This window comes from Bos mutus, chromosome X (genome assembly GCF_027580195.1).
Source record: "Bos mutus isolate GX-2022 chromosome X, NWIPB_WYAK_1.1, whole genome shotgun sequence".
Taxonomy (NCBI): Eukaryota; Metazoa; Chordata; class Mammalia; order Artiodactyla; family Bovidae; genus Bos; species Bos mutus.
Genome location: NC_091646.1, coordinates 116,609,706 through 116,753,884, shown reverse-complemented (window position 1 = coordinate 116,753,884; position 144,179 = coordinate 116,609,706). Strand labels below are relative to the sequence as shown.

The 144,179-nt window shown below is 40.0% G+C and overlaps 3 protein-coding genes and 1 long non-coding RNA gene across 8 annotated transcripts; 2 read left to right on the top strand and 2 right to left on the bottom strand.

The window, feature by feature from the left end:
- The first annotated feature begins 44,636 nt into the window (after positions 1–44,636).
- On the top strand, positions 44,637–72,107 carry CA5B (carbonic anhydrase 5B). The gene is made up of 8 exons (XM_005903110.2): positions 44,637–44,774; positions 53,603–53,797; positions 61,059–61,256; positions 63,901–64,019; positions 65,068–65,163; positions 65,694–65,756; positions 66,824–66,979; positions 69,782–72,107. Exons 2-8 carry the CDS (start codon positions 53,656–53,658, stop codon positions 69,959–69,961), a joined length of 954 nt encoding a protein of 317 aa, XP_005903172.2. The 5' UTR covers positions 44,637–44,774; positions 53,603–53,655; the 3' UTR covers positions 69,962–72,107.
- LOC138986318 (uncharacterized) lies at positions 54,688–76,453 on the bottom strand. Its single transcript, XR_011463147.1, has 3 exons — positions 76,385–76,453; positions 72,968–73,025; positions 54,688–57,442 (listed from the first exon to the last, which is right to left on the bottom strand). It is a non-coding gene; the product is annotated as an uncharacterized lncRNA (long non-coding RNA).
- Positions 76,454–76,487: 34 nt separating this feature from the next.
- ZRSR2 (zinc finger CCCH-type, RNA binding motif and serine/arginine rich 2) lies at positions 76,488–100,047 on the top strand. The gene is made up of 11 exons (XM_070365366.1): positions 76,488–76,569; positions 76,960–77,039; positions 80,507–80,597; positions 85,765–85,873; positions 86,226–86,312; positions 89,099–89,137; positions 89,726–89,844; positions 94,869–95,082; positions 95,978–96,033; positions 96,949–97,058; positions 99,073–100,047. Exons 1-11 carry the CDS (start codon positions 76,529–76,531, stop codon positions 99,531–99,533), a joined length of 1,407 nt encoding a protein of 468 aa, XP_070221467.1. The 5' UTR covers positions 76,488–76,528; the 3' UTR covers positions 99,534–100,047.
- Positions 100,048–101,538: 1,491 nt separating this feature from the next.
- On the bottom strand, positions 101,539–128,763 carry AP1S2 (adaptor related protein complex 1 subunit sigma 2). 5 transcript variants are annotated; one of them, XR_011463331.1, is made up of 6 exons: positions 128,599–128,763; positions 126,290–126,468; positions 120,368–120,476; positions 119,605–119,742; positions 115,415–115,509; positions 113,810–113,933 (listed from the first exon to the last, which is right to left on the bottom strand). XR_011463331.1 is itself a non-coding variant. In XM_070366641.1 (5 exons), the coding sequence occupies exons 2-5, from the start codon at positions 126,466–126,468 to the stop codon at positions 103,053–103,055; spliced, it is 474 nt and encodes a 157-aa protein (XP_070222742.1). In that variant the 5' UTR covers positions 128,599–128,760; the 3' UTR covers positions 101,539–103,052. The 5 variants fall into 5 exon arrangements, 4 of the variants coding, with proteins under 4 accessions (XP_070222742.1, XP_070222744.1, XP_070222745.1 ...); XM_070366641.1 differs by lacking the exons at positions 113,810–113,933; positions 115,415–115,509 and adding an exon at positions 101,539–103,100 and having other exon boundaries at positions 128,599–128,760; XM_070366643.1 differs by lacking the exons at positions 113,810–113,933; positions 115,415–115,509 and adding an exon at positions 103,797–108,050 and having other exon boundaries at positions 128,599–128,762.
- Between the last annotated feature and the right edge of the window lie 15,416 nt (positions 128,764–144,179).

Below are 144,179 nucleotides of genomic sequence, written 5' to 3'. Positions count from 1 at the left end.
CTGAAGTTTTGACACACATAAATTGCACACTAATTGAAATAAAAACTGCATCCTCTGCTTCTGTGCAGAAATATATTTCACTTTTGAAAGTTTATTCTAATCCCAAGGAGAGGAGGAGGGGAACTGTCAGAAAAAAATGGGTAAAATTTCAAATGGGTGAAAAATATGACTGAGTGTCTGGCCAGTCTACCCTTCTGAACAATTTCCACCTTTTACTGTCTTTGCATTATTTTCCAGATTTGTAAGTTTGAGAAAACTAATATAATGTAAATGATTCTTGTCCATAGAAAATCAGGTGAATTGTGCCTGGTGGAGCACTGCCAACGGATAGACTAGCGTATCTTTTAATAAAAAAAACACCACAAATCTTCAATTCCTATATTTGCATGCTGCCTTGAAGTCTCCATTAAAATGGTTTAACATCTTACTAGTTCCCTCATTAACTTATAAGATAAAATCTTTGAAGAAAGTGAAAGTGAAAGTCGCTCAGTGGTGTCTGACTCTTTCCGACCCCATGAGTATATAGTCCATGGAATTCTCCAGGCCAGAATACTGGAATGGGTAGCCATTGCCTTCTTCAAGGGATGTTCCCAACCCAGGGATCAAACCAGGTCTCCCACATTGTAGGTGGATTCTTTACCACCTGAGCCACCAGGAAAGCCCAAATTGTTTGATAGCATTTATTTTTCATTTATTTATATAAGAGTCAAGATTTTACCTTTTTTTACCCCAAAAAGTATGCTTTAAGGTAAGGACTGTACATTAACTCAAGAAGGTAAGTCCTTAAAACCCAAGAAATGTGAATATTTTTCTTGACTTCTAAATAAAAGTCAAAAGTATGACTTGCCCCTCAAAACATTTTGCATTTAATCTACTCAACAACTCCCAGAGCAGAGTACCATAATTATTTCTGTTTTATAGATGATAAGAGGAAAGCAAAAAGAGGGGAAGTAACTTGTCTGTATTCTAATAGCTACCAGAGGCAAAAGGACTATTCAAAACCCGAGCATTCAGGCTCAAGAATGCAGGTGATGAACCGTCACTCAATAGCACCTTACAGGGCGTTCTTGCCAAAAGAAGACAGAATGAAACCTTCTTAGCTAATGTTTAAAGCAGAGCTTCTCAACCACAGCACGGCCGACACTTGGCGTTGAACAGTCCTTTGCTGGCAAGTGCTGTCCTGGGCACTGGAAGATGTTAACTGGCACCTCGAACCTCTGCCCACTCCATGCTGGTGGCCTCTGGCCCACCACAGCAAAATCACTGACAACTTAATAAATAAATCATTGTGAAGCAGAGAGAGAAGTCTCCAAAATCTATGAAAACAGCTGAATTAATCAACACGTTGATTTACCAGGAGAAGGCATACTTAGCAGTGATTACCTGATGGCTGACTGTACCTCAACAGCAGGAAGGGTGTGATTTCTTGAAGGATCAGTAACTACAAACCAGAACGACACCCGCTGGGTTACATTGCAAAGCAGGACGTGGGAAATTCTGCAGATGATAATAAGAAAAAAAATACATTATAAGCAAAAAATACCAAATTGCATTGTAATTCCACTTCGGTGTCATGACCATCTTAAGAGGTATCTTAGCTATGAATTAACTAACTCATTTCTACTATTATGAAGACATGTCTCAATTAACAATAAAATAATATAGGAAATTTCCTTTATTTCAAAATCATAGGCTTGGGGATCATTCTTAAATAAGAAATTTACCAAGAGTAAAACAAACCCCAAAACCAAAAGGAATGACTCAGTGGAAGGCGGCAGGAATTACAGCCTCCATCAGCTGTTAGCTGACAGCATCCATTTCCTCGACACTTGGCCTGGCCTCCCTAATACTGAAGTCTTTTCTGTTTCCTCATCAAGATCTTTCTAGTGTCCTCCTCATTCAGCCTTCCACCTCTCAGAACCAGACAAATCTGTTGATCCACTACTTGCTGCCTCTGTTGGCCACTGTCTCTGCCCTTCTCTTACCCCAGTACTGAGGTCGGCCAAATAACACATTTTTGGACAAAGGGGCTCTAATGTTTGCAAGAGGCTTTGAACACTGTTTTTGTACGTATCAGCTTCCAAGTGTAAACTGGAAATGTGCCTCACTCTACCCTGTATACCTGGATCATTTCTTCTTTCACAAGAAAGAAATGGCATTAGTGTTTGGAGACAATATATGAATGCATGAAATCCATGAAGGTAGAAAATTACAGGAGAGTCCACACTAAACCAACATTGTCAGAAAATTACAGGAGAGTCCACACTAAACCAACAAGTTCTTAAGAACTTTCTCCAGTTCTTAAGAATAAAATTTCCCAAAGTGACATTAGCAACCATTCTAGAAGAAACACACAGCCTCTATGGATACAAGGAAATTCACTCTTTTCCCTTAAAGGAGCATTCAAGTGCATTGTGTTCTTTTTTACATACTGAAAGAGAATGCCCTTCTGTCAATTTTCTATAGTTTTCAAGATCTGGTACAGATTATGTGTTTGTTGCTAAACTTGGTCTCTGTTCAACAGTGCCGAACAGAAACAAGAGAGAGTTTTTTACTGCTTGCCAGGCAAAGGGGGCCACAGTGGGCTAATGCCCTAAAGATTGTGTGACCCACTCTGGACAGAGTAGTGAGGAGTTTTATAGTTGGAGCAGGGCATGATCACCTCGTGAACAGTTCTTGGATTGGTGACATCAAGGTGAAGTTTCAAGCATCATAAATTTTCAAGTTTCAACCAGTCTAGGATCTACGTTCTTGTGATCAGCAGTTTTCTTCAAATGGAGGGAGTTATGCTCTTGACAGCTCAATCATTCAGTCATGTCTGATTCTGGGATCCCATGGAATGCACCCCACCAGGCTCCTCTGTCCATGGGATTTCTCAGGCAAGAATACTGGAGTGGTTTGCCATTCCTTTCTGCAGGGGACCTTCCCAATGTAGGGATAGAACCTGAATTTCCTGCATCTCCTACACTGGCAGGCAGAGGTTTTTTTTTTTTTTTTTTTTACCACTGAGACACCTAGGAAGCCTTGAGGGGTGGGGGTCCCTCCTATAAAAACAACTTACGAATGTGTTTCAGGCCTTTATCTGTATCTTTCAGGAACTGGGAGTCAAGTGATTTTGCTATGTAGCCGAATTACAGTCTAAACTGTTACCAAAAAAGCTATCCTTTGTTTCTATATCTTCATATTGCCCAATCATCATCTTTTCAGTCACTGTTTTACTTCGAAAGACAAGAATACAAAAACTTGTACACTGTTTCATTTTTGTCCCTTCAAATATAAAGCACAAGGATTTCAGGCACTCCTAGGCTGATCTGCCCAGAGCCAAGATCCAGAGCCTGCAGTGGAGCTTTGAGGAACCACTCTGCTCAGAGGGCAGGGGCAGCCGCTGAGGTCCTGCGTCCGGGGGCACAGTCCTAGTGTGCGCAGGACCCTGAGCCCAGAGGACCCAACGCCACACACGCCAGCCTGTAGCCTGACGCCAAGGGTTGCCTGAGTCTCTTGCGCTTCACGTCTGCTGACCTCAGGACTCCTAGAAGCCAAAGCAGCTCAGAGATCCGACCCCGCCGCCCGGCCAGCATGGGCAGCTTCCTGAGCAGGTACCTGGGCAGGTGGCTGGGCACAGACAAGGCCGCGCAGTCCAGGTTCCCACGGCCCTGGGCCGCCGCCTCCCGCCTGGCGGGGCCCAGGCCAAGTCCTGTTGGTCCGCCATGCGCCCGGGGACGTGGCAGGCGGCTCCAGGGCGACTCGCCAGCCTTGTACCGTAGTCCGACCCGCAGGGCCTTGGTATCCCAGGCCTGGAGGACCTTTCCCAGCTGGCTGCTCCTCCACCACTTCATGGGGCTGCGCTTTTCCGCCATCGCAAGACTTCCAGGAAGACCCGCCCATGGAAACGCCGCCACCGCCGCAGCAGACGGAGCCTGTGACCATCCAGATCACCCTCCCTGAGCGCACGGGCAGCGTCTACACGTGTCTGCCCAGCCCGGTGTCTGCCCAGCCCGGAGCAACCGGACCTCTGTGCCAATGAGACCAGACTGAGGCCCCTCACTCACTGCCAGAAAGAAAAAGGAGCTTCGATGAACCCCGCTTGTTTTTGACTGTTCTGAGACCAAGAGGAGGAGGCAGAGCCCGGAGCCCAGGCTGTCGGCCTTCCAGCCCGTGTGTAGGAACGGAGTGGTCCCTGCCTTTGTGCCCAAGCCGGGGCCTCTGAGAACCAGCTCCTGCTACGGGTGCAACAGCGGCTGAGAACCAGACTTCTGGCCCTGCCTGAGCCTTCCCTGTCTGCAGCCTACCTTGCTCCAAGCCCAGCACCCTCCACGCCCCTACTCCCCCCATCCGCCACCCCCAACCCCCAGGGCAGAGTCACAGAGCTTCCCTGCAGAGATGGGAGCAGACCAGCACTCTGTCCTGGGCCTCCTGCAGCCTGATGTGCCCCCTCGTGTCCAGAGAGCCAGGGCCTGGACACCACCTCCCCATGAAACTCCCACCCACAGTTCTTTTTCCCCAGCTGAGCCCTGCCCGACCCCTGCCTGAGTCACATATACAGCCAAGCCACCTCCCTCCACCCCAGCCAGCGCATCAGCCCAGCCCTGGAGCCACCCCTCCACCCTGCAGAGCCCACACTGAGGGGGCACCGCTAATTCCCAAGCCTTCACTCCTTGCTGCCTTTTCCCCCAAGAAGACCCTTCTCAGGAAGGTGAGCTTTCCCCTCTATCGCCTTTATAGAGGTTAAAGGTTGTTCTTCTTTTACATAAAATAAAAATAGTTTCATTATTACTATGATGATTGTCATTGTCTTCCTTTCAAAGATTCAAATATTAGGATTTTATCCACAGTATTTTTTCTCCACCTTGGCTTAGTTGGGCCAGACAATTCTCTGTGGGGTGCAGAGCTCAGCATCATAGGGTTTTAACAGAAACCCTGGTGTCTCCCCTCTGGGTAATACTGGTGGCTCAGTTGGTAAAGAATCTGCCTGCAATGAGGGAGACCTGGGTTCGATTCTTGGGTTTGAAAGATTCGCTGGAGAAAGGAACAGCTACCCACTCCAGTATTCTGGCCTGGAGACTTTCATGGACAGAGGAGCCTGGCAGGCTACAGTCCATGCGGTCGCAAGGAGTCAGACACGACTGAATGACTTTCACTCACTCTCTGGTACCTCTCCTCTAGGTGACAGCACATAACCTACTTTGAAAATCAAACCTGTCTCCAGTCACTGCCAGATATTGCCATGGGGAGGAGGGGTGGGGGATGGTGCAGAATGACACTGGTGGAGAATCACTGACGGACAGTGACCTCTGCTGGCAGGAACTGTCAAGCCTGGTCTCCCAACACATGCCATTTTTAAAAACAGAGCTGTCAGTCCAGGTTCAATGAATGATACTGGATGCTTGGGGCTGGTACACTGGGACGACCCAGAGGGATGGTATGGGGAGGGAGGAGGGAGGAGGGGTCAGGATGGGGAACACATGTATACCTGTGGCAGAATCATTTTGATATATGGCAAAACCAATACAATATTGTAAAGTTAAATAAAATAAAATTAAAAAAAAAAAAAAAAAGAAAATGAAATGGTGTGTGCTGGACAAACTTGTAAGTACCTGGGGTGCGAATGACTCATGTATTGGGCCTTATTAACAGGAGACCCCGGTTCGATTCCTGGGTTGGGAAGATTCCTAGGAGAAGGGATGGGCTACCCACTCCAGTATTCCTGGGCTTCTCTGGTTGCTTAGACGGTAAAGCATCCACCTGCAATGCAGGGGACCTGGGTTCAATCCCTGAATTGGCAAGATCCCTTGGAGGAAGGCATGGCAACCCATTCCAGATTTCTTGCCTGGAGAATCCCATGGACAGAGGAGGCTGGCAGGCTACAATCCACGGGGTCCCAGAGAATTGGACATGACTGAGAGACTTTCACTCACTCTCTGGTACCTCTCCTCTAGGTGACAGCACATAACCTTCTTTGAAAATCAAACCTGTTTCCAGTCACTGCCAGATATTGCCAGTGGGGTGGGGGAATGGTGCAGAATGACACTGGTGGAGAATCACTGAGGGACAGTGACCTCTGCTGGCAGAAAGAGTCAAGCCTGGTCTCCCAACACATGCCATTTTCAAAGACACAGATGAACAAAATGAAATGGTGTCTGCTGGCCAATAAAATATCCCCAGTTTGTAGAATGCTTGGGATGCGAATGACTCGTGTTTTGGGCCTTATTAACAGGAGACCCAGTTCGATTCCTAGGTTGGCAGGATGCTCTGGAGAAGGGATAGGCTATCCACTCCAGTACTCTTTGGCTTCTCTGGTGGCTCAGACAGTAAAGCATCCACCTGCAATGCAGGGGACCTGGGTTCAATCCCTGAATTGGTAAGATCCCCTGGAGGAAGGCATGGCAACCCACTCCAGATTTCTTGCCTGGAGATTCCCATGGACAGAGGAGCCTGGCGGGTGACAGTCCATGGAGTGGCAAAGAGTCAGACACGACTAAACACACAGCACGTAACAATCAGACAATGCAATTTTAAAAAGGAGCCCTTCATTTAACATCTGCAGGTTGGCAAAACTTAAAAAGGTGAATAATATCAAATGCTGGGAAGGATGCAAAGAATTGGAATCCCAGGCAGTGCTGTGGGCATCAATGGGTCCAGCCCTTCTTAACCTGCATTTGGAAGTTTTTCCTTGAACACAGTGAGGCCACCAGAAACACTCTTCCACTCACCTTCCCCCCCAACACACATAAATGGTGAGGTGGTTCTTGCCAGCCCCCTTAGTCAGCTGAGAGAACTGAAAGAACCTAAATGTTCCCTGGTGGCTCAGAGGTTAAAGCGTCTGCCTGGAATGCAGGAGACCCGGCTTTGATCCCTGGGTCGGGAAGATCCCTGAGAAGCCCCCACTCCAGTACTGCCTGAGAATCCCATGGAAAGGAGCCTTGTAGGCTATAGTCCACTAAAAGAGTCGGAAGGGATGAAGACTCAATTTCACTTTCAAATGTCCACTAAAAGAGGAAGGACAAACTCAATTCTACAGATTTAGATTTAAGGAAGGAAAGAGCCCAGGGTTTCCTCCATGGCTGGGTTTGGGCCAGATAATTTTGTGCTGTGCACGCCCTGTGGGTTTCAGGACGTTCAGCAGCAAACCAGGCCTCTATAGTCTAGGTATCAGCAGGACATCCTCCAGTAATAACAATCAAACATGTCTCCAGACATTGCCAAACATTCCCTGAAGGACAGAAATGACCCCTAGTTGAAAACTACTGAGCTAGAGTTACATTTTTTTTAAACAAAAAAACTCAGAAATATTCTGTCCAGTGAAAAAGATGGGAGTGGCACATTATGGATGGCACAGCCATTCGTATCAATTAAGTAAATACAAAGTAACAAGCTGGCATAATAGAGAGGCCAGAACCAAGTAAGGGGTCATTTGGACACTTTGCCTGGATTGTTGCATCTGAAGCATCTTTAAATCTGTGCAAACATGAATTTCAAAATACTCCCCTTCAGAGAGTTGGAAGATAAGCTATAAAGAGCAAAGTCCCTTTCCCTCCCATGGAGTGCATTTTCTAAGAGGGCAGAGACAGAAGGTAAACACATAAATAAATGTGCACACTGGCAGGTGAGGAGGCATGCTATGAAGAGAAACAAGGCAGGAGAAGGGATGCACACAACTCCATCCACACACTGGGGCCACAAACGCTTCCTCTGTCCCCATCACCAGGAAACTCCACTGTCCCTTCCCATGAATTCCAATTCTTCATTCAGAGTTCTCACCAGACGCAACTCAGGCTGTTACACAGCACCTCAGCAAACAAAAGGAAAAGCTGTTATCTACTTAGAAATAAAGATTTCTGACTCATTAACATTGTTCCTACACTTGTTAAAGCCAACATTTTCAATGGTGACAGTTACTGTTACACAGCAAATGTCCTGGGCTGCAATTCAATAAACCAAGCTTTTATTCTGAAGTTTACTACTTGCCCTTTGCTAGACTTGAGACAAGGCATTTCACTCTGCATCACCTACTAGTAAGGGACTGGGACCTTTGTGTGTCAGTGAGGGTGCCGTTGACATTTTGAGGGGGAAATTCCTCCTGATGTGCGGCTCTCCTGAGCTCAGCACCGCGTTGATTATCTCTCCTCTCCACCGGCTCAATACCAGGGCATCTCTAGATCGGCATGCCCCAGGACATACTGCATTTCCATAGGCCACCGGGAGGTGCTATCTGGATGTAGTGTGTACCATATGCAGGTGAGAGACACTAAGAAATCACTTCTAAAGTGCCCAGGTCATGAAAAACAAAGCAAGTTGCAGATGGTGTTCTAGAATGGATCAGACTAAAAAGGGGTGCTCTGGGAACAGAAAAAAAAGGACACAGGTTTTTAAAAAGGGAAATTTAAAAATTCCATAGTTTAATAATATTGAATTCACATTGATTTCTTAATTTTCATATATCTGTCATGGTGATTTAACCCATTAGGAAACGGGTCTAGAGCAGAGTTTCTCAACCACAGTACTATTAACATTTTAAGCCAAATAACTCTTGCCAGTAGCATATCGAACTGTGAAAACCAAAATGCTCCAGACATTTTCACATATCCTTGGGAGCAATGGAAGGATGAAGTCCCCCCAGGTGGAGGGCCCCTGGTACACAGGAGTTCGGTATTATTTTGCAACTCTTTTGTAAGTATATATATACAGAGATAGAGATATCTTTGTCAAATTTATACAAACACATACACATATTCAGAGAAATAGAGGAAAAATTTATACATATTCATAGAAACAGGAGCAAAGCAGTGATTTTTAAAGTTACCTGGGCATACTAAAATGATCTCTAAGCATAAAAGAAGGCAATAGAAAAGTAACAGTTCTTACAGGCTTCATTGATAACCACATAACAGATACAAATGTACTTTGAAAATAAGCTGAATTCAACCAAAAGATATTGAGTTCATCCGTATGAGAGTGGCCGTAATAATTACACAAAAAAATTTTAAGTAGTTCCTTTATATACTCAAATGGACCAAGTATTTATTAGGATATCTCTCATTCTACTATGTCTTAAGAAGCATCATTTCTTGAAAGTTGATATGAGCAAAAAGGTGATTAGTTTTAGCTACTTTGGGTCTTCCTCAGTAGAAGAATAGTAAGTATCCCTCCCACATGATGGTTTGGCCAAAAAAAGTAAGCCTAAGGTTTTAAGCAAACACACCAGTAAGCTTGTGCTCTACACATAACAACTATAGAAATAGAATTACAGAGATGTGTTTCCATTTCCCTCTGACTGAAGCAGTTGACCTAGGATGGAGTAAGCCTACTTGCTAGAGTAGCAGGTTGTGGACAAAGGGTCAGGGGAAAGCACCCCTGCTTCTGGAGGCAGCTGCAAAGCAGAGGCTGCATGTGAAGATGGAGACGCCCCAGTGGGCTGGGGTTGCCTCCTGGTTTGGAAGATCCTTTGAGAAATTAACCACTGTCTTGGTTCCCACAGGGGTAAGACACTGAAGTCCAACACGAGCTAAACCACAGGCAGGGAGAGCTCCTTCTACTGTGACCATCCCCACTACGTTCCCTGGGGTAGTATCCGCCCAGGGCAGTCGGGTGCAACGAGAGGGAGAAACGGGGGGTCGGACACCGTCTTCTTATGTCCACTGTAGCCCAGGAGATGGGCCCCTGGGTTAAGAGCCAGGATGTTAAGCACACTTCATTCACTCACAGATGCTCACTAAGAGTTAACAATGATTGGCCACTATGGTTAGTGGGGGTTGGGAGAAGACTTCAACTGCAAGGGCATTTAGTGCTATTAAGACTCTTGGAGAGGGTGAGATGTATGCAGAGAATAACATGGAAACTTACATTACCATATGTAAAATAGGTCAATGCAGTTCACTTCAGTTGCTCAGTCCTGTCTGACTCTATGACACCCCATGGACTGCAGCCTGTCAGGCATCCCTGTCCATCACCAACTCCTGGAGCTTCCTCAAACTCAGTCCATTGAGTCAGTGATACCATCCAACTATCTCATCCTCTGTTGTCCCCTTCTCCTCCTGCCTTCAATCTTTCCCAGCATCAGGGTCTTTTCCAATGAGTCAGCTCTTTGCATCAGGTGGCCAAAGTACTGGAGCTTCAGCTCCAGCATCAGTTCTTCCAATGAATATTCAGGACTGATTGGTTTGGTTTCCTTGCAGTCCAAGGGACTCTCAAGAGTCTTCTCCAATACCACAGTTCAAAAGCATCAATTCTTCAGTGCACAGCTTTCTTTATAGTCCAAGTCTCACATCTATACATAACTACTGGAAAAAGCATAGCTTTGATTAGACAGACCTTTGTGCAAAGTAATTTCTCTGCTTTTTAAAATGCTGTCTAGTTTGGTCATAGCTTTTCTTCCAAGGAGCAAGTGTCTTTTAATTTCATGGCTGCAGTCACCATCTCCAGTGATTCTGGAGCCCAAGAAAATAAAGTCTGTCACTGTTTCCATTGTTTCTCCATCTATTTGCCATTGAAGGATGGGACTGGATGCCATGATCTTAGTTTTTTGAATGTTCAACTTTAAGCCAGCTTTAAGCCAGTAAAATAGGTAGCCAATGGGAATTTGCTGTATGACTCGGGGGAATTATGAACCCAGACAGGAGCTGGGTATCAACCTAGAGGGTTGGGATGGGGAGGAAGATGGAGGGAGGTTCCAGTGGGAGGTGGCATGTGTATACTTATGCCTGATTCAAGTTGAGGTTTGACAGAAAACAACTAAATTCTGTAAAACAATTATCCTTCAATTAAAAAATACATAAATTTTTTTAAAAAAGACTCTTGAAGTTCAAGTTCACAGTGTGAGCCTAACAAAATATTAAATCCAACATGGAAGCCAAAACTCCCAAGTTGCCTGAACCTACCCACAAGCTCCATGCTCCATCTGACAATTGACCCAGGATTGTGGGGAGAACGGGACTTCTGAATTCCATGTTGCTTGTCCACAGTCTTTGTCAGGAGGGGTTCTAATTTTTACCCACAGGAGAAACTTCATAGACTAAGCTTTGAACACCATTTTCAATTTTATCAGCTGACATCCCCTGGGAGCCTATCAAGCACCCTGTCCATCAGCAACACAAGACTTCTCCAGGCCTGGGGCCTGAGGCCAAGGCTGAATTCCCAAAGAGCCGTCCATGTGGACACTCAGGGACTGTGAAATGAATGGATGGAGGGATGAACTAACAGAATGGAGAAATGAGCTCCATTGTTTGTATTCACTGTTTCTACAATATCCCAAAAAGAGAGTAACAGAGAAACTAAGTTGGGGGTAGCATAGCAATAACAGAAAAGCAATAAAGGAAAGGAGGGAGATTTCTTTCCCAAACCTTTGTTCCCCAGTCACAAATATTCAGACAATGCAACACAGAGGACTCTCTAGTATACAAAGACTCCTGAATCTGATACAGACAGAAATAGCCAAGAGGAAGTGTACATGTAAAGAAAGTTGGTGCTAAAGTAAGTAACATGAAGACTGATTTACAGATTTCAATAGATAATATACTTAGCAACAAAAAGATGCAAATTCCTTCCATTTATACATCAAGTCCAACCCGCATGACTTCTTCCACAGCCTTTCTTCCCAAAGTGACCACAGTGAATGTCCTCTAGGGTTTGCATGAAATGAAAAATCAGCCAACAGCACTTACTGAACTAAACTTGTCTTTCAAAGCATGTTTTGATGTAATAAATAAACTGAAATGCCTAAATCTTTAAAAGTTCTCATCACGACAAATAAAATCTTATTATAATGCATGGTGACAGATGTTAATCATACTTATTGTGGTGATCATTTCACAATACACACAAATATCAAGTCATTATGTTTTACACTTGCAGCTCACATACTGGGATCTATTACACTTCAATAAAAATAAATACTGAGTGAAATTGCACTAGCACAGCTAAATGGAAAACATACATTTTCAAGATTTGTAAATACACGTGGGTCTGATGGAATTCTTTGCATTCACTTGAATAATAATTTTGTCAAACTGTGTCAGAAACAGTAATACTTAGACATCAACAATTGCTTCTGTCAGCAAACCACTAAGATAGAAATGTCCACTCCCTTTTCTCAAGTGTGGGGAGCCCTGGACTGAAGGTAACTGTCTAAGAAGTGGCTCCGCTGCCACTTCTTGTCAATGGCACCAGACAGGGCCAACTGGGCTGAGAAGAATCAGGCTCTTGTTTCTTGAAATCAAAGGACTAAATAGGAGCTGGGCTGCTACTTTACAAGCACAAGAACGTTAATCCCCTTACCATGGATACAAGAGCATGTTGTTCCTTCTCAGATCACAAGGCTTATCCCTGAATAATTAGACAGAGGAAGAAATTCATTCTGTGCCCTACATCATTTTACTCAGAAAGAGAACACTGTGCTTGAGTTACACTTCTACTTCTCCACTAAAAATGATAAATTATCTGATAGAAACATTATTTGAGTAAAGGAGGCAGATAAATTTCTCAGTTGACCTGGAAAATGGACTAAAATTTCATCATAATTTCCTGAGATAATACTTTCAACATTTAAAACTTCCTGTGAAAATCTTTTCAAAAATCTGGACTAAACTTTACAACAAAACCTTGAAAACACCTGTTTACTATCTTCAAAGTCCCAAGAAAACTTAATGTAACCTGATCTAATAAAAGCAGAACTTTCTACCACTTAGTCTTTTACTTGCATCATCCATCCTACTTTTAAGAAAACTCATGGAAGAGCAAGAAAACCACCTGATATCAAGATCTGTCAGCAATGATTTCAAAAGAATTGGTTCTGTCCCATTTCATTCATCTTCCATGTCTGCCTGGGCCAGCTCCTTGCGAATGTCCTTTGTGGGACCTGGATTTATCCACCACTGAAGTCTCAGGGCCTATACAGCAGCCTACACAGCAGGCTTCCGATAGCAGCTACCAATTTCTCTGGCTCCCACCCAGCAGTGCAGCACATGCAGCCTCAGGAGAGCCCAGTGAAGAAGTCTTCTGCTTCTCACACCATTGCCTTGGGTGCTCTGTCAGCTCTTTCTCTCCTTCACTCCCTGCAGCATCTGGAGGGACTGATACAGCTGGTGTGTCATTTCTGGGTGTTTAAGAGCTCAGGCCAGTCTGATCAAAACCTAGACCAACTGTCTTCCCGCCTCTAACACCCAGCTTCCCTCCCCACTGGGCTGGCCTGTGCAGCATGCATTCTGCCCTTCAGGCTCCACTCCTCCTGCCCATAGCCCCTGACCTCCCCCACTCCTGCTCACTGAGGGATGGAAAAGGGATAGGGGAGGGGGCAGGGATCTGCAGGACGAGGCCAGCTTTGGTTCCCCAGGTGGGCTCCCCGTGCGCCCCTGCCTGCTGGTGGCCTCACTATGGCGGGCCCTCCTGTCCCTCCAGAGTGCACTTGGGGCCTTCGGAGAAGGCGTGGCGATCTCTGCACTGGCCCTTCCCCTGGCACAGACGATGGCTTCCACCTCGCCCTGCCTGACCACTCTCCGCCTTCCCTGGGCCCTGCACTTGGATCTTGGGTCCCACAGGCCCATCCAGCTCCCTTCAGTGGCCTCCACTTGGCCCCAGCAGCCATCTGAGGGCAGACTGCTGGCAAAACCGCTCTCTCTCGCTCATACAGGCTCGAGCTGCCTTTGCCTTCAGCTTTCTCCAGCTGAGAGGCAGGTGCCAGTCTCTCTTCCACCCACAGGATGGTCTCAGTGCCTGGACACACTCTCATGGTGTCCAGAGCTCTAGGCGCTGCTACTCTGGTGCTACGCCTCGGCACGTGCGCAAGTTGGGGAACGACATGCCCATCTCTCCTCTCACAGACGACTCCTCTCTCTACTGGGGGCTCTGTGTGACCTGAGGTGAGCAGGGGAGCAGGCAAGTTTGGCTCCAGTGTGGCCTGGGCACCAGCTCCTCATATGGACCCAGTTGTCAGCTCCCTGTGGGCTGCAAGTGCAGACTGCTGCCACCCATCCCACCCGTCCTCCGGGGAGGGCTGTGGAGGCGCCTCGCCCCCTCTCTGCAGGCCCACACCTCTGCCTTTGGGACCCCTGACCTTCTCTTCCACTGCCTGTGTGGGGTCATGGTAACTGGACGTAGTCCTACATGGAGGCATCCAGGACCTCACTCTAGAAGGACACACCCTCCTGCAGAGTCCAACCAGGTTCTACTGGGTCAAGGGTAGGCCGCTCATAGGTTCCCAAATATCCAGAGGAGACACTAACCCTGTGTCATGGAGGTGATCATGCTTGATAGAAGAGATACTGTAGTTAGGACTGGGTAAAAGCTGGGATTAAATTGAGAGCCTTCATTACTCTGTTTATTACTTTACTATCTTTAGTGAATTACTCATTGCATTTCCATCCAGCGCACCTTAGCATCTCTCAATTTTCTGTGGTATCCCTAGAATAGGCATTGAGGCAAAAAACCACATCAGTCAACAGCAAATGTCCAAGATCTGGATCCCTGAAGCTATCCTGGAAAGGGATATTGCCTACTTTTTTCTTGTTAGGGTTGCTGTAACAAATATTGGCAACTGGGTGGCTTCAATGGAATTGTATTTTCTCTCACTTCTGGAGGCTAGAAGTCCAAGATTAGCCTGTGGACAGGATTGATTTCTTTAAAGCCTCCTTCTTTGACTGTGGATGGCTATCTTCTTCCGTTTTCACCTGGTCTTTCCTCTGTGCAAGCCTTTGTTCTAATCTCTTTTTATAAGGACACCATTCATATTGGTGTCCTATAGTACCTTACATTGATTACCTCTTTAAAGACAATGTCTCTAAATACAGTTACATGCTGAGGTGCTGGGCATTAGGAAGTTCACCATATGAATTTTGATGAGACACAATTCATCCCGTAACAGCTACCTTCCAGAATTTATTCTGTCCCACATTGATACCAAAAGACCTCTGGAAGGCAGAAGACTTAAAACCTAAACCACTTGCCAAAATACTGGTGTCTTCCATTCACCTACTGCATCATGTGGTCCCCTTTCCTATAGGGGACACCTGCTCATGTAAAGATGCAGCCACTTTTAGGCCAGCACATGTAGAATTGGGCCCAGCACCTGTACTGCATCTTAAACACAACCCAATTCATTAGGCAGCCCTCATCACTCAGCCTTCTGACAGCCGTATTTAGGGGACTCAAGCTGCCTGGCGGCGAGTGCAGCCCATCTCTCCATCCAAGGTGCCCTGCCAAGGGCTATTTCCTCCTGCCTAGAACATTTTTCTGCTTGCATGTTCCTGTTTGTTAATCCAGTCTTAGCTTAAATGTCATCTCTTCAGGGAGTCCTTCCCCTGATTACTCAACATAAGGAAGTCTCCACCCTGCCTGATTGTTATCAAGGTAGTCAGTTCTTTTACTTCAGAATACATGTTTAACCACCAGTCTCTCTGTTGATCTACAGAGAGCATGAAGAGCATTTCCTAAGGATACTCAGTAGATAACCATGTTACCCAATTTGGTTTGGGCAATTTGGGATATCTTAGGCCTAGCAACAGCTTTCAGATATGTCACTTGTGAAATGCAATTTATTGCTACTTTTTCATGCAATTTTACACAAGTACTGATACTGAAGCTGAAACTCCAATACTTCGGCCACCTGATGCAAAGACCTGACTCATTTGAAAAGACCCTGATGCTGGGAAAGATTGAGGGCAGGATGAGAAGGGGACGACAGAGGAGCAGATGGTTGGATGGCATCACCGACTCGATGGACATGAGTTTGAGTAAACTCTGGGAGTTGGTGATGGACAGGGAAGCCTGGCATGCTCAGTCATGACTGAGCGACTAAACTGAACTGAACTGAAAGGTATAAGTATGTAAACAGTAGTGGCCCCAGGGAATGATCTGCTGCTGCTAAGTTGCTTCAGTCGTGTCTGACTCTGTGCGACCCCATAGACGGTAGCCCACCAGGCTCCCCATCCCTGGGATCCTCCAGGCAAGAACACTGGAGTGGGTTGCCATTTCTTTAAAGTGAAAGTGAAGTCGCTCAGTTGTGTCTGACTCTTTGCAATCCCATGGACTGTAGCCTATCAGGCTCCTCCGTCCATGGGATTTTCCAGGCAAGAGTGCTGGAGTGGATTGCCATTTCCTTTTCCAGGGGATCTTCCTGACCCAGGAATCGAACCCGGGTCTCCTGCATTGCAGGCAGACGCTTTACCATCTGAGCCACCAGGGAAGCCCAAAATTGTTCACAGATTGATTGAAAGTGAAAAGTGAAGTCGCTCAGTCCTGTCTGACCCTTTGAGACCCCATGGACTGTAGCCCACCAGGTTCCTCTGTCCATGGGATTTCCCAGGCAAGAATACTGGAGTGAGTTGCCATTTCCTTCTCCAGGGGATTTTCCTGACCCAGGGACCAAACCCGGGTCTCCGGCATTGTGGGCAGATGCTTTACCATCTGAGACTTTAGCCTATGATAATTTCCATCAGTACCTCTCTCACAGCCACTCTATATAAACGTAAGGTCTCAGTGAAAGGGGAACTCACTGTCAAAATGCAATTTCAACACAAGTCCCTTATAGCCTCCCTACCCATCAGCAGACAAACTGTTAAGCCATCACTGGGTCTGAGGTATTCTTATTGACTGAAAATCAGAGGGAACACTGTAGATGTCAGTAATGGCTCTTTTGCTCAAAGGCTGGGTTTTTTAAACTAATGTACATTGCAGTTAGACAACTCTCTGAGCATGATGAAGGAAGAACTGGCTTTGGATAGGCTCCCTTGTATATCCATGATAACTTCATACAACAAAAGAATGAGGTGTTGAAATAAAATCTAAATCTTCATGACAGAAAATTCAAGTCAAACACAGAATGAAGTCAGCAGGAAGAGACAGCATGCGGGACCAGGAAGCTTCTTCACCTGGTTTACTGATCATTCTGATGCAAATGAGATGAGTTAGGAGAGGTCATCAAAGATGATATTTGACCATATCCACTACTTGATTCCTGTCATGGATGATGGGGAAGAGGAAGAAGAAGAAGATGATGATGATCAAGAGGAAAAGGATTGGAAGATATTGATGAAGAAGAGGATGAGGATGAAGTGACGAAGATGATAATGAGGGGGAGGAAGGAGAAGAAGATGAAGGAAAAGATGACTAATGGAACACTGATGAATACCAACCTTCCTTTTTAAATTTTCTCCAGTCCCTGAGGTCAAGTTGCAGTCTTTTTTTTTCCTCTCCCCTTGTGCTCAGTTTCCTTGTTTTAGAGATCTATTTTGTCCTTTATGGCCTTCCCTGGTGGCTCAGACAGTAAAGAATCTGCCTCCAATGCAGGAGACCTGGGTTCGATCCCTGGGTCAGGAAGATCCCCTGGAGAAGGGAATGGCAACCCACTCCAGTATGCTTGCCTGGAGAATCCCATGGACAGAAGAGCCTGGTGGGCTACAGTCCAGGGGGTCACAAAGAGTTGGACACGACTGAGTGACTAATACTTTCATTTCACTTTCTCCTTTATACCATTCAGTTCAGTTCAGTCGCTCAGTCATGTCTGACTCTTTTCGACCCGAAGAATCGCAGCATGCCATCCCTGTCCATCACCAACTCCTGGCATTCACTCAAACTCATGTCCATCGAGTTGGTGATGCCATCCAGCCATCTCATCCTCTGTCGTCCCCTTTTCCTCCTGCCCCTAATCCCTCCCAGCATCAGAGTCTTTTCCAATGAGTCAACTCTTCCCATGAGGTAGCCAAAGTATTGGAGTTTCAGCTTTAGCATCAGTCCTTTCAGTGAACACCCAGGACTGATCTCCTTAGGATGGACTGGTTGGATCTCTTTGCAGTCCAAGGGACTCTCAAGAGTCTTCTCCAACACCACAGTTCAAAAGCATCAATTCTTCAGCGCTCAGCTTTCTTCACAGTCCAATTCTCACATCCATACATGACTACTGGAAAACCCATAGCCTTGACTAGACGGACCTTTGTTGGCAAAGTAATGTCTCTGCTTTTGAATATGCCATCTAGGTTGGTCATAACTTTCCTTCCAAGGAGTAAGCGTCTTTTAATTTCTTGGCTGCAATCACCATTTGCAGTGATTTTGGAGCCCCCCAAAATAAACTCTGACACTGCTTCCACTGTTTCCCCATCCACTTCCCATGAAGTGATGGGACCAGATGCCATGGTCTTAGTTTTCTGAATGTTGAGCTTTAAGCCAACCTTTTCACTCTCGTCTTTCACTTTCATCAAGAGGCTCTTAAGCTCTTCACTTTCTGCCATAAGGGTGGTGTCATCTGCATATCTGAGGTTATTGATATTTCTCCCAGCAATCTTGATTCCAGCTTTTGCTTCTTCCAGCGTTTCTCATGATGTACTCTGCATATAAGTTAAATAAGCAGAGTGACAATATTTAGCCTTGACATACTCCTTTTCCTATTTGGAACCAGTCTGTTGTTCCATGTCCAGTTCTAACTGTTGCTTCCTGACCTGCATACAAATTTCTCAAGAGGCAGATCAGGTGGTCTGGTATTCCCATCTCTTTCAGAATTTTCCACAGTTTATTGTGATCCACACAGTCAAAGGCTTTGGCATAGTCAATAAAGCAGAAATAGATGTTTTTCTGGAACTCTCTTGATTTTTCAATGATCCAACAGCTGTTGGCAATTTGATCTTTGGTTCCTGATTTTCTAAATCCAGCTTGAACGTCTGGAAGTTCATGGTTCACATATTGCTGAAGCCTGGCTTGGAGAATTTTGAGCATTACTTTACTAGCATGTGAGATGAGTGCAATTGTGCGGGAGTTTGAGCATTCTTTGGCATTGCCTTTCTTTGGGACTAGAATGAAAACTGACCTTTTCCTGTCCTGTGGCCACTGCTGCGTTTTCCAAATTTGCTGGCATATTGAGTGCAGCACTTTCACAGCATCATCTTTCAGGATTTGAAAGAGCTCAAATGGAATTCCATCACCTCCACTAGCTTTGTTTGTAGTGATGCTTTCTAAGGCCCACTTGACTTCACATTCCAGGATGTCTGGCTCTAGGTGAGTGATCACACCATCATGATTATCTGGGTCATGAAGATCTTTTTTGTACAGTTCTGTGTATTCTTGCCACCTCTTCTTAATATCTTCTGCTTCTGTTAGGTCCGTACCATTTCTGTCCTTTATCGAGCCCATCTTTGCATGAAATGTTCCCTTGGTATCTCTAATTTTATTGAAGAGATCTCTAGTCTTTCCCATTCTGTTGTTTTCCTCTATTTCTTTGCATTGATCGCTGAGGAAGGCTTTCTTCTCTCTCCTTGCTATTCTTTGGAACTCTGCATTCAGATGCTTATATCTTTCCTTTTCTCCTTTGTTTTTCGCTTCTCTTCTTTTCACAGCTATTTGTAAGGCCTCCTCACACAGCCATTTTACTTTTTTGCATTTCTTTTCCATGGGGATGGTATTGATCCCTGTCTCCTGTACAATGTCACGAACCTCCATCCATAGTTCATCAGGCACTCTATCTATCAGATCTAGTCCCTTAAATCTATTTCTCACTTCCACTGTATAATCATAAGGGATTTGATTTAGGTCATATCTGAATGGTCTAGTGGTTTTCCCTACTTTCTTCAATTTAAGTCTGAATTTTGCAATAAGGAGTTCATGATCTGAGCCACAGTCAGCTCCTGGTCTTGCTTTTGCTGACTGTATAGAGCTTCTCCATCTTTGGCTGCAAAGAATATAATCAATCTGATTTCAGTGTTGACCATCTGGTGATGTCCATGTGTAGAGTCTTCTCTTGTGTTGTTGGAAGAGGGTGTTTGCTATGACCAGTGCGTTCTCTTGGCAAAACTCTATTAGCCTTTGCCCTGCTTCATTCCATACTCTAAGGCCAAATTTGCCTGTTACTCCATGAATGGCTGCGATGGACTGTGCAGAAGTGCATGGGCTGGGTCGGACCGCACAGAAGCATGGCCGAGAGGAGCTCCCCCTCACCCAAGTTCACGGGCGGCAGTGGAGAGGAGCTACCCCATGGCCGAGGTCAGGGGCGGCGGCTGAGAGTGCCAGGCTGCGTTGGCGCAGGAGCAGCCAAGAGGAGCTACCCCACATCCGAGGTCAGGGACTGCGGCCGAGAGGAGCTACCCCACGTTCAAGGTCAGGAGGGGCGGCTGTGAGGAGATACCCCTCGTCCAAGGTAAGAGAAACCCAAATAAGATGGGAGGTGTTGCTAGAGGGCATCAGAGGGCAGACACACTGAAACCATAATCACAGAAAACTAGTGAATCTGATCACACGGACCACAGCCTTGTCTAACTCAATGAAACTAAACCATGCCGTGTGGGGCCACCCAAGACAGACAGGTCATAGTGGAGAGTTCTGACAGAATGTGGTCCACTGGAGAAGGGAATGGCAAACCACTTCAGTATTCTTGCCTGAGAGCCCCATGAACAGTATGAAAAGGCAAAATGATAGGATACTGAAAGAGGAACTTCCCAGGCCGGTAGGTGTCCAATATGCTACTGGAGATCAGTGGAGAAATAACTCCAGAAAGAATCAAGGGATGGAACCAAAGCAAAAACAATACCCAGCTGTCGATGTGACTGGTGATAAAAGCAAGGTCCGATGCTGTAAAGAGCAATATTGCATAGGAACCTGGAATGTCAGGTCCATGAATCAAGGCAAATTGGAAGTGGTCAAACAGGAGATGGCAAGAGTGAACATCGACATTCTAGGAATCAGCGAACTAAAATGGACTGGAATGGGTGAATTTAACTCAGATGACCATTATATCTACTACTGCGGGCAGGAATCCCTTAGAAGAAATAGGAGTAGCCGTCATGGTCAACAAAAGAGTCTGAAATGCAGTACTTGGATGCAATCTTAAAAACGACAGAATGATCTCTGTTCGTTTCCAAGGCAAACCATTCAATATCACAGTAATTTAAGCCTATGCCCCAACCAGTAACGCTGAAGAAGCTGAAGTTGAACGGTTCTATGAAGACCTACAAGACCTTTTAGAACTAACACCCAAAAAGATGTCCTTTTCATTATAGGGGACTGGAATGCAAAAGTAGGAAGTCAAGAAACACCTTTATACCATGGTTCATAACTTATTTTGGGGGAAGACTTTGAGCAGAATTCAGTTGGAAAGAATCTCTACTCCTTTCTGTTCCAATTAATTTTTATCCCTTCCTGTCCCAACAAAAACTTTACGGAATCAACACTACCATTCTCTTTGGGAAAAAAGCAAACTTTCTGCTCCCTTAGCTCTGATGGAAGCTGGAGGGTGCTAGGTTCCAGTGTAGTACTATACAGTATCCTAGCTTTTTCCCTCCTTTCTCTGTATTTTGGGTTCAGAGATTTCACTGTGTCTCTATGTGAATATGAACAGTTACCATTTACCAACATGTATCTGTCTACTTTCTCTTGTTTAAAAAAAAGAAAAAGAAACTTTTAAAAAGAATGGGTATAGCAGATCAGCAAAGGGTGGATTTGAGATGTCTGGGTGGATTAAATGGGCATTTTGACAACTTAGCTTCACCTTTTGGATGTTTAATTGTGATGTTTAATACACATCCTTGCAGTTTAAGATAAACCTTTTAAAATAAAATTCCCTCCTAATGAATTAAATAAATCAATATCTTCATTTCAGTGAATAATTTTAAGAACCTCTTTCCTCAAAATGACTTTCATAAATATTAGGGAAAATGAGCTAGAGTTTCATTCTCCCTGCTTAAAGAGGTAAAGTGTAGAAAGATTTCATGCCTACAAGTTTCAAAATCAAGAAAGACCATTATTGATCAGTGATCAACACAAACACTGTTCAGATAAGGAAGACCTGTTGACAGAATGAGATGGTGATTAGTCTGCCCAAGTTCGAATGTGGATGGTAAGCTCGGTGTAGCAGATGAAACTGAAGATGCTAGCCAGCTCTCCTCAGAGCACGAATCTAAGTTGTTTTTCAGGTGTTGGGTATAATTTGACCTGATCTCCTGTCCTTTTGTTGCTTCCTCTTAACTCAAGAGCATGAGCTGGCTGGTGATGAGTTGAGTTTTGGTCAGAAAACAAAGCCTCAAGCTATTTAGATCTGAACAGGATTGATGTAGTTCTAGATTAAGTATCTTGCCAATGGAACTGTTGCAAGAAACAGGACCCATTCCAGGGCCCCAAACGGGGCTCTTGTCTAACACTTGGAAATGAATTGTCCCAGGAGACACACAAGCTGACACAGCAAGAGACTTTACTAGGAAAGGGTGCCCAGGCGGAGAGCAGTAGGTTAAGGAAACCCAGGAGGACTGCTCTGCCACATAGCTTGAAGTCTCTGCTTTTATGGTGATAGAATCAGTTTCAGATTTTCTTTGGCCAGTCATTCTGATTCAGAGTCCTTTCTAGTGGCACACGCATTGCTCATCCAACATGGATGCCAGTGAGAAGGATTCTGGGAGGTGGTAGGACACGTGGTGCATCCTTTTGACCTTTCCCAAACTCTTCCAGTTGGTGGTTCCTTATTAGTTTCGTGTTCCTTACCAGGACTTCCTATTGCAAAATAATTCATGCAAATGGTTACTATGGTGCCTGGCCAGGGTGGGCAGTTTCAGTCAGTGTGCTTCCATCAACTGAACCACTTGTCTCGGGTAAGTGTTAAAGGACTGAAAGCTTGTGTGTTGGATGTAACACATTTCTACTAGGGCATTCAAAACATTTCAAAGTGATAGGCTTCATGAATAAAAAGAATCAAAATGTACAACTTAAGAGAGGACAGTAAGGAAAAGGTTGCTAAAGCTAATCATAGGTATATGCTATGACCTGCAATTTCTCTCTGGGGTACTCGGGAAAAAGAAAACATATGGAAAATACATGAACAAGAATGTTCCTGGCAGTTTAGCTGCCTGCTGTGCATGTACCTGAATCAGTCCTGAATACTCATTGGAAGGACTGAAATCAGTCCTGAATATTCATTGGAAGGACTGATGCTGAAGCTGAAACTCCAATACTTTGGCCACCTGATGTGAAGAATTGACTCATTAGAAAAGACTCTGATGCTGGGAAAGATTGAAGGCATGAGGAGAAGGGGACAACAGAGGATGAGATGGTTGGATGGCATCGCTGACTTGATAGACATGAGTTTGAGCAAGCTCCAGGAGTTGGCGATGGACAGGGAAACCTAGCATGCTGCAGTCCAAGGGGTCGAAAAGAGTAGGACATGACTGAGTGACTGAACTGAACTGTCCATGTACCTGACATAATAGGTGTTCAATAAATGGGTGAAAGTGAATTGAACCCATCTTCATCTCTCATACGTGACTTAACAGATCAAGCGACACATACTTGTTGCATATATTTATCCATTGGTTTGGATTTTTAGCCTATATGATAAATACTACATGCAAAATGGTTTTATTAACAATTTCCATTTGAATCCATTATTACTTTAACAAAACAAGAGACTGAGGTCTTTGGGATAATGTACTCAAGCTTAAGGTAACTCTGCAGAAGGGCCCATTACTAAAGAAGGCACAGAGTCAGTAGAGAATAAAGTTTGAGAATGAACATGCAGATGCTCCACTGATGGCTATATCTCCCAAGCTGACCTAATACTAAAACTAATTTCATTTTAAAATTCTTGCAAAGAGAATGGCTTTGGCCAGCCCTGAGGTCTGGTAGTTGTGTAACATTAAAGTTAATGCTATAGAACAGTGTCGTTGAGCACCATTCACTTTCTGCAGTGATGCAAATGTTCTGTACCTGTGCTGTCCTATAAGCAGTCACTAGACACAAGTGGCTGCTGAGCACTTGAAAGAGCAGCATATGATGACAGAAAGGGCCAAAGAGGGCCTGATAAGTCCTAATACTTAATGCCACGGGCATGACCAGAAAACAGACATGCAAATATTCCCAAAAGTTTAGCCTCAGTCATCATATGGCTTAATAGTTTTTTCCCAAACTCATTCAGGGATTCACCTTTCAAGCCTTGATACATCTGTAAAACCAGAAAAATACTGAGTTCTTTACATCAAAGACTTGTCAATTGGACAACAGTAAATTTTATCTATGTTTAATTTCCAAGGTGACATACCTGATTCAGAGTTCAACATGAATAGTTGTCACCAGGGAAAGGAGGCCGCAACATAGTTTCAGAATGGAAAATTACAAACAAACAGAAAAAGCAGGGGAGGGAAAGAAGAAAAACCACCTTCCACTTAAAGCTGCCTTAGCCATTCTGTGACCCGGATTAGAATATGAGACAAAGAAGCAAGCCACCACCTAAAAGTTTTAATGATTAACCCCCATCATTTGGGTTAATACTTTGGTAGAAGCAGCCCATCTCCTGTCAGTTATTTATGAAAATCTGTTTGGAAAACAGATTAGCTGTCCTTCCCAAACTCTACCTCCAAATAATGTTTTCTCTGCTGACTCAGAAGTTGGACTCCTCCCCAGCCCTTTCTTCTGTTGTCTGGTTAAATGCACAGTGGAAAGAATTAGTCCTTTCTGGAAGTTTACGATGTGAACTCTCTGCCTTTTCAGGACTGAAATATCTGGCTTATAGATAGACTATCTTAATTTAGGAAACAAACATCACTCCTTTCTATCTCTGGTGAACAAAGGACACCCTTCTAAGACTGGCTTTATCTGACTCTCACCTCCACAAGTAAACATTCAGGAGAACTTCCCAATCAAAGAGAACGCTTTTGGTCAGCCCTAAGGCCTGGTAGTTGTGTAAAATTAAAGTTAATGACATAGAGCAGTGCTATCCAATGGAACATTCTGTGATGATGGAAATGTTCTATATCTGCAATATATAACATGTATACAGCACATACAATGTACTAGCCACTAGGCATAGGTGGCTGTTGAGCACCTAAAATGGGGCTACTGCTGCTGAGACACTGAATTTGTATTAATTTAATGTAAACATATTTGGCTAGTGACAATGGTCAGTGCAGTTATACAACAGTAATTAGGAACTACCTACCATGAACTGGGGCTTCCCTGATAGCTCAGTTGCTAAAGAATCCGCCTGCAATGTGGGAGACCTGGGTTCAATCCCTGGGTTGGGAAGATCCCCTGGAGAAGGGAAAGGCTACCCACTCCAGTATTCTGGCCTGGAGAATTCCATGGACTGTATAGTCCATGGGGTCTCAAAGAGTCGGACACGACTGAGCAACTTCCACTTTCACCATGAACTAGCTTCGCTGGACTATTCCTCTAATCCTCAAAACAGCACCCCACATTGCTGTGCTATAGTCAACTTACATACGAGAAAACTGAGGATTCAGTGTTTAAGGCATTGGTGGCCACAGGAGGAGTGGAATGGGTGTCGCTTTACCAGCCTGGATGACTTACACCTGAACCCTATCTCCACCATGCTGAACTGGACTGTGTTTTGGGTCATCACTGGTCAAAAGGGACATTGTAACAAAACCTCAGAGATGCTCTGAGGACTATGGCAGTGAGTAGAGAAGAACCGTCCCCTCACAGGCATTCTACAGATGCCAATCAAGCCCCCAGCAGGCTTTCCTCTCTACCACGCCACCTCTGCATGAGTTCAGTCCCCAAATTCTACCTTGTTGCTTAAAAACCATGAATGGAAAAATCAGATTGGATGACCCCACTGTTAAATAGAAAATTTGGATTTTTAAAGAAACAACAAGAAAAATATCAACAACTACACTTCTCATTTCCCCTTCCTGGTTAGGGTGATAGTTTATTATAGATGACCCACTGCTGTCAGCTAACTCCACTTCAGGAGCTTTTCTTCATCTCCTTCACCTCGGTTGCCAGGGCACAGAGTCAGGAAAAGTTGTACCAGAGAGAGATATGGCCAAAAGTTAACCCAGTCATTCCAGAAATTTCACTATTAGGGGAAATGGAAATTTCCTAGAAGGAAGGGCCTGCATAACTAACCCATGAAAACAAAGTCAGACTAGATGCGCTTATCTTAGTTATGCCTTATAAAAGCATCATGGCAGGTGGGGGTGGGGGAGACAATAAATAGAGATTATAACAAGGTTAATTATTTGCATCAAGGAACAAAGCTGAGTTAAAAGATAAAGATCTGATTCAGCTTTCTTTTAGCCTTAAAACTTTATAAAAGTATCAAATGTCTCTTTTTTGCTCTTACTTAGTCACTTATGTGATAAAGATTAAAGACAGTAAAATGCTGAGGTTTTGTCAGTGTTAAGTCACTCATTTGAAAAGAGAAGAAAATCTCTTCTCTTTTGAATTATGATTTCCCAATCTTCATTGTATCATTTTTTTAAAGATAGAAAAAAGAGCAATACAAGTTCTCTATAGAAAATAATAGAGAAGTCAAAAGAGAAAAGTAGAAGTCACCTGTAATTCCACCAGCATCAATGACCACTGGTAATGTTTTCTAAATATTTGGAACATATCTTTCTTAGTTTTGGGTCTTACTGTGTATGGGTGTGTGTGTGTAAATATAGATTCATTTCTTCCTAGAAACAAAACTGGGAGTAGAACGGCGGAAAGCTGCAACTAGGAGATAAATAAGTTCTGGAGATCTAATGTACAGCATAGTGATTATAGTCAACAATACCGCCTTATAAAATTCAAAGCTGCTAAGATATTAGATCTTAATTATTCTCAGCACATAATGAGAGAGAGGTATTAGCTAATGCTATAGTGGAAATCACACTGTAGCATAAAATTGTATCATTTCAACCTTAAATTTAACGATTTATGAGCTACATCTCAAAAAAACCTGGGATTATACTATTATTAGGCTTGTCACCTTGTTTCTTGATTTAACAGTTTATTTTGAATGTATGTCCACATCATTAAGTCTTCTTTATTAACACAGTTTTTAATGATGGTTTAATACTGCATTCATTTTATAGATATGTCATATGCTTTACAATGTAATTTCTTCTTTTCTTTTTTACTATAATATAAAATGTTGTAATAAATATTCTGTAAGGTAACAATTTTTGCTCATTTGTAATAATATCTTTGGTATAAACCATTAAAATTTAAATTTTGAAGTTAAACATTATGTAAAAACTAATACTGTAAATCAACTATACTTCAATTAAAAAATTTACAAACTAATATGTGTAAAATAGATAAGCAACAAAGATATACAGTACAGGTAATTATAGCCATTATCTTATAATAACTTTAATGGAGTATAATAATGAAATACTGAATACAGTCACTATGCTGTATATCTAAACTAATAAAATATTGTAAATCAACTATACTTCAATTTTTTAAAAGTTATGCAAAAATGTAAGGTTTTTATACATGCTAATTTCCTTTCAAAAGTATATGTCAGTGTACATATTTTTTTGCAGTATTTACATGTTCATTTTCTAGTATCCTGAACCAGATATTACAGTGCTCAAAACTCTTGGCAAAACAAACGCTACAGCAGTACATAAATACTCCTTTGATTTGCAATTCTTTGTTTCATAGTAAAGTTTAAGTTTTATATGTTGAATGGCCATTTGTAGTTCTTTTTTTTATAAATTGCTTAGTTGATCCTTTGCTGCTTTTACTGCCAAAGTGCTCACTTTTCCCCAATTTTTTTGGCATGAATTTCTGTGTGCACAGACACTGTCAGTTGTTAGTTCCCCCCTTTCATTTAGTCCATTCCTATTCTCTTGCATTTTCCAGGAAGAAATCCTATATTTCATGTCATCTAAACATGATTTAAAATTCTTCTCTTACTTTTCAACAGTAATACTTAGCTGTTGATCCTGTTTTGCCATAGAGATAAAAGTATCTTTTTTATTCCTAGTTTACTGAAAATTCCTTTTAATGATAATTGTTGAATTTTATCAACTGTCTTTTCAGCATCTATTATTGGGGTTTTACCACTTGGTGCATTATACTAGTAAATTTCTTTACATTAATCCAATCCTTAGATAAACTCAGTTGATTATATTTAACATGGTACTGAACTTACTTTAGTAAGTAAGAAGCATCAGTAATTAAGGGCCTTAGGAAGCATCACTACAAACAAAGCTAGTGGAGGTGATGGAATTCCATTTGAGCTCTTTCAAATCCTGAAAGATGATGCTGTAAAAGTGCTGCACTCAATATGCCAGCAAATTTGGAAAACTCAGCAGTGGCCACAGGACTGGAAAAGGTCAGTTTTCATTCCAATCCCTAAGAAGGGCAATGCCAAAGAATGTTCAAACTACCACACAATTGCACTCATCTCACACGCTAGCAAAGTAATGGTCAAAATTCTCCAAGCCAGGCTTCAACAGTAGGTGAACCGTCAACTTCCAGATGTTCAATCTGGATTTAGAAAAGGCAGAGGAACCAGAGATCAAATTGACAACATCCGTTGGATCACAGTAAAAGCAAGAGAATTCCAGAAAAACATCTACTTCTGCTTTATTGATTATGCCAAAGCCTTCGTGTAGATCAGAAAAACCTGTGAAAAATTTTTCAAGAGATTGGAATACCAGACCACCTGACCTGCCTCCTGAGGAATCTGTATGCAGGTCAAGAAGCAACAGTTAGAACTGGACATGGAACAACAGACTGGTTCCAAATTGGGAAAGGAGTACATCAAGGCTGTATATTGTCACCCTGCTTATTTAACTTATATGCAGAGTACATCATGTGAAATGCTGGGCTGGAGGAAGCACAAGCTGGAATCAAGATTTCTGGGAGAAATATCAATAACCTCAGATACACAGATGACACAACCCTTACGGCAGAAAGCAAAGAGGAACTAAAGAGCCTCTTGATGAAAGTGAAAGAGGAGAGGGAAAAAGCTGGCTTAGAACTCAACATTCAGAAAACTAAGGTCATGGCATCTGGTCCCATCACTTCATGGCAAATAGATGGGGAAACAATGGAAACAGTGACAAACTTTATTTTCTTGGGCTCCAAAATCACTGCAGATGGTGACTGCAGCCATGAAATTAAAACACACTTGCAAGAAAAGCTACAACCAACCTAGACAACATATTAAAAAGCAGAGACATTACTTTGCCGACAAAGGTCCATCTAGTCAAGGCTATGGTTTTTCCAGTAGTCATGTATGGATGTGAGAGTTGGACTATAAAGAAAGCTGAGTGCCAAAGAATTGATGCTTTTGAACTGTGGTGTTGGAGAAGACTCTTGAGAGTCTCTTGGACTGCAAGGAGATCCAACCAGTCCATCCTAAAGAAAATCAGTCCTGAATATTCATTGGAAGGACTGATGCTGAAGCTGAAACTCCAATACTTTGGCCTCCTGATGTGAAGAACTGACTCATTGGAAAAGACCCTGATTCTGGGAAGGATTGAAGGCGGGAGGAGAAGGGGCCAACAGAGGATGAAATGGTTGGATGGCATCACCAACAGAATGGACATGAGTTTGAACAAGCTCCAGGAGTTTGTGATGGACAGGGAAGCCTGGTGTCCTGCAGTCCATGGGGTCACAAAGAGTCAGACATGACTGAGTGACTGAACTGAGCTGAAATGACTTTGCTTCTTTTCCCCTTAGATTTTTAGACTTACTTTTATAAGAAGAAAAGCATGTGAGTTCCTTTTCTGGTGATCATTCTCGAAGAGTCTTTTTTGGTCATTATATTGCCACCTTGAAAAACACAAATATTTCCAACATTTTCTATGTATAGAAATACTTTAAAAGCATAAGAAATTAAAATGTTACAGGTAAATAATCTGGACCATACATACATATTTGGCACAAGGAGTTCTCTGAAAACTTTCCAGTACTTCCATTGTTATTTAAGATTTCATACTTTTTTCTGAATCAATTTAGATTCCTTACAATTTCTAAGAAAAGAAATTCATTCTTTCAGATTTTCTAGTAACTCTCTTGAGCTTTATAGAAAATTTCCCATAAAATATCTATACTTGTTACTATGTTTCCTACATATTTAATACAGAATACATTAATTTTATTCTCATTTTTCCATTAGACTTGCCAGAAATTTTGTTATCTTTTTCAAAGATCATGTTCTTAATTTTTGTTTCTCTTCTTCCTATTTTCTGACTGATCCATCTTATTTACATTTATTAAGTCCTTCTTCTATTTGTTATACTTGTTTTGCTGTTCTTTTTATAACTCTTGAATTGACCAATAAGCTCATTTATTTTTATTCTTAGTTGACAATGAAAACATCTATGGCTATGAATTTTACTCTGAGTACTGCTCTGGCCACATGACATAAGAAGTGTAGATGTACAGAGGCCTCATTATGATTAATTCTCAAAATAGTTATAATCATGGAAAAGGAAAGGATGAAAGTGAAAGTCGCTCACTCATGTCCAACTTTTTGCAACCCCATGTACTATACAGTCCATGGAATTCTCCAGGCCAGAATACTGGAGTGGATAGCTGCTCCCTTCTCCAAGGGATCTTCCCAACCCAGGGATCAAACCCAAGTCTCCTGCATTGCAGGCGGATTCTTTACCAGCTGAGCCACCAGGGAAGCCCAAGAATACTGCAGTGGCTAGCCTATCCCTTCTCCGGGGGATCTTCTCAACCCAGGAATTAAAGCAGGGTCTCCTGCATTGCAGGCAGATTCTTTACCAGCTGAGCTACCAGGGAAGTTATAATCATAGTTTCATTTATTCTATAACTCAGTAATTATTTTGAAAAGTGTTTTCTAAATTTCTAAGTCTTTCTCAGATTTAACTATAAGTATCTATGTATATGCTGTATTTTAAATAGTATTCTTGTTAATCTCAAGTACATTAACTCTTTTAATTTTAGGATTTATAAAAGAAAGTCTTAAAATTGATCCATTAGTAGCCAAGGATATTTCGGATTAATAACTTCAAATGAGCATCTAACAATATTCTTTTTAAAGGAATTGTGAGAACACTGTGCTGAGTAAATTTCCCTTTTTACAATAAAGGTATCATAGGTAACTGTTTCATATTGTTTTAAAGCAAACGTATCAAAATATTAAAATGCTATGAAAAGGGAAATTTCTTAAGGTAGTAAGATTTTTATATCAGGATCAAGCAAATTCTTGACTACGAGCTGATGTGCTCATATGTTTGGATTTGTTTGATATTAGCAAAAGGAATCCGTAGATGTGTGGCCCCAAATGACAGGATTGAAAATAAATTGGCTTTTATAGATCCTGTCAGGTGAATAGAAAGACAAAAGCTCAAGTAACTATTATGAGATACTGTCAATAACTCCACTCCAAATCCAAAGACACCACAAGTTACACATCACATCAGTTCAGTTCAGTTCAGTTGCTCAGTCGTGTCCGACTCTTTGCGACCCCATGAATAGAAAGTACTAAAAATAAATTATTAAATAGTTTGATGAAGATTTCAATGAAACAGACGGAAAACAGAATTAAATACTAGAATTCTTGCCTCTCAGCATACTGTCTTTACTTTCTTACACTTCTCAAAATCTTACACAAAGTTTGGGTTTGTTTTGATGCGCAAATTTTAAGTAATGAACTTCCAGAAGGCTCATTTTTATGTAACTTGCTTCATACAGTGCTCATTTCAGCAATTCCACATATAGCAGCCTAATAACTTAATAGAAACAGTGGTAATGATGACAAAGCACTTTCAAACATTCAGAATATGGTCCTATTACTGCCAGTGTTTAGAGTTTCAAGAATGCAGATTAAAAAGTTGAGACTACTATTGCCATGAGCGATACAAAAGGCACTGAGTCTCCTGAGAGAGGAAAGAGAAATTGATTTCTCTGTGCTTTTTCCTACTCCACAACACTACTGGAAAGCAGTTTCTCGGCACGTAACCACCGATCTGGAGAATGAATTAAATATGAGATCACACAAAAAGGAAACACATGAGTTGGTCTTTTGACTCACATAAGATGCCTTTTAAAGTTCATCAGAGCTGTAAATACATGAGGCGGATATATGCTCCATTTACCTGTGATAAAACAAGATGTAGTAGGGGGGCCAATGTCCCTTTTGAATTTTGACCCTGATTATTCTGCTTCATTGTCACAAATTTACTAAACCTAGAGTACCTAAATCTACTACAGCAAACTGTAAAACCATTTAAAATACATTACTTTATACATTTTTAGTGGTTTTTGCATAATTTATCTGGCTATGCCACATTTAAAAGAAACCAGATGAAACCTTTAATCATGGATTATGGAAATCTTTTGTAAGAAAAAACTCTACACTTCAAAAATTAGCATCTCAATTACATTTAGAGTCACTCACTTTCTAGAATAGAAGTTGTGTATTTTTAATCAAATGTGATCCTTCATAGTTAAATTAGAGTGAAATTGATACATCTACATAATAAACAATTTCAAGAAGTTTCTAATAATTACAAAATATTTTCAGAATAATGAGAAAGGTGACAAAAACAGCTATCATTGGGTTAAGATACATATGGAGGTAAGAGATGTTTCCCTCTGTGCAAATCTATTATCTTTTAACCCAGTGGTTCTCAGTCAGGGGTGATTTTTCCCCCAGAGAACATTCGGAAATATCTGGAGGCAATTTCAGTTGTTACAAATGTGGGGGGCAGGGATAGAGAGCTCTCTGGCATTGAATGGGTAGGTAGAGACCAGGGATGCTGCTAAACATCCTGCAATGCACAGGACAGCCTTCTCCCTGCTCCACCCCACTCCATAACAAAGAGTTATCTGGCCCCACATGTCAATAATGCAAGGCTGAGGAACCCTGTTTTAACCTAAAGATGCCACTTCCATGTGCAGATGCTTTTGGGTAATGGACCATGCATTCCTTCCTAACTATCAGATCAGAAACAGCAACTTGGGCTCTAGTATATTGGAGACAATATTCGGCACTGACACCTTGGTAACTGGCATCATTGCTTTTATTGTTTACTGTACAAATAAATAAGTTGTGTGTCATATTCGAGGAAAACCTCCTAGCTGTATATGTAGTTTGTTTTCTCATTATCTGCTTATATATGAGATCAGGTTCAATGATCCGGGTTCAGCCTTGACTGCTCTGTAGAAGCTGCTTCTTAGGAGTGCACAGTCTACTTTAAAGAGCTCTCAACTTGGACACGTCAGTCTTATGTGGAAAAGAATGCAGAATTTGCATTTAACTTTTACCATTGCTTGTGCAGATGAGCTTTTACTTAGACTTGAATCTTTCCTCTTTTAAAACTCTGTTTTCCTCTGTGGTAACCACAGCATTTCGGTATATTCTAATGAAGCCTCCCCCCGACTTCATATTATCATTAGCCTGACTTATCAATTTTACTAACTCCCATACTTTATATTTGGAGTTATTCCATTAACATAACTAATAAGTAGGAAAAAAGAACCAGTTAAAGACCTAAATAATATTTCTCTAAAGATTATCATTTCATAAACTTATGGGATACTGGTATCTCATTTTATATAATATATAATATGTATTATAATATATCATTATATACCTCTCATTTTATATAATATATATTATATAATTTTTTTCATCATATGTACTATAAGCTTATAATTTATCACTTGCTCTATATTCTGAATTTACTATTTCAATAAGCTCATTTATTTTGTTAAGATGGCTAATGAGAATGTAGAACAGTACAACCTATGATCTTTATTTCTAATTAAACCTCAGTTAATATCATTGTTACTATAACTGATTAATTTTACCTTATCTCACCTACTTTATCTGACTTGCCTAATTAAAATTTCATTTTATTTTTCTGTTTAAGGCTTATGGGGAAAAATCGTGCTTCAATTTTTAGTATGTATTTTGTGGCTAGATTTTGTTCCTTTTAAATATCCCCTCCTTGAATAAACATTTAACTGTTAATATTAAGTAACAAGATTGAAAATGCTTTATAAGAAGAGACCACATGCTGGCAGCATCTTCCTCTAGAGACCAATGAGTTGATTCCAACAAATGGTGTCTGAGGAGGAAGCCACCTCTCCCCTCCTTGTGTCCCCATTGGGGTCCTGCAGGCCCTCACTTTCTACAACATCCTCCAGTTTATTACCTTGAAACTTGGCCAAAAACATCTTTAACTAAAACTCATGATCACTGCCAGTATCACTGTGCATTTCATGCATCATCTTGCACTCATACTTAATGCTTGGCCCATGCATTTAATAATTACTCAAAGGTTGGTTTTAATAATAATGTTCAACTACAGATTTTTGATGGAAAGTTGGAGTCTGTATAGCTTTGGATGTACTGAATGGTTCTATAAGATCTAGCTAGGAAATAAGAATAATGAATAATGGAATTTTAAAACTTAGTAGTAATAAATGAGTTGAGGTCTTTCTAATCACTTTTTATTTTAAGCAAGATACAAGCAATGACAACACTTGTTAAATGTATTAAAGGCTGGGTGACATATAATTTAAATTTAAGGAATGGACTTGCCATGCAAGAGCCATCAGGATAACCTCATGAGTTAGTGGCATCTGGGCATAGGGCTCCTAGTTTTGGCCTCATCCAAGTAAGCTTATATGCAGAGTACATCATGAGAAATGCTGGGCTGGATGAACCACAAGCTGGAATCAAGACTGCCAGGAGAAATATCAATAACCTCACATATGCAGATAACACCACCCTTATGGCAGAAAGTGAAGAACTAAAGAGCCTCTTGATGAAAGTGAAAGAGGAGAGTGAAAAATTTGGCTTAAAGCTCAACATTCAGAAAACTAAGACCATGGCATCCGGTCCCATTACTTCATGGCAAATAGATGGGGAAACAGTGGAAACAGTGGCTGACTTTATTTTGGGGGGCTCCAAAATCACTGCAGATGGTGACTGCAGCCATGAAATTAAAAGAAACTTACTTCTTAGAAGAAAAGTTATGACCAACTTAGATAGCATATTAAAAAGCAGAGACATTACTTTGCCAACAAAGGTCCATCTAGTCAAGGTTATGGTTTTTCCAGTGGTCATGTATGGATGTGAGAGTTGGACTGTGAAGAAAGCTGAGTGCCAAACAATTGATGCTTTTGAACTGTGGTGTTGGAGAAGACTCTTGAGAGTCCCTTAGACTGCAAGGAGCTCAAACCAGTCCATCCTAAAGGAAATCAATCCTGAATATTCATTGGAAAGACTGATGTTGAAGCTGAAACTCCAATACTTTGGCCACCTGATGAGAAGAGCTTCTCATTTGAAAAGACCCTGATGCTGGGAAAGATTGAAGGCAGGAGGAGAAGGGGATGACAGAGGATGAGATGGTTGGATGGCATCACCGACTCAATGGGCATGAGTTTGAGTAAACTCTGGGAGTTGGTGATGGACAGGGAGGCCTGGCATGCTGTAGTCCATGGGGTCACAAAGAGTCAGACACAACTGACCAATTGAACTGAACTGAACTGAAGTAAGCTAAGGACTAGCCCTCTTTGCAAATTTCACTTAATTACTTAACAGTATTTATCTTATAAGCTTTTGTGAGTGTCAAATAAGATCTATATGCTTTATGCTTAAACAATTCCTGGCATATAGTAGTCATTCAATCAATGCTAACTATACTACTATTAATAATAAATTATATAACATGTTCATATTTTGAGGAAAAAATGGAGCAAATGTTGGTGAAGGGTAGATATAAAAGACAAACTCAACAAGTGAAAATTTCCAACTGGCATTTACAATATGAAGGTACAGGAATCTGGGCTAATGATGTGGATACACATAAGGAAACTAGTCCAGGGACAGTGACAGGTCAAGGAAACTATGACCCCTGGACAGCAGACTCCTGTTATACCAGCACAGATATTACACTGCTGCTAGAACCCAAACAGGCAGCCCTCTTTTCTGAAATAGTAATCTTGGGACCAAGATATAGGTTAGTCTTTTCCCTTCTTTCCAGCTGCTTCAATTTTGGCCTCTTCACTAAAGGCAGGGAGATATTCATAATGTAAGAACTACTTTTCGACATGTGGGGAAAAATGTCCAGAGTTACAAACTAAGTACAGTAAACAGAGTTAGGCTTCTCCTTTTGTAAACCTGACTGATTCATCATATCCTTAAGCATTTACTGCTTTATGATTCACTGAGCTCTTGCTGAACTTCCATTATTAACTCTGACATGGTATCTGGCACTTGCTAGGAATTTTACACAAGTGAACTGGATTTGGTCTTAACCAAATATTCATTGAACATCAGCTATATGGTCAGCAGTACTGCAGTCAGAGATGGCGAATGTCCTTGAGAAGCATAAAGTATCGAACTGACAAGTAAGGAAGGACAATACTAGTTTTTCACTTTTAAAAAATTTGTAAACTGACAAAGGAACACACAAAAATGCAGTGCTACAATGATTTTTGGAGCTTTGGTGAAAGTTTCTGGAGGAGGCGATGTTCAGGCTTAGCCTTGTACAATAGATCAGCATCAGAGAGGAGAAAGAACCCAGAGAGAGAAGGTCCTGCGTGGAGACGCAGGGCAGAATGTCTGTATGTGTGGATGGGTTGTGGGAAGCTGGAGGGAAGGGTTGGGACCAGGTAATAAGTGCTTTTACAGACTCTTCCAAGGAGTGTGGACTTCAACTGGTGGCCACCGAAAAGCAAGTTAATGTGCTTAGGTTAGTAGAGACATGCTAAGATCTGCCTATATGACCAGTATGGTGCATAGTATGGGAGAGACCAGTGCCAAGATGCCAGCCATAAGCCAGCTGTAACAAGTCAGGGAGGAAGTGGTGGTGCATTAGTGAGGACAGTGCCAATTGGTGTGGAGAAGTGGGGACAGATGCAAGAGACCTTTAGGAGGCAGAAACTACAGGGCCTCAGAGTCACTGATTATGACTGATTGTGGAGAGTGTGGATGTGAAGGCAGTCAAGAACCACAGGGATGTCTAGCCTGGGAAAACTGAGTAGAAGGAAACAGTGCTACTCTGCTCACAGATCAGAAGGGGCAGGAAGGAAGGAGAGAGTGAGGTCAGCAGGATGCGCATCAAGGTTGAGAGACTTACAACGAGGAGCAAGGAGACAGCTGATGTGCTCAGCTCTTCTGTTCCTTGTGTTCTTGGAATCCACTCATCTGTTCTAAGTCAAAACTTGTTCCCAAAGTCCCTTGGATCTGATCCTCCACCAGGGCAACCACCTCCTCCTCACTCCCATCCTGAGAAAGCTTTCTTTTTCTGGGCTTTTCTGGTCACGTCACTTAGCTCAGGAACTGGTTTTTCAGATTACATAGCACCTACCTCAACCCCACTGGCTTTCTTCCTCATATCTGCTCATAATTTAAAATACCACAGAACACTGCAGAATTAGTAAACCTGAATGAAAACTGATATATCCTTCAGTCCAGGGTGTGGAAACAATAACTTAGGTCCAGAGAGGGTGGCATAGTCAATGTCACCTATTATGCTCAAACTCCCCTTCTCCTGCTTCCACTTTTCATTCATTTGTTCTACTAATTCTTGTCCTTTTTTTCCTCCCTACAGAGCCTCACTGGCGCCCCCTGGTTGTTAGAGGCACTATGAGCTGCCACACTAAAAAAAACTGCACACTAAAAACTCAGTCATGAGTCCTGTTCTGCCTTCCTTGTTCTCCTTCTTGTTGTTTATATTGAGGTCATCGGGCTTCCCTGGTGGCTCAATGGTAAAGAATCCGCCTGCCAATGCAGGAGACACGGGTTTGATCCGTGGGTAGGGAAGATCCCCTGGAAAGGGAAACGGCAACCCACTCCAGTATTCTCGCCTGGGGAATCCCATGAACAGAGGAGCCTGGTGGGTTATAGTTCATGGGGTCGTAAAGAGTCCGACATGACTGAGCGAGTAAACAACAACATTTCCACATCGAAATCTTCATTCGCACCCCAGGGCCTGTGACAGAGAATCTGAAATCTCTGGCCTCTAAGATCTGAACCCAGTAGTCGGATGCACCTACACTATTGCCTCCACTCTGAGCCATTCTACCAGCCAGTACCAGCTACCTTTGTTCTTTGTATATTTATACTATATTTTTAACTTGAATACTATGAAATGTTTCTTTTTTTTTAACCTTTAAATGTCTTAGCCGTAATTCCAGGTCTACCTCTACTATCATTTTCTTTGAGAAACCTTTCTTATCCTTTTTTGGGTAAAGTTTTAAAATAGTCCAATCTAACTTTTTATCCTTTCCTCCTGTATTCTCATAGTATCTTTTTTCACATTCATACATGCAGCTATAGCCAACATGATTTACTTTTGTATCCTACAAAATTGAAACTTCCTAGAGGGCAAAACTATATTTGGTTCTTTTTTTTTTTTTTTTTGCATTTCTCATGGTCCATGAATATTTGACTGCTAAATTGACTAATTCTTATCATAAACTGGATTTCTAAGCTCCAAACTGTTGGAAATGAAGTGTCTTGGGTGCATTATAATTTTTTTTCTCATTCCTAGATAGAAGAAAAAAACTTCCTAGATGGGTAAAAAGAAAACCAACTTTATGATAGCATTTATCATAAACAAGACTTTAAAATTATTTTTGTGTTTATCTTTATATTCTATGCTCTACTTTAAGATGAGAAAATCTCATGATATTCAATCCTAGGATATTCAAAAGATTCATCAAATTTTACAGGTTAACAGTCACAACCATTATGAACTTTGACTTATTTTTCAGACTAACATTATTTTATTTCAGTGAAAGTTAATCACTACTGCTGGGAAATGAAAACTAAACAAACTGAGTAACTGTAATTTTGCCCAAGTTGTATTCCTAGAGTGGGGATCTAAAGAACATTTTCTTGAAAGGGGTGCATGTGTATCTGTGTGTCTGTGAATTAAGACAAATAAATTATATTAAGTCCCATGCAGTAAAAGCAAGGATGGACTAAGTCTTCTGATATTTTCTCTTAGATGTTCAATTATCTACATTGCTTCTTGGATGTTATATTGAAATTTTTTCATGCTCTTGGCCTATAATGCTTGTTTTTCCAGGCCAAAATTCTTTTTTTTTTTTTGGCCATGCCTAGTGGCATGTGGGGTTTCCTTGGTAGCTCAGCTGGTAAAGAATCCACCTGCAATGCAGGAGACCCCAGTTCAGTTCCTGGGTCAGCAAGATCCCCTGGAAAAGAGATAGGCTACCTACTCCAGTGTTCTTGGGCTTCCCTGGTGACTCAGATGGTAAAGAATCCACCTGTAATGCAGGAGACCTGGGTTCGATCCCTGGGTTGGGAAGATCCCCTGGAGGAGGGCATGGCAACCCACTCCAGTATTCTTGTCTGGAGAACCCCCATGGATAGAGGAGCCTGGTGGGCTACAGTCCATGGGGTCACAAAGAGTCGGACATGACTGGGTGACTGAACTGACTGATACTTTACTCAGAGTCCACTGATGTTAATGTTAATATCATCCCTCCCCAACCCACCTTCACAGAAGCATCCAGAATAATGTTTGAGTGACACTGAGCACTGTAGCCCAACAAAGTGACACATAAACTTAACTATTACACCTTGTTGCCCCAAATTTCTTGTCTCTCCCACAGTTCTCTGTTCTTGTCCACAATCTTTCACTCCCTCCCAGAGTTCCTTCTCTCATCATTCTTTTCTATCAAATAATTATTTTTCTCCCACAATTTTTCCTTTACTTACAAAATTCCCCATTGTCTCCCACACTTCTCCATTCTCTTCTATAATTATCCCTTTCTCTCACAATTTTCTGTTCTGTTCCACAATTTCCCATTTTCTCCTAAATTGGGCAATTCTTTCTCCTAAAAAAGTGTTCATTCTCTCTCACAAGTCTCTGCTCTCTCACACAATTGTTTATTATAGCAAGTAACTAAAAATCTTCTAATTCTATCTTTAAATGTGTATTTCTACCTGCCTATGAATTCTCTGAAGATGGAAAAATCATATGTTTCATATAACATACTATATATTTCTCTCCTCTATATCAGTACTACTCAAAATGTGTCCTACCACCTGGTGCCAATTCTGACAGTTACTAGGATGAGAAGAGGAACTTGCCCCAGAAGGGAAAACAACTCAGTGTTTGCTTCATCAGTGAAGTCTTGCTATGAAGAAAAGAAAATGTTATCCTAACTAAACATTGTCCTTAGTGACAGATCAGATTTACATTCTAGTTCAAGTTTCTTATCTCAGTTTGGACCAGTAACTAACAGTTACTGGTACCTGAGAAGCACTGCCTTTTTTTCCATTTATAATCTAGTTCCTGGTGTGTAAATAAACAGTCACTGAAGTAGTTGATACATGGGCACTGAAGAGATAAAGAAATCGGTGAATCTTGAATAACATCATTCATCCAGCAACATTGAAAGAGCATCCACAGATGTGCCAGGTACTGTGTTAAGTGCTGGGAATACAAAGTTGAACCAACTGGTCAAAGTCCCTGCTCTCATGGTATTTACATTTAGTAAACAATCAACAAACAATCAGTATACAAACATATATATGTTTGTATACTGGATTGTTTGTTGATTATATATATAATTATATATATAATTATATATATATATATAATTTCAATAGTGAGATATAACATGAAGAAAATTAAACAAATAATGTGACAGAGAGGGAGAAGTTAGGCTGCTATTCAAAGTGTCTTTTGTAAACATCAGGTTTATATCTCCTGGGAGATTCCTTGAAAGGCAGAACTTCAGTGCAGATTCCGGAACCACTGAGAGGCTCCACTGTAACAAGATCTCCAGGTGATCCATACACCCAGTACAGACTGAGAGGCTCTAGATATAACATCAGATATGGATGTTAAGAGAGACATCTCTAAAGAGATGGCATTTTAGCTGAACCCTGAAAGATGAGAAAAAGCAGCCATGTAAATCTAGGCAAAGAATAGTCCAAACAATGGGAAAGGTGAAGGAAAATGTTCTGAGATAGGAGTGGACAAGGGAAGACCAGTGTGGATGGGACAGAGTTTGAGAGAGGGACCTTGAACTCTCTACTGTCAGGTATTTATCAAAAGCCCTGGAGAACTGTGGGTTTTCCTGGTGGCTCAGGCGGAAAAGAATCTGCCTGTGATGAGGGAGACCTGGGTTCAATCCCTGGTTCAGGAAGATCTCTTGAAGAAGGGAGTGGCTACCCACTTCAGTATTCTTGCCTGGAGAATCCTATGGACAGAGGAGCCTGGCAGGCTACAGTCCATGGGGTTGCAAAGAGTGAGACATGACTGAGTGACTAACACTACGTCTAGAGAACTGTAGATTTGGAGTGACTATACAAAAGCCCTGTTTCCACTGTTTCCCCATCTATTTGCCATGAAGTGATAGGACTTTATTTTTTGGGGCTCCAAAATCACTGCAGATGGTGACTGCAGCCATGAAATTAAAAGACGCTTACTCCTTGGAAGGAAAGTTATGACCAACCTAGACAGCATATTAAAAAGCAGAGACATTACCAACAAAGGTCCATATAGTCAAGGCTATGGTTTTTCCAGTGGTCATGTAGGGATGTGAGAGTTGGACTGTGAAGAAAGCTGAGCACCGAAGAATTGATGCTTTTGAACTGTGGTGTTGGAGAAGACTTTTGAGAGTCCCTTGGACTGCAAGGAGATCCAACTGTGGTGTTGGAGAAGACTTTTGAGAGTCCCTTGGACTGCAAGGAGATCCAACCAGTCCATCCTAAAGGAAATCAGTCTTGGGTATTCATTGGAAGGACTGATGCTGAAGCTGAAACTCCAATACTTTGGCCACCTGATGCGAAGAGCTGACTCATTTGAAAAGACCCTGATGCTGGGAAAGATTGAGGGCAGGAGGAGAAGGGGCTGACAGAGGATGAGATGGTTGGATGGCACCACCAACTCAATGGACATGAGTTTGGGTAAACTCCAGGAGTTGGTGATGGACAGGGAGGCCTGGTGTGCTGCGGTTCATGGGGTCGCAAGGAGTCAGACACGACTGAGTGACTGAACTGAATTGAACTGATACAAAAGCCCTGGATCAAGACCTCTTTTCTACAAATCAGGGACACCAGATAGGGTTTTGCATGCAGCCACTCACCCATTCTGCACCCATGATAGACATTGTTAATCAATCACAGAACTTCTTCCTTCTGAGTCTAGACAAAGCCACAAAAGTCAACAGTTATTCAAGCAGCCACTACAAATGACTCCAAGTTGACATATGAGTTGAAACATATTTGCCATCCTGGGGAGAAATTATCAAATTGCTACCCTGAATTAAGTCAGACCATTAAGGGTCTGTGTATTTGGATGAACAGAAAAGTTTTGATAGTTCATAGGACTGATTAATGCGCTGTGCTTAGTGATTGTGCCAACAGTTTACATTGAGGGGACCTGTGTTTAATTCCGTATTTCCCACTTAGGTTACAACATCATCTACACAGAGAAATGGGATTTCTTCCAGGACTAAAATTCAAGAAACACTTCATTTCTAAAAGAACAAAAGGTTGATTTTTATCTTATGAACATTGAAAGACCTTTGCTGCTGCTGCTGCTAAGTCGCTTCAGTCATGTCAGACTCTGTGCGAACCCATAGACGGCAGCCCACCAGGTTCCCCCGTCCCTGGGATTCTCCAGGCAAGAACACTGGAGTAGGTTGCCATTTCCTTTTCCAATGCATGAAAGTGAAAAGTGAAAGTGAAGTCGCTCAGTCGTGCCTGACTCTTAGTGACCCCATGGACTGCAGCCTACCAGGCTCCTCTGCCCATGGGATTTTCCAGGCAAGAGTACTGGAGTGGGTTGCCATTGCCTTCTCCGTGGAAGACCTTTAAATGATAGCTGTTTCCGTGTTTCTATTGCCATTCATAAGCTTGGGGGGCAAATCTCTGGTTGATTTAAAACAACTATTTTGGATCTGATGGCCTATTCACTTAAAAGCTAATCTTATCATCAGCTGCATTATTCTCCTTCCATTAAGTTCTGCTTTCCCTGGTTCCTTTAACTATTTCATTTATCCAGTAATACCTATATTTTAGTAAACTACTTCAAATCATTTGTGGAAGGAGGTGAAGTATGACTAACTGCACAAAAATCGACTCATTAATTTGTACAGCCTGTATTTGGACCAGTTTCTGTGAGTTCATTTTTAGGGCAAAAAATGACTGACAGTTGAAATATTTTATAAATGAGACAGAGTTTTCAGGGTCAGGGTGAGCTTAATGAAAGCGTTCAGTTGAAAAATGTTCTTTTCTCTGTGTTCCTTCTAGCACAATACTGTGAATATTCCCACTATCTTCAAGCCAGAAATGCAGTGGAGGGTGGGAAGAGAACAAAAAGTAACCAAATATGCTATCATAAAATCTTTATTTGTTGGCTTTTGAAGATATAGTGAAAGTCGCTCAGTCCAGTCTGACTCTTTGTGACCCCATGGACTATACAGTCCATGGAATTCTCCAGGCCAGAATACTGGAGTGGGCAGCCTTTCCCTTCTCCAGGGGATCTTCCCAGCCCAGGGATCGAACCTCAGATTCTTTACCAGTTGAGCCACAAGGAAATCCCTTATATATTTGAAGATATACAAGTAGCAAATTTTATTGCTTAGAAGGGGAAATGTTATCTTTCTACACAAAAGGGTTTCAGTGAAGATTTACTGAGAATTTATTGTGTAAAGAAGCATACTAAGTCCTATAAAAGTTTGCTCCTATGTTTGCTCCCCCAAAATATTCCTATTAATCAAATCAGGAAGACCTGTGATTACCAAATCCTTTTCTACCTATCAATTTATCGCCACATCTTTTTCTCATCATTTCTTGTCATGTCCCAATCCAAGTTGGAACTACTTCATTTTGCAACTCCTTGAGGCTCGTCAGGGGAGCATGTACTCAATAAATATGATTTGAGTGAATGAATCAAACATTTCTGTACAGGGGTGGGAAAGCTTGTTATAACCTCTATACACTTTCCTTGTGGACCCAGAGTTGTAAATGGAGAGAATGCGGCTAGCAGAACAATGTGGCAACCTGAGTTTCAGTCTAAATGTGATAATGTCTTGACAGGCCTTAGACAGCAAGAGCTCACTGGAGCCAGAGGCATCAGGAAATACATGAGTTCTGCTTACTCCATTGATCTCCTAGCCTTTAAGGTCCCATGAGGGACTAGAAGGGGCTTCCCAGGTGGCGCTAGTGGTAAAGAACCTGCCTGCCAACGCAGGAGACATAAGAGATGCGGGTTCCACCCCTGGGTTAGGAAAATCCCCTGAAGAGGCCACGGCAACCCACTCCAGTATTCTTGCTTGGAGAATCCCATGGACAGTGGCTTACGGTCCATAGGGTCACAAAGAGTCGGATACTACTGAAGCGACTTAGCAAGCATGCACAAGGGACTAGAAAGAACGCGGGTGACAGTTCTGGTTTAAAGAACTTGAAAACTCACTGGGATGGCACGGTTCCTTAATTCCAGTCTGGAGGACATGAAAACTGGGTCAAAGAAACTGGGGTAAAGTGTAAATGCAAACTAGAGGAAAGAATCACGGTTGCAAGATCTGTCCAGTGTTTGCGTTTCCCTGAATCACCTGTTCTCAGTATATCTAGTCTTGATGTTTGGAAATGGGAAACTTGAGAAAAGCGATTTTTTAGACGAGGCACTTAAGCCCGCCATCTGACTTCAGGCGACAAAACTTTGCCAGAACTCAGTTCCCAGGACCCAAGAGGGCTTCTTTAGACTCAAGGTGGGCGCCGCCCACACGACCTCGAATTCCTGCAACAAAGTCCTGCTCCAAGGCGGGAGCTTGAGCCGCTAAGCATGGCTTGAGGGGCGGGACCAGAGAGGAATGCAGGGGCGTTACCAAGGTGGAGGGGGCGGGCCCAGGCGGAACTCAGGGTGGGGTCCTAAAGAAAAGGGAGTGGCTTTGGAGCGAGAGACATAGCCAGGCCAACGGGCAGGGACAGGATCGGCCTGGAGGGGCGTGGCTATCCCATATGGGGCGTGACCTAGAGGGGTACGCGCTTGGTCGGGGCTGTGGGCGAGATGGAGGCGTGGCTACGATGGCCAAGCGCTCCTGCTGCGAGTCCTTGACTGGAGCAAGCCGCAAGGTTCGTTCTCTGGGGAAAGGCTCAGGTAAGGATGGGTAGCCACGTAGATTGGGGACTATACCGGAGGCAGGCCGGGTCTCGGGGCCGGACAGCTGTTGGTCCTGCGAATTTACTGCGGAGGTCCGTAGGGCATCGCCCCCACCTGTTCTCCTCGCCCCGGAGACCTCTTCTACTGTGGGAGTCACCAACCAAATGGCTGCACCTCCTTTAGGATTATTTGCAGTCGACGGGTAAACAGCTGTCTCAGGGAACTTGTCGGGGCATAAGGGTAGTTACTTGGGAGGGAGTTTTGCTAGGGGTGGTTGGACGTGAATAACTCAATAAAGTCCAACCTGCTGTGAAATAGCTTGAAATTGGAATAAGGACTACAAATCTGAGATTGCAGATCCAAAAACTGAGGCGCAGCAAACTGGGAATGACTTGGGTCTTCCCTGCATTCCCCCCCCCGCCCCCCCCCATATGTCTGGGTCTGAGAACGGAGTCATAACCACCCCCAGGGCAGGGTATCTGCAGCACAGCTGTGTCACGTGGACAAATCTGAGCGTTCTCCATTCCACAATTCCCTCTTGCCTTTTTGTTTTGTGCCCCGCCCCAGAACTGGAGGAGAACCTCTGTAGAACAAACATTGTTGATGTCTGTTTTGAGTCTTTGTGGCATTCAGTGTTAAAATTCAGTGTTAAATGCTACTGCCCTGAGGCTGGTGCCAACTTGTTAATATAAGTACCCTCCTCTGGCGTCTTTTCACTGGGAAACTGAGAAATTTGAGAAGTTAATGTGTACACCTTGATTTGGACAGAACTTGTTCTCACCCAGCCACTGAAAACCACATTGCTTTCTGCTTCCCCTTCTTCCTTTACTACTAATCTGGCCATCTTCACTCTGCTATTAAAAACCTTGCTGGAATATGCAAGGGAGTAGCTAGATTTCTCTGAGGGAAGCTGTCCTAGACCCTACCCCTCTCCTCCCTTGCACATCCTACAGAAGGATCACTGTTTTTGCACATTTCGGGGAATGGAAAGCCTTTCAGCTATCTGGAGCTTTCTTCCTTTACTCAGACAATTTTTACATAATAGCAGGACTAAAATTCACCAAAAGGTCAAGAGCAGCAGGACACCATTCTCTCTGTACACTCCTGCCTTGTTGTCCTAGGGGCCAGGCAAAAGGCTGTGACTGCTAACAGTCAGAACTCAATAAAGACTGAGTGACTTATGAGGAAATATGTGTATTTTGGAAATCTGATGGAAGGAGGGAAATGCATTTCATCTCACTGGCCGCACTGGGGAAGTTAATTACAGCACGCAAAACAGCTACTAGAAATGTATTCTGAAACCTTCGACAATCCCAGATTGGGATCCTGCTATCAGAGAAGTGGGTGAGAAGAAACTCAGCTTTTTCAGTCAAGACATGGCAACATAACCCCTAATTTCCATGTCAGGGAACTGCAAAAGGCTTGCTTCCTTTGGAAATGAAGAGGTGAGAAACGGAAAAGTGAATCTGATGAAAATCAGGCATTTTTTTTCAATGTAATTGTAACCTTTAGTTACAGTACCTTTTTTTTTTTTTTTTGCTGTTTTGCATGTATTATAAATTGCTTAATCAGGCAGAGTTCAAATTACTGTCGTTTAATGCATGATTTATGAATGATTTTTTAAAGGCTTTCAGAATCTTTTTTTTTCTCACACATTTCCAAGTCTGCAAAACAGATAAGGGATGTATTAGTAAGATCCAGGGACATACATAAATAATTAGCAATAACAAAGGCTCTTCTGGGGCCCCTTCATCCCATGGTCCCATCTTTAAGGACACACATAAGTAAGGACAGATTTTCTGTGACACCCATTAATGTCTGCTAGTAGTTCACTGTTACGTATTATGGTTGATAATTAAACATTTGTGGTTTCACTAGCTTGGGCTTTATAAGACCCATGGGTAAATTTAAATAACCACCTCACCTCTCAATAAATTCTACCTTTTAATGTAACAGAGGGGATTGGCCTTTGGCTTTAGCATAAATAATCTCATGTATTGTTACAGGTATTGTAACTGAGCATTAGCTAACTTTTCTTTCTATTTGGATTTCCCTGGAACCTTCTTGCCCCTGACCTTTCATGCTCCCTTCCTTCCTTGATTGCATTTGACTTCCCTTTCTCTGCTGCTGCTGCTGCTAAGTCGCTTCAGTTGTGTCCGACTCTGTGCGACCCCATAGATGGCAGCCCACCAGGCTCCCCCGTCCCTGGGATTCTCCAGGCAAGAACACTGGAGTAGGTTGCCATTTCCTTCTCCAATGCATGAAAGTGAAAAGTCAAAGTGAAGTCGCTCAGTCGTGTCTGACTCTTAGAGACCTCATGGACTACAGCCTACCAGGCTCCTCCGTCCATGGGATTTTCCAGGCAAGAGTACTGGAGTGGGGTGCCATTGCCTTCTCCGTCCCTTTCTCTAGGCCTCCCTAATCACTCCATTTTGTTAGTCTCCCTCTAGATACCTGTTACCCCTGGGGGAGGGGATTTTGCTTCTTTTTCTAGCCTCACGTCTCCTGAGCAGCAGCGCTGCATTGCCAACTCTCCCTAGACCTCTGCTCTTGCCTGCCGCCGCCCCAGTACCTCAAATCCAGTAGGGTTAGCAATAAGAGCACCATCTTTCCCTCCTCGCCCGCTGTGCCCAGTTCTGTTTCTCTGTTCAGGGATTCATCCTCGTTCTACCATGAGGTAGACTATTCTACCATATTCTCTCACTTGAATTATTGGAATTTCATTTCAAACTCCACATACCCAAATCCAATCTACGGATTTCCCACCCAAAACCTTTTCCACACACAGCCTTCCCGTCTCAGTTCATGGCAACTCCATCCTTGCAGTTGTTTAGGCCAAGAATCTGCCAGTGTTCCTTGACTGCTTTCTTTCACATCTTACAGGCTGTGTCCCCAAGATACAGCCAGTGCCCAACCACTTCCCACCACGTCCACTGCAGCATCTTTAGTTGTAGCCCCTGGATTATCCTGAATGGGGTCCCTGCTTCTTTCTTACATTCTGGTCATTTTCCAATAGGGTACCCTGAATGACATTTTTAAAATGTATTTCAGATTAAATTCCTCCTCTACTCCAAAAACTCTACTGTGTCCCCACAGTGGGGAACCTTTACAATGGCCTAGAAATCTGCTTAGCATTCATTACCTCTGGACCCCATCTCGTACTGCCTTACTTCTGCTTTGCTGCACTCCTGCCATATTGGCCTCCTCACTGTCCCCTGAATGTGCCAGACAAGCTCCCACCTCAGGGTTTTTGCACAGGCATTTCCCTCTGCCTGGAATAACCCTCCTCCTGAAAGCCGTATAACTAATTCTTTCACCTCCTTCTCAATAAGGTCTCTCCTGAGCAATTTCACCTTCTCAATAAGGTCTTTGCTCAAATTTCACCTTCTCAATAAGGTCTCTCCTGAGCAATTTATTTAAAACCCAACACCCCCTCCCCTGTAGCACTACAAATTCACCTTACCCTGCTCTACTTTTCACTGAACGTATTTTAGTTTAATTGTCCACAACGTTGCTATTTATCATATTTGATTGATGTCCTCATGAATGACAGAATAAGAGTGATGGATTGAATGGCTTTCCTGGCTCCCCTGTTTGCCTAGTCCCATCCATCCTGTGCCAAGCTGACAGAGTCATCAGAAACCATCAGTGCTTCATCCTGTACACATGGAATAACATCTGAAAGTCACCTTGTCTCTTGGAAATCAATATTCCCTTAATTAATCTCAAATCTCTATCCAGCTCTACCTTCCACTGTGTTCCCTGAGTATCTGCTTAGCCAACACCTTGAAAAATACTCATAGAAGACTTGGGATGATGGGAAGTTCTGATACACTTGGCTTTGTTACAAAAAAAAGGATTTGGGTTTTGTTTTTGTCTAAAAACACAAAAAGTAATCTTCAGAGTCAGTGTTCTCCTTCAGTGAGGTCAGCGGCATTCTTCGGGGACACAGGTTCAGCTCTCCAGACTACTACGTGCACCCCACCCCTGGGTGGGCCCTGGGGAGACTACTGTGAGTGAGGGTCATGTTAGATCGTCTGGAGCTCTCATTTCCCCCTAACCCTAGACAGCCAGTGTCGAAGTGGACAGGAGACACTTCCTCTGGGCCATGTGTCATTAGCCTCAGTGCTGTTCACAGACAGCACGACTGTAGCTTGCAGGGCAGTCCCCCACTGGCCATGGCCCCAGCAGTCAGCCCCAGCCTATGATGTCAGCTCACCCTGGCCTCAGTGCTTTCCTGATTGCTCTCTGTGGAGCTAGACCAAGGATCAGTTACCCAGACTTCTCCAGGTGCCATGCCAACAGGCCTCAGATTCCCCACCCAGCTCCATAGGCAGGGCCAAGTGTGTGCCCATTTTTCTGTACAATTCCCTCAGTCATCAGGCATGTCTGTGGCCTTGTCTTATCACGACCTTCCCTTTGAAGGACAAACCAGTATCTTACACTTGGCACTGTCTTCCTGGGCATTAGTAAGTGTCTTCTACCATCCAGATTTTAAGCAAGAAAGGAGTCCTTTTTCACATGTTTGCCCACCTTTTCTGACACTGAGATTGATTACTGAACAAACCCAAGGCTCTTCCCATTTCAACTCAACCCCAGTTGTCCTCTCTGGCCTTGGCTCTTAAGCAGTCCATCCATCCCCTAAATTTCCTTATCATTCCTCCCCGGCCATCTCTCTGCCTTTGCCCCACCTGTTAAAACTGTCTCCTGTGACCCATGGTTCCAGATGATACCTGTTCCTGAAAGTTAAAGCCTCTACCCTCTATGTTCTCATTGAATTAAGTCAGGGCTGTCATCAGATCTGACTTTGATTAAGAAGTATTTAATTATGCTAAGTGAAATAAGCCAGACTCAGGGAAAAAAATATTCTATGAGTCCACTGTGGAGTAGGCAAGTACATGGAGACAGAAAGAATAGAGGTTCCTGGGGGCTATGAAGTAGGAAGGAATGGGGAGTTATTGTTTAATGGGTACAGAGCTTGTTTTGAGGATGATGAAAAAGTTTTGGGTATAGATAGTGGTGATGGTTACACAACATTGTGAATGTATTTAATGCCACTGAAATGTATACTTTAAAAAGGTGAAAACAATATGTATATTTTACTCAATGAAAAAGTAACTTAAAGAGAGAAGTTATTTGTTTAAATAGTTTTTCTTTGTAGATGGCAAGCTTGTGAGAATAAGGAGAAAACATAACTTTATTATCTTAACCCAGCACAATGCTTTACATGAGATAATCACTCATTATTGCTTCAATACAGGAATGGAAGTCAATGGAAAGAAGAGCAGAATTAAGGCAAGGTTTCCCCATATCTCTTAGCAATTTTGAAATTTTACAAATTGATTTTATCAGAGAGAATCCTATTTAGTTGGAATTACTTGATAATACTGTCTTAAAAAGAAAATAATGACATTAAAAATCATCTAAAGCTGCTTTGTAGTTTCTTAATTTTTGTACTTATATCATGGGTAGCATTTTAGCTAATTCAATTTGAGTAATAATAATTTTCATTTATGTAATACTTAACAGGATTTTCTGGGCTTTTCTCAGATCTTACACTATTTGAAGTCACAGAAAGTCAACTTCTTGTGCAGTGTTACTGAATGTTTTTCCTGCTCCTCTGGTTCTGGATTCTTTCTTGCATAAATTGAAGGACGTACATTAAATCTTAATCTTTTTTGTTTTCTTTGCGGCTGTGCTGTGTGGCATGCAAGATCTTAGTTACCTGATCAGGGATTGAACCCATGCCCCCTGCATTGGGAGCCTTAACCACTGGACTGCCAGGGAACTCCCTTCAGTCTTAATCTTACACATTTCCATTCATATACTCCTTTGACCCTGCTGACCCGTGATTATAGATTATACTGTTTCATGCTAGACATAGTCTTATAAATTAGAAGCATAAAGTTCTGAACCTGAGCGCTAATCCAAGATTAGAGTGGAGATATCAAGAGAGAAATGAAGTATTTACTTTAAGGGATAGGTAGGCATTGAGAAAGTATCTGGTTACTGGGCTGTTGTGCTGTTTTTAAGTTTAAAAAACTGATAGTTTTCATATTCTGCCAATAAACTATTGCCAAGGGCTATTTCATACAGATAATTTTCATGGAGAACAAACTATGAATTTGGAGGATATTTTCCCTGGCTTCCCTGATAGCTCAGTTGGTAAAGAATCTGCCTGCAATGCAGGAGACCTGGGTTCGATCCCTGGGTTGGGAAGATCCCCTGGAGAAGGGAAAGGCTACCCACTCCAGTATTCTGGCCCAGAGAATTCCACGGACAGTCTATGGGGTCACAAGAGTTGGACACGACTGAGTGACTTTCACTTTCATTTTCATATGGAAAATAAAATAATGGATAAGTTTCTAAGATTTCTTGGATTTGTTTCAAATAATTCAGAGAGGGAAAGTGGTGGGTTGGACACAAATAAAACTTGCTTAGCCACCAAGAAATAATTGATGAAATGCAGTACCAAGTACATAGGTGGTTTTATTACAGTATTTTGACTATTTCTATAAGTTTGAAGTTTTCCAAAATAAAAAAATTTTAAAAAGCAGAAATAGATTCTGAATTGATGTGGCAAATTGTCCACTCTTTAACCTTGCTCAGTTAATTGTTAATGATATTTCAAATATTAAGATTTTTGAAAATAAGGTACTCATTTGACTCAAGGCACTATCAAGATAATGTCTTGAAATTTCATTATCAGTCTCTATTTGAAATCGTGTCAGACTTTGCATATCTTAAATAAGGTATATTTTTACATACCCATGCCCTTAAAAATGTATATATGCAAACATACACATAAAACTATGAACAAAAGTGATTTTAACTTGGTTTGAGAATATCAAATACCCTCTGGCAATGCAGACACACTTTAGGTGTCACTGGCCTAAAGACCCTAGGTAGGGAGCTAGGCTTGCAGGAGAGGAGCCTCCCTGGGAGTCACGAGCTCCCTATCAGTCTCCTTTCCTTTAGACCATGCACCTCCACTCCCTTAGTTTGGTGTGTTCATTGGCAAAGTGATGTGTACAACAGAGGGCATGGCCCCGGGCTGAAAGGCTGGCTTGTCACCACGCTGTGCTTCATGTTACAATACGGGTGTGGGCACATGGTTTGTGGGGAGCCAGTTATAGAGATCTGTCTGGAGCCCTCACTTGTGCTTTGCAGGGCAGTGGCAGGAAGTAACTCTGTTCTCTGTGTCCTGCGTTCACTGGACACACCTTAGGTGTGATTTTCTTTCCTTTCCCTTGGGTGCAGCCTTGTCTCCTCCAGCTCGGAGCTAGCAGTGACAAGGGCAGCAGTACAGGCAGAAGGGCTAGTTCATGGCTAATTAATTGCAGTGAAGTATATGAACAGAGGGAGGATGAAAGGAGAATGTGTCTCTCCTTGCTCAGCATCGCTTGGGGTCATGTGCTTTTTCTGTATCTAACACTCTTCTTGGGGAAACATGGTATGAATGAATAAAGTTCAGGTCAGTAAGTGATGTGTCTTCTTGTCCCCTCAGTTTCCCTTTTGGTGCCTTTGCACCCCAGTCAAGGCCAAATTGCTGAGAGGCCTCCTTTGCCAGGAGAAAGCAGACTCAGGAGGTACCAATACCTGCTGAGAACTGGTTTGGTGTGTGTTTTCTTTCCCATATGATGTGCATAATTTTATTGAGGCAAAATTCACACAACATAAGATTAGCTATTTTATCTTTAATATTTTGGCCACAGTGCGTGGCCTGTGGGATCCCAGTTCCTGACCAGGGAGAATCCAGGTCCCCTGCAGTGGAGTGAGGAGTCTTAATCACTGGATCACCAGGGAATTCCCCAAATTAGCCATTTTAAAATGTACAATTCAGAGGCATTTAGTACAGTCCCAATGTTATGTAACAACTACTTCTATCTAGTTCCAAAACAATTATATCACCCAAAAGAAAACCCCATGCCCATTCAGCAGTTAGTCCCCATTTCCCCATCTGCTCAACCTGTTTTCTGTCTCTGTAGATTTCCCTATTCTGAGTATTTCATACGAATGAAATCATACCATACATGACCTTCTGTGTCTGGCTTCTTTCACTTAGCACACTGTTTTTGAGGTTCAGCACATTATAGCATGTACGAGGACTTCATTCTTTTTTATGCTCTACTTCATCTTTACTACCTCCCAGCACCCAACAGAGTGTTTAAGAGCAAAGAAATGTTGAAATGAAAATGTTTACTGGCAGAATTCCCAAGCTGTGAGGTTAGGTTAGGTTCACATATTCAGGAAGGTTTCTCTTTCAGATCAGGCAGAACTATGGGAGTCCTTTGGGTCTTACATGTAGGGATATGAGACCTACCTCTTTAAAGGACACACTAGCATTTAAAAGTGTTTCAAAAACTACCCATGAGTATTTTCAGGGGATATATCTTGTTTTTTTTTTTTTTTTTTTAAAGCAGTCCAGATGCAAATTGATTTTTTTTTTTTAATTCAGGCTGCCTGGAGGAAACTTTAATCTTTGGTTTCTCCTAAATATCAGAACCATGCTGGACTATTAATCTGGATTTCAAGGAGTAAATTTTTGTTTTTAAGAAACTGTATTGTTATGAGTCTTTCATTTTGTGGATTAAGAGAGTCCTTTCTCTGAGCCGCTAATATTTAGTAACCCTAAGGGAAAGGCAAGGCGCCTGAGTCAGTCATCTGGACCTGCCAATGAGGTGAACAATGCGTTTGAGGAATAAAAGTGGATAAATGACTGACTCTCATTTGGCCTCCCCTCCTATGTACTAATAATCTGAATGTTTTCCACACGATCGGGACCTCTATTATTTATGGCTTTGCCTCTTCTGTCCTGCCTCTAGGTTATTAGGTTTCTGCAAGCTACTGGAGAGCTGATCAAGATTTTAAGCTAAAGATGGTGATGATGAGTCACCTGAGGGCCATTCTTCAAGCCTCTCCATACAAGACACTGTGGAGAAGGTTCCAGATTCCGAGGTCCATGCCTGCAAGGCCTTGCAGCCTCTACACCTGCACTTACAAATCCCGGAACCGAGTCTGTGAGTACATGGCTGCCTGGACAGAGCGGAAGCCTGGTTGTTTCCTAAGAGTCACGTGTGTTGAGTGTGTGCAGCTCTGATGTCAGTGGCATTCCAGACTGGGATTAGATGCCTTGAGGAGAATACCCCATTATTTCTCTGTTAAAATATGGGAAGTTTTTCCCCTAACTTTATTGAGCTACAGCTGACCTAAGTCTGAGGCACACATCATGATGATGTACTCTGGAACATTCCATCCCTCATTAGAAATTGCAGAAGAGTTACTTGTAGCTGACCAACTGGCCCGTGTGTGGGAGGTGGCAGATGGTCTTCCCTGACTCCATGGCACTGCTGCCATTGGGTGCTCATTCCATGCTGTTGGGGCTGGACTGTGCACACAGATGTTGCATGGCATCCCTAACTGTCCCAAGACCTCCCTAAAGGTCCCCTGGAGGCAAAGTCACACTGGCACAGAACCCCTGGGATGATAGGAGAGGATAATGTGTGTGATGGTGGAGACATGAGTTTAATGAGCTGGTTAAGTGTATCTGCCAAATAGTTATTTTCTATATTTTCCACCATTCACAGTGAATTCACACAGTTTTCCAATGTTGGCTTGCTTCCAGATTGTAGGTTTCTCGACTTTTCCTCCTTGGGCTTACTCTCTCTGACCTTATTTGCACATTAAAAAAGGAATTTATGAGCAATGCCAATCTAGCTAAATCCATTGCCTTGAAACTGCTTCATATATATATATTTTATTGTAAGTTTATTTTGTTTCTTCCATCATTGACTGTGTTCTCATTAACTGAACTGGCCTGACTCATAATAAATTTCTGGTTGCTGGGTGTGGCTTCCTACCAGCAAGCCCACATCCTCCCCAGAATGGCTTCTTCTCAACACTGGCACTTTGTGGTCTAAGGCTAAAAATGGGAAAAAATTAGTCATGTTTATCTAGTTACTAACAGAAAGGTTTTTTTTAACAGAAACTTGAAAGTTAAGGGTCTAATATTCAATATGCTCATGTCTTTAGAATACTTTGCTCCTAGGGAATTCCCTGGTGGTCAAGCAATTAGGACTCCACACTTTCACTGACAAGGGCCCTGGTTTGATCCCTGGTTGGGGAAGCAAGATACCACAAGCCTAGTGGTGGGGCCAAAAAAAAAAAAAAAACAAACAAACCCATAAAACAATTTGCTCCTTTTGGTAACGACAAAAACAAAAAGTGGTAGTGATGTAGGGATGAGGGGCTACCCTTGATTAATTCCCCACATCACATGTTCTTGTTTGTAGCTTACTAAGATAGACTGATGACAGTCATGATTTGGTTTTGCTTTAGACGTTTATACTGTCCCTCTTTGTTTCACCCAGGATAATATTTGGTCTTTGCTGCCCTGAGCCATTGAGCATGTCCTGGTCCCTCATCTGTTTAGCTGTAAGGACAATACTCATTGTTCCTAGAAACTCAGTACCTCAGCATAAGGCCCAGTGACCAAGAATGATCCAAAACTGTTGAGGGTTAGAAAAGATAATGTTCAAAGTCCTTAGCGAGTGCCTCCCACACAGCGAGAACTCAGTGCTAGCAGCTACCTCCAGTACCACAGTTGTTACGTCATCACCACCATCATCATGTCATATGCTCAGCAGCTCCCTCAGATGTCTGACCATTTTCAGGATCTGGGGAGCACAGCGAGGACTGACAGGAGGAGGAGGGTATGGCAGGTTGAGAAGCAGCGTTTCACTGGGGCCTGTGCCCTGTGCTCTACCTTCACTCCCCATCAGCCCCAGGCAATCACTGGTGTCAACTCAAACTGCCATATGCTGTGATCTCAAGTTACAGACAGTAAATGTTGACAGTCCTAACCCTGCGGACTGGTAATATGATAAAATAAAGACAAAAGCCTGCACCAGTTACCCAAAATGAAAAGAAAATCAATTACATTTCATGCATCACCTACTGAAATTGAGCCTAAATGTCTAGTCGCGAGGAACAGTCGTCACCATGAAGGATATTAGTGCTTTTCTACATGAGGAGATACAAGAACTGGGCTCATAAAATCAGCTCCTGAAAATATCTATCTGAAGATCTGTACTGCAGGTTTTCCCTGAGCACAGAGGGCCACATTTCTGCTCTCAATCCTGATCTCCTTTCAGGTGGTGTTGAAAATCAGCAGCTGTAGCAATACATAATTTAATTCTTGCAGAGATGGATGGCAAGTGCCCATGGCAAATGCCAATCTGTAGCTGACAATAGCCACAAGTGCCTAGCACTTACCTTATCAGCCATTTTCATCATCAGAGAAAGTTCTAGTTTACAGTACTTATCTATTAATAACTGAACAGTGTTAGAAAACGGTTCTATTAGTGCTCCAATTAATTTTAAAGAACACCAATAAAGCCTGGAGAACAACAGTACTCAAAAATTTGTTTTGCAATGTCTTCACAAAAAATTCTGTATTCCCCAGATAACAGAGGCTGGGATATCCAGAATGTGTTGTCTTCCATTAACTTTCAAATAATCTTGAGAAACCACGAACCTATTAAGAGCCCTTTGGAATTACAGTAACAGCCTCAGGGGTCTCTGCAGCCATTGATATTCAGTCGCTAAGTCATGTCCCACTCTTTCCAACCCCATGGACTGCAGCCCGCCAGCCTCCTCTGTCCTCCACTATCTCCCAGAGTTTGTTTAAAGTCATGTCCACTAACTTGGTGATGCCATCCAACAATCTTATCCTCTGTCATCCCCTTCTCCTCCCACCTTCAATCTTTTCCCAGCATCAGGGTCTTTTCCAATGAGTCAGCTCCCCACATCAGGTGGCCAAAATATTGGAGCTTCAGTTTCAGCATCAGTCCTTCCAATGAATATTCAGGGTTGATTTCCTTTGGGATGGACTGGTTGGATCTCCTTGCAGTCCAAGGGACTTTCAAGAGTCTTCTCCAGCAATTGTTTGGTGCTCAGCTTTCTTTATAGTCCAACTTTCACATCCATACATGACTACTGGAAAAACCATAGCTTTGACTAGACGGACCTTTGTCAGCAAAGTGATGTCTCTTCTTTTGAATGTGCTGTCTAGGTTTTTTCATAGCTTTTCTTCCAAGGAGCAAGTGTCTTTTAATTTCTTGGTAACAGTCACCGTCTGCAGTGATTATGGAGTCCAGGAAAATAAAATCTGTCACTGTTTCCACTGTTTCCCCATCTATATGCCATGAAGTGGTGGGACCGGGTGCCATGATTTTAGTTTTTTGAATATTGAGTTTTAAGCCAGCTTTTTCACTCTCCTTTTTCACCCTCATCAAGAGACTCTTTAGTTTCTCTGCACTTTCTGCCATTAGAGTGGTATTAGCTGCATATCTGGGAGAAGGCAATGGCACCCCACTCCAGTACTCTTGCCTGGAAAATCTCATGGATGGAGGAGCCTGGTAGGCTGCAGTCCAGGGAGTCGCTGAGGGTCGGACACGACTGAGCTTTCATGCATTGGAGAAGGAAATGGCAACCCATTCCAGCGTTCTTGCCTGGAGAATCCCAGGGATGGGGGAGCCTGGTGGGCTGCAGTCTATGGGGTCGCACAGAGTTGGACATGACTGAAGTGACTTAGCAGCAGCAGCAGCAGCAGCAGGAGGAGAACTCATTTTCCCTCTAGCCTTCTAGGGTCCTGGCTGAGGCCTCTGTAATAAGGCAGATTAACAGGAAAACAAACAAAAAGGGTTTAATAACATGCATACCTCCTCAATAACATGGCAGTGACCCAGGAAAACAGTAATTCCTCCAGGTGGCCCTAGACACCACCTTCAATACCCGCTCTAGCTACAGACAAAAGCTGCTGCTGAGACAGGGGTGTTATTGGAGATGACCAGGAAAAGCACATTCAACAAGGGTAAGGCTGTTCTACAGATCTAAGTCCTGCATTCTCGACTGATGAGTTTTTGGTGACTTAGTCATCCTCCTCTTCCTGATACTGAGAGGGAGACAACCTTTCAAATGGAGCTTTCTGCTGGAAATGTAAATTTCCTTTACAAATTGGTAACTTCCACTCTGTTTCCAGAGCTTCTCCTATGTCTGCTGTTTCTCAAAATAATCCTTATACCAAAGAGATATATTTGGGGGTTGCATATTCGGTTCCCTTCCACTACCCCAAAATATGCCTCTTTGACATACGGATTATTTTGAGCTGATTATTTTGAGACACTGCAGACAAAGAAGCTCTGGAAACAGAGTATAAATTACCAGGTTTTTTGCAAGATACATTTACATTAGAAAGGGGGCCTGTACTTGGAAGACAACTATTACTGGAGATCACTTTTTCACCTTTCTATAAACTTTGTTTAGGATGTATTTCCTCTTCTCACCTTCCTGTGAAATTCATTCCTCCCCTTTGAAGTCCCAGACTGGTCCCAGCCCTTAGCTCAATAGTATTTAAGCCACAATTTTCCAGATGCCTTTTCAGTTTTATATCCTTGTGGGGATTCCAGTAAGTAGGTAATTAATTTTTTTTTCTCCCTATAATCTGTCTTTTTATTATGGTGGGGGTGTGGGGGTCTCAGCTAAGGATCTAAAAGGCTGAGGGAAAATTATTTTTACTCCCCTACAGTAGCATATTGTGCTACCCTTCACATGTATATAATTATGACTATGCCTATGTAATAAATGTGAGGGAAAAAGATCACAGTGTTGTGATTAAAAAATAAGAAGAGGGGATCATATTATATAAGAGGGTAGTGAGAGAAGATTTTACTGAGGAAGTGACAAGCCCAATATCTAAACGTAATAGGAGCCAGCCATAAACTCAATGAGGGGAAATTGACTTCTGAGGAGAAGGAAGAGCAGGAACTGAGGGGCTAAGGCAAGAATAAGCTTCTCAAGGGCTAAAAGCGATGCCCCTCCCCCATCCCAGCCCAGGCTGGAGCCACAGGTGGTACAAGCACAAAGAAAAATCAAAGCCAGGACCAGTCACATAAACAAGAACTAAAGCCCAGCCAAGCACATGAGATCTAAGGGCTTTCATTAATGACACCTAATAGTGTGGTGTAGCCCCTTAAACCATGGTTGATAGAATCACTCTTGCTGTTCATTTCATTTTCCCCACACAAGAAGAAACTGGAAACACCGGCTCCGTTGTCAGAGCACGTAATCATCTTCCTGCTTTGAGGCAAAGTCTGAGCAACCATCAAGAAATCATTTTAATCTGTACTTTGTTAGAATGGAGGAAGAGGAAGAGAGAAGAGAACAAAAATGTGACTTTATCAATGGCAAAACAAGCCCTGGGCAAAAGCTGGCTTCTCTCAGGAGACAGTGACCAAGGGCTCCCTGATCGGGGGCGGGGGGTTGGGTTCCAAAAGGAGGAGGTGAGTGGGGGAAAGCCTGGAAGCTAAACTTGTGAATTGAAGGGCGTGAATTGATAGGAATATTATGACCATGCCTGCCTGCTTTGCGACCCCATGACTGCAGCCCTCCGGGTTCCTCCATCCATGGAATTCTCCAGGCAAGATAACTGGAGTGGGTTGCCATTTCCAACGTCAGGGGATCCTCCCAACCCAGGGATCAAACTGAGTCTCTTGTGTCTCCTGCACTGGCAGGCGGATTCTTTACTACTGTGCCACCTGGGAGGCCCATTATGACCATAAAAGAGCCACTGAAGGAACAGGCCTGGTTTCCTCAGGCTGCTGTTTGTGTGGGTGAGGGAGAAGATTCTAGGCATTTCTTGAACAAAGTAGGGGCCAATTAAAGGTGAAACAGGGCATCGTTTTAGGCATCTACTCATCATTCCTGCTCCATGGGAGACAGACCCTCACCAGCTGGTTTTGAAGGGTGTGAATGCTCAAAGCCTCAGCCTGCCTCTGGGTATCTCAGGGGAAATGTTGTCAGGTCTCTGCTGGCGGTCAGCTTTAAGACTGACTCAGGGCTGTTCCGGGGGTTTCCAGAAGGTTTAAAATACCAAAGTAAACACTAACCAAATACAGCTTTTTAACCCAACAATACCATTTGGATAATCCATGCTCAGATGAAAGGGCATTTATCAAATTAGGAGCTACAGGGCACAATAAAGGGGAAGGAAGACACGGCTCCTGCCTGCAAGGAATCTGCATTCCAATCCAATAATAATATGATTATATGGTGCCAGTTCCCCTCATTTTTCACTTTAGATTTCTGAAACAGAAAGTTCTCCTGCTCTCAAGTAAGTTCTTGTTCTTCAGGAGTTACTTTATAGCGAGGGAGAAAACCCACAACGTTGGGTTCAGACCTCTCTAGAGAAGAGATGATCTGCAGTATGTGAAAAGCTGAGCAGAAAAAGGGAATACCCTGAGTTTGCCTATTGCTTTTGGCTCTAGACCAAGATTTCTCAACTTTGGCATTACTGATATTTGGGACCATATAATTCTTGTGAAAGCCCGTCCTGCTACTATGTAGGATGTTTAGCTGCATCTCTGGCCTCTAGCCACTAGATGTCAGTAGCACCCTCCTCCAGTTGGACAACTCAAAGTGTCTCCAGACATTGCCACATGTCCCCTAGGGTCCCCATAGCTCCCTCTTGTGAGAAGCACTGGTCTAGAAACTGCCTTGGCATGCTCTGTGTCTCTACTGCGGGCCACTTGTAGGATTCCGCTTGGGGCAGCTATCTCAGGAAGAGAACCATGTCCCATGTAAGAGGAAACCAGAGGCAAGCCTGTTTTTTTCTGACAAGTGGAGTACCAGTGACCCTGCCATGCACAGAGGGGTTTGACTGGGCTGCAGCTGCCTTGTCACTTTCTCAAATCCTCAGGCTCGTTCTCAGCGGTGGGATGAGGTACAGAGGGGCACTGGTCATGATTTATCTCAATTCATATTTTGTCTGGTTTTCCTGCTGGTCTTGGTTCTGCCCATCCATGCTGCTTCTAAAGGGCAGAGACCTGGACGACCCGAATTACGCACGTGGAGTCTGTCCATCACATGTGCATAGCTCTCTTTATTATAAGGAATTTGTTGAGATTTCTCAGAGACTTGCCACAAAGACCTGGCGCTTGACTCTGGTAGAAAAATCAGCACCGGTGATGCCGTGTGAGACAGAGTGTGCGTGTACCCCTGAACTTACAGTGTCATAGCTACGCAAGTGACAGACAGAACTCCACGGACCTTAGCAATGCTAGCGTCTGGCCAGGCTTTGCAGGATGTCTGCCTAATCCTCACAGCTGGCTCCTATAAGACGTGAACTCAGAGGACACACCTCCGTGGGGCCCATATGATCCCCGCGGTGAGGATTCCAGCTCATGGGCCTCTCCATGACAGCCCCGATGTGCTTTCTCCTAGTGCACCCGCTCTGGGAGAAAGTGGACCTGGCCCCGGCGGGTGAGCGCCAGTCGCCCATCAACATCCGGTGGAAGGACAGTGTCTACGATCCTGGCTTACAACCGCTCACCATCTCTTATGACCCGACCACCTGCCTCCACGTCTGGAATAACGGGTACTCTTTCCTCGTGGAATTTGAAGATTCTGCAGATAAATCAGGTGAGAGCCAGACCCGTGGTCTCATCCGGAGTTAAAAGGACAGCTTCATGTCAGCACAGGCCACATCGCACAGCCCCGGGAAGTCTCTTGGTAGCTGTGGTATGGGACTCATTGGACTTACTTTCATAATGTATGGAAGAAGCCCCTTCTCTTTTTTATGAACGTTTTCCTCTCGTATCGGTAGTATTTTTCACTAGTGAACAAATATCTCTATAGAGAGAATTTGTAAGTGATAAAAAGATAGGCTTTGAAATTAAACCCTTGCTAGAAATTTCTTTTGCATATGTGTATTGCATATGTACAAATTTTCTCCGCTTGCTGACTTTACAAGACACTTTTATTTAGATTGTAATATTATTTAAATAGATCTAACTGATGAGACTACAATACCACTGAAATGGGGCAAAAAGCATATTCATGTGTACATGAGGTTACAGTCTAAACTAGTTAAGAGACCAATGGTGTATAAGAAAAATGGAAAGTCATGTTCTGTTAATTTTATTAAACAATATTACCTAGTGTAAATGAAGCACAATTTAAAATAGATTTTAAAATTCAAATATTATATTGCTTTTAAATCTACTTTTTTTCAGCCTACCCAGATATAAACTAATCTAATGACTTCAAAGTTTACCTGAAACTTTTAGTGTCTATTGAAAACCATGTGATTAATTCTATGCAGGATTCTTTTTTCAAACTGAATTTGATAGCATCAAATAATCTTAATTTGTCTGAAATAATTGTTACTTGAAATAATGTATCTTAAGCAATGATTGATCCATGGCTCAGCAGGCAAAGAATCTGCCTGCAATGCAGGAGACACAGGTTTGATCCCTGGGTCGGGAAGATCCCCTGGAGGAGGAAATGGCAACCCACTCCAGTCTTCCTGGCTGGAGGATCCCATGGAGAGAGGACCCTGGCAGGCTACAGTCTGTGGGGTCGCAAAGAGTCAGACATGACTGAGCAACTAAGCACATGATCCATCTTAAGGAATGGTTCTCAGCCACTGGCAGTTTTGCTACCCTTCCCTCCCCAGGGACTAGGGACACGGCAACATCTATAGGCATTTTGGTTGTCACATTGGGAGGAGTGTGCTATCGGCATCTCGTGGGTCGAGGCCACAATCACCAGCATTTATGAACAGTTATCCAGCTTCAAATATCAATAGATGCACTCGCTGGAGTGCATTTGTTTCTTTCTATTACCAATACTGATACAGTAATTAAATTTGATTTTTATTAGGTCTAAATCATTTTTCATTGCAAAAAAAAATCAATAGAGCTAAGATTGAGAAACTTTGATTTTCTCTCATGAAGGTGAAATGCATCCATGAAAGTGTTAATGAATAAAGTTAAAAGTATATCTTAGAACTTCCCTGGTGGTCCAGGCATTAAGAATCTGCCTATTAGTGCAGGGTACATGGGTTCAATCCCCGGTCTGAGAAGATTCCACGTGTGGCCGAGCAGGATTTCAATTTCACCCAACAGATTAGACTGAACATTTGCCAAATTCATGCTCACAATATGGAGCTGGCATAGAAAAATAAGAATTTTTTAGAAGACAATTTTATGTCTATTTCACTACACTTTAGTATCATCCTCTTACTAATTTAGTGAATCATGTGGTATTATTCTCTGTACTTCCCCTAGCCCTCAAAGAAAAGTAGTCATTGGTGTCATTGCTCACCCTTACAAAACTCCTTTTTTTTTTAAATTCTTTCTTTTTTCAAAAAAGGAAATTATGTAAGACATTTATGAAAGCCAGTAAGATAAACAGTAGACCACTACATGACATAGCCAGCGTATTTGGACCTCTGGATGACTGTACTCAGTCATTTGCATACATAAAATTCAACTAATGAGGCAGTAAACTCTAAAATAATTAATACGGATGAGATGGAAGATTTGGTTTTCCCGTTGTAGAGTTTAATTGAACAGACATCGCCAGGGTCTGCTCAGATGCCAGAAATGAGGAACTAACAGCTTCAGCAAATTCAAGCAAAAAAACAAAAACAAAAAACTGCACAATCCAAAGCCTGAGGAAGGATGACTTTTAAAACTCGTATCTGAACATTTCCCCTATAATGTACTGATTTCAGTAGTTCCAGAAAGTAAAGTATGTGGATGACTCACATTGTTCACTCTGTTGAAACGGAGATAGGTGATAGTTTTTGATTTGCAAATTTCCTTTTCCATTTCAATGTAAGGAAAAGAAATACTGTTATCTTCAAAAATTGAAAAGCAAAGTGCTGGCACATAAAAAAGAAAGTATCTTTTGTACCCGTATTTCAGTTTTATAAGACTGTGTTAGATAAATATGCTGAGAGAAATTTGCATTTTATTGTGCATAAAAAACACTGGGCATAGTAAATATAGACCATAAAACTAAGGCAAGAATTAGCCTTTAACAATTGTGTGCAGCTTGGAGTATAGTTAAATCCTGCTGTCATTCCGAGTGCAGGTCTTGTCCTTACACATGTATTAACTGCATGGAAATCAAGTTTATAAACACTGGTATATAATACAGTGTGCTCCATCTAAGACAGTTCATGAGAAGGTCCACCCACAGAGTCTACTTTTCCCCTGCATTTCTCCACGACATCAAAAACATCAAATCCCCTGAATTGTTGGATGTGCCATTTCAGTGATCGAGGGAGGACCCCTGGAACACAACTACCGATTAAAGCAGTTCCATTTTCACTGGGGGGCCATTGATGCCTGGGGCTCTGAGCATACCGTGGACAGCAAATGTTACCCGGCAGAGGTAAGTTGAGAAGTTTGGGAACAGTGACAACAGTGGAGAAGAAGGAATAGTTCTGAGTTTCCAGTTCTAAGAAATTATCAGGAAGAATCAGGTAATTCCTATAAATGCTAACTCTCTCAGGGGCATATTTGATGATTCCCAGTTTAAACATGTAAAAATGATAACTGCCCTCATTTCAAATAATATGACAGAAATCAACCTTAAGGTCCTGAAACAGAATTCTTCTAGAATTCTAAGCTAGGCTCACATGATAGCCTCAATTAATAACGCAGGCAACAGTGCAGGGCCACCAGGTCAAATTAACCCAAGTGAGAGATGGTGGGAGCCTAAATGAAAGTGGTGGCAATAGAAATAGAGAAAAAGAGTACGGCTCAACAAGCACTTTTGAAATTAAAGCAAAATGACTTGGAGGCAGGGTCCTCTTCAGGAAAGGAGAGGAAAAAGTTAAACATGACCTTGAGAGTGTCACTTGGGAGGGAGGGTGAGGATTCATGAATGATGGACAAGGAATGATTTGTAGGGAAATAAAAGGGGCCAAAATACATAGAATTTCTTCTTAACAACTTTCCACCTAATTTAGTTTTAAATGGTACCTTAAAAAGAAACACATTTTAAGTGGTTATGCCTCGAACAAATTTGTCCTAAACTCCTAGTCCACATAGGGAGAATCTATTTCTCTCAACATAAACATCTCTCCTTTAGATGCAAATGGATTTTGTATATGAGTGTTTCATGCAAATCAGGATGGGAATAGACAAATGTTGCTCCCTCACTGAAATGTTGTTCACTTGGAGATAGATATATACACATATACGTGTATACAAAATTTTCACCCCAAATAAAGCCTATTCCAAAGTAGTATTAATTACTGCCCCTGTATATATTTCTTCCTGTTCTTTAATTCTGTCTTATTTTGCACCAGATTGTCATATGCTTTTCTCAGTGGCTTTATTTTGGGTGAGGAAGCACAGTAAATATATGTGAACAAGGCTGTTTTTGAGCAATCCTACATGATCATGTGTCAAACCGTTTTTTAATGGTGTTTCAGCTGCATTTGGTGCATTGGAATGCAGTCAAGTTTGAACACTTTGAGGATGCAGCACTGGAAGAAAATGGTTTGGCTGTGATAGGAGTATTTTTAAAGGTAAAAAAAAAATCTTACTAGCTTTAAATGACATATTGAATCCTAGGATGAAGAGATACAACATTGCAATTTTAAGTTCTAAAAATATTGAGATAAAACTGTTTAAAATACAAGGTTGTCATGAATATATTTCAAATGGTATAGAAATGCACAGTCCAGTACAGTAGTCAGAAGCCACCTGTGGCAACTGAGCACTGGAAATGTGACCACTTTTAAAAAAAAAAGAAATGTGACTACTTTGTGGAACAATTTTTAATTTTAATTAAAGAAATGATGCTTAAATGGAGCAGGGCACCTTCACCTATAGGCACGTTGACCCTGTCAGCAAACAGCCTGCTCAGTTTTCTGTGTCTAATTGAATTCAGTGATGTTTAAAACATTCTAAATTACCAGTTTAAATGTAGCTTAAGTAGTATGGTTGGTTTGTTTTTATATAATCACTAGGTGGTTAATTTTAATTTACATTCTGTTGCAGTTTCAAAAGTGAGATGTCTATTGTTTTTTTTAGTATTTTCTCATTGTTTCTTTAGCTAGGCAAGCATCACAAAGAGCTACAGAAACTGGTGAATATTTTGCCATCAATTAAGCACAAGGTAATTTTTCCCCTCTAAATCACTTGAGATATATTTTATGTTTCAGTCTCTGAGTGGAGACAATAACAGGGCACTTTGAATTGGGAAATGTAATTCACCTCAGTGTAACTGAGGTTCTCTTTGAAAGTTGCCCCTTAAGACAACTTGCCATTTATGATGCTTCTGTTGAGAGAGCCCCTGGCCCTGGGACACTCTGCAGGGGACAGAAGTGATCCTGTCAGTGGGCACGGATGGCTCTGCTTTGACTGCCATGCCACTGAGCACTCAGGGACTCAGGAACATGAGTCCCCTTCTCGGCCCCAACCCCTGCTCCTTCTCAGTCCTTGTGCAAACCCTCAGGGCAGCCTTCTGGAGTCTAGCTACCCTCCCACAGGTGGGGAACAAAGTATGATAGAAACTTGGTTTGTCCAGTCTTACAGAACAATTACCACAATCCTTCAGGGTGGATATTTCTGTGTGCCCCAAAGATTAATTGTTCAATATTCAGAATCCCAGATGGAGCTACTCTCTGAAAGTCTATTTTCTCTCTCTTTCCTCCCCCTCCCTGCCTCTGTCTCTCTCCCCCACCTCCTTCCCACTCCTTCCCTCCCCATCTCCCTCTTTTTCCTCTCCCTCTCTCTTTCTCTCCCACTCTTCTGCCCTCCTTCCTCTGTCCCCATCCCTCCCTCTCCCATTCTCAATCCAGGATCCTGTCTCCTCCTAATGCACTGCATTTTAGAAAGGTGAATTCTTTTAGTCTCTCTTGAAAATGAAAAACCTCCATGTTTATGCACCAGCTACTACCTAATGCCTCTCAAAGAGTTCAGGGGAGCCAGCCTGCGCTAACCTCACTAGAACTGAGGGAGAAAATGGCTTTTGCTCTGTTCCCACTGAGGACTATCAGAAATACATGGTTAATTGTAAGAACAAAGCAAGAGTGTGATTTTGTCCTAAGGTGACCAGAGGTACCTGGAGCTCATCTGGACCACTGCAGGTCCTCAGACTCCCCTAGAATCATCACCACATCATATGATTCCTGAGTGGTTTTCACCATGAAATGATGACTCAATGACTCCTTCTCTTGCTAGGACACACTTGCAGAATTTGGGTCATTCGACCCTTCCTGTCTGATGCCTACTTGCCCAGATTACTGGACCTACTCGGGGTCCCTGACTACACCGCCACTCTCTGAGTCTGTCACTTGGATCATTAAGAAGCAGCCTGTAGAGGTTGATCATGATCAGGTATGTTCTTTCCACATTTCTATGTAAAGAAATTCTAGTCTGTGCCTTTAAAACAAGGCTGAGCTCAAACTTTGGCATCAGTTTTTACTATCTTGTAATGCTTATATATTTTTATTAAAATGTGCTAACATCTTGTGTTACTTTGGATATGAATTAGGGAATGCTTCAAATTAACTAGAGAGAAGAGTTAAAACTTAAGAAACATAAGCTTTTTACTTCCATATTTGACAATTACATGTGTTTTATGTATTATATATTTTATATGTAAATATGAATCTTTATGTAAACAAGACCCTTTTAAAGGGAAGAATGAAGGCTGAAAGTGGATGTGCTCAAAACTCTTCAAAATCTTTAAGGGAATTTTGCTATGGAACCTCAGGATAAAAACAGAAGCCAGCAGCATGTGTCCAGGAATTTTAAGTCAGTTGTTTTGACCCTGGAGTTTATTTTTCCCAAGAAACTAAATAGGTTTTAATTACTATATTAACACACAAATCCTATTTAATTCATAATATAAGTGAACTGCAGTAGTATTTGCTTATGCTTGTTTTATGGGATTTTAATTCATCACAAAGCATTTTCACAAGAACAAAAGTTCCAAAACCTTTTTTATGAAGCCAGGATAACTGACACCAACACCCCCCAAAGATAGGACCAAAAAAAAAAATTTACAGACTGATATCTATGAAGAATATATTTTTAAAAAATCTAAAATAGGGACTTCCTTGGTGGTTCAGTGGTTAAGACTCCACACCCCCAATGCAAGGGACTTGGGTTTGATCCCTGGTCAGGGAACTATGATCCTGCACATCACACAGAGGTTGTGGTTAAAAAAAAAACACAAAAACTAAAATAGTATTTCAGAAACAGAATCCAGCAGTGTGCTAAAAGAAATATATATTATACTCTGTTCAAGTAGTATTTATTCCAGTAATGCAAAGATGGCTCAATACTAGGAATATTATTTATCATATCAATGAATCTAAATATAAAAATTATAATCATTTCCATAGATTCTTTTTTTTTTCTTTTTTTTTTCCATAGATTCTTAAAATGCACTAGCAAAATTCAACATTCATGTTTTTCTTTTTAATTTTCAATAAAATAGGAATGTATAGAGACTTCCCTAATTTGATAAAATAGATTGATCTCAGTTCTAAAGTAAGTAGGATGCTTAATATGGAAAAGAATATTACTATATTAAATTTTAAATTAAGTTTTATTCTGGAAGTAGTATAATTAGACAAGAAAAGAAAAATAAATTAAAGAAACAATAAAAGGAACTACTACAAAAATATGATAATTCAGTAATTAGAGGAGTACAATATTAATTTCTAGAAATCAGTACCTTTGACTTGCAAAAATCACAGTCAGTTAAAAGATATAATGGAAGAAAGAATGCTATTTATAATGGAAAGAAAAAATACAAAATATCTTGGAATCAGCTTAACAAGAAAACTTAAAATACTCCTGAAAGACACAATAGACTTGAACTGATAAAAAATTATTTCCATGTGATTGAATAGGAAGACATCATAAAGATACCTGTAATGTCAATTCTCCTTAAGTTGTATTGTCCATGAATTCCATAAATTTGATGTAATCCCAATAAATATACCAATAGGATTTTAAAAATAGGCTACTTCTGGCCTCATGTGGGGAAAAAAAAGTATAAATAAATAGCCAGGAAAATTGTGAAAGAGAAAATGAAAGATGATGAAATCAACCAAGTTACAAAGCCTCAATAGTTAAATAGTGTTGTGTGCTCAGTCACTCAGTCCTGTCTGATTCTTTGTGACTCCACGGACTATAGGCCACCAAGCTCCTCTGTCCATGGAATTTCCCAGGCAAGAATACTGGAGTGGGTTGCCATTTCCTCCTCCAGGGGATCTTCCCAACCGAGGGATTTGAATCGGCGGCTCCTGCATCAGCAGGCAGATTCTTTACCACTGAGGAAGCCCAAATAGTGTTGTGCTGGTACACAAATAAAGAGATCAATCATAGGATGAAAAATGTAGATTCAGAAATATGTCCAAGTAGATATGAGAATTTAGTTTATGATAAAGGTTGCATCTCAGCTCAGTAGGGGGAAAAGATGAGATTATTCAGTAAGATCAATAGGGACAATTGAGCAGACACTTGGGGACAAACAGTTGGATCAACCATTCAAACCTTAGACAAGAATATATTCCAGACATATTAAGTGTTAAAAATACTGTCATAAAAGTACTAGGATAAACCTAGGAAAACCTTTTCATACGTCCAAATGGAGGAAGCTTTTCTAACCATGTATCGAAACCAGAAGTCACAGAGATAGCAACTAGTAGACAATATAATTTAAAGAAAAAAAAAATTTGTGTAGTGATAACCACCATAAATAAATGACAATACAGAGTTTGCTCATAAGACTGGTCTTGGGGACCTATGCATTTAGTCTATTACTATCCTTCATATTTAAAAACTGATATAACATTGAAAAATAAATAAAATAAATCAGAGGGTCAGTGGCCCATGTGAGAACTTTTCAAATGAAATTTCAACACAGAAAATTCAGTACGAAAAAAATGTTAGCTGTCATCAATAATCCTAGTTGCCTATAATCTTACCACTAAGTGTTAATCATTGTTTGGATAAATCCTTCTGGTCTTTTATTTATACAGATGTACATAATTCCTTCTGTTCTTTTAGCTATATAAATATATACAAGTTTAAAATGAAAGTAGTAAAAATGAAAGTAATTTATTCATGAAGTAAAGCTATCTTTCTATTGAAAATATTTATGCTTCCTGTTTCCGTTTCTAGCTTGAGCAATTTCGAACCCTGCTCTTCACTTCCGAGGGGGAGAAAGAGAAAAGAATGGTGGACAACTTCCGCCCCCTTCAGCCCCTAATGAACCGCACTGTCCGCTCATCCTTCCATCATGACTATGTGCTGAACATACAAGCAAAACCCAAGCCTTCCACCAGCCAAGTGACTCCCTAAGATGCCATTATCTAGGTAGTTATCTTGCTTAAATATATACTGCTTCTTTAAATATTGTCAACTAGACTCTTCTAAATGCCTGCATTTAATAATTATAAATGAGCCTTTCTTCGTATGGCAGTGTTCCTTAGTCTTTGAGGGAAGCTCTTTAGTAAACAAATTTTTACTTTTATTGCTACTGATGTTTATCACTGAAGTACCAGTAAGAGATACAAGTTTCTCTTATAGCAACCTGTTGGTAGCTGTAATATCTTTTTACATGCAACATTTTTGAGCTGTCTTTTTATGTTTATCAATTGGTGATTCTATAGAGTTATAAGTAGGGATGAAAATCAAAAGATTTAACAACTGGTAAGGCACAGACACTGACCATCCAGAATGCAGGGTTTTCAGAAACAGCCACAGGACCCAGACTGGCACTTCTTGGTTGAACATTGGCTATGTTTTAGGTATATCTGATTTTAAAACATGACTGTGTATTCTTTTATAAGGCCTTCTCAGTGGGTATATGTGCCTCAACTCTTAGTTGTCATCACTAACACATGATATGATTACTTACTATCAATTAATAATATAGAAAAAATATTTTGTAATCCTAAAAACACAAGTGTATACTTATATCTGGAAATTCTTTTGTATTTCTGAAAGCCAGATGTTCTACTTAAAGGCTTGATCATATAGAAAGCATATGCATTCTGAGGAAAATATAACCACAAATATGTTCATCTCAAAAAAAAAAAAAAAAAAGCATATGCAGAATATTTTAAAGAAAATGCTTTGAGTGCCTAGAACTTAAAATGCTTTCATGATCTATTTTACAGAAATATTTTTGAAAAGACTAGTAATATAATAGTCTATGGTTTACAGTATTATTTTGCATTGTATGTACACTGATTCATAGAATGAATATAATAATATTTTCCACAATGAAAAAACTATCTTGACTTCCTTTTAAAACTCTCTGAACTGTATTTTATTTCATTAGTTGAGGTTCTGTGCAAGGTAGGAGATAACATAAATGTCCTAATTTATACAGTGGTTTAGAAGACTTTTGCTATAATAAGAAGGAAAGAAACTCATCAGATAGGTAAAACCTAGATAATTCTATATACTGTGAGGAATCCAATCCAGAGTCACCCTTGCTTATAAATATGTGGAATGTTTCTAATTGCCTATAAGCCTGTATTCAAACTCAATACTGCATTTACTAGTATATTTGTTTCATTAGTATGCTAGTCATCTGATCTGTAAGATAAGGTTGGATGAATATACTTAACACTACTGAACTATACAATGAAAAAGGTTAAGATGGTGAATTTCATTTTAATGTGTATTTTACCACAAGTAAAAGTAACTAATAAATTCAGTAGGGAAAAAAATAGGGTTGGAGTTGTATGTTTAAGTTTAGGGGCATATCTCTGCTCTTAAAAAGGAAGAGGGTGAAGGCATTGCTTCTACAGTGCATGCTTTCTCTGGAAAATGGAAGCATACACGCTCTAGGAAATGAATAAAATTCTTTACAAGATTAATATGGGGAAAAAGCTATGTTAACTTTATTTTTATCTGTTTTAAACCATGCCTGCGTGCATGCTCAGTCACTTCAGTTGTGTCCAACTCTTTGCGACCCTATGGACTGTAGCCCGCCAGGCTCCTCTGTCCATGGAATTCTCCAGGTAAGAATACTGGAGTGGGTTGCCATGCCCTCCTCCAGGGGATCTTCCCGACCCAGGGATCGAACCCACGTCTTCTGTGTCTCCTGCATTGCAGGTGGATTCTTTACCCACTGAATCACCTGGGAAGCCACTGCAAACCATAGTTATCTTTAACAGGTACACACATGAGATATGCACAGGCTTCCCTCCTAGCTTTCTTGCAACTTCTTAGTGTAAAATTCTATTGCAGTGAGTCTTCTAAATTGGAGTGAGAACCAATGCACAGAATGCCTGACCTGCCCTTCCATCTTAGAGATACAGAAGATATTCATAGAGTGTGTCCAGGTTGGCCACCCCTGATTAACTTACATCTAGTGTTCTGGTGTAGTTTTTAACAGTACCCTCTTTCACTCTCAACCATGTCCTGCTTTGTATTACAATTGCTGCTCATTTTCATTACATAATATAATAAAACCCTTTCTTTACAATGTTAATATTTGTTAAATGACTTTTTGTTCCTATTAGTTTCTTTGAGTGTCTAAGATGTTTGTAAAATTAGTGAGACAACATGCAGATCAAACAATGACTGGAAAACTCATGAGGGAATTACTCGAGAAGCAGGAATGGAAAGATCCATCCAGTGCTCCTCAGCTTACCAATTTCTATGGAACCAGTGCACAATCTGCTGACATCACCAGTAGGGCAAGCTGCCAGCCCCATTCTCCTTTCCCAGGGCTACATGGGTTACGGTGAGGCTGGTTATTCTAAAACCAGGCTTCCACCTCAAAAAAGTTTAGGAAGATGCCCTTCTCTTGATCACAGGGGAGTGGGGGGTGGCAGGGTAGGGGATGGGGCAGGGGGAACACATTCTTTTGGCACAATATTAGCAAAAACACAGTACTGTAATCACTTTAGGTGTTTTTCTATTCACTAGAAAACTCAAATTTTGATAACTATTCTACTTAATGTTGTATTGTCTTTTCAATTCAAGTTCTTTCGTATCAAATTTTACTGATCAAAATGGATACAGTTCAATTAAGTGAATAAGCTCAATTTTGCCATCTAATTAGTACATATTAACAATACTGGCTACTTCACCTATAAATAGTACTACATTCTTGTTAGGAACTGAATGTTTGTGTCCCCTCAAAATTCTTATGTTGGAAACCTAACCCTCAATGTGATGCCATTAGAAGGTGGAGCCTTTGAGAAATGACTAGGTCATGAGGTTGGAGCCCTCATGATGGAGTTAGTGATCTTATAAAAGAGACCCCACAGAGCTCTCTCAGCCCTTCCACCATGTGAAAGCACAGAAAGAAGATGGCCATCTATGAATCAGTAAGAAAGTACTCACCGGACACCAAATATGCCATCTGCCACCACCTGGATTTTGGACTTCCCGGCCTCTAGAACTGTAAGAAATAAATCTTGTTATTTATAAGCCATCCAGTCTGGTATATTATTATGGCAGCCTGAACAGACTAAGACACTTGTCCCTATATACATTTGGATTCCTGCTTTTCAAATTCAACCTACTCTTCAAAAGTGGTACTTTGGTTTGGGTTCTAGGTGGGGATACCATCTGTCACCATTCTAACAGTTGTGTTGCTCTGAGCTTATCACTAGACAAAAGAATCAGTAAGAATGAATAAAGAATAACTTTATTCACTAATAACTGAATGAGAACTGATTGAATAAAGAACTGAATAAAGAATAACTACCACTGGATAGCTCCTTCCTCCAAAGAAAACTTTTAATCAGTTGTACATATATAGATTTATAAGCATTTTCATAATAATATGCATTTATAAGTATCTTATCTTGCTACTTTTAGTGATAACTGTAATCTGGAAAATATATAAAGCCTTTGGCATAGCAATGAGTGTTGAAGAGGACTTGAGACTCCACTGTATGTCCTTGAGTAAATCTGGTGATTTAATAATGAAATTAATGGTCGGCAAGAAATGTTCTTTCATGAGAATTCCTGCATTGACCATTCAGTGAGTCCCAGTATTACTGTCCTACGAGAGCAATAAAAAAGCCAAATTAATTGAAAGACTCCCAATCTGGTAAAGAGTAAACATTTTTTTCTTGTTCTCCCTTTATGCTTGCTATAAATGAAAAAAATACAATTATGGATCATTCTTTTGTCATAATAATTAAGATTAATTTAATAATAGCATGTTTGTAATACCATTATCTATTACATCATTTATATATTTATAAATGTGAAATATTTTAAATATAAAGTAAAAATATTTTAACTTTTAAGAATAATCAGCTATTTCCTACTGACAATTTAAGACAAAAATTTAGGCTTTTTCCCATAAAGAAGGGATAAACCAAAACATGTATACTTGAGAATAAGTAGAAGTTATATTTCAGGCACCAAGAAAAATGGAAAATACATGTTACATTGCAGAATAAATTTGTTCTATTTTTCAGAATATCATAGTAGACTATATCTTTGCATTACATTTTTGTATATCTTATTTTTATCTTATGATTTATCAAATGATGGGAACTATAGTTTGGAAATGAAACTGGCTTTTAGAGTAACTTCTGTAATGAAATTAAGTTGAGCAATTTAAACTTATTCATGAAAATGAATTCAGCAGTTAATTGTTGAAGATAAATATCTAACTCCTATAAATGAAGATTTACACTCACTTCTAAATCATAATAGAATAAAATGTAAATCTGTATCTTTTTAAATTAGGAGTATCTTCCTAGAAGACATCTTTAATTATTCTGACATGAGAGTCTGGTCTGATTCATAAGAAATGTTACAGCAGCCCAAACACTAATGCTTTCAGAATGGCAGCAATTCTCAGCATAATTCCTGGTCACAGAAACCAGCAAAATTGGAGATCTGCACAGTTATATTTTGTGCCAGCCAAGGAATTCTCTAGTTAGAGGCTATACCTGCCAAATCTCCACCTTCAAGAAGTTTAAGATATAGTGCAAGATGAAGTCTTATGGAGGCAACAAAGTACAATATAGTGTGATAGGTGATAGGTGAAAGGTGAAATATTTGTGCAAGGAGCACCCATAGGACAAGTATTTAATCCACTCTTGAGGGCGTTGGGAAGTTTTCAAGCTACTGCTGCTGTTAATAACAACTAATGTTTCTGGGACACTAATTATCGTCAGGCACTATGACAACATATAGCATTTCCCTGATTTTTACAGATGGAAAAACTGAGGACTAAACATTAGGAACTGGGAGTTCCCTGGCAGTCTACTGGTTAGGACTCAGCTTTTAAAAAAAAAATAAGATCAGATAGTTAAGGCTTGAGTTTCCCAGTCCATTCGACTCCGAAGTCTATGTTCCTAATTACTGATGCACTGAGCTGAACAAGGCCACCTTGGAGCCTTGTTTATGCAAGTGTCTTTGTAAGAAAGAGTAAGGCAGAGTTTATGAAGAGTTTGGGCTTCTGCTGAATGATTTCAGGGAGGGAGTAGGGAAACAGGCAGCTTAGTAATTGGGTATCTCAGTAATTTTGATTTGGATGAGAGAGGAACAAAGACAAGCCAGGAAGGAAGTTATCCAATTATTAAAAGAAGGGGGTTGTTAATCCTTTTGCAGTTGCAACGTGTCCTTGGGAGAAACGTTTTTTCTTGGTCTTATGTGTGTAAACCACAGTCTAATTATTAGCAGGATTGATTTTGCTTTCTTAATCTCTTACTCTTGTTGCCCCAGTTTAATTCCTTGTTACCTCTCACCTAGATTGCTTTATTCCGGCTGTATCCTTTATACTGCAAACCAGTCACTTACCTAAAACACAAATACGATCACAAAAGCCTCAACTCAACTTGCAATGGTTCCCTATTCCCTACAGAGCATAATTAAAGCTTTTGGGAATGGCCCTTCGCCATAACCTAGCACCAGCCACCTCTATCGCTGTATTCCTTGATACTCTCATATTGCCCTTTATACTTGATGGCCAAAATTCTCGCGGTTCTGGCAGATTCCACGTTGTTTCATCGCTCAGTGACTTTCCTTGTGCTGATTTACCTGCAATTCCATTCCCAGCCTTCTCCACCTGAGTAAATAGCCCTTCGTGCCAGTGTGCTAAGTCGCTTCAGTAGTGTTAGACTCTTTGTTACCCTATGGACTGTAGCCCGCCAGAGTCCTCTGTCCATGGGATTCTCCAGGCCAGGAATACTGGAGCGGTTTGCCATTTCCTATGCCAGGGGATCTTCCCCACCCACGTATCGAACCCACGTCTCTTTTCTGCAGTGGCAGGCGGGTTAGCCCAACCGCCTTCAGAACAACTCAGGCATTGTTAGAAAGCTCTCCTTGAATTCCCAGGTGGCCTTTGTAATGTAAACTGAGTTGCCTATAACATATAATCTTATCTGTGAATTGGTCCTTCTCTGTCTCTAGGTTGGAAATTCCTTGGGAGCAGAGGTTGCACCTCTGTAGCCTCTAGAGCCGGCAGGTGTCAGTGAAAGGGGGAGGAGTGTTAGGGCTCTGTCTAAGGCGACAATAAGTGGAACCATGAATGGAGGCACAGCCTCGGACTGGAAAGGAAGGCTAGCCGCGTTGTGTAGGATGAGACTTCGTGAATGGATGACGAGAAAAGGAGAGGTATAACTAACTTCTTGACCACAAAACACCTCACAATGAGTTGGGGAGAGGTAATGATAACGCACTGGGGAAGCGCTAGGAGAGAAGAATTACTTACAGGGCGGGGTAGGTGCCCCTTCTCCTTTTTCGGGAAGGAGACATTTAGTTGTGCAGACTTTTGGAAGATGAGCTACCTACCCCGGCCTTTAGTCTTAGGTCAGTCGGAGCAGAGAAACGCTCCCCTCCACTCTCGCCCGAGAAGCCGCGCAGCAACTGCGTCTGCGCACGTCCTCAAGCCCGCCTTTTCCGGCCGGCTCCTGTGGGCGTGGCGGCGCTGGCAAGATGGCGGCGCCCGAGAATATGCTGTTTTCGGAGAAGCTGAGGTGAGCTGGGTTAGGAGAGATGAGCTGAGAGAAAAGGGGACGAAGCAGACCGAGGCTGGGCATGGAAGATGTGCAAGCATGAAGTAAAGGGGAGCTGGGCCAAGCAGACGAGCCACCGCAGCAGCTCTATCCTTTCCCTGGGCGCGCCTGAATTACCAATTGGGCATCTGTGGGCTCAGGGAGGCGAAAAGGGGAGCAGAAGGGCATGGAGAAGACCTGCCGTGTGCGCATGGGATGGCGAGGAGGTGGTAAAGGCATGTTCTGTAATTAAAACACGGGAAGCAAGATTTCACTGTTGGAGTTCCTGTCACTGGGCGCGGAGGAGAAGGGAGCTCAGGCAGCGCTGCAGTTGCGGCCGCTGACGCTGGAGTGTGTGTCTTGTTTTTCCAGCCACAAAAAGTACAGGGCCGCCCTGAAGAAGGAGAAACGAAAGAAACGGCGACAGGAACTCGCTCGACTGAGAGACTCTGGTAATGGACTTACTTATCTTGTTTTCTGTGTATCAAATTGCCCCCGCGACTCCCGTCCAAGTACTGTTATCTAATACATAGTTGCTTGTGGCCACGACCCCTCAAAAAGTTGTTAGACCCATATCAGAAACAATGGTAAAAGTACTTACTCAAGAGGGGGAAGAAGTCATGGTGAATCATCACCCACTGATTACGTGGAAGTATTTATAAAGTATCTAATATTACAGGTGCAGGCATCATGAATTACAGCAGCTAGCACAGCCTTTGCACATAGTAAGTATTCGGCGAATATTTTTCTTTGTAAAACCAGCAGGATTTGAGGGGTTTACACGTTTTGCAAGTTTTTCTCAAACTACACTAACGTGAGAGACCCCTTGTTGATCTTATTTAAATACATACAGATGAAATTAATTATGAAACTTACTTGGTTTTTGGTTTGGCCGCACTGTGTGGCATGCGGGGTGTTAGTTTCCGCACCAGGGATGGACCCCATGTCCCCTGCAGTGGAAATGCGGAGTCTTAACCACTCGACCGCCATCCCTATATCTACATTTATGTAATGTTAGGGATGATGGGAAACATATGCACAGGACATTAATATGGTACTGAGTGGAGTTTGGAATGCTACTACTACTATTGCCATGTGGTTATTTATCACTTTTTCTTCCTATTAAAATACTGTGTGAACCTTCATCTGTACTGGCGGTGGTGTCGTTTGGCCCTCACATGGCAGAATCTAATGTTTATTTATTAAACCTACCTGTTTAATGACCTTAGTTGTAAAGTTATATCGTAGTAATAAATGCACATGGAAGCACTGAAATCACACAAGAGTGCTGAGTTACAACGGTTTGTCATGTACATTAACCAGAATATGCCTAGTAAATTATCCTGGACAATTCTTGAAGTCCACAGACCATGGCCTCAAGAAACCAGGATTTTGGGGCCTTAAGAAAAATAGCCATAGAGGTTTTGTTTATCATTAGAGTTGCCAAGAAACTGTTTGAGTAGCAATACTTGGGATATTTAGAATGAAAGGAACAGTGCATTGCCCTGCAGCCTGTATTACTATCTCTTTTTTAATTCAAAACTGGTCCCACTTGAGACAGGATAAAACATCAGGGATAAAAGGAGAAACAGGGTAGATTGGTATTATTGATGCCCTTAGTAATTCTCTACCCCCTTTAAAGTTCTTGGTTTCCTTACTATGCTAACCTGTTTTCTTGTAACATGCCCCAACTTTTTAAAAGTCTTTCTCTTTTTCTTTACATACTTCAATTCCAATGTATTGCATTGATATTTTTTATTCCCTTTTAACTTTTTAAAGTGCATTTGGAGTGAGCCTCTATGAGTAGGCAAGTGGATGTGTCCTTTGGCAGTTTAGTCAGTTGAAGGATGCAGCTCACTGGTCTGCTCATGATTATATATGGTTAATGGCTGAGCCACAATGAAGCACTTGCCTCTGGATGACTGCTGCTGCTTTGGCCTACTCCAGCTCACAATTTTTTACTTGGTGGTGCTTCATGAATACTGTGGTCAACTAAACACTACTGTGGGTTGTAGCACACTTGGATGGCCAAACATTACCCAGAAGACTACAATACAGAAATATTCTGTAAGAATTGCTCTAGAGTGAATTGGCAAGTGATTGGTAGAAATTTCTGGATTATCAACCTCTCTATTACAGGTAGCTTCTTTAGCACCCAATTCTACTTGAAATAACCTGAAATAAGCTGCATTATCAGAAATTAAGGTGACATGAAGGAAAAAAGGAAGCTGGAAAACTGTAGAATGACTCCATATATACTTACATGTATAAAACAGTTAGATACACACTTGCCCCTTGAACAGCGTGGGTTTTGAATTGCGCACATTCACTTATATGTGGATTTTCTTCAGTAGTAAGTACTATTGTACTACGTGGTCTGCAGTTGGGTGAATCCAAGGATGCAGAACTGCTGATATGGAAGAACTGCGAATGTGGAGGGCTGACTTTAAAGTTATACATGGATTTTCAACTGCATGGAGGGCCAGTGCCTGTAACCACTGCATCGTTCAGTGATTGAGTACTGTAGTTATCTAGGACTAGGTGAGCCTTTGGTTAGACCTATACTTAATATGGGCTTCCCAGGTGGCTCAGACAGTAAAGAATCTGCCTGCAGTGTGGGAGACCCAGGTTTGATCCCTGAGTCGGGAAGATCCCTTGGAGAAGAGAATGGCTACTCACTCCAGTATTCTTGGTTCGAAAATTCCAGGGACAGAGGAGCCTGTCGGGCTATAGTCCATGGGATCAAAAAGAGTTGGACACAACTGAGTGACTAACACTTCACTTTTTAAATACTTAATGTATGTGACAGACAGTATCTTTTTCCTTTTAGCCTGAGATCTTCTGTTATAGTTCCTTAAGATCACTTCAGTTTTCCTCCTTTTTTCTCCCCACAAATTTAAATTTTGAGAAGAGCATATACATTTTTATTATATTAGGACTTATTTTCCCATGTTTTTATTTTGAAAATGTTCCAATGTGCAGAAAGTCGAAATTTACAGTAGACATCCATGATGTACAGTAGACATCATGAACCCTTTGCCTAGGTTTGTCAAGTGTTAACATTTTGCCTTACTTTCTCTGTATATAGATAGACACATAAGTACAAATTTTTTCTGAACCCTTTGCATGTCAGTTGCATATACGTAGCCCTCACCCCTAAATACTTAAGCCTGCATCTCTTAAGAATAAGGCCACAATACTAAACAAATAAAGGAATAGTAATTCAGCAATATGATATACAGACCATATGAAAACTTTCCCAGTTCAAGTTTGATTATTTTGAAAAGCTCAAGCCAGTTGTCTTGTGGAATGCTCTGCATTCTAGATTAGTACGTCTTCTCCTGAGTAGCTTCAGGTACACTCTATGGAAAAATACTACATAGCTGATGCTGTATAGCTCTCATTGCATACATCTGGGGGCCTCTCATGTCAAGTTGTTCCACTCCTAGTGATACGAAGTGTGGTCAAAGTGTTGCCAATCAGATGGCTCCACTGTAATAGATATTTCCCCCTTTGTAATTAGTATTCATCTGTAGGCTGGTATTTTGAGATAGTGTAAATAAATATCCTCTTCCCAACAGTTAGTTCCTACAGTGGGGTACAGCAGTGAGGACTATTCTACTTAAGTCTTGCTACATTTTTCAGTTGCCATTCTTCTATAAAGATGGATATTCCCTCCCATATCTCACCATTTTAGGGGGTGTCAGTTTAATGTGTTAATCTGCTACCATTATTGTTCTTTTCAGTGTTCACATTGTTCCAATTTGGGCAGCTGGGGCCCTTTATTGTTAGAAAGTTTTAAAAAGAGATTTGTACCATAATTGTAAAGATAAAAAATTGTATATAATTTTTTTCCTGAATTATTGACCAAGGCTTTGTAATACATGGATAGAGTCCTAAAACATTTACATTCCTTCAGGACTCTCACAGAAGGAAGAGGAAGAGGAGGCAGTGACAGATGCTTTGACTGAAGAACAAGAAGAAGAAGAGAGGCTGTTGGAGAGAGAGAGGTCAGCACTGATTGAAGCTCTTTCTGCAAGCCCAGTTCTTTTACTTGAATATTCTAAGTCTTCACTAACTAGGACAGGTCTTCTTTACACAATCTTATACAAAATAGATCTTGTAAAATACCCTGGATAAGCTGTTTAAATCTCTAGTTGATGGGCTGAAACAAGATGTTGTCTTTAAAAAAAGTTTTTTCACTCTTTTTGCTAATTTATAAATGTTTTTTGAAAAAAAAAAAATTTAGATAATTAGTAAGTGTAAACAGTGAAAAGACTTCAGTAAACTCCACATACCTAAAGATAGCCACTGTTAAGGTAAGAAAGAAACTGTAGATGAATATATATATATATTTCTTTCGTGGGATGATATTTATACATATTTTTCTATAGATTGCTTTTTTCCACTAAGTGTATAGGACATTTACTTCAGTGTTGATACAAAGATCTAATTCAACCATTTCAGTAGCAACACAGTCTCCATCATATGACTAGCATAATTTATTCCCTATTCATAATTTATAGTTCTCTACTGATGAATGTTTAGTTCTCGAAAAAAATATTGTTTACTGTTAAATCACATTCACTTACCATGGTACTATTAATTTACTGTCATTTACTATTTGTTATTTATTTACACTCAGGCTTTTTACTATTATTAAAAAAAAGTTGCAGCGAGTATCCATGATTATATATCCTTGGTATTGTCCTATTATTTCCTTAGAAAAATGCTGAGAGGAAAAGTGCACATAAAATGCACTTTTATGCAGGTAGAAAGAGTATCCCGGGTTGCAGTTTGCCACCTTGCCAAGAGTGAATCAAGGTGCCCATCTCTCTATACTGTCACTCACAATAGGCATTATCAATTCTTAAAACTCCTATAGTAAAAAGTTATTTCTCATCATTTCAAATGTACATTTTAAAAAAACTTTCATTGCAGTACAGTTGATTTACAATGTTGCATTACTTTCTTCTGTATAGCAAAGTGAATCAGTTGTATGTATACTTATATCCACTCCTTTTTTAGATTCTTTTCTCATATATGTCATTACAGAGTATTGAGTAGAGTTCAGATATATACTACTTAATTCGTAGGTTGAGTATCTTTTTATATAATATCCATTTGTAGATGGCTTAAACCTTTCTCTTTGGGGATACATTTTTTTTGTTATGTAGGCAGTGTTATTATTAGTCCTATATCTATCATGTGTGTGATGTATATGTTCTTCATTTGTCATCAGTCCTAACTTAGATTCTAGTAGTTACTTAATTTGATTTCCATGTTGTCAATTTCATCATGATATCTGGCCTTGCTGTCTGACTTTAAAAGGCCTTCCCCAGCACAAGATGACAAAAATATTCTGCTCTTTTTTTATTTTGGTATTTTTCAGGGAGTGTTTTGTTTTCTGGGCTTTTTTAAAAAGTGGTACACAGTAATAGGAATTTGCTTAATGCTACTCAACTGTACACTTAAATGGTAAGTCTTATATATACTTTGCCACAACAAAAAATAAATAATATTTTAAAGGAAAAAAAACTTGATAGACCCTCTCCAGCTAGTTAGTGTGTTCACTGGTAATGTTGCTTCTTTTCTTGTAATTAATTCCTATTACCTACCTAAGCACATAAGTAGGTGGAAGCATCAAACTGCTGGGGGAAAAAAAAGGTAGTAGTGACGGGAAACATGGAGTTGGATTCAGCCAGATCTGCATTCCATTCTTGGCCCTGCTACTTACTAGCTCTATTCAGGTTGCTTAATCTCTCTAAGCTTCGATTTCCTCACCCTAAATAGGAACATAAACAGGGACTTTCCTGGTGGTTCAGTAGTTAGGACTTCCTGGTTGGGGAACTAAGATCCTGCATGCTGCATGGCGTAGCCAAAAAATATAATAATAATCATAGTGCCTACTACATAGAATTGAGCAGATTGAATGAGATTAATGAGGTGGTAAGTGTATAGTGCTTAACATAGTGTGAGCAAATAGGAGATGCTATAATAACTCTGGTTGTTCTTATTAGAGATTTCTGTTAAGATGAAGATAACATGTATATCATGAAATAGGGAAGTCTTTTTTTTTGCTTCCCCATTGACTTAGGTGCTTCTTTTAAACCACATACATGTGTCTTCATACTCCATTATTATTTGTTTATTCCTGTAAGAGTTGCATAATACTTTACTGTTGAAAAGCAGGATAATTATTTGAAAATACTGCACTTCATGAATCAGAGTTCTGCACACTGAAACATCTACATATACCCCATGACATATACAGAAACGCTGGCATATGCAGCATGCCAGTCTCTACCATGGCTAAAAGATGGGTTCCTGGAATCTGTAGTAGGAAATGGAATACTTTCTCCCATCGAGTATTTGAAATTGTGATTGGGTCCCCAGACTAGACATAAAACCTTATTTAACTCCTGATGTCTCTGAAGTAATATAGCACAGTTTCTCATATTTCATTTTCCTTTTACAAATTCAGTGGGACAGTATACAGTCTAGGTTTGAAACACCAAATTGGCTAATAAAGTTTTGAAATATAACCTGTCTTTAAGTTGGAAACTTGTAGTATTGGATATCTGAGATACCATTGTAATACAAGATCACTCTTTATAACTGGTCATTTCTAAGCATAAACTAGACACCGACTCATTTTTTTTTTTTTAAACTCCTTGTCATCTTTTCTTAAAACCTGTAGCTTTATTTTAAAGACCTGATCACAATATAGTTCTCTTTTGCTTGAGGCAAACCAAGTCTCTGAACTGTAAAGAGTAGCAGTCCAAGGGTTTAGAGCAGGAGATACCAGGTTTTTGTCATGCTACAATCCTGCGTTTGGCACTTTCAAAATGCATGGAATAGGAAGGGTAATACTTTCTGAATGAAAAGCTGGATGTTACTCACTTATTGGCACCTAAAGGTTCGTGACATTTGTACAGGACACGGGTCAAGACCATCCCCAAGAAAAAGAAATGCAAAAAAGCAAAATGGCTATCTGAGGAGGCCTTACAAATAGCTGTGAAAAGAAGAGAAGCGAAAAGCAAAGTAGAAAAGGAAAGATATACCCATTTGAATGCAGAGTTCCACAGAATAGCAAAGAGAGATAAGAAAGCCTTCCTCAGTGATCAATGCAAAGAAATAGAGGAAAACAACAGAACGGAAAAGACTAGAGATCTCTTCAAGAAAATTACAGCTACCAAGGAAACATTTCATGCAAAGATGGGCTCAATAAAGGACAGAAATGGTATAGACCTAACAGAAGCAGAAGATATTAAGAAAAGGTGGCAAGAATACACAAAAGAACAATACAAAAAAGATCTTCACAGCACAGATAATCACGATGATGTGATCACTCACCTAGAGCCAGACATCTGGGAATGTGAAGTCAAGTGGCCTTAGGAAGTATCCCTATGAACAAAGCTAGTGGAGGTGATGGAATTCCAGTTGAGCTATTTCAAATCCTAAAAGATGATGCTCTAAAAGTGCTGTACTCAATATGCCAGCAAATTTGGAAAACTCAGCAGTGGCCACAGGACTGGAAAAGGTTAGTTTTCATTCCAGTCCCAAAGAAAGGCAATGCCAAAGAATGCTCAAACTACTGCACAGTTGCACTCATCTCACATGTTAGTAAAGTAATGCTCAAAATTCTCCAAGCCAGGCTTCAGCAATATGTGGATCGTGAACTTCCAGATGTTCAAGCTGGTTTTAGAAAGTCAGAGGAACCAGAGATCAAATTGCCAACATCTGTTGGATCATCGAAAAAGCAAGAGAATTCCAGAAAAACATCTATTTCTGCTTTATTGACTATGCCAAAGCCTTTGACTGTGTGGATCACAATAAACTGTGGAAAATTCTTCAAGAGATGGGAATACCAGACCACCTGACCTGCCTCTTGAGAAACCTGCATGCAGATCAGGAAGCAACAGTTAGAACTGGACATGGAACAACAGACTGGTTCCAAATAGGAAAAGGAGTACGTCAAGGCTGTATATTGTCACCCTGCTTATTTAACTTCTATGCAGAGTACATCATGAGAAACACTGGGCTGGAGGAAGCACAAGCTGGAATCAAGATTTCCAGGAGAAATATCAATAACCTCAGATGTGCAGATGACAACACCCTTATGGCAGAAGGTGAAGAACTAAAGAGCCTCTTGATGAAAGTGGAAAGTGAAAAAGTTGGCTTAAAGCTCAACATTCAGAAAACTAAGATCATGGCATCTGGTCCCATCACTTCATGGCAAATAGATTGGGAAACAGTGGCTGACTTTATTTTTTGGGGCTCCAAAATCACTGCAGATGGTGATTGCAACCATGAAATTAAAAGATGCTTACTCCTTGGAAGGAAAGTTATGACCAACCTAGACAGCATATTAAAAAGCAGAGACATTACTGTGTCAACAAAGGTCCATCTAGTCAAGGCTATGGTTTTTCCAGTAGTCATGTATGGATGTGAGAGTTGGACTATAAAGAAAGCTGAGCACCGAAGAATTGATGCTTTTGAACTGTGGTGTTGGAGAAGACTCTTGAGAGTCCCTTGGACTGCAAGGAGATCCAACCAGTCCATCCTAAAGGAAATCAGTCCTGGTTGTTCATTGGAAGGACTGATGTTGAAGGTGAAACTCCAAATATTTTGGCCACCTGATGCAAAGAACTGATTCATTTGAAAAGACCCTGATGTTGGGAAAGATTGAAGGTAGGAGGAGAAGGGGATGACAGAGGATAAGATGGTTGGATAGTATCACCAACTCAATGGACATGAGTTTGGATAAACTACGGGAGTTGGTGATGGACAGGGAGGCCTGGTGTGCTGCGGTCATGGGGTTGTAAAGAGTCGGACATGACTGAGTGACTGAACTGAACTGAAACATCACTGTGGCCAACCTAAAGAGAAAGCTAAAGTGTCAGTGTTTTGTCTAAAGATGTTACAGTTAGGAAATATAGAAGTAATGATTTTACACTGTTTCCCTCTAGGAGGATAGTTGCTAAAATGCAGTGCTTTTCCAAGATCACTACTCATGTATCCTGGTCCTCTTACCTCCACTTAACTGCTTTCTAGAAAATAGCTTTCATGGTACTTTCATCATTCACAAAATGTCATTTTACTTTCATATATGTGTGGATGTATTTGTGGATTAGCGCCCATTCCTTTTATTTGATCACATCATTACATCAATAGGCAAAAATTACATGAGGAATGGTTGCTGCGGGAGCAGAAGGCACAAGAAGAATTCAGAATAAAGAAGGAAAAGGAAGAAGCAGCTAGAAAACGGCAGGAGGAACAAGAGGTATGGTATTAATCAGATAACCAGTTAACTAACTAGTTAACCAAAACAACTCTCAGTAAGAGTTACATACCTTGAACTTTAGAAACCAGATGTTGGGGCTTCTCTGGTGGTCCAGTGGCTAAGACTCTGTGCTCCCAATTCAGAGGGCCTGGGTTTGGTCCTTGGTCAGGGAACTAGATCCTGCGTGCTGCAACTGAGACCTGGTGCAGCCAAATAAAAAAGGGGGAGGGATGTTACTCATTTTACCAGTGTTAACATTTTTCATTTATTTGCCCCATTTGGCAAATGTTTTAAAAACATGAGTCTGAAAAAAAATTACCTTTCTTCTTTTTATTTTTTTCCCTCTGTAAAGAGAAAATTAAAGGAAGAATGGGAAGAACAGCAGAGAAAAGAGAGAGAAGAGGAGCAGCAGAAGCTACAGGAGAAGAAAGAAAGAGAGGTGATTCCTGTCACAGGAGGATAAACGCACTGCGTATCCTCTTAGTGGGTGGATGGGGCGTATGATGGGGTGGAAGAATAAGCTATAGGCATATCAGGGTTTGAGCTTGGTTTTTTCTTTAGGAAGAGTCATGTTTTTAGTTTAGATATACACTAACATTTTCTTATGATGCTTTTCTCTGGGTGTTTGCTGTGGCAGATGCCTTAAATTAAGGTTTTTTCCCCCAACTCTACCTATCTTATCCTATATACTAGGGATTGGCCAGCTTTTTCTGTAAAGGGTCAGAGTAAATATTTCAGGCTTTGTGGTCTCTGTTGAAAACATCCAACAGTCCCAGTGTCCCATGAAAGCAGCCATAGGTAACATGCAAATAAAGGGTTGTGGCCAAATTCCAATAAAACCTTATTGTTTTATTGATAAAAACAGGAAGCTGACCCCTGCTTTACACTTTGTACCACTCCACAGCAGACGGTGTTTTTCTGAGGTTTTGTTGTATATGGGTTGATTTACTATTGGGTGAATACTATTTTTTATAGTTTCCACCTTTGTTTGATTCATAAGAGACTTCACCACTTTGGACATGTCACCAAGAACTAATAGATTGAAAGAAATCATGAGCTCAAGTATCGAGAGATTAGGAAATATTTTTTGTTATTAAGTTTTGACTTTTTTTCTAACTTGTGCTCTAAAGGCAGTTGTAAGTAACATCGTTGCTCACACGAAAAAAGAATCTTAAGGTATTTGTATATATCTGTATCTTCTAGGATTGTTTTTAAAGATTGCTTTGGTCTATTTTGCTGCTATTCCTTAACAGTGCATTTATTTCAAAGATATCACAGCTCATCTTTCCTTCACTGATTCATCAGGATGTATCTTTTCTGTGATATTGCTACATTTGAATAGCATAAAATTGGGTAATCACCTGCTGGTGGGAAAAATGCATTTGTTTACATCCTAGTCATAATGGGGTAGAAGCAACCTTTGTTTCTTGTGTCTCAGGCCATCAGTTAATTCCAGTGTAAATTTTAAAAACCCTTACTTGAGTACTGCTTTCCAGATGAGGCAAGATCATGCTAGGTTTTTAGGGGGCAGGAAAATTGTTTGGAGTGTGTCATTTTTTTTTTTTTTTTAGGGAGAGAGTAATAAATTTCTATTTTAACAGGGGACTGTTTTTCAATTGAGGTCTTTTCTGGCACCAGATAAATGCTAAAGTTTTTGTTTCAAAGAAAGTCTGGTGAGACATAAGGAGAAGTGGGTAAAATGAAGTCAATTCTAAGCATATATAAAGGGATCTGCATTCTGAGTTTTCTGCTGTGAGCTAGATAGATGCTTCTCTGGGATTGGAGATAGGGCAGCTATAAAGATCTGTATTCATTGCGTTCGGTTTCTTGATGGGGAAACTGAATGATAAGTAACCAAAAAGATCATTTTAGGTGCTTTAAGGTAATGGTATGTGGTATAAAGAAAGAAAGCAGGTCACATGACAGACTGATTGCGGTAGGAAACTACATCTTTCAGTTGATTGCCTGTCAAGGAAGACTGCTCTGAGGAGGTGCCGATGTGTGAACTGACAGCTGAGTGTAGAGATCTTGGGGAGAAGGGTTCCAGGCAGAGGCAGGAAAGTCTGAGCCTGGAGCTGAAAGGAGGTCAGGGTGCCTAAATCCTAGAGACCAAAAAGAGGACAGTGGCAGAGGTGGGCCCAAGTTCAGGAGGGTAGGCAGGGTCATTCATGTAAGGCCTCCTGGGTGGGAAGGAGGAGTTTGGATTTTACCTGAAGTGTCATGGGAAGCCATTAAAGGGTTTTGAAGCAGGGACTGACTTCATTTAATTTATATCTTTACCTTTAACAGATCATTCTAACTTTTGTATAAAGAATAGCGGGTGGCGGTTGGGAGTGATGACCAAGGAGGCAAGAGTAGAACTGTGGCTCCAAACAGGACATGATGGTGGTTTGGATGACAGTTGATGCTTAATACAGAGAAGTACACAGATTTGTAATGAGTCGTGGCAGTTAGCGGAACTCTAGCTGGTAGGCTGAATGGGCAGGAAGGGGAAAGGAGGAGAAGAGAATTCAAGCCATATGTTTTTAATTTGAGCATGTAGGCACATGGCAACTCTGTTTGAGATGAGGCATTTAGATGGGTGAGGGGTAGGGAAGAGTAGAGTTCCATTTTGAGCACATTGAGTTACTAAGGACCCTTACATGGCCAGGTAGTTAATCAAGTAAGCAGCTAGACATATGAGTCTTCTATGTATTACTTTAAGGAGCTAGGGAAAAGTCTGTCAAACATAATTTAAAGCTTATTTAAATGCCAAGGAGGTAAAATTTTACTGGCATAGTGCAGAACTGTGATACTGCCTTATCAGAAAGTTTGAGATTTTTCATCAATCCCAGTTCCTACTGTTCATATCATAATGTAGCATCTGCTAAGTGTTTGTGATGTTTCAGCTACCATTGTCTTTTATGATATTCACTAGTACCTCACCTTAAAAACTAGAATGTGGAATGTATGTTCAAATCTGCTAAATATTACTCTTACTGAAACTATTAGAAGACTATGTTTTGAAATGTTAGCTGTTTAATGTCCTAGTTGAATGAAGATTCTCAGCTGTATGTCTTTGAAAGCTTTTCAGAAGATCATGCTATAGAAAGCAAATTACAACCTGAAGCCTTTTGTGTGATGGGTTTTTTAAAATTGTTATACATGAGATTCTTAACCAGATAAACCAGATATGACTTACCGACTTCGAGGTTTTCATTAGTCCTATGTTTGCACCATTTGTAGGAAGCTGTGCAGAAGATGCTGGAGCAGGCTGAAAATGAGGTATTTTCAAAACCTTTCATTAACAATTTGAGGCCAATGAACATTTCTTTAAAAACACTACTTCCAGTAATGTTAATTTTGTGGTAAGTTACGTAGATCCCGTCTGAATGTGGGATTCACATCTGAGGCTCTGTGATTTGTACAACAGCAACAACAAAAGTGAATTGATGAACAAAAGCAAAAATCACCCCTGTGGACTGGACTTGTTTATAGTCCTTAAAGAATGTATAATCAGCCTCACACATTTTTACACCCAGATGGATGTTTTAACTTGATTCAGAGTAAATCAAGGGATAGTTCCCTAACAAGTCCTTTGACTCTTTTCGGAATCAGTGGACAGAAGGGAAACCTTGGTGAGTGCTCCTGGTGGCCGAGGCAGTGCCTGATGCTGGACAGTGCCCAGGAGCCAGGAGAGACATAGCCCCTATCTCATGACAGTTGTTTGTAGAGTCTCGATTGTGTGGCACAACTTAAATGTGTATATTTTTACAGGAATCTGTTTTTATTTTTGACTGAAATATTTGAATACCTTTTAAACATTTAATTCTTTGTGGATTTTTACATCAAAGTTACGGTTATTTTCAACAGTTGGAAAATGGTGCCACATGGCAAAACCCAGAACCACCCACGGAATTAAGAGTAATGGAGAAAGATCGAGCTAATTGTCCATTCTACAGTAAAACGGGAGCGTGCAGATTTGGAGATCGGTAACCAATTTTGTTTTATTGTGTCAGAGTTAAGTGACTCAAAACATCAAGGTTTCCAAGTTCCCATTTGGGGAGCGGCACGGGCTGGAGTTTGAAATGTTCACGTTCAGTCAGGCCTCTGCTATGTTCTTGCTGCTGCTCTAGTTCCCCAAGGTGGGTGTCCCCTGCTCCCTGACACCCGCCTCCCCGCCCGCCCTGGGTGGGTTGGTCCAGTTCTCTGGCAGGGCTTCCTTTCATTCCTCCCACAGCTGTCTGAGGACCTTTCACTTTTGTTTTCTTCCTGCGCTTGAATTGGTCCACATGGGTGAACTGGGATGAGGAAATCTATTTCAAAAGACTGGAGCAGCCTGGCTTTATTTTTTGAATGGCAAACACTGTGCATGAAGGAGGCTTTAAAAACTGGCATGCCCAAAGGGATGTCTATGAAAGACAGGATCTGAGTGAGCAGAGAAAAATTCTAGTGCACATTCTCAGTCTGCTCTGATTGAGGAACAGACGCAGGGTTCGGCATCTGGCTTTAGTGGCTATAGCAGTGAGAAAGTTACTTAAGCCCTTAGTGCCTTAGATTCCTCATCTGTAAAATGGATATTAAAAGTAGTACCCCCCAACCCCAAGGCAGTTGTGAGGCTGAAATGAGTGAATTCAGGGAAGGCAGGTCTACAGGTCAAATGTGGCAGGCCCATGGCAAGCGCTGAGTGTTTGTTGATAATTTCTTTTTGTTACTGTTGCCATTATTCTCTGACACCCTCTGGTTCCCTGCCTCTTTTGGATCAATGATTTTAAAACAGGACATTCACCTAGAAAACTAAGTGTTGATGTTTTGATTCATTTAGCAAATATTTAAATATCAACTGTATGGCAGGCAATGGTGATTTTTATAATTTGGCTTGTTTATGAATGAACAACTTAAAGTGGATAAATAATTCATAATGGTGAATAAATCCATCTGAGGCAAAATCTAATTATTTTCATTCTGCACAAGAAAAGATCTAATTATATCTTAGTGTCCTAATCATCATAAAAAGGGATATGAATTGGCAAATTCGTATGTATTTAATGAGAAACTGTATGTTGTCTCTTGTGCTTATTTTATTCATAAAACTATACATGCTGTAAGTTTTATTTCCTTCTTTGAAAATATGAACCTTCTCTAGCTTTCTCTTTTAAAATTTAAGCCATCACATCATTTTACATTTTTTAAGAACAGTGGTTCTCAACCCTGGATTCCGACTAGAATCATCTAAAAAGCTTGAAAAAAATTACGTCTTATCTCAAATTAAGTAAACAGAGTTTTTGAGACTTGGGCACCCTAATTTTTGAAATGTGTTCAGGTATTTTTAATGTGCCCCAGGATTGAGAGTCACTGATATAGGATTTGTGACTCCTTTTATGTTTTATAGTTGGGATGCTATATGCCCAGAATATCTGTGAAAGTATTCACAGAATCCGGTCAGTAGTGAAAGCCTCCTCTTGAGGAACTGGGCTTCTTAGGAAAAGGAAGAGAGAAAGACTTTATCCCCCTTCGTACCCTTAGAAATGTTTCCCAAATGTATGTTTAATTTCATCAAAGCAGTAATGATTGATGTAAAACATCCCCACCAAAGAAAAAAATGTACAGCGAATTACCTTTGAAAGACAACTGAGACTCAATATGAGTTCACATTTGCATTGGCAGCAGGAGTGGGGTGGGGGTGGTTGTTGAACCAAATTGTATGTAAAGTTTCCAAGTTGCAGAATTTCTCATTTATGATATATCTCAAACATTTCCTTACATGTGAAGGCTTGCAGTCATTGGATTCTGGATTCTTCTTCTGTTGGGCATAGGTGAGAGAAGGGAAGATGTCCTAAATGGTTTCAGGAAATTGGTTGACAGGACTTAATTGTGAAAAGGGGAATGGACTGTCAGGCGCTCAAAACTCAGCCCTGAGAGCCATTTCAAGGAAATATTGACAGTAGTCAGATTAGTTTGTGAAGATTTCTTAATATTTTCATAGGCATGTGACATTTCACCATCACAACTATCAAAAAAAGTATGAGATTGATTTGGATATTTTCATCACTCAGGTGATGAGTTGTGAAATAAGATTCTGTGAAACTAGCAGTTACTAAATCCAGTACCGACCCTTCAAACAAAGATGCTGCTCCCCTTTCACAGAGAGCTCCAGTGTCTTGCTCAAGATCATACAACTGTCCTTCTCTGTTGAGTTCTGTCACACATTCACATAACCTAAGCATCTCTTTGGTCGCTTTGTTTTTGTAATTAGTATAGAATTAAATTCTAGAACCTTTCTGGAGTTGATTTTTCTTAGAGTCACAGCTTGGAGGGGAGCTCAGGGTTTTTTTTTTTTTGGTCCTTAAAGAACATAATCACTGATGAAAAGTAAAATTCGTTGACCAGTGAGTATACCTCACTTGTTTTCAGAAGTGATTTAAAGAAGGCTCATAGTCTACTACACAGTTTATTAAAATAAATAGAAAGCAAGGAAAGGAGAGGTGCATTACTGTGAATGTACAGTACATTTGACTTTGGAGTTGTATTCATCCCACGCAACAATGAGCTTTGTAGTTTTTACCAAAAAGGAAATGAGTGGGATCTCTGGAAAGACAGATTTTCTAGGCATCAGAGTCTAAATGTTTTCCCATAGAATACTGTATAAAGATACTGAGTAGGAAAGTGGACAGTAACTTTCATGGATATTTTATTAACAGTTGCATATGTAATTTTCATGAGAATATTTCTCACAAAGACCTTCAGTAAATAATCAGAGCCTAACTTTAGTGTGTAACTTTATTCTATAAAGAACAAAGGTAGTGAGTGCCTGGATTCTCCCCTGAGAAGAGAAAAAGAGGCATAGTCAGTTCTACCTGAGGGGGCATTTGGAGACCCATGCCATTTATTGGCTGACCTTCTAGTTAAGGTAATGTCCAACTACCTGATTTGTGGTAGTCTTACTTGATTCAAGGATCTGAGTAATGGGTAAATAATAATAATAATTATTATTAATGGGTAAATAGCATGGCCTAAACCAGGAGTCCCTAGACATGACTGACCTTAAGGACCACGTGTAGAGTTACTTTGAAAACATGGGTTCCCCACTCTTTGAGGTCTGAACAGATTGGTCTAGGGCAGGACCTAAGAAATCTGAGCTCTTCCCAGGTGATTCTAAGAATCACATGGGTTTGGGTACCACAGCTTTAGACTGCCTTCCCAAGTGTCCCTTGTCTTAGCTGAATTTTCAGCATAAGCTGTAGGGTGGCCTTAAATACACTCAGACTATGTGGACTGTCTCCAGGCCAAGTGGGATTTTCCCCTAGATGGGGACTTTGGCACTGTTCCAAAACTCACAAACGTTCATTTGACATCCTGGGTACTAGAGCCCAGTTCATTCAGATATAAGAATCCCATGAGGATTTTAACCTTGTTAAATTGGTTTCTCATTTAATTCTGTATGTGCTTCATACTTGTAAAATTCTGGTTCTGCTAACACTGCCAACCAGGTTGATTCCTTGTTCTTTTTTCTGTGGGCACTTGTCCTTGGGAAGATGGATCTCATAACTAGGTCTTTGGCTGAATAATCTAGGAGAGTCCTTTGAAAACTAGAAAATTTCACATTAATGAGCACTGATGGCACATTTCTGAGTTGGGCATGTTATGTGCAAGGCATTCTATGTGCATTGTCTCAACCAGGTATACAGATTATGTTACAGACAGTGGAAAGTAAACATGAGTTAAACATTCATTTCAGGGCCATTGTTTTTTTTTTTTTTCCTAACACTTGCTTTGTTCTTCAACTTTTTTTTCTTCAAGAGTTCTTAGGATTTTTTTCCTAAAAATTTTGTTGTAATTTTTAAGCTAGAAATTTAATCAGGAAAATTTGATGATTTTGAATCTTAAACTGTATTTTTTCCCCTCTTCATTTTATTTGAGGAGAAAGAAGTAAATAAGAAAGTAAACTCACATGAAAGATTTTTTTGTAAAAAATTACTCAGTTACAACCCAGTCTAATTTAAACTGTGAAAAGAAAATTGTTCTTCACAATGGTCAACCTCCTTCATAAAAGAGAAATTCTTTAACATTTAGCACATCATATAACACATAAGGGAGAAGGCAATGGCATCCCACTCCAGTATTGTTGCCTGGAAAATCCCATGGATGGAGGAGCCTGGCAGGCTGCAGTCCATGGGGTTGCTGAGGGTCGGACACGACTGAGCGACTTCACTTTCACTTTCCACTTTCATGCATTGGAGAAGGAAATGGCAACCCACTCCAGTGTTCTTGCCTGGAGAATCCCATGGATGGAGAAGCCTGGTGGGCTGCAGTCCATGGGGTCGCATAGAGTCGGACACGACTGAAGCAACTTAGCAGCAGCAGCAGCAGCATAACACATAAGCAGTGGACTGTCAATTAGCTCAGATCTCTGGGATCTTCTCTCCCCAGCCATGTAACTTGTGTGCTTTTCTAGGCCTCACTTTCCTTCTTTCAAAGTGGAGAAAATACTAGCCCTGGCTGTCATAACAGGTTGTAAGGATCAGAGGAAAGAATATAAAAATGCCATGAAAACTATGAAGTGCATTCCATTTAGCTAAAACTCTCAGAATACTCTGTTCTCTAAGTGTTGGGTTTGTTGGTGACTGTATGAAATCAGGATTGCACTGTTCTCACGTCCTGAGTCCCACGCATGGTGTCTCTGTGCCTGTCATCACTGTCTGTCATGCCCACACAGCTCCTCTTTCCATGTGCTTCCATGTCTGTAAGGCTTTCTAAATTTCAGTAAAAGGCAGCTAAAATGACTCCTGAACTTGGAAATAATTCCCAACTGTACATTTTAATGAGATCCAATATACAGGTCAGCTGTAGAACAGCTTTTGTTAAGTGTTGATATTTAAAGTCTGAATGAGATTTGTCATCTTACAGTTCAGTCAAAACAGCTAAGTTGCTCAAGTCTTTATCTCACAGTTGAATGCAGGTATCTTATCTATAATTTCTCACCATTGGACTGCTGAAGTTTTTCCTTCATATGCAGGTGTTCACGTAAACACAATTTCCCGACATCGAGTCCCACCCTTCTTATTAAAAGCATGTTTACAACGTTTGGGATGGAGCAGTGCAGAAGGGACGACTACGACCCTGATGCAAGCCTGGAGTACAGCGAAGAGGAAACCTACCAGCAGTTCTTGGACTTTTATGACGACGTGCTCCCTGAGTTCAAGAACGTGGGAAAAGTGATCCAGTTTAAGGTGGGCACGAGCAGTACACGTGAAGGAGGGACTGGGAAAGCGAGGGTGCAGGCTCTGCCTGTATGTCATGTCCACGCATAAATATGTATATATATATTTTATGGCACACATATATGTGTATGTGCCTGTCTGTCTATATGTATGGGTTTCCCAAGTGGTGCTAATGGTAAAGAACCTGCCTCTCAGTGCAGGAGACATAAGAGATGTGGGTTCAATCCCTGGGTCAAGAAGATCCCTTGGAGGAGGACATGGCAACCCACACCAGTATTCTTGCCTGGAATCCCATGGACAGGGGAGCCTGGCGGCCTACAGTCCATAGGGTTGCACAGGGTCGGACAGACTGAAGTGACTTAGCATGCATGCACATGTATATGTGTGCTGTGGGTATTGGGTCTATGTAGATAGGGGTGCCCGTGTCTGTGTGTATTTGGAATGCAAAGGATTTGCCCAGCCTCAGGAGAGTGCTGATCTATATGATGAAGGAGGGACAACAGGATGGAAGGGCCTCAACTGGGTCTTTCATGTTTTATGTATTTAAACATGCTCAGTCAAAAGTGGAAAATGTTAGTATTAAATCTGGGTGATGTATATAGGGGCTGATTACTAGTCTCTGTATTTTTTTTCTTTTTTTTAATAGTCTATTTTTATGCATGTGTGAAACATTTCATATCTTTGAACAAAAAAAGGATCAGGTAATTGCCTGCAACACTGCCATGTGCTGAAGTATGCCTTAAATAGATGTGAGCATGGGGTTTTAATTTTGAAATTTTTGATTGATAACACCTTATGGTAATGTTGGCCTGGACAGAAGTACGTATGATGACTGAGGGCTTCTTTTCCTTAGGTTTTTGTCTTTTTTTTTTTTTTTGTAAATCAGTTCTTCATTGCTCCTTAGGTCAGCTGCAACTTAGAACCTCATCTGAGGGGCAATGTGTATGTTCAATATCAATCGTAAGTATTCTGAACATAAACATCTTCACATTTTGTCACAGTACAGTGTTGTGACTTACATTGACATGTGGAATTTTTTTTTTTTATAGATTTTATATGCATGGGTTTTTTTTTTTTTTTTTGGCCACACTGGGGGGCATGCAAGATCTTAGTTCCCTAACCAGGGATCGAGCTCATGCCGCATGCATTGGAAGCTCAGAGTCTTTAAACCACTTGAACAGAGAAGTCCCTGCATGGTATTTTTAAAAGTGTAAAATATTAGGAGCTGATCCAGAAATACAGAAAAGATTAGACAATTATATATTTGTATTTCACTCTGTGTATACTTAGAGTTCTTAATCTTTTACAATATAGTGAATTTTTTACTTATATAATTTTAATAATTAAAACACAAACTGAAAAGGGATAACCAGAATAGAGAACAGAAAAGTATAAATCGAAAGAGCGAGAAATTAAAGCCCCAAATAATTTCAGTGTGCATTTTGCCTGCTAAGAGAGCAGTTAGTGTGTCATTTCTGCTCGTCATGCTGTATGCCTGCGCAGCGCCATGGCTAATGGGGTAAATTAACCATTGTAATAGGAAGGACAGTGATCTGAGCTGAGAAAGAATAGGCGCTGACAGTGGAAAACACTTCTGCATTTTTTATGGTCCAGTCTTTTGGTTTAAGAAGCTTTGACTCAAGCTGGTTTCCATGCATCAGAATCTCTGAGAGGTTAGTTTAAAAAAAAAAAAAAGTTTCTGAATAAATTGTGAGCTTCAGGAGCTTGAATGCTGTAATGAGGACTCCCTAGGTAGCACAGAAGCAGTGAGCTTGGTGGCCCTCTGGTAAACAAATACAAGAGTTAGTTAACAATAGGATTAATCTACATATTAGAAAGTTACTCTAATAAAGTTACATCCTTTGTGGTTTAAAGGGAAGAAGAATGCCAAGCAGCCCTTTCTCTGTTTAATGGACGGTGGTACGCAGGACGACAGCTTCAGTGTGAATTCTGCCCAGTGACCCGATGGAAAATGGCAATTTGTGGTAAATACAACATGATTTTTTTTCCCCCAACTGTTTCACTGTCATATAAAGTGATATTCTTGGGGGCAGAGGGGAAAGCAACCTTTTAAAGGAGTGGAGATTAGCTTTTGCCTCACCTGGTAGATGAACAGAGATCACTATATAAAGTACATCACATTTTAGACCTGTAACCGACCTTGTGGGTCACTTTATGGATGCAGTGACTAGGGGCATGGTGTATAGGTGACAAAGTCAGTGCTCAAAGTCCTAGGCTCTGCAGGAAGCCTGAGAAGTTGTGTCTGTTCATTGGCTCCTCACTTGAGCTGTTTTTTCTCCCCATCTTTATCCCTAATGAACCTTGTCATCTTTGCCACCTAAAACATTACCTGTAACACTTCCTGCCTTATTGAAATACAAGCTTTTGTGCCTTAGAGATTGATTATAGATTTGGAACCTGGTCAGGGCACATTCAGTCAGACTGACTCATCAGATAGTGGCTGCCGAATCAGGAAATGAGTCAGTCTTTGAGTAGCTGGCAATTTTGAAGGGGTCATTCTGTTGTGATTTCTATCAAATAGGCTTAGCCAAACCATTTATTGTTGAAGTGCCCCGGAAGCTATGAGAGGAGCTGCCAGTGCCTTCGGGGGCCACTTCCCTTACCCTTTGCTTCACTTCGCTTTATACTCGCTTGCTTAAAACCTCCTATTTCAAAATCTGTAATTTATAAAGTCTGAATCTTTGGCAAACCTGGTCTTAATGGATGCTGTCACTTAAAAGTCATGTGAAGCGGGGGCGGGGGGGGGGGGCTGGGGGAGGCATTTACAATTCCTTGCTTTGGCAGGCCAGAAGAACCATTATGCCTTGAAGACTTTGGGACTGAAAGAGATGGCTCTGTTTTCTCCATGAAGGCAGTTACTTGTGTCAGTTCCCAGGAATCCAGTGTGATTTCAGTGAGGTGCTTCTGAGTGTGACTAGTAACTACTGAGCATTTTTTGTGTCTTTATTATTGGATTATTGGCCACACAAATCAAATATGATTATATATCATCTTTGGAGAGATGTCTGTTCAGATACTTTGCCCATTTTTCTTTTGTCTTTTTATTATTGAGTTGTAAGAGTTCTTTGATATATTCTACAGACAGGTCCCTTATTGGAGATATGATTTGCAAATAGTTTCTCCCATTATATAGATTGTCTTTTCACTTTGATGGTGTCCTTTGAAGCACAAAAGTTTTTAATTTTGATGACTCCCAATTCATCTATTTTTTTTTTTTTTTTGCTTGTGCTTTGGTATCATATCTAAGAATCCATGTCAGCCCATGCCATGAAGATTTACTTGTATGTTTTCTTCCAATAGCTTACGTTTAGGACTCTGACCCATTTTGACTTTCTGTATATAGTGTGTGGTGTACAGGTATTTCATGTTTAACTCTTTTACATATTTAGATAATTTACTGCTTTTTCAAAAAAGTTTTAAAATCTTCAAGGGATCTCTAAACTGTGCAAGTAGATTGACAAAAATCTTCTGTATTAAAAGCACCTTAAAGCATTAGGCCAGTGTTTATCATCTTCTTGAGATGTAAGAGAATACAGGATCCTCTACTTACAACATGCTCTTTATTTTAGCCAGTGGTTCTGTCCTCCCACCACCATGCCCTCAAAGCATGCTGCCACCAGGACTGCCGACCAGGGCTGGTTCTTCAGTGTTAGTTAGGGATCTACATTGTCTGTCAGCAGGATGGTAAAACAATAGAAAAAATAATAAATAATATGGTTGCCATTGGTTGGGTTGCACTCTACACCATAACCCAGTAGGGGAATGGGACATTCTGGTTAAGTAAAAGTTCTGATCTATTACTTTTCACAGTGCCTTTTGTTAGAGCATTTAATATTTCTGAAATTCAGGGAACCCAAACTGTGAGATCAAAGTATGTAAGGAGAAACTAGTCCTATTACAAGCGAACATCAGAAATGTACCTTGTGAAAAGGATGTAGTGCCAGCAGTAAACGCTGTTTCCTCACTGTGCCATTGCAGGTTTATTTGAAATACAGCAGTGTCCCAGAGGGAAGCACTGCAACTTCCTTCACGTGTTCAGAAATCCCAACAATGAGTTTTGGGAAGCGAATCGAGACATCTACCTATCTCCAGATCGGACTGGCTCCTCCTTTGGGAAGAGCTCAGAGAGGAGGGCGAGGCTGGGCCCCCACGACGACTACTACAGCAGGAGGAGGAGGAGGAGGAGGAGGAGCCCTGGGCTGGCCCACTCCTACAAGAGGAACGGGGAGGCCGACCGGAAGAGTAGTCGTCGTCACGGGGCCAAGAAACCTCACAAACACAGGTCCAGAAGCCGGGGAAGGCACAGTTCCCGAAGCAGAGGAAGAAAAAGGGACCACATCCGTGGTCGGGGCAGCCGGAGCCACAGCCGCAGGAGCCGCAGCCAGAGCTCCTCCAGGTCCAGGAGCCATGGCGGGAGGAGGTCAGGGAGCAGAGACTGAACTCTTCAGAGCCCCAAATCCAAATAAACTTACTGTGTTTTTCAGTGATTGTACACCTTATTTATTATGGCGGCTACATACTTGGATGGAGGGCTCTCAGCTCATGTGGCTTACCAAGTCTGGCAAAACTGTATGTAGACTGGAACCCTGTTTTAAAATATTTTTATTCTCTGATAATCACAGTGTGTTTAGTATAGAGAACCTAGAAAACATAAAATGTATACAGCGCCAAAATTACTTATAATCCTGACCCTGAAGATAACCAATTAACACTGCAGCATTACTTTAAGTCTTTTTTTCTGAGTATATGAGTGTGTACACATTTTTTTTACACAAAGATCATGGCTGTAGTTGAAATGTTTTCTTCACACCAAACATTGTCCTGTTTCATCAAGCCCTAGTCTGTTTTACTCACTGCATAGTGTGGATCTATGTTTATTAAGTCATGTCCCTATTGTTGGATTTTTAAGTTATTTTAAGTTTTGCACTATTAAAGAATCCCATGCTATAAACAGTCCTGTGGTGGATTTTCTTAAATACTTTCACCCATTTCTGATCATTGCCTTAGTATAAATTATATCAAGAGAAAGTATTTCCAAATTGCCGTCCATAAAGACTACAAAAAATTTTACGCTGTCAACAATAAATTTTGCTGTTCCTATGCCAAATTACTTTTCCAGTTTACTTTGCCAGTTTGGAAAATTTTTTGGTTTACTTATCTCTGTACATGTAAGCTAAGACAAACACTTTCTGTATTTAATGGGCATTCAGTTTGGTTGTTTGCCCCTTATTGTTGGATTTTTTACATGTTAATAGCTGAACAGTTCTTTACTTTAAAATTCACTTTCTTAAAGTACTAAAGAGTTAGTTGTTTCCCCACCCTCCTCCCCCATAGTTTCCCATTAGGGCATTCATCTATTTTGTATTGTGTTACAGAGTTCATTGCTGAATATGCCAGATGCTAAAGCAATTGATTAAAAAAAAAAAGTGCTCAGAGAAACTTGTTGAAAAAAACATTAGGGAATTCCCTGGTGGTCCAGTGGTTAGGACCCCTAGCTCTCACAGCCAAGGGTTCGATTCCCTGGTTGAGAAACTAAAATCACACAAATTGTGCAGCACAGCCAAGAAAAAAAGAAAAATTGATTTGTTCCAAAATATAAATGCCTAAAAAATTATTGAAAAATTTCTGTAAGTATCTACAGGATTCACTAATACTGAACAGTTCTCACTAAATTCAAAAATTTTCAATCCTTTCCTAAATACAGATGAGATAATAATAAAATGTGGCATTCAAAGCTGAACATTCATTTTAATAGATCAAGAAGGAAAGAACAAGATGAACATCAGCTTGTTTTCAAGGTAATTGACTTTTCCCTCAAGTGTTAAATGGGTAGCGTGAGAGGGATGGAAGGAAGTAGTTTTTAAACCTCTGACTGGGTCATTACTCTGTTAAATATCCATCAGTCTTTTGTGTATTCCTTTGAACTTGTATTTTTATAAACTTATAATTTGATTACTATTTATGATTCAAAAATTGCAACTCTACATTGCCAGCTCTACATTGCCATAGGCCTGTTTTCAGTGAAGAGATTACCTGCATTGTTAGAGGCTCTTTAAGTCTACACATACATTTTTTTAATTGCACACATCTTTTATTTTTAGCAGACTAGCAACTTTGATATGGTAGTTGTTTCCTCCTCCTTAAATATCCTTTTGATTATTTTCCTATAAAGATATTTTATTCCAGAAATCAGAGTATACTTTAAAAAAAACTCCACATTATTTTTATGTAACATTTCCTATCTGTAGTTAATAGGCAGCCCCTTAAGTATCAAGATAACCAAAGCTTTGCTTTGGTACTTATATGCAGTAATTTGCTTATACCCATCCATCTCAGCAAGTGTGCTAGTACCTCCAGTTCGTAGGGGGACTCCAGTTGAGTTAGGACACCTTTGATTACCTGGAGTGATTTGAACTCATTCAGAAGAGAAAAATCAACTGCATCAAGGTTTTAAAAGCGGCATTTATTGATTGAAAATAAGTGTGTAGATAAGCTCTCAGTAGCACGGACTCCACATTATTTTTTAATGGGTTTGAAGTACATGAAGACTCCTTAAATCTTCCACCATTTATCTTGTGTGTGCTTTTAACCACCACCACATTCAAATGGAGGTGAATTTTCAACATCTTACTTGAAAATTTTTTGAAAAAATTCTTCCTTTAGCAGCTCTTCATAGTTTGACAGACTTTTGGAAAAAGATAAAAACACACTACAGTTGTGTACGTTGAACATTTATTACAACTAATTGGCAATGTGGTAAGATAGTGCTCACGTGGCCTCAATATTGGTCACAATCACAACAAAGCTTAATCCAGCCCAGCGATACAAATGAAAAGTGTAAACTGTGAAGACGTTTACATACATAGACGTATGTATAAAAGTGACATTGAAATGACTATATCCTTAAAAAATATAGCGCCCACTAATGCCATTTTACTTTATTCAACTCACACTTTCATGAGAGGTGGTGTCTGTTTTTATATTTAGGACTTCGAATAACTAGGCAGTGCCATGGAAGGGAAGGAAGCTGCCCTAAAGTTTACTGCGCTTCTAAGTGGAAGGAAGCAATAGGGGAGTAAAATAAACTTGGCTGTAACAAGCACCCCAGAAGGAATATTCGTGCTTTAAACAATGACTTATGCAACACTTTGTGAAAAGAGCAACACATTTTCCATAAGATACAGTTATTAAGAATCCCTGGTAAGTCAACATTTTCATTTTATTTGGGAGACATCAAAAACAATCCAACTAAGTGACTAAATGATTATGACCACAAAAAAATTATGTCAGGAGTCAAATGTTGCTTGGCCTTAAAAATAGTATGTATACTATTATGAAACAGCTGATCTCTGTTCCTCGTCCCAGGTTTGGAATGCCTATGAAATAATTTTTAGTGTAAAACAGCATCATTCTATTAGTTTTTTTGTGTATTCCCTTTGTTTTAAGGTGTTTATTTTCTAATAAGGGTCTTTGGTATAATTTAAGTTTCAACATAGAGTGAAATTTTCATTCATTTGATATGTGACATGTCAATTCCCTTTATTCGCATATATACTGAAATGCAGTAGTCTTTGGTTTCATAAAACCAGGTTTCTTTCACATGATTTTTTTGCCAAAGAGAATAATAAATGTATACTGCCTGATTGTGTCATACCCATAGATACACATAATCAAAAGTAATGATAATAACCTATTCAAGATAAACAGACCTATAAAATAGCCAGAAAAAGTACCTTTTTTTTTCTGTATTCATTCTAATTCATATTTAAGTCCCTTGTTATCACTTGATTAACCAAAGTTCCCTTAAAAAAAAATTGTGTAGGCCTGAATGAAGCAGCTTAGCAGAACAGTAATACTGACAAGACATCATCTTACACCATTAGCTAACATGGACATGAAGGCAGTGACCATCTACAGTGTGTGAAATGCCACAGGAAGTCATCAACAGGGGAGGAGAGTTATGTCAGTCCAATTTCTTCAAGAACACTACGTGGGGTTTCAGCTTCCTGTGGAGGGAAAATGTGAGACTCTGGTAAGCAGATCTGGGGAGGTTTGAGAATGTGAAATTGACACGGAAGCACATGCAAGTTTCAGAGAAGCTGAACACAAGCAGTTCAGCAGTCTGGGCACTTCCATGGAGAGCCAGTGCTTATTTAGCAATTTGTGTCCCAACATCAGAGACCACAGGAAGTTTTTTTTCAGCATGCATTAAACACCTACTAATTACCTACCAATTGTGCTGTGCTCCATTGCTGTAATACAGAAAGCTATCAAACCCACTGGCATTTAAGGAAATTATTGACAGCTACCTTTCTACAGAAAGGCTTCTCTGATAGCTCAGTTGGTAAAGAATCTGCCTGCAATGCAGGAGACCCCGGTTCGATTCCTGGGTCAGAAGATCTGCTGGAAAAGGGATAGGCTACCCACTCCAGTATTCTTGGGCTTCCCTGGTGGCTCAGCTGGTAAAGAATCCACCTGTAATGTGGGAAACCTAGGTTTGATCACTGGGTTGGGAAGATCCCCTGGAGAAGGGAAAGGCTGCTGCTGCCACCGCTAAGTCGCTTCAGTCGTGTCTGACTCTGTGCGACCCCATAGATGGCAGCCCGCCAGGCTTCACCATCCCTGGGATTCTCCAGGCAAGAACACTGGAGTGGGTTGCCATTTCCTTCTCCAATGCATGAAAGTGAAAAGTGAAAGTGAAGTCGCTCAGTCATGTCTGACTCTTAGCGACCCCATGGACTGCAGCCTTCCAGGCTCCTCCGTCCATGGGATTTTCCAGGCAAGAGTACTGGAGTGGGGTGCCATTGCCTTCTCTGAGGGAAAGGCTACCCACTCCAGTATTCTGGCCTGGAGAATTCCATGGACTGTGTATCCATGGGGTCACAAAGAGTCAGACACAACTAAGCCACTCGCACTTTCTACAGAAAACGTAAGTTGTCTTAGTGTAAAAATTCAAGTGGAAGTGAAGTAGCTCAGTCGTGTCCGACTCTTTGCGACACCATGGACTATAGCCTACCAGGCTCCTCTGTCCATGGGATTTTCCAGGCAATAGTACTGGAGTGGATTGCCATTTCTTTCTCCAGGGGATCTTTCTGACCCAGGGATCGAACCCAGGTCTCCTGCATTGTAGATAGACACTTAACCGTCTGAACCACCAAAGACCAGGGAAACCCCATGAGTTCTCCCCATTCTTCATATATTTTTATTTTCCTTGCTCTTTTTTTGAGTCACATGTATTTATTCCTTTCTTCAGAAACTTACCTTCCAGACCTCCCCAGAGCAACCAATGGCTTCAGTGGAAGCAACATACAGAAAGAATGCTCTGACACCTGAGACAGAAGTGCCTTTTGTTCTATGTAACAACCAATACTCATCTGTAAATGTCAAAGGAAGACTAACCAAAGCAAGCATACTATAAAAAAAATTTAAAAAATTTCCAGTGTCCAGTTTTGTACAGCACAAAATAAAAGGGCCAACTAGGTCAAATTTCAGGTATTAGTAGCAACAAGTTTGTAATTAAAAGGCATACTAGATTTTAACAGAGAAAAACAATTTTTTGTACCCAAATGACTTACTTTTGCATCCTAATTGTGGTACAGCACAAAACAAGGAGAAGAAAAATTAATCAAACCATAAGTCCATACATTAGATTTAATTTTATGTAAAGCACTATATGGAATAATCTCAGATTAATTATTTAAACTCTTTGGTCTGTTTCCTTATTTGGAAAACAAGGATCATAGCACTTACCTTCATTTGTAGAGATTAAGAGAGATAAGGCTTAGTGCCTGATTCACAGAAAGTACTCAAAATATGTTAGCGGATACATGACACAACTGAAATCTAAATAAAGGTATTTAACCTTACTATAAACCAACTCTATATACAAAGTTCATATAATGACCTTTCAGTATGTTTGTGCATTAAGGAAAAATGGGTAAAAGTCAGCTTTGGTGAAAAAAGGATATTTTTTATGAAGTACTCTTGCCCTCCTCCCCACCTCTGAATTGAACATCAACCTAACCAGGCTACAGATCTAAATATATATGGAGGATAAGAGAACAAGTTAAACATCACCATTATAATCTGCCAAATACAGAATGGAGGAAATTCTACCGTATAGGAGACTCAGTTTAACCAAAAAAAAAAAAAGGCAAGGGAGGGTAAAAATTATTAAAGATTTACAGAATTATTAAAGATTAATTATTAAAGTACTTAAGTGGCTCAGAGGGTAAAGCGTCTGCCTGCAATGCGGGAGACCTGGGTTCAATCCGTGTCGGTAAGATCCCCTGGAGAAGGAAAAGGCAACCCACTCCAGTACTCTTGCCTGGAAAATCCCATGGACGGAGAAGCCTAGTAGGCTACAGTCCATAGGGTGGCAAAGAGTCGGATACGACTGAGCGACTTCACTTTCACTTTCATTAAAGATTAACAGAGACTTAAAGAGATCAGATACAGTGTGAGACTTGTTTGGAATCTGGCTCTAAGAAACTGATTATAAAAATGCAATTTCCAGACAATTAGGAAAAAAACGAATCAAGAATAAGATATTAGGAATTACTGTTAATTTGGGGGGCTGTGCTTATCTCTTAGGGATACATACTGAAGTATATAAGATTAAATGATAGGATGTCTAGGGCTTGCTGTAAAATACTCGGGCAAAAAAGGCATGGTAGGGTGGTGATTTATGAAATAACATTGAGTTGTTGATGGTTGTTGGAGATGAGTGATATGTACATAAGGGTTTCTTATACTGTTCTATTTGTATGGTCTCAGAGTTTTCATGAATCACATTAAATAAGGGGGGAAATTTAAAAATAACCATTTTCACTTAGATGATTTTTAAAATGTCATACAACCTTTAATGTATTACAGTGTGCCTACACTGAATTCTATAGAGTTAAGATTCTTAGCTTATCCATGTAAATGCGCCCCCTCATCCTACTCGTTGAAGCTGGTTAGATTTCCCCTTATGTGCTCACTGGCTGCAATCTTATATAGATAGCATTTCTTGAAGAGAACCACATTGCTTCTCAAATATGCATTTGAAATATCTGTCCTTTCTAAAAGGCCTAATTTCAAAGAATCATTTATACATTTTCTTCCACTGAGACTTATACAAATAGTAAGTTAGTTTTTTAATCAGTTGTAATATAAAATTAATTTTCACATGTTCACACTGAAATTGTAGCTCAAAACCATCTAGAAAAAACTATTATGTAAATTAGTCAAATTCATAGAAACAGAGTATAAAGGTGGTTACCAATGGCTGAGGGGAGGAGAAATGGGGAATAGTTGTTTCTAATGGATACAGTTTCAGTTTTGTAAGATGAAAAACTAGAGATCTGTTGTGCAACAATGTGAATATACTGAACCTACTAAACTGTACACTTAAAAATGGTTAAACTATTAAATTGTTACATTTAAACCATAATTTTTTAAAATTACCTGAAAAATTAAAATATGAAATATATTACTTGTCAAAAGGATGGAGAAGAAAAAAGTCATTCACATGAGACAAAGTACATGCAATATTTTTATTTTAGACATGCAAGGAAAGCTATTTCAGCATCTACTAGTTTAAAGCAAGCGGCTGTATACAAATAACAAAAGAAGCAACATCTTGTTACAGCTGGGCATACAGCATCCAAAGCAAACAGGCATGAGACAATGCATATTTATGCAGCATTAAAACCAGATGAATACCATGTTGCAGGGCTGGGGGAGGGAAAGAGGAAAAAAGTGGAAATGAAAGACCAATGTTTCCCAATGCTATCAATGTATAATGCTAATTTCTCATTTGATAGCCCATCCAGGTGCTTCAAATGTCATGTAGTACAGCAAGAATGGAAGAATGGAAATAACTGATCTGCACCCCTGCCTAATACACATTTTCACAGGTCTTCTTTCAGTGGTAAACCACTGAGCATCTTTTGAACTTGTTTAATGATAGCTTACTTAACTTGGGCTTTAAACTCTCTAAACATTAACAATGAATTATTCAGTAATTTTCTCTTTATAATAATATATGTTGCATGTTTTATTAAAACACAATGATCAATATTAAAGGTTTTAATATCAAATATAAAACCATATTTAACGAATCATTAAGTAAATGCAGACTTAACTATATAACTAGTAAAATATTATAGTATTTAAACAATATTAGAATCTTAACTATATAAAATAAATCCTATATTAATACTTTGAAAGGATTACTTACTTTTAAACAATAGATATTGCAGAAGAGACTTTTCTGACATAGCTTTCTGATAGTTCTTAGAGGGACTCTTTGATATTGTATAGCACAAATATCAGTCGATAAATGTGGCATTATAAATTTTTTAGAAATCGTGAATGTTTTAGCTTAAATATTATATAATAGTACAGATTTTACTTTCTTGTATTATTGCCAAATACACTTTTATGTGATACATTAAAAATGTTTCCTCATGTATACTATAATTACCCTAAATATAGTCTCATCCTGCCAACATTTGAAGATCAAATCATGCTATACTGTGGCACTGCTAATTTTGACCAAGCATTTCAGCTCTATTTTCTTTGGTAAACATTTAATGATTGCTAGGTATTCTCTTACAAGATTAATCACAGATGGTTCACAAATGATGACATGTAGGTGTCTGAAATGAAACATTACTCAAAATGATCATAGATCATATTTTTCAAGAAGAAATTAAACCAGTTGCAAGCAGGAAAAGCTGTATCAAGATCACACACAAAATGAAAATAAAACAGAAAAGAGGATGAGAACAGGAAAATTATTACAAAGGTAACAGTTCTAAAATGTTCTATTATTACACAAGGTAATCAGTCACCAAGCTGAGGATATTTTCTTTCATAAGCATATCAGCTCTCTATTTCCTCTGTGAAATTCTGCATACACGATGAGTGGTCATTTAGTACACAGGGACATTAAAATATTCATGACGTGGCTACAAAAGAAATGCATATATTCTTACACACAGTATACAAACTGACACAGACACAATCAGATTTCTAGAATGTTCAGTGCACAGCAAAGAAAACTTAATTGAAACTTAGAATTTGTTTTTAGAATTTTGGTTTATGGCTGAATATTTAACTTCTAAACAATACCCAGGAATTCATATTCATCTTTTATAACTTTACTGTATATAACAATAACCAAAATGATGACCTATGTCCTACAAAATCCAAAAGCACTGTATTTACTAAAAATATACTGAAAAGATTTTTCAGTATAAGTCATCTAGTCAACAGAGTTAACTCAAAATCCAGTTAGAATACTCCCTCCTGCCAGTGTTCAGGTTCATCAGGATTTTACTACATGAAGCAAAAGGAATTTAATCCCTTAATGAAAATCATTACATCCTAGAATGACCATGAACTTTTACAGATTCTAAAGGAAAATCTTTCCTAAGAAAAGAATGGAAAAGTAGTTACCCATTTAGTAGCAATAGAGGTTTTTAATCATTCGCTTAACTTACCAAAAAAAAAAGAAAATTCCAAAGACTATGCCTTTGTGGCTAAGGGTATTTATTACTTTTAAAATAATCCTGAAGACAGATTTTAAAGAATTCACCAAACAGATCTGTTAAATGTCTATGCCTCTAAATGTATCTAAAAGGATGTTTCTCACAGATCAACAAGGTAACCTGAAGTGGTTTTAAACTGACCCTAGAGTGCACAGAAGAGATGAATATCTAGGGATTCCAAAACTCCCTGAAACTAGGGGCAAAATTAGATACAGATTTTCCTGAAAAGGCGGCCCATGGACCATCAGACTCTCAAAGCAATTATACCCTGAGCCAAAAGGCTTGTGACTCAAAAAAGTTTAAAATTGCTTGACTGCTTTTAAGATATCCTCAATTTACTATTTATTCAACTTGGCACTTTGAACTGTTAGGCTACAAAGTCAATATAAACTGTTCCAATAAAATATGTAACAGATACCTTATATAATAACCATTAAATACAAAAGTATTTGAAGAAAAAAGCCAGTAAAAGTTTAATCCCCAGATAATCCCTAAACAGTTTAAAGATATAATTGCTTTTTTTCTCCTACTCAGAACATTGTGAAATAAAGCAGAAAGCTAAAATAATATCCATAATAAATTGAACCCCCAAATGCTTCATTTTCATGAGGGGAATTCTATTTCTGTATCAATGATATTAATAATATTTTTTTGGTCAATGAACTCTGAACCTATTTCAATATTCTCTGTGTAAAATAATAAATTATAAGCCCCAATGATGATTCATTATCAGAGCAAAATTTGCTATGAAAATATCATCAGTTAAGTAAGTGGGACTATCTCTTAGGATTTAATGTAATTAAACTTTTCACGTAATGCTAAAGTGTAAGTAACAAACTTGACAAGATTGTTATTACAAACTGAATTTATATATCCTACTACATTTTGATGCATGTCAGTACTCCAGCACGTATTCTACTATGCTTTTTCTTACACCCAAACTCTTGCTGTAAAACATATTCTCTGTTTTCTGGTGAGAGAACAAGAAAAATTTAAGTCTATCAAATAAACTTTCACCTAAATAATACCAATATTTGAGCCTTTATAGCTTTGCATCTTTTTTGTTTTGTCTCTCAATTTTATATCACACCATGTAAAAACCAACAATTAAAAGAAAAACTCAGTAAGGGAGAAAAAAAAGAAAACAAAAAGGTAGTTTCCCAAACAGGGTCAAGCCACAGCAGTTCCTCCCCAGAGGAGACAACCGTGAAAGAAAAGGAACAATTCTATAGGAGCAATTCTCAACTGTGACCGCCTGGGGCATTCCTAACAGACCTTTTACTACCCTTTAGGAAAGAACTGTTGTCCATGGGGTTGCAAAGAGTTGGGCACAACTGAGCAACTAAACTAAACCACTACCAGGAAAGAAGAGTTGATAAAGCCAAACTATTCTTTATAGCAATGATTCATATTACTGTACTTAAACAAGAAATTAGCATCCAATTAATTGTGAAGAATACTCTTCAAAGGCAGAAATCCTTACCTGAAAAACATTCTTCAAGAAGAAAAACTCTAAAATCCACAAAAACAAATGTATTCTTTCAACACTTTTACGTTGCTAAAACATGTTTCAAATACTTTCCCATTTTAAACTGACAGAAGCAGAAAAGGTTATGCTATAAATAAATGCCTTAAAGACCATTTAACATTTAAGGTTGATTTTTAAATGATAGATATGCCCATAATTAAGAGTTATTTTTTCTCTTATATACAAGGAAAACATTATAGTGGATTAAATATAACTCCAGTATTCTGGGCCTTCACACCAAGAGAACATTTTATGAGTCATGGAATAATTATATTAATTAAGAATTGGGGAGGGTGAAAGTCCTCTGCAGAACTAGACCTACTGTCTTCTATGACCTAGCAAACTGAGTTAAATACACTGAAATGTCAGTGATACAGACTGTGTGGGAATAAAGACCAAAAGGAAAATAGAAAAAAATTTGTAATCCAGTGTATTACACAAATAAATATAAACCACAAGTTGCCCTTAGTACACATTGGAGACCTATTTTTGGACTAAAGATTAGATATTTACTATTTAAATCTGAAATGGGCCTTTAATCTGGGCAAATCACTGACTTCTTCCCCATTATGTCTATGCCAAACCTTCAACATTTCAAGTTATCTGCCTCTCTTTCTCCTCAGTCCCAGCAGCTCTCCTCTAGACAGTTTATCAACTCATCCATCTCATGAGGAAAAAAAAGAAATCTGTGGCCCATTAAGCTCATTAAACCCATTAAACTCAAAACAGAGGGGGAAGAAGCCTCATCTTAAACCAATGCTTGTGATTCTATTCCTATTCACCCTCCCTCACCCTCCCAATATACTTTTTCCATTATTCTATTCGTTTTTCATTGCTCTCTGCATTTGCTCTTTTCTTAGTATACATGCACATTCAACTTTCCTCCATCCTAAGAATAATCTTTTTCTCAATCCAAGGGATTGCGGGGAGGAGGAGAAGGGGATGACAGAGGATGAGATGGCTGGATGGCATCACCGACTCGATGGACGTGAGTTTGAGTGAACTCCGGGAGTTGGTGATGGACAGGGAGGCCTGGCGTGCTGTGATTCATGGGGTCGCAAAGAGTCGGACACGACTGAGCGACTGAACTGTAGTGGGAAGTGTAGGACAACAAACACAGCAGCAAGGAATTAAGTTACACCTGTTCTCAAAACCACCTATGTTCCTAAAACAAACCCCACTATCTTAAAAATTCCCAGATATTCACTATACTAGGCTGATGACTCACAAGTAAAATAATCTAAAGGCTTAAGTCTTGTTGGGATGAGAAGTACTTAAATAAACTAGTGGTATGGATCCAAAATGGAAAACCTAGTACCCTGATTTTTCTTTCTGGTATGCAAGGCAATCAAAGAGAAAATTACGTACATTTAATTATATATATATATATATTTATATATATATATATATATATATATATATATATATGCACGCAGGTTCATGTCGACCCTTTGAGACCCTATGGACTGTGGCCCACCAGGCTCCTCTGCCCATGGACTTCTCCAGGCAAGAATACTGGAGTAGGGTACCATTTCCTTTTCCAGGGTATTTTTCCAACCCAGGGATTGAACCTGTGTCTCCTGCATTAGCAGGTAGATTCTTTACCACTGAGTCGCCAGGAAGCCTAAAAATATATATATATATATATATAAGTATAATTTGAAGTTACTGCTACACTCCAGTTTTTCTTAAAGGGGCTTCACTTATTTCATGCACTATAAAGTAGTATCCTTAGTTCTTCATGTTCTAGAATGCAGTGGTACTTTTTATTGAATACTGTGGCAAAGTCCTTACTCTTAACTCTGGAACCCTATTCCTTGAGCTAAAGACCAAAGGGCCGCCGAGTATCCAAACTCATGAAGATCTCTTTTTAGCAATGAATAAAAAGAGAAAAAAATGAAAGCACTTTATGTGGTATCTTTTAGGTGACAGGACTCATGGTGTCTTATTTCACAAGCACTTTTGAAGCACTAGGAAAGCTGAGTGATTTTTTTTTTTTTTTACATGTTTTAAAACAGGAGGGGGGGGGACCTCAAATATCGTCAGAGGTAATACTTTTAATGTCCTATTCCTAGATCTTTTCTTACTTGATAAACCTTCAGTATCTTTCCATATCATTACATACAAATTGATCTCATTTCTTTTATAGCCAGGTAACAGTTTCATATATGGTGTACTGTAATTTTCTTAACCTATTTCCCACTGATGGACATTTGATTAGGTTACAATGGTTTAGTATTATACCCAGCGTGTCTTAGTGCATTTGTACATTTCTGTTGGATAAAATTCCTTCAAGTATTACTAATGGGCAAAAAGTATACACATTGTTAATAGATATCACTAAACTAATCCTCCAAAATAGAATACAAATTTAAGTGTTCATAAGGAGGAAACAATTCTTTGCCAATCCAAGAAACAAACCAAAAAAAATAAAAATAAAGAAGCAGAATAATTAAGTTAGTAAATACAACTTTAGACTGTAAAGAAATAGTTTTAAGTACATCTTAGGGTAATTGTATTAAGTACATCTTAGGGTAATTGTATTGTATTTGTCTTGGTCTTCCATTTGGATCATAACTTGAAATGCCCTAAATTTAACCAAGGTTTTCAAAATATAAATGATTTCTTGGAATCACTGAATTTCAAATACTCTTTACTAAGTAAATTCTATAAGGCTAATAGGGCATAAAAGAAAGACAACAAAAAAGTATGTATGTACAATATAAGTCTGTATTATATATGTAAATTCTGGTCATTTAAACTATTCCTCTCATAAGGAATTATCAAATCCCTAAGGTGGATAGGGAAATCGGCAGCAACTTCAAGTGTTCTAACTGCCTGCAGGGTATGCTCAATTTTGTTTCCAGACAAAAACTAAATAACATGAATAAATGTTAACAGATTTAGTTGTTGAGGAAATTATACAGTGACATCCTGTAAATTTTGCTGTGGGTTATCTCTGGTTATCAAAAGTTATTTTTGATCAAGTAAAAGTAATTTTGGTGAATCACAGAGGTGATTTTTATAGCCATTTACATGTTCTTGAGCAGATTTATCCCTCTCTTCACAATTTTTAGGGTTTTTTTCCCTTATACTTTTGATTCATTTTTGGCTAGTCATTTGTAATCTGCACTATATATTATATTGAAAAGATGTAGCAATCCATAAATATAAATGGAATCTGTAAATGAAATGTTTATATATTACATGGTGTTAAATTAAACCAGGGTTTCTGGACCTCAGCACCATTGACACTTGAGGCTGGATAATTTCTTACTCTGAGAGGGCTGTTCTGGGCATTGTTAGATATTTAATAGCATCTTTGATCTTCACCTACTAGATGCCAGTGGCACCTCGTGGCTAGTAGTAACAATCAAAAACGTGTCCAGACATCGCCAAGTGTGCCCTGAGGAGGCACAACTGCCCTACTCCCAACTCCAGTTGAGAACCAGAATTAATCTAATTCTCTGGTTGGTGAGTAAGATTATATTCTAGTGTCTTTGCTTGTATTTGTTAATTTTCCTATAGTGGGAATTTTTATTTAAAAAAAGACCACAGAAAAAGCAATAAAAGAAAAAAAAATGTCTCAGGAGCGTAAAAAAAGAACTCAAACACTGAAATTTTTCAGAAAGTACTTTTTTTTTTAAAATCATGTCAACTTACTTTAATTTTAAAAAATAAATACATAAATAAACAAAACCATCACCAACACCTAGGAATATGTTCTTTGCAGGTCCCTGTGCAGGTCTCAATCCTAGGGCTCATGCAATCAACTTAGTAGATCAGGATCAGCATTGAAAAAAAAAGAATAGAACAGACAACATGAGACTATAAAACAAGAAATACGAGTAAGCATATATAATTTAAGTTTATGTATATGTAGCTATTGTGATATAAAAAAGTATGGTATTACTGTGGCTTCTTGTCAAATACTTCGGAAAATCAGATTTACAGTTACTGAATATTTTTATTCCAACTTTTATTACAAATAGATCAGAGTAGCAAGAGTTGGCTCAAAAAATGAAAGAGTAAGGAGGAAATTCTCAAAATTCTGAAAAGCAAAGGAAAAAGAGCTCAAAAGACATAGAGCGAATGATTACAACTTGAAAATCAGTGACCAATGGCATTGGCCAAATTGCTTCTTATTAAATGCAAAGTGAAAGGCAAGATTTGTTCCACCTTCTGTTTTCTCTGTATCTACCCTTCTGTATTTTCCATTTGAAGCATTAATGTAACTAAACCTCACTTATCCATGAATCTGTTCTAGTAGAACCCAATCAAGTTAACATATAAAAAATTAAAATATGCTGGTATAAAGGACTATAGCCTTGTTAATTTTTAACCCAACTGAAAAGAAGAAGGTTTAGGCTTAAAGGTTTTAATATAAACAGTGGTAATTACAAAGGAATTATAGGAGTTTGTCTTATTAAAACCAATCTAAGAGGATTTTTATCAAAATGCTTTTTGCTGTTATATTACTGTATATTACTGTATATATTTGAAAGCATCTGTTTTTTAAAACAATATAAGATATTCTTGAGTTTACCCAATGCCTTAATATTCTTAATTAGCAAGATTTTAATTAAAAAAACTTATTAAGAGGCATGTTATTAAATACTTCAATAAGTACTTACTTAAAATACTTTTAATTTACAGAAGATCCATGTTTAAAGAAATCCCTTTGTCGCCTAAGGTTCTTACCTTTCCATTTTTATGCAGTCCAAAAGATTTATTAATTACTACTTCCACAAAGATGTTGTATAGTACTAAGATATATCATGCAGCCCCAGCACTAGAACACATCAATTTTAGCAGCACTAGTTTTCCATAGAGCACCACTTTCTAGATGAGGCAAATTAACAACTGTAAATCCAATAAACCTGTTCATATAGTGGACCACCTTGAAGTAGAAGCAAATTCATGAGTGTAATGCTTGCTTTTGGTAGCTCACTTGTTTTTCATTTCTCAGATTACTTTAGTGAGAAACAATACCAACAGCAAACAAAGCTCAAAAGGAAAGCCTCCACAAATTTGAAAATGATGCTGTTAGTATAAAAAAAAAAAGGTTGACACATCTCAAAGCGCTGATCAACACCATCATGCATCTACCGCTGAGGGTTAAAGCCCAATGCCCAGTATTTAACTATTTGATCTTCACAGATCAAGCAAGGACTTGAAATCATTTCACGTGCAACAGTTTTTGCATAACACCCCATCTTATCCATGCCACAAAAATGGTAAATTTAGTAGTTACCAATAAATAAGTTGGGGGTCAAAGGGACTAAAGCCTTAGACTGCTCTTTATCATAAGATATCCTCAGACAAACCTCCCCATTCTTCATTCTGGCTCTATAAAATTAAGGAGCAGAGAAAAACTGGTAAGTGCCTGACTTCACAAAGAATATGCACTCTATTATTTCCTTTGTCATTATATGTAATGTTTATAAAATAAATCCCAACTGTACCACTCCCCCATGCCCTCCCTCCAAAAAAAATCTAATCTAGCTTAAAATAGGTATTTGGTGCTGGGGAAAATGTTCCAAGTATTGCAAAAAAAAAGTCAATTTAGCAATCTCAGCGTGTTGCACTTTAATAATTTAAGAATCAAGTTAAGAACTACTGGCATGTTAAGAAAATATGTTTTAAATTCCAACGGTCAAACATTAAAAATTGGATAATGGACCAATTTTTCTGGGCTTTACCCCCAAATCTAATTAAGGAGTCATACACTGGAATACCAAAAGAAATAAACATAGAGTTCAGTCTAGAAATATTAAAACTGAACCCTTCTTTACTAAGTAATTAAGTAAAATAAGAAAGATATCTTTATTTTTTAATCACAATGTCTGATATTTTAGTAATTATGATTCAAATACACATTCATTTTATGTTCTCATTACTGACTGTAAAATGCTAATAGAAAATCTACTTTATCCACTGATGTCTATCTACCCTATTTGCCTATGAAATGAAGGACTACCTACACGAACTACATAACGTTTACACAAAGTAAAAGAGACATTTCAAAGAAATATTTCTGAAAATAAAAATTCATAAAGATAGAAATGTATTATTTCACAAATTAAAAAAGGATTAAAACCAAAATTATTTTGTGATTTGCATATATCTTTAAGCCAGCAGATATTTTCAATATAGTTCAGTCATCTTTGGTATTTAGAACAACTGATTCAAGTAAAAGACCTGATACCAAAGAGAAAAAAAAAAAAAAAATCATGATATATGTAAACTAAATTAAAATAAATTTGGACTTCTACAAATTTAAGACTGCATTTAGATAACTGTCTTTACAGCTATATGTACAATTTTGGAAGCAAAATCATTTCATGACATAAACTAAGTGATTATTATACCCTAAACTATAAGACCAAAAAAGCTACTATAGATCTAGACATCTGATAAACCCAACAAGAAATGACTTGAAAAGTACTAATGTATATCTATATATCCAATTAATGAATTCCAACTACTGATAAACTGGACAAAATTTCCAGTCTAAGAAGTAAAGGATAGCATCAGTCTTAGGAAATCTACTTTGTTCAATACAGAAAAACCTCCAGGAGAATAAGGAATTTCTTTACTATATTACTGAGACAAACAGAACTTGGTATCTAAAACAGAATGTTTAAAATATTCATACCAAGAAAATACATGAATGGGAGTTGGGGCAGACAGAGCACAGTGGTTAAGATTTCTTACAGTTCTGAAGTCTAGCAGATCTGGGTTTAGAATCCTGGTTTTGCCAACTGCTACCTAGGACCAGTCACTGGAACTTCACTGAGCCTCTACTTCATTAGTTAAAAGGCTCTCAGGACACTTTTTCAGGAAATCCTGATGATTAGCATAGGATGCCCCACATCTAGGTGCTCAATAATCATTAGCTATCATCGAAGTTCTTTTTTTTTATTTTATTTTATTATTAGTATTATTTTTGTTATCACAGTGTCCAGACAAATCATTTTAGCAGTTTGTGGAATGTTTTTTCTCATCGTATTCTATCATCTATTTGGTGAACATAAGATTCAAATACTCGCCCAGAGATCTTGTATCATGTATCAACATATAAATGACTGTTTTAGGAAACAAACATCTTATCATCCTGGATTTCCTGTGACAATATGTTGTTGGTGAATAACATGAATAAACAAGTTAAACTGTTAAACTGAACAGAATAACCTGAAGCTTAACTGCCCTATACAGACTTTAGCTTGGTTTCATAAAGGCCTTAACATCATTGTAAATTCAGAATGGACCAGCCACTTTCTGTCTCCTTAAGACTTGCTTGCATGGTGAAATTAAGAAAAATGGTTCACTTGGTCCACTGAATAGAAAATGTCTTAGCCTGGTCCCCACAAAAAAAAAAAAAAATGTCTTAATATAGTTATCAATTTGGTTTATGTACCAAAAAAAACAATATAAAGGTAGTCACAGAAGAGAAATAGGGCCTGTCTCTTCTAAAGAACTATAATTAACAGTAGAAAACTTTTTTTTTTAATCTAGGTGAAGATGGGGTAAGGAGAATTTTGCATGGAACTATGGACATCCCATGCTTCTCTCTCCATTCCTACTTTCCCCACTTAGAGATATAAAATACTACTTCAAAAAAGGAGACTTCTTATTAAAATACTTTTATAGGGGAGACACACACACACATTCACAAACATGTACATGTAATAACTTTCTAATCCTCTAGTACATTATTCAATATATGCTATAAAGTAAATTCAGCATATTTGTCATATTGTAAAGTATATAGCGACTTCCCAGTAAAGTTTAAAAAACAACCCAAACACAAGAAGGTATCAATGCCCTAAACATTTTTCTCCAGAAAAAAGATATTAAAAATAAAAGCTTAACTTCAACAACTTTAGAAATGTTTTAAGGCAAATGTAATTAATTAGGAAATGATAAAGAAACTAGAGGAAATACCAGGATCTGATACAACAGAATATAGTTCCATAATAATGAAATATAAAAGTGATCAAATAAGGGAACAAATATGAAAAATTTCCAAGTTATGACCCTTGTTTTGACCTAATTTTCAGAAAAGTCTGGTTAGCAAACAGCAAAATAAGGAGGTGCTAGCTTTAACCCAATTTTATAACAGTAGAATATGAGTGTGTAGTCAGCACACCTGACACTTAAAGAAAAAAAACTCCCAAAGACAAGTATTCAATCAATTAACAAAAAACCATAGTAAATCATACACACACAGAAAAGGGGCTGTGTTCATTTCACTAGTGAGCAGCAGATGGTATTAGGGCTGTCAACAAATACTTCACTTCTGCAGTACGGTACCTTAACCCCTGTTTTGGTAACTCGGTATCATTAAATGTAAAAAATCACTGTCTAATGTTTAATTTACATATATTATAGATATTGTCATCCCAACTTCAAACAATCCCCACAACTGACCTAAGTCAGTGACTGATGCAGAGGGATTACTGAGAGCTCCTGAATGAGAAGCCCAAATGAGGCCAACAGTTAATAAATTATAATGAAGAAAAAAGATTTACTCTGATTTAAAACCTCCTTCAATAATAATATAAAAGATAATTACTGTAATGAAAACAAGTAACATTTTTTAATATTGACTAATTCCTCCTCTTGCTATAAATTTTCTATTTGATTAAACTTCAATTATGACTAAAGCATAATTCAACTAGGTACCTGAATTAATGTACATTAAGTTTTTCAGGAAAGGTAGCCTTATCTATGAATTTTTAGCTTCAGAAATTGAAGGTACAGAAGCATCAAATATACATTTAACCCAAGACAACTGTGGAAATTAGAAAGCGAAGGGGGTTTTTTCAATGGTTCTTGTGATATCAAGGCAAGACAAGAATGTAGCTGTTTGACAAAACATGGTTTGTATTCAAGAAAAGCAAAGAGAAGTAGAAATACTTTTCAGTTAGTTTTGCTAACAAGAAACTAGAGGATTCTACAAAAAGTATAATAAAACACTATCATTTGCTTGGCTACATTTGTACTTAATGGACATGAGATGAAAATATGAACCAACTTGGAATGAAAATGCCATAATCTCACAGTCAACTCCTCATTGTAGACACTAATGAGATAAGGGGTTATCTTAAGTAATTCAGAACAATAGACACAGAGTTCTCAAATTACTACTACTTTCCCCATCTTAAAGTAGTCTGTCCCTCTAAATGTTTGGACTTTGGTGTTTTGGGGTCCAAAAATGGGCCATCTCCAGATCATCTCCAAAGTAAACACTACATCCACAGATAACTGAGTTGATGTGACTGACAAATATGCCAATCAATAAACTGCACATGGACACTACATGCCAAGCATGCTTCAGAGTAATTTCTGAAACTGTAAAAATGAGGCAAGATGACTGAGACTTCCCTAGCAAGAGCAAAACATGCTAGTGTCTAGTTAAGAGAACTCTGAGTAGCTTACCTCCTGCAGTAGATCAGCCTGCTCAATTGCTTTAAGGACATTCTTCTTGGATGTTTCCTGAACTTCTCCTCCCAAAAGAAACTCATCCAAAATAAAATAAGCCTTCTCAAAATTAAAAATGATATCAAGTTCACACACCTGAAAAGCAAAAATAAATAAATAAAACCTGGAGAAAGCAGAAGATATTTATCTACTATCAGGTAGTCAATAAAATCTGACCAGAGTGAATTAATCTAATTATATCTAAAAATGGCAATCCTGCTAACTAAGCATCATTGATTTAGTCAGCTTAACTTTCAAGTCTCAAGTACTTGAAACACACAATGCCTGCAAGCTAAGAAAGACCAGACTCTGCAAGCTCCTAACATGGGCAACTTAATAATGATTTTCTACTCATAAAGACTGGTCTTTTGAAATATTTACATATTTCTGGGTAATATGATTACAACTGCTAACCAAATCTAAATTCTATACTAAGCACTTCCAGTATATTAATCTTTATAGCTGGACTCCTTTCTATTTCACTATTTTAAACCTCATTCTCACCAGCATAATTAAATGAGTAGGTCTGTGGGGTCAAGCAATTCTGGCAGTTAACTGACTAGGCAATTCTGACTTGCACGGACAAGAAATAGAGTCATTCCTTCCCTCTCTTGAGGTTACTGTCAAATAGAATTCTCAAGACAAATAATAAACTCGTTACAGAAAAGGTTAAAAAATATATATTATGGCGTTCAATTTCCTAAAACAAAATGCTACTCACACTGCCAAAATACTTGTCAAGTAATTCCACGTAACGATGAATTATTTCCAGGGTAATTAGTTCATTGTCCTGGTCCTCAATAGCACAGCAAAAATACAGACTGGCATATCTGCAACAAAAAACAGATGCAGAAAAACATTTACCCTATAATCATGTATTTTCTAAAATACACTTTCATATCCTATTGTGAAAGACCTTGTGCCTATACAACTTATTTCCTCTTTACAACAGCAAATTGTTTTTCTCCTATAAAATAATAAATGTACAAAAAAAAATTCTGAAAAGTACAGGAAAGAAAAAAAAAAAAAAGAATCACACTATCTAGAAAGAGTTACTTATTTTGCTCTTCCTTCATTCAGGCTCCTTTTGTAGGAATATTCTAAAACATAGCTGACACACGTTGTTCTGAAGTTTATTTAAAACAAAACGCACTGTGTGACTATTTCAAACCACAAGTAAACAGGGAAGAAAATAAACTCTCCAACTGAAGGATTTATTGAAGATACTGTCAACATGAAGTCAATGTTCTGGAATGTTTTACTAAAACGTAATATACACACAGAGAAGACCTCAAGTCATAAATGTACAGCTTGATGAGTTTTCACTGTGAACGTACCTGTGGTACCAGCACTTGGACCACAAAACAGAATTATTACTGAACCTCTGAAGCCCCTCTTCTAACCTCTCCAGGTCACAGCCTCCTATCCCCAAAGGTAACTACTATCTTGATTCCTAACAGCATAGAATTATTTTTAAAGGAGGTATATAGGATTGTGGAAATAAGCCTTGAGAAAAAAAACAAGTTGCAAGTAATCACAGAAGTTAGAGAAAGAGAACGGGGAAAACTAAGACATGTCCTCAAATTTTCTAAGTTTTCCTTGTTGAAGTTCAGGCTATTTACCCTTGAAGAAGGAATAAGGTTGGAAAACTCATATTCTCCAAATAAGAATTCTAGTACATGGGACTAGGTTATACTTGACCCAAGGAAGCCAAAACTTATTAACACAAAACCTTGAGGCATAACAAAGGATGACCTAAGTCCTTTGAGGAGGATTAAAAGTATTTTCAAACGGTTAAAATGTGTTTGAAGATTTTGAAAAGAAACAAAATGAAAAACTAAGACATTCCAAATAAGTCTCAGGTGCCATTATAATTTTCACTGAGGAGCATTTAAGCAATTTTTAGGAAACACAATGGCTAATCACTGCTCATAGCATTAATGTAAAATAATACACACACACACACAACCTGTTTTGAAATCCAATGAATTTCTGCTCTTCAGTCTGAGAATAACTAGTATTTTCATAACACTATTAATTTCAATATTACCAAAAAGCATTTCATCTTATTTGAGCTTTTCAACAGTAAACACCATCATCCTTGATTACAAAAGAAAAAAGAGGCCCAAAAGTACAGGGCCTGCCAAGTGGTTGTACTGGGACAAGAAGTCTGATCTTGAGACCTTAACTCCAGGCCTTTTCCCACCTACCACAGTGACTCCCTCGTCATACACGTACACTAGCTGCCATGTCCATTCTATCTAATTTCTACATTCACGACGTTATTTTAAATGGTTGGTCTTCTGCAGTCTTCAAGAGGCATTCAAGCACATTCATTTATTATCATAAAGGGCATAACATGCACCACCTCCAACTTTACTAACAAAGCACCCCCTCTCCCAGCACTATTCTGTTTATTGCTTTAAAAGGCAACCAGATATTCCAACCCAACCTTCCATCCTCTTTAACCCATGCTGCTCAAATAGAGCTGTAAATCTGGAAAACTGATACAAATGACACATAAGATTCTGTGAATTAATAAAACTAAAGATTAAAGGGAAAGACATTAAAAATGGTAAATAAAAAAGACACGACTAGCTGATATGAACACAGTGCTAAATAAATTCCACTAGAAAGAACTTACTAATAGACAATGTTGAGTAATATTCCTTTTACTTTTAATTTCAAGATTTCTCCAATGCCACTGTTAAGCAATCTAATGCTTACACCACTCTTGCTCCTTAACTACAGAACTGCCTTTTACTTACAAATAAATAGCATGTAAACAGTAATCAAAGGTCCTAGATTGTATGAATCATTCAGAAATATTACTTTAATATCAAATTAAATGAATTCTTCATTGTAGCTGAACATCTAGTTATTAGAATCATAAGAAGGCACCTCTTTCCAAAAAGTTTAAGGAAGAAACAGAAGTATAACAACAGGTAACATTCATTGAATCCTCACTGTGACTAAGGCACTAAATGTTACCTAAGGCCTTGGCATAATTCACCATTTTAATCCTCACAAAAAAAACTTTCAGAGAGATACCATTATTATTCGCATTTATAGGAGACTTGGGCTTAACTGAGTAACCTTCTCAGGAACAGTAATCTAACTCCAGAGCCCAAGTTTTATATTAAAAACTACAGTCCAAAACTGTATTAAATAAAGTAATCCTGCAACTGGTAAAAATTAAAACATATTCAAAGCAATATTTCACATGCTCTGAGGAGGGAAAGAAAAATTGTTATACTGATTTAGTAAAAGATTACCAAGAGAACCTGAAGAGTATTCCTTATTTTTAGAACCAAGTGATTTTTAAAAAATTCAATAATGAATTCATTTTCTTCTCTCAGTGCATATTTGTAAGTCTAAATCTGAAGTAAAATTAATAATAGACTAGTAAGAAAGAAGGTATGTTTGGTTATTTTTAGCAGAGTAGATTAAGGCTTACTCTAATTACTGGCACTCAGAGAACATCTGAAAGTGTCTATTCTTATATTCATAACACATGACTTCCCCCTCAGTCAGCTAAATATCAGCTGACTGTGGATGAATGTAACCAAACTGTTCTCAATATTCTACTGGTATGTCATTAAAAATTCTTTTGTTAGTGAAGAAAATCAATACAGTACTCTTAAACAAATTCTGAAGCTCGTAGTTGGTAGGTGTAAATTTTTTAAAGACTTTAATCCTGTAACATGCTGCACAAAATAGGAATCAAAAAAGCATAGTGTTTTCTGTCTTCACAGGATCTTCAGGAGTATTTATTTTAGAAATGAGGAAACAAAGGCAAAATGACCTGTTCAAAGTCACAAAACTAATGGCACAAAGGAATTGAACTCAAGTCCCCAGATTTTCAGTCTATTTTTTCAGCTATATTAACCCTACTCCACTCTCTCACCTCTCCCTCCCCAAGAGGGGCAACTGTAAGAAAGGCTCAGGGATAAAGAATGTGGATGAGGCAACTTGAGGAAGGCAAACAGAAAGATCACTTGGTGATATGAACAGCAAAAAAATGCTAGTTTAGAATTTCTCAGTAGCTAAGTGTTAATTCTTTTACTTAAAAGGTCTTCTCTTCCAGCTGGACTAGGGAAAAAATAATTACCTGTTCATATCTACCAAAAAAATGTCCTTAAGGTGCTAGAAAAGTTTCTAGTATGAAATGGGGTCTAACTTTTGTATGTGAATTTCATCTTAGTAAAGCTGGTATTTTTAAGTGCATCTTTATTTATAGGAGTTTGATGTAAATATCAGAGTCAGGTGAAACTACATTTTACAGGTTTTTACAACAGAAAAACCAGTGTCCCAACATGGATGGGCTGAATGCTATGCAGAGTACCAACTAGCGCTTCTTTCCTCTTGATGGACAGGCCATCTCCTTCAGTTCCAAGAATCTTGATTCCCTTGCTAGTATTTTCCTCCTCCACACGGGGGACTCCTTTCCCTATCTAGAAATAAGCTTAAGTCTCTCTCATGCCATTTTTTAACCCTGTCTCCCCACTCCTGTCTATGGGTGGTTATCACCTTTTAAGCTTCCCCCCCCCACCCCCCCCCAACAGTCTACACTTGCTGTTTTATTGTCTCCACCTCTTCACACTTTGTCCCATTTTTTCAAGAGTTCTATCTCTACTATTCCACTGAAAATGTTCCAACAAAGGGCATTTTGTGAAATGCTCACTATAAAATCTAATAGATTCTTCACTTTAGTTGACCTTCATGCAACATTTGGCACTGGTGACCTTAGTTTTGAACTCTCTCCCCTTTCCTAAGGTGACTGACCCTATAACTTACCCTCTGTCTGCCGCTTAAATGCTGGTGATCTAACACTTTATGCCTCATTTTCCCCCAGAAGTCCATGCCTATGCCCACCCTGAGAAAACTAGGCATCTCCAAATCGAAGTCACACAGGCTCCTCAAAGTCAACTTTCTACCTCACCATTTACCTCATCAGCTGAACCAGAAGTGTGGAATCACCCCAGTCCTCCCCCTCTTTCACTGCCCTCCCTGCTTCTAGCAATGACCAAGTCTTACCAAACTTACCTCAGCAACCAACTCTTCCACCTGCTGAGCCCACAGCAGAAATCTTCCTTCAGGATCGCCATATCCTAATAGATCCCTCAGGTGCCAGTCTCAGCCCTCCCCCCACCCATTTTCCAACTACAGGATCCTTAAAGAAATGCAAATTTTCTTCTCATCCCAGCTTAAAACCCTTGCCCCCAGGTTTAAGATTTGAGTTCTGGCCCCTATGGCAGTCATGAGCAACTGACCTTGGACAAGTCACTTCTCCCAAATTCTCATTTTTTTAAATAAAACTCAGTTTTGACCAACAGTAGTGGTTTTCAAACTCAGGAGCCCTACACAGAGGGTGGAAGCCAAGTGAGTAGAGATACAGTCACACAAGCACCTCCATTTCCACTTGTTTCATTTAAGGTTTCATCCCTGGGGCAAAAAGTTTCTTAAAAAAAAAAAAAACACTTGACTAGATTACTCTAAAACATCTTCCACCTCTAAAATGGTATTTTTATGATTTTTCTCAACAAATACTACACCAAACACTGGATACAAAATCATCCAAAGACGACTAAATTCATTCTATTGTAAAGAGGAGTCTATGGTATTTTAAAAATTGTAGAGTCATCCATGGTATTTTAAAAATTCTACATGTTCTGTAATCTTCATGTCTTTCTCTGCCATCTTGCCCACAACCCCATCCATAGTAGAGTGGAATAAATGAAATCTGAGATAACACCCAGACTTCTCTTTGACCCTCCTTACAATCCACAGTTAGTTCCCTGCACATCCCCCACAGAAGAGAATTTTTATATGCATGAACATTCTTATCCTAAATTCAGTAAGTTAATTGTAAGGGAACAGAAATAGTGAAGAAACAAAGTGATTATATTTCTTTTAACCCTATTAGAACAATCTTGAGAAGTTTAAGGTATCAAAAAGTTCCAGATATTAATAAAGATGTATAGCATCATTTAAAAGCTTAGTGTTCAAAGCCAATCTATGAGTCATTTTGCAACATCAAAATTTTAAAAATCTGTTCTGGGCAAAATTATCTATTTACCAGATCTAATCACACCTCCACCACAGCAACAAGTGTACTTCAAACTAATAAGCAGTAATGAACAAATCCTGTATATATCTGATTTTTAAACATCTATGACTAAAATGGTGTACATATCCAAGGAGTTTATACATGAATAAGAGATTCTGAAAGTCAGATTAAAAGGCATGTCAAATAACAGTCATTACAGATTTGTGGGGAGAAGGGAGGGGGAGGTAAATGCTTATCTAAATTCAGAAAATTACTCACACAATTTAAAATACGGATTTTATTTTCCCCTGCAAAGAAATGAATTATTTCAGTTTTCCTAAAAAGATGATTAAGCATGAAGTATCATTTATGCTTTTAGTTACATAATTTCATTTAAAAAGAGTCCCATGATTTTATCATTTCACCAAAACAGTAGTTATCTTAAAAGTACAAAGCTTTACCTTAAGACTATTTCATTTATATCTTTAGTAATCATTATTTATAAATGTCATCTCTCGAAAGTCTGCAATTTCCACGTTATAAATGATCTAATATCTGATTCTGTTTCACCTTTCTAATAAATAAAAATTATACCTTTTGTAAACAATCTTCAGATCTCTCCATTCAAGAAAGCTGCACATTTTAGGTTTCCGTGCTAAAACGGTTTGAACAAGTTCTCTTGTGATCTTTTTCTTTTCTTTGTCTGATAACGGGACATACCATTTCTGCAGTCGAAGCTTTCCTTGACGACTAAAAAGCAACATAAACTGCATCTGTTAAGATAAACAGAACCAAGATTACAGGCAATACTTTGATTCAATGAAGTTAAGATTAAGATGACACGTGGCAAAGAGAAGCTTTGAGGGACGGGGCGTTTAGCTAACAAATGATGAGTAGCCATCAATATTTCTATGCTAGTTAAAATAACAGGAAATTCTTGTAGAAAGATCTTTCCACCAGATGCAAATCCTCCCACCTCACCCTGTTCCATTTAAGTTTGGAGGAGAGGGGGAGGATAAAAACAGGTGAGGTGAAAATTCTGATGAAAAAGAAAGATAATTCTTGCAATTTAAGAAACTATTGTGTATGTGTGCTATAGGAATGTATATGGATCAAAGGAGAACTGTTGACATCAACTGGTTTAGATGCATTTGAAATAAACAGACCTACTATTTTTTCACCCTACACAGAACAAGCTGTTCTAGTGCCAAACTGAATTACTTGTAGACAGACTGCTATAACTTGGAATGCTGTCTTCAGTTTATGTTTACATATTTTAAGCAAAACAAAAGAGCTAAAATATAAACCAAAAAAATCCCATAAACACACATTTTTCTTAATAAAAGCCTGATTTTAAAAATTCACATCTCATTTTAAAAATTCTAACATAAATATACACACAATAAAGTGAGAGTTAATATAATTTTACCAAAGAGAATATAAACCTTTAAAAAGCCAAACTAAGAGCTACACACATTCAGACATTATACGAAATACTTCATTTAAAACGATTTAAAAACATAGCATCTACAGATGGAGTGGATGCTGAATTCTAGTGTATTTCACACAAACTATTTTGTATACATTTATTTAGAATCTGCTGATGATGATTAGTCTACATGTTTTAATTTTTAAGGAAACCTTCTTGTAATTCAGTCTCCCCAACTGCAAACAGAAAGCATTGTTTCTACAAAGGTAATTTAAAGGTAGAATTCAGACTTTTTTTCTTTTCTTTTAATTATTCTAAGTTTCAGTACTAGTTTCTGCAAGTAGGATTCAGCCTGACTCTTGGTATTACCCATACCATACTGAATTTGAACATGGGGTGGGGGAATTTACACCATCCATCTGAATAAAATGGGCGCTAAATTTCGCCAAGAAATCATTGCCGCTTTTTGTAATAATCCAAACGGGCATCAATAAGGTATTTAGAAATTCACGATGCGACAATTTAACTTCAATAAAGTTAAAACTGGCTGTTAACACCACACTTAAAACGCATCACTGGCACGAAAAAAACGAACAATACTGATGATGTCAAAGTGCCTCACACACTTTTAAGACAGCGACATTAGAAGGGGACAGCAAGTAACGCATGAACTGGACAATGTTTCACGCAAACCCGTTAGCAGAACTTGGAAAAGAACAGACCCGTATTCCAGGATCTTGGAGACCAGGAGGACTGGGGGTTTGCTTTTGAAACTCAAGGACTCAAAGGAGTCTATATCAAGGTCCTCCATCTCTCCCCACCATCACTTTATCTGACGAATAAATAATTTATGCTCTTTAAAATAAATTATATGTTAACATAGGATGATGCCTGGTCTCCAGACACAAGTATTCCTTCCCTCTAGTTAAAAACCAACGCTCCGATTTTGCTTCAAATCACAAGGCGCCTCAATTCCTGGAGATCGGTATTAAAAACAATGGGCTCGGCCGCGGAGCGGGCTCGGGGCCAGTGGCCGTTGCCTGCCCGCCGCCCCACGGGGCCGCACTCCATCACTGACCGACCGAGCCCGGGCGAGGTGACAGGCAAGGAGCGGGGAAGACAATGGCAACCGCCGCCGCGCAGGGGGCGCCAAGAGTCCTCCGTCTCCGCCGCCCCCGGCCGCCGACCCCGCCCGCAAATGCCCCGCAAAACTTGAGGCGATTCCCAAACCACAGGTGCCGCGGACCCGCTGCAGCGTCCGAAACCGGCCCCCGCAACCCGGGACGCGGCGCCGAGTGGAGAGGGGCGCGGACGCAAAGAGAAGTGAGTTTCGGGGCGCGGTGCCCCAGTGGCGGGCCGGGCGGGCGGGCGCGGGGTGGGGTCGTCCAGGCGCTCGCTGGGCGGCGGGGGGCTCGCCCGACCCTCCCTCCCCACTGCCCGATCCCGGTGTCCCCGCTCGCCTCCCGGGACTTACGGCGGCCGCGGGCCGCGGCTGCGGCGGGGCTCGGCCGGCGGCGGCGGCGGCGGCAGCGTCGGCGGCGGCGACTAAGGGGAAGCCCCTGTCGCTGAGCTGAGGAAGAGAAGCCGTTTTGCTGTGGGGAGGGGACCGGGTTCGCGGAGGGAAGGCTTAGGCTGAGAGGGGAGGGCGAGCCGACAGACCCCGCCCCGGGGGCCGGACGAGGGAGGAGCCGGGGCTGCGGCGAGCGGAGGGGCGGGCTGGGCGGTGCGCTGGATGCAGCTCGGCTGTTGCCAACGGCTCCGAAGGCAGCTCAGGTGACCGCGAAGTCCGAGGAATCTGATTGGCCGCGTCTCTACCGAGAGGGGTGGTCCGGACCGGAAGCCAGGCCACGTGACCCGGAAGCGGCTGTTGCCAGGGCTGGCGCGCCTGCGCTCTTCTGAGTGCGCTTCTCTGAAGCGCGCGGCTGTCAGGTCGGTTTCGTGGGGAGAAGATAGTGTTTCACTGTGCCGTATATTGACCGTACTAAGCTGGGCAGGGAAGGTCCGTACTTCCAAGAACCACATTCAAACTCCGATAACTCTCGGTGCCCCAAGAGGGTGGGACGGGGCCGTGTAATGGCCGGTGATGTTGGTGAGGGGAGAGAGGGAGTGCTGCAACTCGGAAGAAAACAAAGCTCGTGGAGCTCGTGCACGCGTTTAGAGGGCTTTTTGCAATTACTTTGCCTCAAAACCATCCGGAATCCGGCCCTTCCCATCGCAATGCTGCAGTCCTAGACACCTTTTCGCCCCAAACTGTGCAAGTGTCTCTTGCCGGGGCTTGCCTCGCCCATCCTCAGTGCTGCGAATCTGAGGAGTTACTGTCCGTTCCCTGCTGAAAAGCCCGACCGGCACCTCTTCTAGATTCCGCTTCTTTCACCCTCACCTCCCCCACAGCCGCTTGGGTTCCAGTTTAGTCTTGCTGACGACTTTCTCTGCCTGGCATGCCCTTGCTCTCAAATGTCACAGCTCCTATGAAGCCTCACTCACCCATATACCCGTTAGCACATCTTGAGTTTTCTTCATTTTACATTCCAGCCTAGTTCTCTGCCTGGTATGTAACACCACTAATAAATGTGAGTTGACTGATAAGGACTCTAAAACGGTAGGTTTGTTAGTTAAGAGCCATGGTGCTGAGCATTGTGTCTGGCACAGAATGGATGTCCATTTTTTTCGAATGAGAGAGTAGTTGAATCATCCAGTCCGGCTCATTTTTTACAGATGAGGAAGGGGGAGCCCTATGGGATTAAGTGACCTTGCTTGAGCAGCCACGGGTTTCTCATGTCGAATGCTATTCATTATCCCAGTCACTTCGGTTCTTACAAAGGAAATTTAGAATATTGCTTTTGTTAAGCTATGGCCTTTTTGCAGAAGTACCCAAACATGGTCGCCAGAATTTTTTAATGGCCCAAAGGGAAAGTTTTCCAGGAAGCGAAGTTTAATCAATCAAAAGAAATCCTTTATTAGGGATTGTGTTCTTTTCATGTGTGTTAAAATGTCTGCAAAACTAAGTACATAGTAGGGATTTGGGGGCATTTTTTAATGCCCTTCTTTGGCAAGGTAAAAATGTATATTACCTCCCCTTTCAGACACTGCTATGCTGCTTGGAAATTTTCCTACTAATGTGTATGCTAAACATTGACTGTAATATTTAAAAAGTGGTCAACATAAAGCACAGAGTTGACTTTCTGTAGGTCTTTAAGCCCCCTGTCCAAATTTCTCTCAGCAACCTGACCAATCCTGTCCCAGAGGCACATGTTAATGTCCCATTTCTCCCTTACTACACAAAACATGCCATTAACCAAAGACAGATCTAATAGAATGTAATGAAAACTCGCCCTCTGAATCCAAATTCAGAAAAGCTACTTTTCTGTACAAAACTCATGTCCTCAAGTTTCCTGAGATAACTACCTCCAAGTTTAAAGTCACTGGCTGTGTTCCTCATCTTGGTCTGTGGTTCTGAAAACGAGGACGGGAGACTTGCTGATGACATACTGGCAGTCTCTGATGTTCCTAGCCAAGAAAAGGTGGGGGTTAAGGGGAGGGAGGGAGAGGAATTATGGGAAAAATAATTAGCAGCTGAAAGCAGCTATTACATAATCTTGGCTGCTTATTAATTTAGCAGAAGGAATGGCTTATTAAATTCTAATAGCAACAGCACAACTGCAAACAACCTAGCAATTAACAGTGCAGGGCCCATTATTTTGTTAATATGTTCTCTTCTTTTGGCAAGTGTATAAGAACAAAATTTATAGAAGCAGATGGTCTTTTTCAGTAGATTATAGATGGCTTATTCCCCAGTCTTAGATTAAGTGTTAATTGTGCATTCACTGTGAAAGACAAAAGGAGCACTGTTATTGTCTTTGTTGGTAATTAACTGCTTGACTTTGATTCCCACAATTTGGAAATTGTGGGCTTTGTTTGTTACATAGAGGGTTCTTCTCACCTAGTATCTTCTTCATCTGTCATGTTAATAGGGTATCTTGTTTTTAGTCCTCTGCTATTGTTATCTGGGTGGTCCTGATTTCTTGATTGTTATTGATTGATGGTACAATAATTATTTTTTATGAAAAACTAAAAATTAGATTTTATTCTTTTTTTCTGATACAGGAGACATTTATTATACTACTGTTTCTAATGGAAAAAGAGCATGTGGTTTCATGGTATATGGCTGCCAGATGTTTCCCAGGTTTCAGTGGTCCTGGTAGATAGAAGAAAATTACCAAGGTCAGAAGAGAGAAGAGATTTATCATGGAATAGAAATAACTGTATTCCAAGTGTACAGAAGGGGAAGAATTGAAGTATTTCTGGTAACCTACCTTTTATTTATGTTTTTATTGAGATATAATGGACATATCACATATTAATTTCAGGTGTATAACATAATGATTCAATAGTTATGTATATTGCAAAATGATTGCAGTAAGTCTAGATAACATCACTTGTTTTCTTTAAAAAAAAAAAGTGCCTAGCTTTTATTTGTACTAAATCCAAGAGGTGAGGGTGAAATAGAGATTTCTACCTTCTAACAGTAAAATTTTGAGATTTTTATAATTTTTCAAAAATAGTTTTAATTTCCTGTTAAATATGTGATGGCCGTATGTTTTTATCTCCTCTCCCTCTCAAAATGCCGTTAAATGAAAAAAAAAAAAAAGAGGAATATTTAAAGTATAGACCCACATAGACAGTAAGGGAGGGGACATTAAGGGGACATTAACGTGAGGGTGTCAACAAGGGTGTCATTAAGCACTGACAAGGTACATTATTAAGCACTGACAATTTAAGTAAAAATAGTACGGTATTTTGTATTGAGAATATGGAGGACAGAAGTGAAGGAATGTTGAAACAGTGCTAAGCCCTCATGCAGTAACAGAAAATAAATCCAGAAATAGAGGGTGCAACTAAAGAGATCCCACATGCCCCAACTAAGACCTGGTGCAGCCAAATAAGTAAATAAATACAAATGAATATTAAAAAATACCATAAGATTAAAAAAGAGAGAATTAGCATTATTAGCATATTTCAATACCAGGAAGTAAATTCCAGAAGCAATGATGTCTTTCCAGGGATAGAATCTTGAGGTAGGATGTAATTAAATTTATTATTACATTTTATTTTAGTGTAGGTTTTACTTTGTTTTTAAAATACTGTAATGAAGTAGATAAAAACTCTTCTGTTAATGCTAGCACTGTATTATGGATTTGTGCAGTGTTCCTTTAGCCAGTCTATATGTTATTTATTATTTATTAAATAAAAATGTCTTCTAATGGAATTCAGTGCTGAATCAGTATAGAAAATCACAGCAAGTGTAAAAAAGATACTTAGAGTTTGTAAATTTGCGTCTCCTAAGATAAAGTTGTTCTAAGGAGAAAACTGGCCTAAAATAATGAGGATTTATGAACCAAATCATTTCAAGTAGAAAGGGCTGCCACTGCCACAAAGTCCTCCACAATGAACTAAAGAGAAATGTGGAACATACATTCTTTCTTAGAAACACCATAGCTTTGAAGAAAATGCAGGAGAATGACTCTTCTCCTTTTAGTATTACATTAAAGCAAGGATTCTCAACCTAGGCAATTTTATCCCCCACCAGCGGACACTTGGCAGTATCTGGAGACATTTGGGTTGTCACAGTGGGATAAGGGAGCTCAGGAACAGTTGTTGATGCTGCTGTAATGCACAGAACACCCTCTATGACAAACAATTATCCAGCCCAAAATGTTAATAGTGCCGAGGTTGAGAAACCTGAGTTAGTCAATGAAGAGGTTAACATGCAGCAATGGAGATATCATATAGATATTTCAAGAAATGAAATAAGCACTTATCTTCATATGTTTGTTTTCTCTTGGAATAGTTGGGGGCATTCTTAATATTTGATAGGTAAAATCCGTAGCTGCTAAAAAGGCTGGCCACATATGTGAGGCAGTTAGTATTCTTTAATCTAACAAGAATAAGCTATCCTAATGGGATTTTTTTTCAAAGTGATCCTGGAATATTAGTGAAAGTTACTTACAACCAAGATCCATGAGGTGACTATTCCATCCATTCATTCATTAACATATATGTTTATTATGTTTTCTCTCTGCTTGGCACTATGGAAGGTAATGTAGATACAAAGACAAGTAAGATGTTGACTCTATCCTAAAGCTCCAAAATGATTTCTCCTGACACAGAATTCCATGTCTTTTGGCAACAAACTCTGGATGGTCAGGGGAGCAATCACCAAACATGTGAATACATTTTCTTTTAGGAAACCCCTGGAGATGCTTCCGGAGAAGGCAATGGCACCCCACTCCAGTACTCTTGCCTGGAAAATCCCATGGACGGAGGAGCCTGGTAGGCTGCAGTCCATGTGGTCACGAAGAGTCGGGCACGACTGAGTGACTTCACTTTCACTTTCATGCATTGGAGAAGGAAATGGCAACCCACTCCAGTGTTCCTGCCTGGAGAATCCCAGGGACGGGGAAGCCTGGTGGGCTGCCGTCTATGGGATCACACAGAGTCGGACATGACTAAAGCGACTTAGCAGCAGCAGCAGCAGAGATGCTTCATAGAACTTTAGATTTCTGTAATTGACAGCTTTGGAAACAATCTGCCTTAATGACTTCCCAGGGCTCTTCACAATCTTTTCATTCTGTGAGTTTGCTACAACACTCTTAATTCACAGCCATATAAGAGATTCAATATATTTTCAACAAAGCAGTTTAAAATAATTTTCTTTTGACCTGGTCCTTAAAATGAGATATTTCAGCAGTAATCTAACTCAATTAGACCCGTGGTCCTAGGATATTCTTTAGGGGACTTGTGAAAACATAAGATGGCTGGGCCTTATCCCCAAAGTTTTTGATTCAGCATGTCTGAGGTGAGACCTAAAATTACATTTCTTTTTTTCTTGTTTTAAATTGAAATATAGTTATTTTATATGGTTGTGTTAGTTTCTGGTGTACAGCAAAGCAATTCAGAGAGCATGTGTATATATATATATATATATATATATATGTATTTATAAGGATATATTCATTTTCAGATTCTTCCATTGTAGGTGTTTACCTGTGTTATATGTAGTAGTTCCTATCTGTTAATCCGGAGCTCCTAATCCATCCTCCCCCCACTTTTCCCTTGTGGTATCTGTAAGTTTGTCTTTTATATCTGTGAGTCTGTTTCTGTTTTATAAATAAGTTTGTGTCATTTTTTTAGATTCCACATATATGTGATGTCATACGATCTTTTCTTTTTGTGTCTGACTTACTTCACTTAGTATGATAATCTCTAGGTCCATCCATATTGCTGCAGATGGCATTATTTCATTCTTCACTGAGTAATATTCCATACTGTGTGTGTAATATTTATACACACACACACACACACGCCACATCTTCTTTGAGCTTCCTTGGTGTCTCAATCGGTAAAGAATCCACCTGCAGTGTAGGATACCTGGGTTCAGTCCCTGGGTCGGGAAGATCCCCTGGAGAAGAAAATGACAACCCACTTCAGTATTCTTGCCTGGGAAATCCTGTGGACAGAGGAGCCTGGCTGGCTACAGTCCATGGGATCACAAGGGTCAGACACGAACCACCACCACATCTTTATCCAATTATCTATCAGTGGACACAGGTTATTTCCATGTCTTGGCTATTGTGAATAATGCTTCTATGAACATAGTGGTGCATGATTCTTTTCAAATTAGAGTTTTTGTCTTTTCTGGATATGTGCCCAGGAGTAGGATTGCTGGATAATGTGGTAACTCTATTTTTAGTTTTTTAAGGAACCTCCATACTATTCTCCATAGTGACTATATCAATTTATATTCCTATCAGCAGTGCAGGAGGGTTCCCTTTCCTCCACATCCTCTCCAGCATTTATTGTTAGTAGATTTTTTGATGCTGTCCATGTTGACCCATGTGAGATGTTATCTCACTGTAGTTTTGATTTGTATTTCTCTTACAATTAGCGATGTTGAACATCTTTCATGTGTCTGTTGGCCATCTGTATGTCTTCTTTGGACAAATGTTGATTTAGTCTTCTGCCTGTTTTTGGAATAGATTTTTAAAATATATATATATTGAGCTGTATGAGGTGCTTGTATATTTTGGAAATTTCTCTCTTGTTGGTCACATCTTTTGCAAATATTTTCTCCCTTTCCATAGACTGTCTTTTCATTTCGTTGGTGGTTTTCTTTACTGTGCAAAAGCTTATAAATTTGATTAGGTCCCATTTGTTTATTTTTGCTTTTATGTCTTTTTCCTCAGGAGACTGACCTAAGAAAACATTGCTATAGTTTATGTCAGTGAATCTTTTGCCTATATTCTCTTTTAGAAGTTTTATGGTAAGAGTTGCATTTCTAACATTCCCAGGTGGTGCTGATGCTCCTGGTCTTAGAATCACACTTGGAGAACCACTGTGTGTTAGTTGCTCAGTTGTGTCCAACTCTTAGTGACCCCATGGACTGTAGCCTGCCAGGTTCCTCTGTCCATGGAATTCTCCAGGCAAGAATACTGGAGTGGGTTGCCATTTCCACTACCCTATAGAAAAAAAAGCTATAATAGCTAGTAGAAAAGTTCTCAAAGCCAGTGATTGTGATATAATTTTCTCAGACAAATGATTTAAAGGAAACTTGAGATCTGAATATTTTTTATTGCTGATCTCATTAAGTCTTATAACATTGGGAAAGCAATATTCCCAGTTATATGAACCTGAAACTCAATGTATATACACAGCCCACAGTTGCCTATGATCATGATGTGCCTTGTACAAACTAATGTACTGTAATAGTCCAAGTTAGAAATTAGGGCACTTAGAGAAACTTGAAGGTTGTACCATAAAAATCAGATTCTTACTTGATGAATATCACTACTGATATAAATTTTTTTCCAACTACTTCCTCCAAGTGGGGATTACCTCTAAATACTTTGTCAGCAATTACAGACATGAGGTGGAAGGGAGAGAGATGAGAGGGACCAGCTAGACAGAATCTGTATCCCTGGATAAGGCAGAAACCACTAAGTAGTATTTTAATCAAAATCTGCCTTCTCTTCCTTGGCACCCAGCTACCCTGTTCCTCCACCTCCCTTGCAGTTAGATAGGCCCGTGGGGCTGAGATCAGGCTATGAAATGTGGATGGAAGAGCTGTCGGGCTGGGCCCACAAAACCTTCCACAAGAAGGTCTCTTCCTTCCCTCCCGCCTCAACCCTGTTTTTGCCCCCTGGATGTGGACACCCAGGGTGACCTTGGAAATCAGGCTTTGAGGATGGCTGAGTTGCTATCAGCCTGGGTTCTTGAATGACTGCATGGAGCAGACACACAGACTACTGCCACCATCATCATTCCTTCCACCAATTGTACTTTAAGTGAATGAGAAATAACTTTATATCAAGCCAGTGACTTTTTTTTTCCAGGTTCATCTGTTACAACTATTAGTGTTACTAGCCATCCTTGCAAACTGTTACATACTTTATTACAAAGAGAAGAAGCCATAAGGATGGGAAGCCATTTTCAAGTGGCTAGCTTTTTGTCTTGATTCTGAACCTACTTTTTGTGCTCCTACATGTGTCTCCCTTTGATTGAAATATAAAGCGAAATCTATATATAAAATCTTAGTTCAGAATTTAAAACTACTCATCTATCAAAGGGGCAGAAAAGACTGATTTGAGACTTTTCATTAACTTTACATTCCTCTGGCAAAACATAGCATTTGTACTAGGCAGTAGATGATGCAATATTTAAAAAATCATACGACTGAAAGAGGCAAGAAAATGGCACGGGGGAGCATATTCTGGTGAACTATCCCTGATTGTCAAAAGTGGATGATGTTGTCAGTTTCTTAGAACCGAGACACCAAAGCTGACAGTTTATTTATGATCAGATTATATCCTTGTCTTCTAAATACTATAGGACAAAGTTAAAACATTATCCTGAAACACTATTTAGAATACATGGACATTTCAATTGAATGGTTTGAAAAAATTTTAGAAATAATACATACATTTTAAATGTAACAAATAAGTGAAATAATGGATTTTTAAAGGCCACTTCACTTAAAAACTTCATTTTACAAATAAGGAAATTTAGCCCCCAAAAAGTAAACAAATTGCTCAAGATCATGAGGAGCTCAGAGCCCTGTGTTCTGTATCCAGCCAGTGGTTTCCCACCATAGTCCATTGTCTCCTCCCCATAAATTACTAACCCACTATCTTTAGACAAAAATAAACAGATAAACTGGAAAACCACACACCCACAACACCTCAAAATACAAACACTTCTTTATCTTGCCTTTCTGTTTGGTACTAAAGTATTTCTGTCTGCACTAGCAAACTGAAACCTTTGCGATCTCCAGGATTGGGATAGTATTTTACTAATCTTTCTATCACAGAACCTAATCCAATACTTTGCATAGAGTTCAGTTCAGTTCAGTTGCTCAGTTTTGTCCGACTTTTTGTGACCCCATGGACTGCAGCATGCCAGGCCTCCCTGTCCATCACCAACTCCCGGAGCTTACTCAAACTCATGTCCATCAAGTTGGTGATGCCATCCAATCATCTCATCCTCTGTTGTCCCCTTCTCCTCCTGCTTCAATCTTTCCCAGCTCAGGGTCTTTTCCAAGGAGTCAGTTCTTCACATCAGGTGGCCAAAGTATTGGAGTTTCAGCTTCAGCGTCAGTCCTTCCAATGAACATTCAGAACTGATTTCCTTTAGGATGGACTGATTGGATCTCCTTGCAGTCCAAGGGACTCTCAAGAGTCTTCTCCAACACCACAGTTCAAAAGCATCAATTCTTTGGTGCTCAGCTTTCTTTATAGTCCAACTCTCACATCCATACTTGACTACTGGAAAAACCATAGCTTTGACTCTATGGACCTTTGTCAGCAAAGTAATGTCTCTGCTTTTTAATATGCTGTCTAGGTTGGTCATAGCTTTTCTCCCAAGTAGCAAGCATCTTTTAATTTCATGGCTGCAGTCACCATCTGAGCCACGGGTTGGGTCCTCTGGGAGGGGTACCCATGCTGCAACAGCTCAGAAGCCAGCCTTCATGGTGATACAAGAGGTGTGGGGTAAGCATGTGAGCCTGGGAGGTCAGGGGCTCCTCCTGGGCCTGTATAGCATTGCCAGCAGGATGCCTGGCATGGAGGGTAGACCTCTCAGGCCCCCAGTTCCCGGATGGAGAGTGGGGAGCCCCCGTCTGTATTACGGAGTTCTGAGAATTTCCAAGGAGTGTACATTTTAAAAGGACCTCCCATCCCCTTCCCATCCATTCTACCAAGAGGGCCATGGCAGAATTGGGGAGGTCAGAGAAGGATTTTTGTAGGATACAGCCATTATGCCAAAATTGGGAAAGAAAAAAGTTAGTCAAGAGAAGACAGGCAAGAGTGTTCCAAGAATGGTATGTACAAAGATGAGATGAGTGTATGACTGTCTCGCTGACCTAAATAGAAGATCAGTGTGGTCAGGGAGTACCTAGGTAAATATGAATCTGCAGAGAATAAGAAGACCAGATTATACAGGATGTTTCAACAGGATTAAAGCCTTTGGGCTTTATATAAAGATATTGGGGATATTGAAAGATTTTAAGCAAGGGCAAGTGCCATTACTGGATTTGAGTTTTAGAGTTTCAGAAAAATCACTCAGAGTGAAATGCAGTTAATTGTAGGATGCACTTTAGTCTGAGTTTAGTTGCAGATAAAATAAACCATTGTAACTAAAACAAACAGAAGCAGTCTGAAAATGATTGGAAGAGCCAAATCTAGGCTGAGTTTCTGGGAAAACCTTCCAGAAAAATACTGCAGAACTTGACTGCCAGGGAGCTACTATGTCTGCAATAATCAGTGAGCTGGAATGCTGAGAAGCTGTCTTCATCACTGCTAGCTTCAGGCCTATACTGCCTCTGCTGTAATCAAGAAATAAAAAATCTGCTGCTAGCAAAGTAGATGCCATGGGTCTATCTTCTTTACACTGCTGTGGCTAGAGACTGGACACTGGACTCCCTCTACAACTGCCCCTGAAAGTCAGGTGCTTCCCTAACCATGCTAGTCAGCAGCAATAGGAGAGGTGAGGCCCCCCCCCCCCCCAGCCTCTTCATGATCTGTTACTTCCCCCTTCCAGGTCTTGCATAGGTGCACCTGATTGTTGGAATCTACATCACAACTAGAAGCCTTGCTATGGAGTGTAGTTTTTTGTTTTCTGGAAGGAATACTGAATATCAGGAGCACTGATATTGAGCAAGCAGATCCACAGTGTCCACTGCAGGGGTCAAGACTGATGGCTGAGAGAGCAGTTGAGAAGCTATTAAATAATTCACATGAGAGGTGGAGGTAGCTTGAACAAGGAATAAAAAGAAAGAATTGATTAGAGAGAGTTAGGAGGTAGGTTGCTTTGATCCCAGTGTAGGGGAAGTGAGTGTAAAGCCAAGGATGCCACTGGGGGATGTTTCCCTGAGAGACAGATCCCAGGAGGAAGGCAGACTGGTGGTGAAATAATGAACTCGTTTTTCATCCTCCAAAATCAGATATCTGTGGGGCCTGGAAATGGACAGTGGGAGTTGCTGATTTAAATCTGAACGCTCAGGAGTAAGGTTAGGGCTGAAACTAGAGGTTTGTGAGTCATCAGCATAGAACTGGTAAATTAAGCTGAGTAGGAGGATGAGGTCACTCCAGAAGATTGTGTACAACAATAATACATTTCTTTTAAAAAATACCATGAAAGACAGAATTATAAGGTGATTTCCATGATGTTATATTAGTTTACCTGGCCAAAGGGAGTTTTCAGATATAATTAAGGTTACCAATCAGTTGACAAAGTAGAGAGATTATAAAACTGGGCCTGGCTTAATCATATGGGACTTTTTAAAAGATGAGAATTTTCTCCAGCTAAAAGAGAAATCAGAGAAATATGAAACATAAGAGGGATTTGATCAGAGGGAGTTCTTCATTGGTGAGATAGGGCAACCCATGTGGCAGGACCTGAGGATAACTTCTAGGAGGTGGGAATGAACCCAGCTGACAGCCAACCAAAAACAGACCTGTCTTATGACCACAAGGACCTAAATTCTGCCAACAACCTAAATGAGCTTGGAAGAGGACTCCAAGCTCCAAATGAGAATGCAGCCCCAGCCAACGCCTTAACTTTAGCCTTGTGAGACCTGAGCAGAGGACCCAGCTAATCTGGACTCCTGACCCACAGTAGCTGAGAGAAAATAGATGTATGTTGTTTTAAACTGCTAAGTTTGTGTAAGTTTATTATAAATTAATTACTTATTCACATACCCAGGACACAACTCAGGAACACTAACTTTTAGGGGGCAGGCAAATGAAAAGCCTCAGAAGAAGACTGAGAAGGAGTGGTCAGAAGCGTAGGAGAAGATCGAGAATTATGTAGAGTAATGAAGCTAAAGGAAGAGATCCCGATAAGAAGAAAGTTGCTGAATGTGCCAAATATTGCTGAGAATTCAAGAAGGAATAGAAAGGGCTCATCAGATTCAAAAAAGCCATTTGCATGAAGCGATGTGTGGAAACACCCTGAGCATATAGAAGAAAAAGTGGAAAGGGAGAAGTGAAGATGGCTCTCTTGGGAGAGAGAGCCAAATACATCTTTATATTTACAATACAAATAGATCTTTGTATTTAAAGAAGAAGAAAGAGAGCTGGAGAAGGGGGGGTGGCATCAAGTTTGAGGTACTCTTGTTGCTTCAGGAGGGAGAGCCATATTGATGGGTAGGAGTTAGTAGAGAGGAAAGGTTGAAGATATGGGGGGAAGGAGTAAATACTAGTCCTACAAGGATGCTGGAGGGAGGTGATGCAAGCCAGACAGGGTATAGGCTAAATAAGAGAAGGGATATTTTTTCCATTTTGTTCAGATCAGCGAATGGTGAGAGAGAAAAGGATGCCAGCAAGCACATACTTTGGTGGTAGGGAAGCAATTTCTTCCTCTCTGACATAGAGGTGGAGGGCAGATTATCTGCGGGTTTCTCCCAGAGACCTTGGAGAACTGGAGAGAGGTCCTGGAGCAATGTGAACAGATCACTGAGGGCGCTGAGTGTGCAGTGGAGATGAGATCTGTGGCTGGGTCTTTCTGGAATTAGGTGCTTTGGTGGAGGGTTGAGATTTGCCTGATGGCTGAGAGAGAAGAACGAAACACTGAAGTGGAATTCAAGCTAGAAAAGGAGAGCCATTCCCAAATGGAGAGTTTTGGGGCAGGAGGGAGGTGGTGGATGCTGATATGATAGAGCAGAAGGAGGCAAAGTGATGGGGTCAGTGGAAGAGGAGGACCCTGTGCGCACCAGGGCCAGGTTAGAATTAGAGCAGCTGAGTGAGCCAGCTGGAAGTGTTGGGAGTCGTGTTCTGAGATGGACCTGTGAGGGCATTGTTTTAGAGGTGGGGGAGGTGGGAGGTTGGGTGGAAAATGTAACAAATAAGGGTGGAGTGGTGGCCAGGTAGAAAGGCGGCAAAGGTCACTGGAGTAGAGAAGACCCAGGAAGGGACTCACTTGGTTGATTAATGCTGCTGCTGCTGCTGCTGCTAAGTCGCTTCAGTCGTGTCTGACCCTGTGCGACCCCATAGACGGCAGCCCACCAGGCTCTCCCGTCCCTGGGATTCTCCAGGCAAGAACACTGGAGTGGGTTGCCATTTCCTTCTCCAATGCATAAAAGTGAAAAGTGAAAGTGAAGTTGCTCAGTTGTGTCTGACTCCTAGCAACCCCATGAACTGCAGCCCACCAGGCTCCTCCGTCCATGGGATTTTCCAGGCAAGAGTACTGGAGTGGGGTGCCATTGCCTTCTCTGGTTGATTGATGAGTAGTAGGTTATCTATGTGGATGTCAAAGTCGTTTAGGATGGTAGCAAGACCTGATGGAAAAGGTGACAGTTATCCAGTTGGTAAAGACTCCAAAGAAGGAGTAGTATATAATGGCAGCAGGAGGAGTAGGGTGTGATTAAAAAAAAGAAGTTTTTATTGAGACATAATTCACGTGCCACACAGTTCATCCATTTATAGTGTACAATTCAGTGGCTTTTAGTATATTCACAGAGTTGTGCAACTACCACCACAGTCAATTTCAAAACATTTTCCTCACTCCAAAAAGAAACTCCACACCCCTTAGTCATCATCTCCAATCTCCCCAGCACTCCCCCTTCCCTACCACCCAACCCCTGGCAGCTACATCTGCTTTCTGTCTATAGATTTACCTATTCTGACCATTCAGTATAAACAGAAGCATATCATGGGTGGTTCTTTGTGTCTGGCTTCCTTCATTGTTTTCAAGGTTCATCCATGTTGTGGCAGGATTTCATTTCAGAGCACGATTTTAATGGCTGGAAAGAACCTCAGAAGAGTTCAGGGGAGGATGCAAGGCAAACACTTGCCTGTATGCAAAGTCAACTCTGGTCATTGACATTCAGCTTTGAAATTGTTCTAAGTACATCTCATCCTTCTCTGGGGAGTATCTAAGTCAGTATTAAACACTCATGCTTGCTTTTTCCCTCCCACCCCCAGCAGTAAACATAACCAGAAGTCTTGCTTAATGACAAAAACTGAGTCAGTCATTGTTGCTTCATGTTAACTACTTGCCTTAGTAACATTCATCTTATAGAGGAGATAATGAGCAAAACTGGCAATGCCTTAATAAGCTCTAAATTAAGCCTACATAATGTTAAACAAAATATGAGAATCAGCAGAAAAAGTTTTTTCTACTTAGTGATCATTAGTGTTAATGAGAACAGCAGCAAGTGGCTTTGTTCTTGTTCACTTAGAAAGTATGAAAACAAGGTAAGCAAGCAATTAGGAACGTTAATGCGAGGATTCAGTTTTAATCGTGATAATGGAATAATTTATTTTCTAACCTATTGACCTTAGACGCCCTCAACAGCTTTATCTTCTCTGGTCTTTGGATAATTTTTTTCAATCATGTTGGAAACTGAAACTGCAAAAATGGGATCAGAGCCTGCTAAAAGCAATAAAGCCGAATGAATGCATCAACCTCCGGGAAATGTCAATTACAAATAAGCAGAAGGGACTGTTATCTGTATGAAGGGACTAGAGCCCCTTATTAATAATGGTACAGGAAGTAATCCAAGAGACTAAATGTGCTGGCGAGAGGGGCTAAGGCTCTCTGAGGAGCTCAGATTGTAAAAGACACATAAAAACCTGGGAAGAGGGAGGTAGGTAGTAATCAAAGACTCAAACCACAAGAATAGCACAGAGCTATAACACTAATGCAAGAAAGACCAGCTAGAGAGAACTGAAGCTTGCTGAAGGGTATTTGAATTTGAAGGTTCACTGTTGCAGTGGAATCTCTTTTGTTTGCCCAGCATCTCTCCTTCTAAAAACAGTATCCTTATTCTTTAGGGAAACTATTCTCTCCCCATACCACCATCACTCCCATTCCAAGGATGCAAACTAAAAATGCATCAGGTTGGGACACATCACATCTGAGATTATGAAGACAGTTTTTAAAAGAGATTCTTAAAATATCATCTGCAATCTATGTTTCCTATAGATTAGAAATAGAAGTGCTTCCTGAAGACAGGAGATGGACAAATGTCTTGGTTTTCAAAACTGGGGAGATGGTGTAGTAGTATAGTGTTATTCGCTCAGTCATGTCTGACTCTTCGCGACCCCATGGACTGTAGTCATCCAGGCTCCTCTGTCCATGGGACTCCCCAGGCAAGAGTACTGGAGTGGGTTGCCATTTCCCTCTCCAGAGGATCTTCCCAACACGGGGAGATGGTAGATGATGCAAATATTAACAGGATTTCAATATTTATTCTCTGTTAAGACTATCAAATGGGTGATGCGTGAACTCCCAAAGAGAGAAGAGGTGATCCTTAAAGAAGCCAGCACGAATTCACTAAGAAAAGATAGCCTGACAGGCCTTGCTTTCTTTTGTTATATGTTTATTAGATGAGTAAATCAAAGGAATCCTGTGGACATAGAGTTTCTGTGCTTCTGCAAGGCATTTTTCAAACACTTCTGTGGTATCCTTCCTGAAAGGATGGAGAAACTGGATGGATGGTTGGATAATTTAACAGCATAATCATTCTATTGTAAGAAAGCTGATTAATGGATCTCTGTCAAA

Coding starts and splice junctions, on each gene's coding strand:
- ZRSR2 (XM_070365366.1), top strand. CDS start 76,529: ATGGCGGCGCCCGAGAATATGCTGTTTTCGGAGAAGCTGAG. Junction 80,598..85,764: donor AGGCTGTTGGAGAGAGAGAG/GTCAGCACTGAT, acceptor TTACATCAATAG/GCAAAAATTACATGAGGAAT. Junction 95,083..95,977: donor GAAAAGTGATCCAGTTTAAG/GTGGGCACGAGC, acceptor ATTGCTCCTTAG/GTCAGCTGCAACTTAGAACC.
- AP1S2 (XM_070366641.1), bottom strand. CDS start 126,468: ATGCAGTTTATGTTGCTTTTTAGTCGTCAAGGAAAGCTTCGACTGCAG. Junction 120,477..126,289: donor CTGAAGATTGTTTACAAAAG/GTATAATTTTTA, acceptor TTTTTGTTGCAG/ATATGCCAGTCTGTATTTTT. Junction 119,743..120,367: donor TTGACAAGTATTTTGGCAGT/GTGAGTAGCATT, acceptor TTTGCTTTTCAG/GTGTGTGAACTTGATATCAT.
- CA5B (XM_005903110.2), top strand. CDS start 53,656: ATGGTGATGATGAGTCACCTGAGGGCCATTCTTCAAGCCTCTCCATAC. Junction 53,798..61,058: donor CAAATCCCGGAACCGAGTCT/GTGAGTACATGG, acceptor GCTTTCTCCTAG/TGCACCCGCTCTGGGAGAAA. Junction 64,020..65,067: donor GCAAATGTTACCCGGCAGAG/GTAAGTTGAGAA, acceptor ATGGTGTTTCAG/CTGCATTTGGTGCATTGGAA.